Raw genomic sequence first — 144,179 nt, 5'->3', positions numbered from 1 at the left:
AGAGACGAGTGCTTCCACGTGGTGAGTACTGTGGTAGTCTCAATCTGTGTATGAGACAAAGGATAAAGAGAAGTACTCGTCCATGGTATCAGTTGAGGACTCGCGTGTGTGATGAATACATTAACATTACTTTGCGTGTGACGCTAGATTCGAACTCTGAGAGAGAAGCAAGGTGAGTCGGCCGTCTATCCAGCAACGCCACATGGCTTGCATTGCACAGGAAGACGTGCATATATCTCCAGAGTTCATAGTAGGAAAGTAGAATTACAAAGTGGGGCAGTGTCGTGTGAAACTGGGATAAATATTAATTGAAGTGGGAAAGCTGAAAGTGATAATGTTGTGACTATTCACTGTCTTGTATTTCATATTGTAGTGTGGTGTATGTCATGTAATTTGGGTATGTGTGGTTTGCATGGGAGTGCAGCGAGGTAGTTTCAAAAGATTAGTGGGTTATGCTTGTTCCTTCAGTACCGCTCGGTCTGGAGGATAGTTTCGTGATGATGATTGTGAGAGTCGAAGTGTGAGAGATAATAAAAGATCCACCATCCTATCCAGAAAGTGCACTGTAGAGTTAAATAAATTACGAGACCATAATATAGAGATTCACCAATGTAAAGTGATGCCCACTGGGCGGAATTTCTCATGTGTTATTGTTGTAGGTTATAGAATTTGTGTGTTTAGGTTAGTGAATTTATCGGAATAAATCAGATAGTGAAAAGAAAGAGATTGGTAGACTATTCCTTCAAATTGTATGTTGTCATAATGTCCCGAATTTATAATGTGTGCGCCATTCATATTCAGTGGGATGGCCACGTGTTAATAAAAGCCGTCAAATAAAAGACAAAAAGAAAATGTGGTACTGCCAGTGCGTAGTGTACAGTCAGAGTTCTGTAAATCACTGATAGTCAGATATGCGTGTTTCCGTTGCGTAGTAATCATATAGGAGGATAACTTGTAACTTAAGTGTGAGTACTAGAGCTCATATTACTCGATAACTAAGAATGAATCCACTCGCTTGGCAGACCACTCATCTTGCAGGCCTGACTGCTTGATGCCACAGTATGAGCAAGGCATGTGGGTGCCTCTCACCATAGTGCTCAGAGCCATTTGAACCATTTTTGACACATCCTGTCAGATGGAAGTGGGTTTCGTCTGTCCAGAAAATGTTCCACGGCCAATCATTGTCCACTTCCATGCGAGCAAGAAATTCTAAAGCAAAGGTCTCTCTTGCTGGCAGGTCAACAGGAAGCAACTCCTGCACATGGTGAAAGGTGGCTACACTGAGTCACAGCGCCAGAGATTGCGCCAAAGAGTATTATTCAGCCGCCTCTACATGCAGTGCTTGTTCACAAGCGGTGGTAGGCAGTGTTGGTTGAGATGTGGTAGTGGAGAGTGCTTGTTGAGATGTAGCAGTGGTGAGTCGTTGTTGAGAAGTTCCCATGGAGAGTGCTTGTTCAGATGTTGTCATATTGTTTGATGGGCTAGACACCAGATATTGTTGGATTGGGGATGCTGTAATGATCAGAATGTGCTTTTCGTCAATATATATGAAGGTAAAAAATTCCTTTTTTTTATTATTTCAATGTCTTAAACAATAATGCCTCTTGGTCACATGTTCAGTCAACAAAGCATCTGGCTCGTGTTCTTGTATTAGACTGTATTTGTGGTTTCTATGTGCAATTATAGTATCTCTGGTTTTTTTAAATTACTTCAGAATAAATGGTGCTTAAAATATCTGGTCTTATTGAGGAAGAACCGTGCCAGATGTGTACGTTGAATGACACTTCCACACACAGAACAGTTACACTTGTGCTTTGTTGTTTCGTAGCTTTTATAGTTGCTGGGGACTTAATTAATTAATTGTGTTAACGGAAGTTTTCTTTCATTCTTTGTTGTTATTCTATGCAGTCAGATTGCGTACTAATACTGGTCAGGGCCAACCGGTTACGAGACTGCGTAACCGGACAGACAGTAAAATTATTTGCATAATAAAATTTAATTAAGGCCCAATGCAATGGTTAATTTTGAGTGGATAGCAAAGAAGGATGTTTGGTAGGATTTTACGCACCGTGGTCACTGCTATGTCCAACGTTCTGGCAGTTCCCCTTGCACTACACGTTTGCACTCCACCACTCGCCTCCTCCTGCACTGCTGTGGCCGCTGCTTCCACTGACGTCGAACCAATTAGTTTCCTCCCTCTACCAGGTTGCACAGCAAAAGAACCCGTCTTTTCGGATTTCCGAATCATTTTCTCCAGACGCACGGCAGTCATCGGACCGACGCCTTTTTTCAAACCCTTCAGTGTCCGGAACTTCTGCAGTGCGACGTGTGCACAGTCATCATTCTTGTAACACAGCTTTACAAGCAGAGCGCGATCCTGCATTGAGACAGTCATGGCGAACGTCGCAGACACGGAAGGAGGAAAAGCCGTGTTCTCGGCGTGTTTACACCAAATTGAATGGGACGTGATCCTGACAGGTGTTTTCATTTACGTATTCCGACACATACAGCGTCATCTATTGATCAATTTTCACATTATTTTTTTCTTCTGCCATACGTTTTCCCCCTTCTCCGATAATAGTCCGTTGCAATGTGACGTACCTGTAATTATGACCTATGGTGTTATTTCTAAAGCATTTTGTAAGTTTAATTATAATCACCCTGTACATTCAAAATGATCTTTGTGCTGATTCTACGTAAAGGAAACTGTATGATGGATATCAATAACCAGCTAAGAGCCAAAAAACAAAATTAGTTTTAGTTAGACCCAGAAAGCCAAGCCAACAGGCGATCATTGTAGGCAAAACCACCCCTTCCTTCCGCCTCCTCGATTTCTATCTCACCGTCTATGGCCATCCTATTACCCTCACCCCCACCCTTAAGTACCTTGGCGTCACCCTCGACCGTCGCCTCTCCTGGACTCCCCACCTCCGGACAATCCGAGCCGAGGCACGCTCCCGACTGTCTCCTCAAGCTCCTCTCCGGCCGTACGTGGGGTCTGGACTCCTCCACCATCCTCCACACCTACAAATCCCTCATCCGCCCTATCCTTTGTTACGCCCATCCGGCCTGGATCTCCGCTCCCCCTACCTTTTATAAATCCCTACAAATCCTCGAACGCCGTGCTCTCCGCCTCGCCTATCGCATCCGTCTCCCCCACGCGGATCCTGTACGATCTCATCCCCTTCCCCCACCTCCTCCTTTTCCTTGAAAGGATACGGATCCTGTACAACTCCCGCAAACTCGATCCTCCTCATCCGCTTGTCTCACCCATCCTCTCCCGCCCCCGCCCACTGCCACGCCTCTATTCCCACGTCCCACCCGGTCTCCATCTCTCCAACCTCCTTACCCTCTCCCAAGGTGGCTTCCGCCAGCTCCCTCCCTGATGATGCCCTCCTCCCCTCCATCTACCCCTCCTATCAACTCTGATCCTCCCCCCTCCCCCACTTCCTGTGTCCTTTCCCTTAGGCACCCTCCCTCCCTTCTCTTTCCTTTTCCCCCATCTCCCTTCCTCCCCCCCTCTTCCCCCAGGCTTCCCCTCCCCCTTCCTCCCTCCCCCTATCTCCCCTGCCCGTGGCATCTCTGCTCTCCCCTCTCGCTCTCCCACTCCTCTTCCTCCTCCTCCTCTCTTGGCAGGTCCCCGGACTCGCACACGCACAGTGAACATTCGCGCGGCGGACGTCATCGCCATCAGGGTCTCGTGTGTGTGCCTTCGTTTGTGTTTAGTGTTTGTTCGCCGTCACGCCACGACCGTTCACGTGTGCCGTCGCCATCATCCATGTTATGTGCGCCGTGTCAACCAGCGTGAACGGCTCCATGTTATTTTGTTTTTTAGTGTCTACATTTTTTGCCCGCCGTTTTGACTGTCTTCTCTGTGCCACCTCTATGTAATACTTAAACTCAAGGCTGAAGAGCGGCGTACTCTGCTGCTGACAGCCCGTCTTTGTATAAGATGTTTAAAATCACAATAAAGAAAAAAAAAGCCAAGCCAAGAGTCGTTGCCAACAAACTGAAAAGCGGGCTAAGCCCTACAATCATTTCTAGTAATGCACATAAGGCCCGAAAGATAGCATGAGTTTATATTCCGGTTCATTGCTGAGGCTAAAGCGGGCTAAGTGACACAAATGTTTGTAATTGTTTGGCAGAGAGTTTGCCCAGGTTGAAAAGCGCAAGAGGCGAGAAGAATGTCAGAGTATCAAGTACCTAAGGGTCTTGTCAAACTTATGGAGGATGTGACACGTAACTAGCTATTTGTGGTTAATATTCTCTCGCCTGATAACTTCTTTATTAAAAAAAACAGCCGATACACACATTAACACAACTAAAATAAATATTTCCACTTGTAGTTGAATTCAAGTGAAAAAAATTGCACCTGGTGTCGTCAAGAAGAGAACCATGTTTTAAGAACTTGAAGACTGGAGCACCTACAAGATTTTCAAGAAAGGGATTGTCACTGACATAATAAAGAGCTTTGTTTTACCGTCAAAACAACTTGTTAGCTGAAAAGGAAAAGGATGTCCAAAAGGTGTTACCTTGTTAGCAAGTAGTTGATGATGTTGATGAAGTCCCATACTCCATGACAGAGCTTAGGCGAGCGATGCGGGAGACCCGCATCGCCGTACTAGGCAAGGTCCTAGCGGAGGTGGTTTGCCATTGCCTTCCTCTGACCGTAATGGGGATGAATGATGACGACACAACAACACCCAGTCATCTCGAGGCAGGTGAAAATCCCTGACCCCGCCGGGAATCGAACCCGGGACCCCGTCCTCAGCAAGCGAGAACGCGACCGCGAGACCACAGCTGCGGACTAGAAAGAAGTTGATAGAACATTTATAAAAAAATCAATTATAATTGTTTTGTGCACGATAAAATTAAAAGAAGGCTTAAGAACAATTTAATCAAAGGATAATGTATTCATAAAATGTTTATTGTTAACGAAGGTAATAAATGATGGAGATTTCTTTCACTGGCACTTACCTCATTTTTGCCGATACCTGTATACGTTCTGCGTTTCTCAGAATAAAATATTTATTTTCATTAACAAAAGGAAGGAAACTTTTTAAAAAATTCAATAGTTGCGTGACTATTAGTGTAGACGATAAATAAAAAGAATATTGTTGAGGTTTTCTCATTAAAATTGTGGTGTCTAGGAAGCCATAGTACTCGGGTCGCTAGACAAACAAATCAAACAAGTCGTATTAATGAGTTCTATTACGATAAGAAAAGATAGAATACTTAACTTTTGCAATTACACAGATGTGTCGCAAGCAAAGGGCGACATGCAAAATAATCAATCTTGTTCAGGAAATACAGCTCCAAGTCTCCGCTACATTGAGTGTACAAGCCCCAGCGAAGTGATTAGAGGGGCGTTTTAATAGTACGTGGAAAGTCCGAGAGATGGCACCACCGGCTCGTATCGAGGTTATGTTTAGTTATTAGCATCTTTGGAAAGAACGCACACCAAGTTTCAGCCATATTGGTCTATTTCTTTGTGTTTGGCATTCGTGTGAATCAAGGAAGTCGAGTGATTGTCAAAAAATGAACGAAGAAGAATTTCGTGTGGTGATTAAACATTATTTTATGAAAGGCAAAAGGCCTCAGGAGACTAAAGAGAAGCTTGATAAACATTATGCCGACTCTGCACCTTCGATTAGAACAGTTTATAAGTGGTTTCAAAATTTGTCGGAGTGGCCATATGGGCACAAGTGATGCTGAACTTTCTGGACGCCCTGTGGAGGTTACGACTCCAGAAATCGTTGATAAAATCCTTGATATGGTGATGGATGACAGAAGAGTTAAGGTGCGTGTGATTGCTAGGGCTGTGGGCATCTTGAATGAACGGGTTCATAATGTTTTGCATAAACATTTGGACATGAGAAAGCTATCCGCAAGTTGGGTTCCGCGATTTTTCACGCTTGACCAAAAACGAAATCGTGTGAAGTGTTGCAAGGATGGTTTGCAGCTCTTCAGGAAGAATCGGCAAGACTAAGCGTCGTTTCGTCACTGTGGATGAAACATGGATACGTTACTATACTTCTGAGACCAAAGAACAATGTAAACAAAGAGTTACCAAGGGAGAATCTGCACCAAAAAAGGCGAAGAACATTCCTTCGGCCAGAAAGGTTATGGCGACTGTCTTTTGGGGTTCGCAAGGGATAATCCTCATCGACTATCTGGAAAAGGGTAAAACTATTACAGGTGTAAATTATTCATCGTTATCGGACCGTTTGAAAACCGCGATGCAAGAAAAAAGCTGGCGATTGGACCGCAAAAAAGTCCTTCTCCATCACAACAATGCACAAGTACACACCTCAGCAGTTGTGATGACAAAATAAATGGAAATAGGATTCCAACTCGTTTCACATCCAGAATGAGATTTTCACTCTGCAGCGGAGTGTGTGCGCATATATGAAACTTCCTGGCAGATTAAAACTGTGTGCTGGACCGAGACTCGAACTCGGGACCTTTGCCTTTCGCGGGCAAGTGCTCTACCAACTGAGCTACCCAAGCACGACTCACGCCCCGTCCTCACAGCTTTACTTCTGCCAGTACCTCGCCTCCTACCTTCCAAACTTTACAGAAGCTCTCCTGCTTTGGAAGGTAGGAGGCGAGGTACTGGCAGAAGTAAAGCTGTGAGGACGGGGCGTGAGTCGTGCTTGGGTAGCTCAGTTGGTAGAGCACTTGCCCGCGAAAGGCAAAGGTCCCGAGTTCGAGTCTCGGTCCGGCACACAGTTTTAATCTGCCAGGAAGTTTCATATCAGCGCACACTCCGCTGCAGAGTGAAAATCTCATTCTGGAAACATCCCCCAGGCTGTGGCTAAGCCATGTCTCCGCAATATCCTTTCTTTCAGGAGTGCTAGCTCTGCAAGGTTCGCAGGAGAGCTTCTGTTAAGTTTGGAAGGTAGGAGGCGAGGTACTGGCAGAAGTAAAGCTGTGAGGACGCGGCGTGAGTCGTGCTTGGGTAGCTCAGTTGGTAGAGCACTCGCCCGCGAAAGGCAAAGGTCCCGAGTTCGAGTCTCGGTCCGGCACACAGTTTTAATCTGCCAGGAAGTCTCGTTTCACATCCCCCCTATTCTCCGCACTTGGCTCCCTCAGACTACTATTTGTTCCCCAGTTTGAAGAATGGCTGGCAGGACAAAGATTCTATTCAAACGAGGAGGTGATTGCTGCAACTAATAGCTGTTTTGCAGACTTGGACAATTCCTATTATTCGGAAGGGACCAACAAATTAGAACAGCGTTGGACGAAGATATTAAATCTAAAAGGAGACTATGTCGAAAAATAAAAAAAGTTTACCCCAAACACGTAAGTAGTTTTTATTTTTGCACGGACTTTTCGAACGCCTCTCGTACAAGTCGCTAATCTTGAAGCTGCTATTGAACTGGGCCATCACCTGTCGGTCGCGGCGCTTACGTCCACTTCACACAGGGGACGTTGCTGTTGCGTTGTCGTCCTGGAGGGAGTTCTGGTCAGCGTGCGATTGTCCGACTTCTTCTCACAGCCTTCTTTTCCCTGTCGTTTCTGACTGGCATGCCGGCGGTTGACTTTACGCCGTAACAAAAATATTTTTGGAAAAACAAAAACGGACTGAATACTTCAGAATCAACCTTTTGGTACTTAGCCTATCACTGATTTCCACTCTAGAACTGTAAGTTTGGGATACATTAGATTATTGAACATTTCTGACAAGTATCAAAATACACTCCTGGAAATGGAAAAAAGAACACATTGACACCGGTGTGTCAGACCCACCATACTTGCTCCGGACACTGCGAGAGGGCTGTACAAGCAATGATCACACGCACGGCACAGCGGACGCACCAGGAACCGCGGTGTTGGCCGTCGAATGGCGCTAGCTGCGCAGCATTTGTGCACCGCCGCCGTCAGTGTCAGCCAGTTTGCCGTGGTATACGGAGCTCCATCGCAGTCTTTAACACTGGTAGCATGCCGCGACAGCGTGGACGTGAACCGTATGTGCAGTTGACGGACTTTGAGCGAGGGCGTATAGTGGGCATGCGGGAGGCCGGGTGGACGTACCGCCGAATTGCTCAACACGTGGGGCGTGAGGTCTCCACAGTACATCGATGTTGTCGCCAGTGGTCGGCGGAAGGTGCACGTGCCCGTCGACCTGGGACCGGACCGCAGCGACGCACGGATGCACGCCAAGACCGTAGGATCCTACGCAGTGCCGTAGGGGACCGCACCGCCACTTCCCAGCAAATTAGGGACACTGTTGCTCCTGGGGTATCGGCGAGGACCATTCGCAACCGTCTCCATGAAGCTGGGCTACGGTCCCGCACACCGTTAGGCCGTCTTCCGCTCACGCCCCAACATCGTGCAGCCCGCCTCCAGTGGTGTCGCGACAGGCGTGAATGGAGGGACGAATGGAGACGTGCTGTCTTCAGCGATGAGAGTCGCTTCTGCCTTGGTGCCAATGATGGTCGTATGCGTGTTTGGCGCCGTGCAGGTGAGCGCCACAATCAGGACTGCATACGACCGAGGCACACAGGGCCAACACCCGGCATCATGGTGTGGGGAGCGATCTCCTACACTGGCCGTACACCACTGGTGATCGTCGAGGGGACACTGAATAGTGCACGGTACATCCAAACCGTCATCGAACCCATCGTTCTACCATTCCTAGACCGGCAAGGGAACTTGCTGTTCCAACAGGACAATGCACGTCCGCATGTATCCCGTGCTCTAGAAGGTGTAAGTCAACTACCCTGGCCAGCAAGTTCTCCGGATCTGTCCCCCATTGAGCATGTTTGGGACTGGATGAAGCGTCGTCTCACGCGGTCTGCACGTCCAGCACGAACGCTGGTCCAACTGAGGCGCCAGGTGGAAATGGCATGGCAAGCCGTTCCACAGGACTACATCCAGCATCTCTACGATCGTCTCCACGGGAGAATAGCAGCCTGCATTGCTGCGAAAGGTGGATATACACTGTACTAGTGCCGACATTGTGCATGCTCTGTTGCCTGTGTCTATGTGCCTGTGGTTCTGTCAGTGTGATCATGTGATGTATCTGACCCCAGGAATGTGTCAATAAAGTTTCCCCTTCCTGGGACAATGAATTCACGGTGTTCTTATTTCAATTTCTAGGAGTGTAGTAGTAAGGATTCTACAAGTGATATACATCTCAAAAGGACATCCGAATTTTGATTAACGTCTTCAAATAACATAAGAAACGGGCATGGTACATTCTTGATTGAGCCGCAAAGGAAACTGTGAGGACGGAACAAGAGATATCACTAAAAATAATTTCGTACAAAGTACGCACGGTGCAGTAGGACGAAAACAATTGCTTTGGCCATATTGTACTGTAGAAACGTTAGGTGTACTTGAAGTGAAATTACAGCGTCTCGGCAATGGGAAAGCAATCACGAACCCCTCGTCCCCTCGTGAGTTAAAGATAAGCACCTAACTGAATTAACATAATGAAGCTAACGAAGAGAACACGGCAAGTGCCAGAAACTTTGCTCAGTGGAAGAGAAGTCAAAATAAGCGTACATTGCGTTTCGGCTAATCTGTAGGTTCTCAACCCCTTCTGAGCAAACGATGGTTAAAGTTTTATGTGCCTTTTAACGGGCGAATACTTCCACCAGAGCGGTGCCACGGTATCTGGCGTCACGACCTCTAAGTTTTGGGCCCTGTAATCGAAACACGCTTATTTTTTTTATTTATTTTATTTATTTATTGTGTCATTTATCTATCCATGTCTGTAGAAGGTTAGTATACGAATGTTTCTTATCAAGTCAGGGCTAAAACGTCGTTATACTAATTCTAAAATTACAACTGCGTTCCACAATAAGTGTCATACCTCTATATACATAAAAATCATATACAAAAGATCATCGACTGAGAACGACTTGACCGATATGGGTGATTTTTTGTGTTGTTATTGTCAGGACAAGGTTTGTATGAAAGAAAATTTTTGGGAAATCCAACGGAAATGTCGGAAATTTTCATCAATTCCCGTATGTATGAAATGTCATCAGTTAGGAACGGCTCACGCTAATTTTTGTCTTTGTTGTGTTCGAAATTGTGGATGGTAATGTTATTTTTGGTATGAAAAAGAAAATAAAAAAATACTTACTTATTTTTCGAGTTATCTGTGTATACAGATTTTAAAGTGACAAACCAGAATAATTCGAAAAATAAGCTTCACACGAGAAATGTGTAGAATCCAAAGTTGATTGTTTTCGAGGAGGACATCTGTTGGTGCTAATATTGGCCCCTGGAGGTGGGGTGGGAGGCAACTTTAAAATTTTAAATGGGAACTCCTATTTTTTATTGTAGAATCAGATTCTACATAAAAAACTACACACGTTTTGTCTTAAACATTCGTTTTGATTCTTGGTAGTTAGCGCTGTAATTCAACAAAATCCATGGTTTCATTTTTGCGTGGAAAATGGTTACGGATAAATAAAAAATACTTGGGTCAGCATTTCTAAAAATCTAATTCCTCTCTCTCAAACCCCACCCTATGGGGAAAGTTTTAGTTTTAGCGAATCAAAATTTACGAAGTAAATAAGTATTTGTTATTTATCCGTATCTATTTCCACGCAAAAATGAAAACGATTTTGTTGAATTACAGCGCCAACTGACAAAAATCAAAACAAATGTTTAAGACAAAATGTACGTAGTTTTTTAATGCAGAAACTGATTCTGCATTTAAAAAAACGGGGGTTCCCATTTGAAATTTTAAAGTTGCCTCCCACCTCATCCCCAGGGAACTGGGATGGTACGTTAATTTTAGCACCAGCAGATGTCCCCCTCGAATATAATCAGCTTTGGATTCTACACATTTTTTCGTGTGAAGCTTATTTTCGAGTTATTCTGGTTTGTCAACTTAAAATTTACACCATATATATATATATATATATATATATATATATATATAACGGGGAAACGTTTTCACCCAAAATCTCGAAAAATTCTTGGCCTGATTTACTACAGATTTTTACACGACACTCTAACGAACGTTTAGATGGACGTAGGCTATATATGTCTGTAACATATATAAGATATACATATATATTTAATATATATAGAGGAGAAGCGTAGTTACCACAAATCTCGAAAAGTTCTTGACGGATTTACTTCAAATGTCTACACGATACGGTATTCAAGACGGAACTCGGAACTGTACGTAGGCGTGGAGGGGGGGGGGGGGGGAGGGGAGGGGATGGTCATGCACAGAGAGATGGGGGAGGAGTAGATGTACGGAGAGAGACGGGGAGCGGGATGAGAAGGTGGCCAGAGAGTGGGGGACGAGGAATTTCGGTTATATATCCCATACACAATCAGCGGTTGCGAAGTGTTGCCGGGCTCGCTAGTTTATTATATAATATATATGTGTATGGTATTTCCAAGTGTTAAAATCTCTTTGAATTCTCATATTCTAATATTTCATTCTCATATTAATTCTTATATTTTACACTGGACTCGCATTCGGGAGGACGACGGTTCAATCCCGCGTCCGGCCATCCTGATTTAGGTTTTCCGTGATTTCCCTAAATCGCCCCAGGCAAATGCCGGGATGGTTCACTTGAAAGGGCACAGAAGACTTCCTTCCCAGTCCTTCCATAATTTGATGAAACCGATGACATCGCTGTCTGGTCTGCTCCCTCAAACAACCCAACCCTCTTATATTTTTTCTGATATTTCATTCTTATATTTTATTCTTATGTTTATGCTTTACGAAGATTTCGTGCGTTGCCTTGAATGATACCGATCATAGAAACATTCAAAACACAAAAATTTCCAACGCCACGACCATCGTGCGAAGGCATGTTTGCCACAGTGACATTTCTTCGTGTGAATCTCACTCGGAAAAGAAACGTGGTTACCGCTGCTGAAAGTTTTACGCGTTGGCAATCATTTCACGGCAAACCGCGCATACCGAATCACTTTAGCTATAGCTGGTGATTGTAGTTGATTCCGAATCAAGATACACTGCAGGAATTTCACCAAAAATAGCTTCAAATAATTTTCTCATTTATTTATTTAGCAGCGACGTTTTCCTTACTTGAACAGCGTGCAATCATTCGTTTTCTGTATTTGCGTGGTGTGAAACCAATTGAAATCCATCATCTTCGAAGGACACATGTGGTGATGGAGTTATGGACGTGTCGAAAGTGCGTTCGTGGGTGCGACAGTTTAATGAAGGCAAAACATCGTGTGACGACAAACCGAAACAACCTCGGGCTCGCACAAGCCGGTCTGACGACACGATCGAGAAAGTGGAGAGAATTGTTTTGGGGGATCGCCGAATGACTGTCGAACAGATCGCCTCCAGAGTTGGCATTTCTGTGGGTTCTGTGCACACAATCCTGCACGACGACCTGAAAATGCGAAAAGTGTCATCCAGGTGGGTGCCACGAATGCTGACGGACGACCACACGGCTGCACGTGCGGCACGTTGCCGAGCAATGTTGACGCGCAACGACAGCACGAATGGGACTTTCTTTTCGTCGGTTGTGACAATGGATGAGACGTGGATGCCATTTTTCAACCCATAAACAAAGCGCCAGTCAGCTCAATGGAAGCACACAGATTCACCGCCACCAAAAAAATTTCGGGTAACCGCCAGTGCTGAAAAAATGATGGTGTCCATGTTCTAGCACAGCGAGGCCGTAATCCTTACCCATTGCATTCCAAAGGGCACTACGGTAACAGGTGCATCCTAGGAAAATGTTTTGAGGAACAAATTCCTTCCTGCACTGCAACAAAAACGTCCGGGAAGGGCTGCGCGTGTGCTGTTTCACCGAGACAACACACCCGCACATCGAGCTAACGTTACGCAACAGTTTCTTCGTGATAACAACTTTGAAGCGATTCCTCATGCTCCCTACTCACCTGACCTGGCTCCTAGTGACTTTTGGATTTTTCCAACAATGAAAGACACTCTCCGTGGCCGCACATTCACCAGCCGTGCTGCTATTGCCTCAGCGATTTTCCAGTGGTCAAAACAGACTCCTAAAGAAGCCTTCGCCGCTGCCATGGAATCATGGCGTCAGCGTTGTGAAAAATGTGTACGTCTGCAGGGCGATTACGTCGAAAAGTAACGCCAGTTTCATCGATTTCGGGTGAGTAGTTAATTAGAAAAAAAAATCGGAGGCCTTAGAACTTGAATGCACCTCGTATCAGTAGTTTTCCTATCATGAGTGATGGTGAGTAAGCCGCCAATATCCTACTAATTCGTTATAAAATAGGCACCATCGTCTTACAGACACGTAGTACTTTATCAAGACAGTCGTCGTAATGTTTCTATAGTAAGATGAATTTAATTTATATTAGTACAATGAATATTTTAATTACGTTTTCTATTAGTTTATTGAACACAATAGTAATCATCAAAAAGAAATTAATCAGCAACAGTATATTCTTTCACAATATCTAAAACAATTTGACAATGATACAGTAGTTTTAAAAAAAACTGGACTCGGATAGGTGCGCCGGCCTTGGATCGAAACCGCCCGGCGGATTAATGACGAGGGGAGGTGTGCCGGCAAGCCTGGATGTGGTTTTTAGGCTGTTTTCCACATCCCCTAGTTGAATACCGGGCTGGTCCCCACATTCCGCCTCAGTTACACGACTCGCAGACAGTTATTTGTAACACGTTCGCACTATTTCATGATTTACACTAGACGCAATCAGTTGGGGTACATTCCATCCCAGAGGAGGGGGGGGGGGGGGGTACGGGTTGGCGGCAGGATGGGCATCCGGCCACCCCTTCAAACTCTTCAAACTAACCATGCCAGATCCAGTTGTAACGACGCCGACCCTGCCGACTGCGCGACAATGGCGCAAGTGAAAGAAAGAAAGAGTTATGGTGAGTAACTAAGCCCCTAATTTTACGAGATGTGTGTGTTTATAGCGGTGCAGAGACGTGCGTATAAAAAAATGTATGCAGCGTCGATATGTAGGTGCTGCATGTTGGATCTGAAAGCACGGATTCAGTTTTCAAATTATATTTAAAAACGCGACGATTCATTACATTGGCGCAGAAGTGGAGTTTTTAGGGTTTCCTCAGGCTCACCTAGTACTGGATGCAAAATTCTGCCATCAGAACAACATATACAAACCGGATGTCCTTTTCATTTTAATGTGTTATGGTGCCTACATTCTTGATCCATTGCCGTACGATGACTACTTTATGATTAACATAGGCAGTTTATACATGGAAGCGCAAAAGAAACGGGTATAGGAATGCGTATTCAAATACAGAGATATGTAAACAGGCAGAATACGACGCTGCGGTCGGTAACGCCTACATGAGACAACAAGTGTATGGCGCAGTTGCCAGGTCGGTTACTGCTGCTACAATGGCAGGTCATCAAGATTTAAGTGAGCTTTAATGAACAGCATGTAAGTAGCCTGTTTATGTTTTCTTATTGGCAACGTTACGTAGCGCTCTGTGTGCTAGTTTGCACTGTTGTCTGCCATTGTAGTGTTGGGCAGCGGCAGCTGGATGTGAACAGCGCATAGCGTTGCGCAGTTGGAGGTGAGCCGCCAGCAGTGGTGGATGTGGGGAGAGAGATGGCGGAGTTTTGAAATTTGTAACACTGGATGTCATGAACTACTATATATATTATGACTGTTAAGGTAAATACATTGTTTGTTCTCTATTAACATCTTTCAATTGCTAACTATGCCTATCAGTAGTTAGTGCCTTCTGTAGTTTGAATCTTTTATTTAGCTGGCAGTAGTGGCGCTCGCTGTATTGCAGTAGTTCGAGTAACCAAGATTTTTGTGAAGTAAGTGATTTGTGAAACGTATAGGTTAATGTTAGTCAGGGCCATTCTTTTGTAGGGATTTTTGAAAGTCAGATTGCGTAGCGCTAAAAATATTGTGTGTCAGTTGAAGCACAGTCATGTACAATTTTTCTAAGGGGACGTTTCAAGCATAGTGAACCCATTATTGTACATAGACACGATGCCCACGCCTGCCATAGTAGTACAAGTTTATATGCCAACAGGCTCTGAAGATGATGAAGAGATTGAAGAAGCGTATGATGAGATAAAAGAAATTATTCAGGTAGTTAGGGGAGCAGAAAATTTAATAGTCACAGGGGACTGGAATTCGGCAGTAGGAAAAGGAAGAGAAGGAGAAATAGTAGATGAATATGGACTGGTGGTAAGGAATGAAAGAGGAAGCCGCCTGGTATAATTTTGCACAGAGCGTAACTTAATAATCGCTAGTACTTGGTTTAAGAATCATGAAAGAAGGTTGTGTACGCGGAGGAGACCTGGAGATACCGGAAGGTTTCAGATTGATTATATAATGGTAAGATAGAGATTCAGGAACCAAGTTTTCAATTGTAAAACATTCACTGGGGCAAATGTGGACTTCGACCACGATTTATTGGTTGTGAACTGTAGATTAAAACTGAAGAAACTTCAGAAAGGTAGGAATGTAAGGCGATTAGACCTGGATAAACAGAAAAAAACCAGAGGCTGTAGACAGTTCCAGAGGTAGCATTAGGGAACGATTGACAAGAACAGGGGAAAGAAATACAGTAGAAGAAGAATGGGTAGCGTAGAGAGATAAAATAGTGAAGACAGTAGAGGAGAAAGACGAGGGCTAGTAAATTACCCGACCCAGCTGGGAATCGAACCCGGGCCCAGACGACTGACAATCTGTCGCGCTGACCATTCAGCTACCGGGGGCGGACATTGAATTTAATTGACGAAAGGAGAAAAACGCCTTTTCACTTCGCAAAACACTGCGTGCACGGTCTTCTTCTGAGTCCTAGCCCCGTCTGCATTCCTTTTTCACGGAGTGAGTTTAGCGCAGAATTTAAGTTTTGTTTACTTTTCCCTCTCTTTCTGTGTGTGTGCGCGTGTGGGAGTGTATGTAAGCTCCTTTAGCTGTTTTTGTAACAAATACGTTTGGGTAAAAAGAAAAAAATCAGTGTTTTGCATAAAAGGCGGAATCTATATCGAATAATTCTAACTGCAAACGCGGAGAAAATACAAGAGCTGGAAATCCAGAATATGAATATTCTCTGGTGAAGTATAGTCTCCGACTCGCTTTATTCATGCGAACCTGAAAATACTCTCCGAAATTTCGGTGGTGGTGGTGGTGGTTAGTGTTTAACGTCCCGTCGACAACGAGGTCATTAGAGACGGAGCGCTAGCTCGGGTTAGGGAAGGAAATCGGCCGTGCCCTTTCAAAGGAACCATCCCGGCATTTGCCTGAAACGATTTAGGTAAATCACGGAAAACCTAAATCAGGATGGCCGGAGACGGGATCGAACCGTCGTCCTCCCGAATGCGAGTCCAGTGTGCTAGCCACTGCGCCACCTCGCTCGGTCCGAAATTTCGAGCATAAAGTATATTCTCCGGTTTATTTATTCGACCCCAACGACTGTTTTGTGAACACAGGAGTGTGAGCACCGATGGCGGCTCACCACACGGTCGTTGCGTGAGTACAGGGTGCGCCGGCCGCGGTGGTCTAGCGGTTCTGGCGCTGCAGTCCGGAACCGCGGGACTGCTACGGTCGCAGGTTCGAATCCTGCCTCGGGCTTGGGTGTGTGTGATGTCCTTAGGTTAGTTAGGTTTAAGTAGTTCTAAGTTCTAGGGGACTTATGACCTAAGATGTTGAGTCCCATAGTGCTCAGAACCATTTGAACCATTTTGAAGTACAGGGTGCGGCTCTCAAATCCGGACAAATTTCAGTTTGAATTTCCCGCCATTTCTCGTGCGGTTAGAGGCATCTTGTCGCCCGTCGCCAGTCGGAGGTTCGAGTCCTTCCTCGGGCATGGGCGTGTGTGTTGGCCTTACCATAAGTTAGATTAAGTACTGCGTGCGCCTAGGGACCGATGACCTCAGCAGTTTGGTCCCATCAGAGCTTACCACAAATTTCCAAAATTTTCCCGCCATTTCGTAGTTCCGCCGGAGATCGCTATTGGCCTTCTTGAAATCCACAGGCATCTGTACTCCGTTCATCACAAGAGTAAACCTCATGTAAACATTACACTATGTATTCTTCCAGTTTTGTTGGAACCTCATTGGATTCCCTTTCACGTGGAGCGGAAGCCAAGCTGTCTCAAGTACAGTGAAGTACGATAATGAGGATACGTTTTACGCTGTGCGTTACGCGTACATCGACTCATTGATAATAAGGGACGACAGCTGTACCGGCGCATTTAACTTGGACAGCACCGGCCAGCCACCTGGCGCAACTAAACTGCAGTAATGTGAACAGTTGTAGTAAGAGCGTAAAAAGAGACGAGCAGAGAACAATATACACTCCTGGAAATTGAAATAAGAACACCGTGAATTCATTGTCCCAGGAAGGGGAAACTTTATTGACACATTCCTGGGGTCAGATACATCACATGATCACACTGACAGAACCACAGGCACATAGACACAGGCAACAGAGCATGCACAATGTCGGCACTAGTACAGTGTATATCCACCTTTCGCAGCAACGCAGGCTGCTATTCTCCCATGGAGACGATCGTAGAGATGCTGGATGTAGTCCTGTGGAACGGCTTGCCATGCCATTTCCACCTGGCGCCTCAGTTGTACCAGCGTTCGTGCTGGACGTGCAGACTGCGTGAGACGACGCTTCATCCAGTCCCAAACATGCTCAATGGGGGACAGATCCGGAGATCTTGCTGGCCAGGGTAGTTGACTTAAACCTTCTAGAGCACGTTGGGTGGCACGGGATACATGCGGACGTGCATTGTCCTGTTGGAACAGCAAGTTCCCTTGCCGGTCTAGGAATGGTAGAACGATGGGTTCGATGACGGTTTGGATGTACCGTGCACTATTCAGTGTCCCCTCGACGATGACCAGTGGTGTACGGCCAGTGTAGGAGATCGCTCGCCACACCGTGATGCCGGGTGTTGGCCCTGTGTGCCTCGGTCGTATGCAGTCCTGATTGTGGCGCTCACCTGCACGGCGCCAAACACGCATACGACCATCATTGGCACCGAGGCAGAAGCGACTCTCATCGCTGAAGACGACACGTCTCCATTCGTCCCTCCATTCACGCCTGTCGCGACACCACTGGAGGCGGGCTGCACGATGTTGGGGCGTGAGCGGAAGACGGCCTAACGGTGTGCGGGACCGTAGCCCAGCTTCGTGGAGACGGTTGCGAATGGTCCTCGCCGATACCCCAGGAGCAACAGTGTCCCTAATTTGCTGGGAAGTGGCGGTGCGGTCCCCTACGGCACTGCGTAGGATCCTACGGTCTTGGCGTGCATCCGTGCGTCGCTGCGGTCCGGTCCCAGGTCGACGGGCACGTGCACCTTCCGCCGACCACTGGCGACAACATCGATGTACTGTGGAGACCTCACGCCCCACGTGTTGAGCAATTCGGCGGTACGTCCACCCGGCCTCCCGCATGCCCACTATACGGCCTCGCTCAAAATCCGTCAACTGCACATACGGTTCACGTCCACGCTGTCGCGGCATGCTACCAGTGTTAAAGACTGCGATGGAGCTCCGTATGCCACGGCAAACTGGCTGACACTGACGGCGACGGTGCACAAATGCTGCGCAGCTAGCGCCATTCGACGGCCAACACCGCGGTTCCTGGTGTGTCCGCTGTGCCGTGCGTGTGATCATTGCTTGTACAGCCCTCTCGCAGTGTCCGGAGCAAGTATGGTGGGTCTGACACACCGGTGTCAATGTGTTCTTTTTTCCATTTCCAGGAGTGTAGTCTTGAATGTCATTTAATATTTGTGCGAAGGATGTAATTGTAAAACTCGGGCGATACGCTTCCTAGGCGATCTGAAGGAAAGCATGCTCTCGATCTTAGCTAAAATAGTGCTGTAATTAAAAACCAGAGTGAAGAAAATTCCTGACTTTAACAAGGGTAATTTTCCCGCAGAAGCTATATGCGACGTAAAAGCGCACTGCCAGGATTTCACCATGTAGTTAAATATTGAAGCCACTGAAGGTATTACAGTCAGTCGTCTGGTAATGTCTGAATTTCTTCCATATCGGAATCCGAGGAAAGGCCGGCTGTTGTGGCCGAGCGGTTCTAGGTGTTTCAGTCTGGAACCGTGCGACCGCTACCCTCGCAGGTTCGAATCCTGCCTCGGGCATGGCTGTGTGTGATGTCCTTAGGTTAGTTAGGTTTAAGTAGTTCTAAGTTCTAGGGGACTGATGACCTCAGATGTTAAGTCCCATAGTGCTCAGCGCCATCTGCTCTGCTCCGAGGAAAGCGGTATATTTCAGTACCGCTACATTGATACCGAGGCGATCAACAACAGAATCGCAAGCCACCAAAAAGTCCACATCCCCTGCTCCTCGTCTTCAATGACGTGATGTTCTGCATTTCGTCATCGTTAGGCAGTGACGTGTGACAAAGCTTCGTGCATTAGATGCGGTACGTTTGGTAGCTTATCTGTCTTGTTATTTCTCGCGATCAAATCCCTCACCTTGGCCCCACATCAGTTCTAGTGGGTTCAGATAGCAGTGGCACGGTGACAACTGCTAAAATGCAGCGTTTGTACTCTGTGCTCGACGCCGGGAAAATTGTTTTCCGTGTTTCTACGACGCATACCACTCTCGCTCGTGCGAGACCACATCTGTCCTACAAAACATTGGGTATTTTTCATTTTTATCAATAAAATTTAATTGTGCAATCTTTTCTTAACTTCAAAATCTGTAACAATCTTTTATAATATACCGATAGTTAAGAATGTGTATTTGCAGTGAAAACCAGAATTTTGCGTGTAATATGTAATCAGAAACCAGAAGACGTGCATTTTTCTTGAAAAAAAAATGATGGAGAAGTATGAGTTAAGTACCACATATTGATAAATTTCTTAATAAATGATGTAGGTATTCAAGCGGAAGGAAAGAAAGTTGTTGATGACAACGGGACTCGAACCACCGCCCACGAGCAGGCAACGGCGCTACCGATTACGCCACAATTACAAATACAACTGCGTCTCTTACATTCATTACGTTTCTCAATAAACGTCAATGCTCATTATTCTCTTAATGTCGTGAAAAACATTAAGAACAACATGTTTCTAGCCATTAATGGTGTTCCGCGCGCGTGTTTCACTTTGAAGAATGAAGCAGTGTAATTCATTTTCGCAGTACATATGAACAGTGAGAGAATCAGGGCATAAGTAGCGCTTACTGAGACTATGACAGTACACTATTTTTGAAATCAAAATTACATAGTTAGTGACTGATTAAGAAAAACATTGCTGGCTGTTAATAAGAGGTGCATTCAAGTTCTAAGGCCTCCGATTTTTTTTCTAATTAACTACTGACCCGAAATCGATGAAACTGGCGTTACTTCTCGACGTAATCACCCTGCAGACGTACACATTTTTCACAACGCTGACGCCATGATTCCATGGCAGCGGCGAAGGCTTCTTTAGGAGTCAGTTTTTCACCACTGGAAAATCGCTGAGGCAATAGCAGCACGGCTGGTGAATGTGCGGCCATGGAGAGTGTCTTTCATTGTTGAAAAAAGCCAAAAGTCACTAGGAGCCAGGTCAGGTGAGTAGGGAGCACGAGGAATCACTTCAAAGTTGTTATCACGAAGAAACTGTTGCGTAACGTAAGCTCGATGTGCGGGTGCGTTGTCTCCGTGAAACAGCACTCGCGCAGCCCTTCCCGGACGTTTTTGTTGCAGTGCAGGAAGGAATTTGTTCCTCAAAACATTTTCATAGGATGCACCTGTTACCGTAGTGCCCTTTGGAACGCAAAGAACATGGACACCATCATTTTTTCAGCACTGGCGGTTACCCGAAATTTTTCTGGTGGCGGTGAATCTGTGTGCTTCCATTGAGCTGACTGGCGCTTTGTTTCTGGATTGAAAAATGACATCCACGTCTCATCCATTGTCACAACCGACGAAAAGAAAGTCCCATTCGTGCTGTCGTTGCGCGTCAACATTGCTCGGCAACATGCCACACGGGCAGCCGTGTGGTCGTCCGTCAGCATTCGTGGCACCCACCTGGATGACACTTTTCGCATTTTCAGGTCGTCGTGAAGGATTGTGTGCACAGAACCCACAGAAATGCCAACTCTGGAGGCGATCTGTTCAACAGTCATTCGGCGATCCTCCAAAACAAATCTCTCCGATTTCTCGATCGTGTTGTCAGACCGGCTTGTGTGAGCCCGAGGTTGTTTCGGTTTGTTGTCACACGATGTTCTACCTTCATTAAACTGTCGCAGCCACGAACGCACTTTCGACACATCCGTAACTCCGTCACAACACGTCTCCTTCGACTGTCGATGAATTTCAATTGGTTTCACACCACGCAAATTCAGAAAACGAATGAATGCACGCTGTTCAAGTAAGGAAAACGTCGCCATTTTAAGTATTTAAAACAGTTCTCATTCTCGCCGCTGGCGGTAAAATTCCATCTGCCGTACGGTGCTGCCATCTCTGGGACGTATTGACAATGAATGCGGCCTCATTTTGAAACAATGCGCATGTTTCTATCTCATTCCAGTCCGGAGAAAAAAAATCGGAGGCCTTAGAACTTGAATGCACCTCGTACATCAGAATGTCTTAAAGTTTCATTTACAGTGACAGAGTAATAAAATATCTAATATACAAGTTGGACCTACTTCCAAGAGTGTCAACGACCTTGTCGCAGTGGCAACACCAGTTCACGTCAGATAACCGAAGTTAAGCGCTGCCGGGCTAGGCTAGCATTTGGTTGGGTAACCATCCGAGCGCTGTTGGCAAGCGGCATGCACTCAGCCCTTGTGAGGCAAACAGAGGAGTTACTTGATTGGTTAGTAGCGGCTCTGGTCTCGTAAACTGACATACGGCCGGGAGAGCAGTGTGCTGATCACATGCCCCTCCATATGCGCATCCAGTGATGCCTGTTGGTTGGGGATGACACGGCGGCCGGTCGGTACCTTTGGTCCTTCATGGCCTGTTCCGAGGAGTTCAGTATTTAGTTTACTTCCAAGAGCGGAACAACACCAGTGTACGTGTGCTACGGCTGCTGACCAATCATCGCGATTCTATTTGTTTAAATCAGGTTTATTCTTATGTTGAATGGGGTAGAGTAAAGAGTCAGAACCTCAACATGGCCGACAAGTTACGGTCAAGTACGGAGTACAACCGAAGAGCCGCGATTATACAAAAGTCTTCGCGCTGGATGGATATTGTGGCGGCCGGCCGAAGTTGCCGAGCGGTTCTAGGCGCTACAGCCTGGAATTGCGCGACCGCTGCGGTCGCAGGTTCGAATCCTGCCTCGGGCGTGGATGTGTGTTATAGCCTTAGGTTAGTTAGGTTTAAGTAGTTCTAAGTTCTAGGGGACTGATGACCTCAGAAGTTAAGTCCCATAGTGCTCAGAGCCATTTTTTGATATTGTGGCCAAGTACGGGGTGTTCAAAAAGTCTCTGCGCAGTGCCGTATGATTTTTAGCCACGCGTGCCGTATGCCGCAGTGAGTATACCGAAATGAAACTCAGTGAAATACAAGTTATTTATTTATTGAATATTAATTTTTACTTACAAATTTTCACATAAAATGTTAAAAGTGTCCCGCCTGTTGTTGAATACACAATTCAATTCGTCTAATCGTGTTTCCAAACACAAGCTGTAACATTTGTTCTGTAAGAGAAGCAGTTTTCAATTCATCGACTGATTTTGGACGATTTTTGTAGACAGTTTCTTTCGCTGCACCCCAGAAGAAAAAGTCAGGTGGTGTTAGGTCAGGCGATCGTGGAGGCCAAAGTCCCTGTGAAATTATGCGATCACCAAAAACATCAGCAAGCAGTGACATTGAAACGCGAGCTGCATGCGCGGTTGCACCATCTTGACGAAAATAACCGTTCAGTGGCTCTAAGCACTATCGGACTTAACTTCTGAGATCATTAGTCCCCTAGACTTAGAAACTACTTAAACCTGACTAACCTAAGGAAATCACACACATCCATACCCGTGGCAGGATTCGAACCTGCGACCATAGCAGGCGCGCGGTTCCGGACTGAAGCGCCTAGAACCGCTAGGCCACAGCGGCCGGCTATGAATGGGTACAGAATATCACTGCAGAATCATTGTGCGTTTATTGCTTCGTTGAAAAATATGGGACCCACAATCCGACGTCTAGAAATTGCAATCTCCTATTTTCACAGAATGATGTGGTTCCTCATGAATACAAAATGGATTTGCAGTATTCGACAGACGAGAATTTTGCGAGTTTGTGTACCCGGATAAATGAAACCACGCCTCATCAGTGAGAAACGTTTCATTAAGAATGTCCCTTCCTTTTTGTTGACGCTGGCTGAGATAAACGGAACAGTGGAATGTTGGGAGAGTCCACTTGAAGGGAAGTAACCCAGGCAGGCGAACAATCATACGGCACGCGTGACTAACTATCAGACGGCACTGCGGAGAGACTTTTTGAACACCTCGTATAATGCTTCCGAGAAGTCTGGGGAAGGTTGCACTAACCTGGCGAGGAAACGCGTGTCACGAACTGCGGCAGTCATCGAAAAGGCTCAGACGCTGATTTCGGAGGTCCTGGAGCAACCAATGAGGAAACTGGCGTCAGTATTGAATATCAGCGAGCGAACAATGCGTCGGATGACAGAGGGGGGCATCATACGAGCCATTTAGTCCAAAAGGAGTTCTCGCTCCCGAGTAGCCCCTCGACCACTGCGTTTGGAGTGTAGTCGAAAGAGATACCAATAAGACGAGGTACCCTAATGGCGCATATCTACGCACCGCTACGCACCGCTATCGAATGAGCATTCGCGAATATGAACAGCGCTGTTTTGAGGAATGCGTGCGACAGCTTCGGGACAAGACGAGGTGGTCATTGCGACTGAAAGAGGGTACATCGAGTATGTTACTCTTGAAAGGTACCACTTCATATATGTGAAAAGATTTTCATTTGTATTATCTTTTAATAAATTTGCTTTTAAAAATGTTTCATTTGTCCGGATTTAAGCAACGCAGACTGGTTGGCAACAGAGAACACGTTGAGGAATATTTGGTGAAGAATAGCTTTGGCGGGAGAACGTGAGCCTCACTCTCACTGCACTTGTGTAAGAGTTTGACCGAGGAGCGCGACAGCAGAGGACAAGAAGCCTGGCGGGCCGGCGCGGTGCACGCTTACTACACTACAGTGTGTAAACTTTTAGATGGCAGACCTCTCCCTAGTCCCGAATCGGTAGAAGTCGGCAAACGTCGGGAGGCTTCGGTAGGCACGCAGTTTCGACTGCTGCCAACAGTACGTAGCTGACTGTGTTGTACAAGATAGCCATTGTCGTCTGCTTCGTTATTGTTGTGCGCTGTACCGTTCTGCGTGTTTTTATTGTGCAGTTGTGCTAAACATTATCAAAATGAGTGACGAGGCAGTTGCTTGCCCATCTCGGGAGTCGCCAACAACCCCTACCGGTAGGCCTACGGTTAGAAGGAAACCAGTATTACGTAGCGATGCTCGCAAAATTATATTGCGTGTGATTGAATGCTGCGAAAGGGAAAGGGAGCAGAAAAAATTGCTTCATCCCATTTACAAATCTTCAGTGAGAGCTGCTACATACACAGGACAAAGCATGCGTAGCGTAGGAAGATTCAAACAGTTTTCCAAGATTCATCCTGGCGTATCACCACAAACGCCTGGCAAGAAAAGGTGAGTTTCCATTTCAGATATTTTGTTCGCGATCACTTTGAAGGAGCCCCCTATTTCGTCCGAATTACCTTATATTTCATTTTTCCTTGCTACCGTATTGCTTTGTATGGAAACACCACTGGTTACTGGATTATTTCGAAACACATTCATATTACAGTACATTTCCAAATGGTTTGTGAGCGCGTAGTAGACAAACATACATACATTCATTTTTATATAAATAGATTTTAATGTACATGACGATTTCAGTTTCGTTTACGAACAACATTTAAAGCGACTTTTACTTCCAAGCCTTTCGTCTGCTTTCGTGTAAGCATGACACGCAGTATGTAGTGCCAGCACTGCAACTGGTAGCCGTGCCTTGTCCCCCCCCCCCTACGTCTCCCCACCCCTCGCCAGCCAATGCTTGCTTACTCCTCTCCCCGCACTCCCCTCACATCTCTTCCGTCTTACAGTTAACACACTGTACTGGACATTAAAATTGCTACACCAAGAAGAAATGCAGATGATAAACGGGTATTCTTTGGATACATACTAGAACTGACATGTGATTACATTTCCATGCAATTTGGGTGCACAGATCCTGAGAAACCAGTACCCAGTACAACCACCACTGGCTGTAATAACGGCCTTGATACGCCTCGGCACTCAGTCAAACAGAGCTCGGATGGCGTGTACATGTACAGCTGCCCGTGCACCTTCAACAAGATAACCACAGTTCATCAAGAGTAGTGACTGGCCTATTCTGACGAGCCAGTTGCTCGGCCACCATTGACCAGACGTTTTCAATTGGTGAGAGATCTGGAGAATGTGCTGGCCAGGGCAGCAGTCGAACATATTCTGTATCCAGAAAGACCGTACAGCACCTGCAACATGTCGTCGTGCATTATCCTGCTGAAAAGTAGGGTTTCGCAGGGATCGAATGTAGGGTAGAGCCACGGGTCGTAACACATCTGAAATGTAACGTCCGCCGTTCAAAGTGCCATCAATGCGAACAAGAGTTGAACGAGACGTGTAATCGATGGCACCCTATACCGTCACGCCGGGTGATACGCCAGTATGTCGATGACGAATACACGCTTGCAATGTGCGTTCACCGCGATGTCGCTAAACACGGATGCGACTATCGTGATGCTGTAAACAGGACCTGGATTCATCCGAAAAAATGACGTTTTGCCAACCGTGCACCCAAGTTCGTCGCCCAGTACACCATCGCATGCTCTCCTCTCTGTAACGCAGCGTCACGGTTAACCGCAGCCACGGTCTCGAGCTGATAGTGCGTGCTGCTGCAAACGCCGTCGAACTGTTCGTGCAGATGGTTGTTGTCTTGCAAACGTTCCCATCTGTTGACTCAGGGATCGAGACGTGGCTGCACGATCCGTTACAGCCGTGCGGATAAGATGCCTGCCATCTCCTGCCGTTGGGATCCAGTACGGCGTTCCGTATTACCCTCATGAACCCACCGATTTCATTTTCTGCTAACAGTCATCGGATCTCGACCAACGCGAGCAGCAATGTCGCGATACGATAAACCGCAATCGCGATAGGCTACAATCCGACCTTTATCAAAGTCGGAAACGTGACGGTACGCATTTCTCCTCCTTACACGAGGCATCACAACAACGTCTCATCAGGCAACGCCGGTCAACTGCTGTTTGTGTATGAGAAATCGGTTGGAAACTTTCCTCATGTCAGCACCTTGTAGGTGTCGTCTTCGGCGCCAACCTTGTGAGAATGCTCTGAAAAGCTAATCATTTGCATATCACAGCATCTTCTTCCTGTCGGTTAAATTTCGGGTCTGTAGCACATCTTCGTAGTGTAGCAATTGTAATGGCCAGTAGTGTAGAAGACGGAGCTGCTCCAGAACGGAGTCCTGCAGCGCCGCTCGGCTAGTGTGCGCAGCAATGTACAGCCTGGAATGTGAATATTCGAAGATTTAACCCTTTCAGTCATTCTTTTTCAGTTCTGGGATTAACATTTTGTAATTTTCTATCCAAGCAGATATTATTTTTAAGAACTTTTCTATAAAGCAGAAAAAAAACGGACTATCGAGCGCAAAGTTATGGATCGTCCACTAGAGAGGACACTGTGACTTTCTTATACCGGATCATCGGTGTTGTGACTGGTTTCATGGAGACAGCTACGAATTCCTCTTCTGTGCCATCCTCTTTATCTCAGAGTAACACTTGTAACTTCGTCAGTTATTTGACGCGTCTAATCCAATCTTTGCCTCGCGAAAGTCATTCCCTGATGTCTTAACTCAGTTTCTACCATCCTGTCCTTCTTCTTCTCAGTGTTTTCCATACATTCCTTTCCTCGCCCGTTATCCACCTCTCCCTTCCTGACATTATCAGGCCACTTAACTTTCAACCTTCTTCTGTAGCATCACATCTCAAATGTTCGATCCTCTTCTGTTCCGCTTTTCCCACAGTCCATGTCTGACTATCATGAAATACTGTTCTCCAAACCGTACATTCTCAGAAATTTCTTCCTCAAATTATAGTTAGTTAACGCAGAACAGGGAATAAGTGATCATAAAGCGGTTACTGCATCGATGATTTCAGACGTAAATAGAAATATTAAAAAAGGTAGGAAATTTTTCTGTTTAGCAAAAGTGACAAAAGCAGATTTCAGAGTACTTGACGGCTCAACACAAAAATTTTCTCTCAAATACAGATAGTGTTGAGGATCAGTGGACAAAGTTCAAAACTATCGTACAATATGCATTAGATGAGTATGTGCCAAGCAACATCGTAAGGGATGGAAAAGAACCACCGTGGTACAACAACCGAGTTAGAAAACTGATGAGGAAGCAAAGGGAACTTCACAGCAAACATAAACATAGCCAAAGCCTTGCAGACAGACAAAAATTACACGAAGCGAAATGCACTGTGAGGAGGGCTACGCGAGAGGCGTTCAATGAATTCGAAAGTAAAGTTCTATGTACTGACTTGGCAGAAAATCCTAAGAAATTTTGGTCTTATGTCAAAGCAGTAGGTGGATCAAAACAAAATGTCCAGACGCTCTGTGACCAAAATGGTACTGAAACAGAGGATGACAGACTAAAGGCCGAAATACTAAATGTCTTTTTCCAAAGCTGTTTCACAGAGGAACACTGCACTGTAGTTCCTTCTTTAGATTGTCGCACAGATGACAAAATGGTAGATATCGAAATAGATGACAGAGGGATAGAAAAACAATTAAAATCGCTCAAAAGCGGAAGATCGCTGGACCTGATGGGATACCAGTTCGATTTTACACAGAGTACGCGAAGGAACTTGCCCCCCTTATTGCAACGGTGTACCGTAGGTCTCTAGAAGAGCGTAGTGTTCCAAAGGATTGGGAAAGGGCACAGGTCATCCCCGTCTTCTAGAAGGGACGTCGAACAGATGTGCAGAACTATACACCTATATCTCTAACGTCGATCAGTTGTAGAGTTTTGGAACACGTATTACGTTCGAGTATAATGACTTTTCTGGAGACTAGAAATCTACTCTGTAGGAATCAGCATGGGTTTCGATAAAGACGATCGTGTGAAACCCAGCTTGCGCTATTCGTCTACGAGACTCAGAGGGCCATAGACACGGGTTCCCAGGTAGATGCCGTGTTTCTTGACTTCTGCAAGGCGTTTGATATAGTTCTCCACAGTCGTTTAATGGACAAAGTAAGAGCATATGGACTATCAGACCAATTGTGTGATTGGATTGAAGAGTTCCTAGATAACAGAACGCAGCATGTCATTCTCACTGGAGAGAAGTCTTCCGAAGTAAGAGTGATTTCAGGTGTGCCGCAGGGGAGTGTCGTAGGACCGTTGCTATTCACAATATACATAAATGACCTTGTGGATGGCATCGGAAGTTCACTGAGGCTTTTTGCGGATGATGCTGTAGTATATCGAGAAGTTGTAACAATGGAAAATTGTACTGAACTGCAGGAGGATCTGGAACGAATTGACGCATGGTGCAGGGAATGGCAATTGAATCTGAATGTAGACAAGTGTAATGTGCTGCGAATACATAGAAAGAAAGATCCTTTATCATTCAGCTACAATATAGCAGGTCAGCAACTGGAAGGAGTTAATTCAATAAATTATCTGGGAGTAGGCATCAGGTGTGATTTAAAATGAATGACCATATGAAGTTGATCGTCGGTAAAGCAGATGCCAGACAGATTCATTGGAAGAATCCTAAGGAAACGCAATCCGAAAACAAAGGAAGTAGGTTACAGTACGCTTGTTCGCCCACTGCTTGAATACTGCTCAGCAGTGTGGAATCCGTACCAGATAGGATTGATAGAAGAGATAGAGAAGATCCAACGGAGAGCAGCGCGCTTCGTTACAGGATCATTTAGTAATCGCGAAAGCATTACGGAGATGATAGATAAACTCCAGTGGAAGACTCTGCAGGAGAGACGCTCAGTAGCTCGGTACGGGCTTTTGTCAAAGTTTCGAGAACATACCTTCACCGAAGAGTCAAGCAGTATATTGCTCCCTCCTACGTATATCTCGCGAAGAGACCATGAGGATAAAATCAGAGAGATTAGAGCCCACACAGAGGCATACCGACAATCTTTCTTTCCACGAACAATACGAGACTGGAATAGAAGGGAGAACCGATAGACGTGCTGAAAGTACCCTCCGCCACACACCGTCAGGTGGCTTGCGGAGTATGGATGTAGATGTAGATATGGTCTTCGTTTGATCCTAGTATTCTCTTCGTCAGGAATGCCTTTTTCGGCTGTGCTAGTCTGCTTTTTATGTCCTCCTTGCTCCGTCCGTTATGGGTTATTTTGTTGTCTAGGTAGCAGAAATCCTTCATCTACTTCGTGATCTCCAATCCTGATGTTAAGTTTCTCGCTGTTCCCATATCTGCTGCTTCTCATTACTTTTTATTGTCAGCCCATATTCGGCACTCATTAGACATTTCATTCCATTCAGCACATCCTGCAATTCTTCTTCACGTTCCCTGACGACAGCAATGTCATAAGCGAACCTTATCGTTGATATTCTTTCACTCTGAATTTTAATTCCACTTCTGAACCTACGAGGGCTGTCCAGAAAGTAAGTTCCGATCTGTCGCTGAATGGAAACCACAGTGAAAATCAGAAACATTTTACACTCCTGGAAATGGAAAAAAGAACACATTGACACCGGTGTGTCAGACCCACCATACTTGCTCCGGACACTGCGAGAGGGCTGTACAAGCAATGATCACACGCACGGCACAGCGGACACACCAGGAACCGCGGTGTTGGCCGTCGAATGGCGCTAGCTGCGCAGCATTTGTGCACCGCCGCCGTCAGTGTCAGCCAGTTTGCCGTGGCATACGGAGCTCCATCGCAGTCTTTAACACTGGTAGCATGCCGCGACAGCGTGGACGTGAACCGTATGTGCAGTTGACGGACTTTGAGCGAGGGCGTATAGTGGGCATGCGGGAGGCCGGGTGGACGTACCGCCGAATTGCTCAACACGTGGGGCGTGAGGTCTCCACAGTACATCGATGTTGTCGCCAGTGGTCGGCGGAAGGTGCACGTGCCCGTCGACCTGGGACCGGACCGCAGCGACGCACGGATGCACGCCAAGACCGTAGGATCCTACGCAGTGCCGTAGGGTACCGCACCGCCTCTTCCCAGCAAATTAGGGACACTGTTGCTCCTGGGGTATCGGCGAGGACCATTCGCAACCGTCTCCATGAAGCTGGGCTACGGTCCCGCACACCGTTAGGCCGTCTTCCGCTCACGCCCCAACATCGTGCAGCCCGCCTGCAGTGGTGTCGCGACAGGCGTGAATGGAGGGACGAATGGAGACGTGTCGTCTTCAGCGATGAGAGTCGCTTCTGCCTTGGTGCCAATGATGGTCGTATGCGTGTTTGGCGCCGTGCAGGTGAGCGCCACAATCAGGACTGCATACGACCGAGGCACACAGGGCCAACACCCGGCACCATGGTGTGGGGAGCGATCTCGTACACTGGCCGTACACCACTGGTGATGGTCGAGGGGACACTGAATAGTGCACGGTACATCCAAACCGTCATCGAACCCATCGTTCTACCATTCCTAGACCGGCAAGGGAACTTGCTGTTCCAACAGGACAATGCACGTCCGCATGTATCCCGTGCCACCCAACATGCTCTAGAAGGTATAAGTCAACTACCCTGGCAAGCAAGATCTACGGATCTGTCCCCATTGAGCATGTTTGGGACTGGATGAAATGTCGTCTCACGCGGTCTGCACGTCCAGCACGAACGCTGGTCCAACTGAGGCGCCAGGTGGAAATGGCATGGCAAGCCGTTCCACAGGACTACATCCAGCATCTCTACGATCGTCTCCATGGGAGAATAGCAGCCTGCATTGCTGCGAAAGGTGGATATACACTGTACTAGTGCCGACATTGTGCATGCTCTGTTGCCTGTGTCTATGTGCCTGTGGTTCTGTCAGTGTGATCGTGTGATGTATCTGACCCCAGGAATGTGTCAATAAGGTTTCCCCTTCCTGGGACAATGAATTCACGGTGTTCTTATTTCAATTTCCGGGAGTGTATTTGCACGAGTTAGCTACACTTTCCAGATACTTCTCTACATAGTCGCCGCTCCGACTTAGCCATTTGTCGGAGTGTTATACCAAATTTCCAACACGATCATCATAGAAGGAAGCCGCCTGTGCTTTCCGATAGTTCTCTACGCTGGTCTGTAGTGCGTATCCTGCGCCCAAGTGTTGTCTTCGTATCCAGCGTTTCATGTGAACAGAGATAATACTCAGGACAACCCAATTAGGGCTGTGTGTGGGTGATCGAACACTTTGCGAGGTGCCGGGGCTAGCAGTGTTTTTAACACTCAATTCTTAGAGAATTTACATATGTACATGATGCTCTAAGCCCCCCTTTTTCTAACTCCAACTTTTCCTGTTGCACAAGGATAAAAAAAAAATACGCGAACTGACTCTAATCAACCCTGCCAGTGGAGTAGAAGACAGTTTGGCACCTGCAATAATTTAATTTGTTAAATAAGTTAATTAAACGAAGGTTTCATTAACATAGTGAGGAATGATGGGGTTGCTCTACCTATTAACAGAATGAAAGTTCTGTCCAAAATAACAATATGATTTATTAAGACTAAACACAAAATAATAAACAACAACACATGAAACATTAACAATACATCAAATTGGCTCTAATTGGATACTTAAACAAACGCTGTGAATGTGTAGTTGTCCCTAAACTAGATTGTGAGGATTATGACGAAGTGGTATGTGCAGCCAATTCCTAGCAACTCAATTCTTAGAGAAAACACATAGCCAACCCAACATTAATTGCTGCTACCCAAGACAGAACAAAGTTAGAAAAAAAAAAAACGAACAGGCGCGCTCTGCTGAGCTCTGATTGTCACCTAGGAAAGTCCCTATCTGCCGGTGCTGCGGACATACATTACCAAACCGACTTCTTGACTCCCAGGACACGATCTGCCGTACCGGAGCCGTTGCCTGGTTGCTTCGACGTCCTCCACCGAAAGGCGAGAGCCAATTACTTACAAGAGCACCCGTACAAAAACCGAACACAGAACACTCCCGCCCCCACGACAGTGGCCGTGGTTAAACGTTCCAATCAGCAACTCGAAAACCGGCGGAAAATTCCACTCCATTGCCGGAACGCTACCATTCCACCAATGGAGATTCTTGGCGCCAATTTCTGCGCCGATCTTGCTACGTCACGGAGCTATGCCCTGAGCAAGCCAATCACAGTTACTATTTTGCAGAAAGTGCGGGAATTTTCCCGCCACAGCTGCCTGGGTACACAAGTCATTCCCACGCCTCGCTGGTAGCCCGCCAGAAAGTGTTTTCGCTAAGTTTCTGCGAAGTAACGGAACCTCTAGCCCAGCCGCTACTTCAAGCTCTGCGGGCGTGCCTCTTGACAATGTCGGCGTCTGCAAAGCATTCACTCGACTTCCTCACACCCGTCGGCTTAAAGCTTTCCAGATCAGCAGAGCCCGCCTGTCACCGGACCACCCGGGTGACGAGAGACGCTGCGTGGGAAGTCCGCGTGTGAAGGAATAGCAACTTTCCACCGCATGCAATTAGAGAGGAGAATCGTAAGATAGAAATATGAGAGGGGGCTCATGCCACCTCTCAACTTCCCATCGAAATGGCTGCAGGAGCGTCTTCACTGCCCCTGCAGAGTGTGGCTGAGAATTTCCACGAAGAAGGAAGTGCGCGGCAGTTGTGTCAGGTGGGCTGCATTCATTAAGGCGAAGCCTCTCAGTGGGCCCTCCTATTTGGTGGGAGACATCGTTGTTCTAGGCACCTTTACACACTCAGACTGCGCTCCCAACTGAAAAGAGCGACTTGATGCGATCGACTGTCACACTAGAGACGCTATCCAACACATCTCTGCAAAGCTTCATTGAGTTTTCACTGTGGTGTCCAATTCGCGACCAATCAGAACTTACTTTCTGGACAACCCTCGTATCTTTTATTTCTGTCATTCCTTCTTCGCTGTACAGATTGAACAGTAGTGGTGGAAGATTAGATCCCTGTCTTACATCCTTATTAATCTGAGTACTTCGTTCTTGATCTTCCACTCTTATTGTGCCCTTTTGGGTCTTGAACATACTGTATGTTACCCATCTTTCCCTACAATGCGCCCAGAATTTCAAACATCTTGCACCATTTGACATTGTCGAAAGCTTCTTCGTTGTCAACAAATCTTATGAACGCGTCTTCATTTTTCTTTAGTCTTCAAATGGTTCAAATGGGACTCAACTGCTGACGTCATAAGTCCCCTAGAACTTAGGTTAGTTACTTAAACGTAACTAACCTAAGGACATCACACACATCCATGCCCGAGGCAGGATTCGAACCTGCTACCGTAGCGGTCGCGCGGTTCCAGACTGTAGCGCCTAGAACCGCTCGGCCACTCTGGCCGGCCTTTAGTCTTCCTTCCATTATCAACCGTGCTTTGAGAACTGCCTCTCTTATACCTTTACCTTTCCTAAAGCAAAACTGTAACTTAAAGCTATAATTTTTCATAGTTTTCAGAATTTCTTATTCTGTACTTTTAACCACTAAATTATTGTGACGCCTGTTCTTAAAGGAATGGAACATTTAAATAATGTGCCTATAAAACTTTCATGAAAATGTATTAGAAAATGCTTTTACAGAAGTGAAATATTGCTGGTGACAGTACCTTTTTTTTTTTTTTTTTTTTTTTTTTTTTTTTTTTTTTTTTGCAAAATTTATTTTGTCGGGAACTGTACGAAGGAGTTGCGTCCTTTTGCTGCACAAAGATGGAGCTTGCATTTGGCACACTGCACGTACTTTTTAGCTTTGCACCCAGGATTTTCGCATGCAGATGCCAGTAGTTTATGGTGATGGAAATGTAAAAATGTAAATGTCGTGTGATTAGGGCCTGCCGTCAGGTAGACCTTTCACCTGGTGCAAGTCTTTCGAGATGACACCACTTCGGTGCCGTGGGTGTCGATGGAGATGAAATGATGATGATAAGGACAACACAACACCCAGTCCCTGAGCGGAGAAAATCTCCGACCCTGCCGGGAAGCGAACCCGGGCCGTTACGTATGACAGCCCGTCGCGCTGACCACTCAGCTACCAGGGGCGGACAGTATATGGTGAACTAAGCGTTGTAAGTGGTCCGCAGAATCATATCTGATATCCTCTACACGTTTCAGCTTATTTCTACACTTTGCGGGCACATATACTGGGATAACATCATTTGAAGGCCAATCTGTCTTCTTCATAGCGGGCTTTCGCGGCATAATCCACGACTCTCCAATATAGTTCTTCAACTTGAGACGGAAATATGTCGTTCCTCGAAAAGTTCATCATTGCTGTCAGTCACTAAAGCAACAGTCCGCCCCCGCTAGCTGAGTGGTCAGCACGACAGAATGTCAATCCTAAGGGCCCCGGTTCGATTCCCAGCTGGGTCGGAGATTTTCTCCGCTCAGGGACTGGGTGTTGTGCTGTCATAATCATTTCATCCCCATCGACGCGCAAGTCGCCGAAGTGGCGTGAAATCGAAAGACTTGCACCCGGCGAATAGTCTACCCGACGGGAGGCCCTAGTCACATGACATTGTTTACTGAAGAAAAATGGTCACATCTTCAAATTCTTTCCAGAATTTATAAAATCACTTCCAGACAGAGGGTTTCTTTATAAATCTTGAACATTGTTGAAATAATTCAATGTATTTACCAACAATAAACTATTGTAAAAATGAGAACGAACAATTGTAACCAGCGTAGAAGCAAAATGATTGTCATAGGAAACCAAACAAGAAGGTAGCTACACACTGTTTGTCCACAGTCGATTACGATTTATTGAAACTTTGTCGCCGCAACAGTAATTCCACTGACATGATTGTAACTAATTTTGAAATTATGGAAAATCTTTCAACAGAAAAAAATAGAACTACATTCAACATTCACAAAAAAAGGAAAGGAAAAAATGTATACAATTCTAAAGGCTAAGTCAGCTACAATCTTTGCACGACTGACACTTCGTGCATGTCTTGGAAGTTCAGACATCGGTGAACCAACTGGACTAGGACGTAGACTCGCACAGGCTGGCAGCCTCCCCTCGATTTGACACGACTGGCGTGTTGATGGGGATTAAATGATCATGATTAGAACAACACAACACCAGCCCTGAGTGGAGAAAATCTCCGACCCAGCCGGGAATCGAACGCGGGCCCTTAGGATTGGCATTCTGTCGCGCTGACCACTTTTTTTTTTTTTAAAAAAAAAGAAATCTCATTTTGTTCGTTGCATCTGCTCGGGGCGGACGTCGTAAGACATCCATTTAAGTTAGTTGTTGACCCATTAACTCAGTTTTTTTATTACAGAGGGCAGCTTACCCCTCTGACCGAACAGGCTGAGCTACCATGCCGGCGGCATTCAGCTACCGGGGGCGGACATTTCGACTTCTGAAACGGAGAAAACAACTACAACAATGGACGGCTTTACGCAATAGTCGATTGTTAGGAATTCTTTTGTCAGTATTTCAGTTTGTTTCGTCACTGCGGTATGCAAAATGACTTTCTCGATAGAAGAAGGAATTGAAATTGTGGAAGCGTATGTGAAAATACACTCCCGGAAATGGAAAAAGAACGCATTGACACCGGTGTGTCAGACCCACCATACTTGCTCCGGACACTGCGAGAGGGCTGTACAAGCAATGATCACACGCACGGCACAGCGGACACACCAGGAACCGCGGTGTTGGCCGTCGAATGGCGCCAGCTGCGCAGCATTTGTGCACCGCCGCCGTCGGTGTCAGCCAGTTTGCCGTGGCATACGGAGCTCCATCGCAGTCTTTAACACTGGTAGCATGCCGCGACAGCGTGGACGTGAACCGTATGTGCAGTTGACGGACTTTGAGCGAGGGCGTATAGTGGGCATGCGGGAGGCCGGGTGGACGTACCGCCGAATTGCTCGACACGTGGGGTGTGAGGTCTCCACAGTACATCGATGTTGTCGCCAGTGGTCGGCGGAAGGTGCACGTGCCCGTCGACCTGGGACCGGACCGCAGCGATGCACGGATGCACTCCAAGACCGTAGGATCCTACGCAGTGCCGTAGGGGACTGCACCGCCACTTCCCAGCAAATTAGGGACACTGTTGCTCCTGGGGTATCGGCGAGGACCATTCGCAACCGTCTCCATGAAGCTGGGCTACGGTCCCGCACACCGTTAGGCCGTCTTCCGCTCACGCCCCAACATCGTGCAGCCCGCCTCCAGTGGTGTCGCGACAGGCGTGAATGGAGGGACGAATGGAGACGTGTCGTCTTCAGCGATGAGAGTCGCTTCTGCCTTGGTGCCAATGATGGTCGTATGCGTGTTTGGCGCCGTGCAGGTGAGCGCCACAATCAGGACTGCATACGACCGAGGCACACAGGGCCAACACCCGGCATCGTGGTGTGGGGAGCGATCTCCTACACTGGCCGTACACCACTGGTGATCGTCGAGGGGACACTGAATAGTGCACGGTACATCCAAACCGTCATCGAACCCATCGTTCTACCATTCCTAGACCGGCAAGGGAACTTGCTGTTCCAACAGGACAATGCACGTCCGCATGTATCCCGTGCCACCCAACGTGCTCTAGAAGGTGTAAGTCAACTACCCTGGCCAGCAAGATCTCCGGATCTGTCCCCCATTGAGCATGTTTGGGACTGGATGAAGCGTCGTCTCACGCGGTCTGCACGTCCAGCACGAACGCTGGTCCAACTGAGGCGCCAGGTGGAAATGGCATGGCAAGCCGTTCCACAGGACTACATCCAGCATCTCTACGATCGTCTCCATGGGAGAATAGCAGCCTGCATTGCTGCGAAAGGTGGATATACACTGTACTAGTGCCGACATTGTGCATGCTCTATTGCCTGTGTCTATGTGCCTGTGGTTCTGTCAGTGTGATCATGTGATGTATCTGACCCCAGGAATGTGTCAATAAAGTTTCCCCTTCCTGGGACAATCAATTCACGGTGTTCTTATTTCAATTTCCAGGAGTGTAGTTTCGATTAAGGAAACTCGAAATTTTCAGGATTAATTATCCGGATAGAGGACTACCACCAAAGGGCGCGATGCAGAGACAGTATAAAAAAGGCGTAGCTACGAATCTGTGCAAAATGCAAAACGACTAAGATTTGCTTCAGTTCGCACGCCACAAGTTATTGTAGACGTTCGCCGAAGAATTACCCTGAGTACAAAGAATTCTAAACGTAAACTGGCGCAACATTTGAAGCCATATCGCGTGACGCTTGTGCAGCAGTAACTGGAAGATGACATTGTAGATTACTGCACGCGCTTTTCGAATAACGTCAACGATTGTTTCTTAGACCGCTTTCCAATACATCACGTGTGACGAAGCACGTTTTCGTCTTTCCGGTAACGTGAATTCACAGAACACGAGGAGCTGAACAGCGGAGAACATGACGTTGTGTGTTCCATCATCTTCCGGGCGTGCACTCGGGACAGCGACAATTCTTCTTGCGATATTTCGGCTAGAAACCTCCCAGCCATCTTCAAGGCGAGTCACAGACTGACTTCGGAATGGAAGTATTTCTTGAAAGGGGGAATGGTGCTGCAGTCCTCTACCGTAAACGAGTTTTTGAAAGCTAGGTTTAGAATTTCGGCCTTCTGTTTATCATCATCCGTTACATTACCCCTACTATCAGCAACGCCACCATGTTATGTCGAGTAATGCTTTCGTGCAGCCACAGGACTATCAACAAGAGAAGGTATTGAATTATTTGTCGTGTTACGACTCAGACTGTGCACAATAGGCTGCACGATGCGCGACTTCACTCCCGACGTCCATGCCGAGGTCTATATTTGCAACCACGACAACGTGCAGCGTGGTAGAGATGGGCCCAACAACATGTCGAATGGACAGCTCAGTATTGGAATCACGTTCTCTTCAGTGATGAGTGTCGTGTATGCCTTCAACCAGACAATCGTGGGAGACGTGTTTGGAGGCAACCCGGTCAGGCTGAACGCCTTAGACATACTGTCCGGCGAGTGCACCAAGGTGGAGGTTCCCTGATGTTTGTGGCATTATGTGGGGCCGACGTACGCCGCTGGTGTCACGGAAGGCGTCGTAACGGCTGTACGATACTTGAAAGCCATCCTCCGGCCCATAGTGCAACCATATCGGCAGCATATTAACGATGCATTCGTCTTCGTGGACGACAATTCGCGCCCCCATCTTGCACATCTTGTAAATGACTTCTTTCAGGATAACGACATCGCTAGACTAGAGTTCTCCAGACACTACCGGTTGAAAAGGGCTGTTTATGGACGACGTGACCCACCAACCACTCTGAGGGATCTACGCCGAATCGCCGTTGAGGAGTGGGATAATCTGGACCAACAGTGCCTTAATGAACTTGTGGGTAGGATGCCATGACAAATACAGGCATGCATCAATGCAAGAGGATGTGCTACTGGGTATTAGAGGTACCGGTATGTACAGCAGTGTGGACCACCACCTCTGAAGGTCTCGCTGTATCGTGGTACAACATGAAATGTGTGGTTTACATGAGCAATGAAAAGGGCAGAAATGATGTTTATGTTGATCTCTATGCCAATTTTCTGAACCGGTTCCGGAACTCTCGGAACCGAGGTGATGCAAAACTTTTTTTGATGTGTGTACTTGCGGTCTAGAGGGCGTTGGGGGCCCGTTGTTAGCGAGTTTGTCTTTGGCCTCCCTCCTGATAAGCGCAATTGATTCCTCGTCGATTATCGATCTTCTTGCAATCTCTTTATTTGAAATGATAATTAAATGGACACCCTAGCTGCAAACAGGCGTTGATGTACTTCATTGGGGACATGTTGAAAATGTGTGTCCCGACCGGGACTCGAACCCGGGATCTCCTGCTTACATGGCAGACGCTCTATCCATCTGACCCACCGCGGGCACAGAGGACAGTGCGGGGAGCGTGCAAGGGATAAGTCCCTGTAGACGCACTATCCTCTTTGCCCGCGGTGGCTCAGATGGATAGAGCGTCTGCCATGTAAGTAGGAGATCCCGGGTTCGAGTCCCAGTCGGGGCACACATTTTCAACATGTCCCCAATGAAGTACATCAACGCCTGTTTGCAGCTATGGTGTCCATTTAATTATCATTTCATTTCTAGCAAAGCTGCATGGTCATCCACGGTAACTGATCTTTCGGGAACAGATACTACCGTCATATATAATCTCTTTATTGACCGGTGTGCTGGCGACAGCTTACGCCAGCACAGACTAAATACAGCGTGTTCGCAATTTCCCAATACAAACTTCTGGTACTTGTAGACGGGAGTGTGTAGATAATACACTCCTGGAAATGGAAAAAAGAACACATTGACACCGGTGTGTCAGACCCACCATACTTGCTCCGGACACTGCGAGAGGGCTGTACAAGCAATGATCACACGCACGGCACAGCGGACACACCAGGAACCGCGGTGTTGGCCGTCGAATGGCGCTAGCTGCGCAGAATTTGTGCACCGCCGCCGTCAGTGTCAGCCAGTTTGCCGTGGCATACGGAGCTCCATCGCAGTCTTTAACACTGGTAGCATGCCGCGACAGCGTGGACGTGAACCGTATGTGCAGTTGACGGACTTTGAGCGAGGGCGTATAGTGGGCATGCGGGAGGCCGGGTGGACGTACCGCCGAATTGCTAAACACGTGGGGCGTGAGGTCTCCACAGTACATCGATGTTGTCGCCAGTGGTCGGCGGAAGGTGCACGTGCCTGTCGACCTGGGACCGGACCGCAGCGACGCACGGATGCACGCCAAGACCGTAGGATCCTACGCAGTGCCGTAGGGGACCGCACCGCCACTTCCCAGCAAATTAGGGACACTGTTGCTCCTGGGGTATCGGCGAGGACCATTCGCAATCGTCTCCATGAAGCTGGGCTACGGTCCCGCACACCGTTAGGCCGTCTTCCGCTCACGCCCCAACATCGTGCAGCCCGCCTCCAGTGGTGTCGCGACTGACGTGAATGGAGGGACGAATGGAGACGTGTCGTCTTCAGCGATGAGAGTCGCTTCTGCCTCGGTGCCAATGATGGTCGTATGCGTGTTTGGCGCCGTGCAGGTGAGCGCCACAATCAGGACTGCATACGACCGAGGCACACAGGGCCAACACCCGGCATCATGGTGTGGGGAGCGATCTCCTACACTGGCCGTACACCACTGGTGATCGTCGAGGGGACACTGAATAGTGCACAGTACATCCAAACCGTCATCGAACCCATCGTTCTACCATTCCTAGACCGGCAAGGGAACTTGCTGTTCCAACAGGACAATGCACGTCCGCATGTATCCCGTGCCACCCAACGTGCTCTAGAAGGTGTAAGTCAACTACCCTGGCCAGCAAGATCTCCGGATCTGTCCCCCATTGAGCACGTTTGGGACTGGATGAAGCGTCGTCTCACGCGGTCTGCACGTCCAGCACGAACGCTGGTCCAACTGAGGCGCCAGGTGGAAATGGCATGGCAAGCCGTTCCACAGGACTACATCCAGCATCTCTACGATCGTCTCCATGGGAGAATAGCAGCCTGCATTGCTGCGAAAGGTGGATATACACTGCACTAGTGCCGACATTGTGCATGCTCTGTTGCCTGTGTCTATGTGCCTGTGGTTCTGTCAGTGTGATCATGTGATGTATCTGACCCCAGGAATGTGTCAATAAAGTTTCCCCTTCCTGGGACAATGAATTCACGGTGTTCTTATTTCAATTTCCAGGAGTGTATTTCCAACTGGAACCCATGTCCGAAAACGTACCGTTTCCGTGCTACAGGCGTTTGCTAAATAGGTTTGCAAACACAGTAGTCATGCTGGGGGGTGGCTACGTCAGGTCCGCTGATGTTATTTGTCATCTCTTGTACCTCTCATCGTTCGAGTCTGATTCATGTATCTGCGAGTGTTAGAGCAACGTGGCTGAGAACATGTTTACAGAATACACCAATCTGAATGGCGAAGCTGACGGTTATGGAAGAGCTGGTCGTTGCCTATATCGAGACTGTTCTCCACAACGTTCGACTCCATCGCACATCCTTTTCGCCACAACTACGCAACGGCTTCTAGAAAGGATACCTTTACCGTCAGCAGGTGTGACCGCGGTGCTCCAAGGAGAGGCCGAACACCCGAATTGGAAGAGGCCGTTCTGCATCACATTGAAGAGCACCCATCACCGGAACTAGTAATCTCACCCCTCCTTCCTTCTTCCATCTATTGTCCACATTAAACAATGGCCAGTTCAAGTAATTAATAAGTAAAGTCTTTGATGAAGATTTGAAGGTAGCGAAGATTACAACAAACTTTCAAGTTTAGTTAGCTTGTCATGTTGAGTTGGATTCAGTTGTTCTTGTCTACGGGTCTGATTCTTGAAGCTGAAAATGTCACATCAGGTCCTCACGGTTGGTTTCAACTAAACAAATCTCAATATTGTTGTTGGAGCATTTCTTTTTACGCAAACATATTTTGTCACATTTTAGTATATCATAGAGTATTTTGATTTTTCACATTAACAAACCCGAAATTACATTGTTCGTACAGAAATACAAAAATACGTCCGATCACATCAGAGGCTTGCTTACGACTCTCACACTCTGCGGAAAACAAATATTCCAAAAGGTTTACAATTTTTCTTAACAAATGAATTTCTACTAGCTTTAATTTCGATTATTATTTCATAAATGAATCCAGAAGTAAACATAGTAAACAGTACAGGATTGCGTAATTAATAATAGAAATTTTAAGTGCGCCAATAATTCGTAATTTCAAATGTTTCTCAAAAAAATAATTTTAGCTATACATTCAGAACTAGTACGAGGGTTGTTTTTTAAGTAAGGGCCGTTTTTATTTTTTAAAAAAGATATAAATACTTTTGTAAAAAACTTTTATTTTCTGATTCTACACACTTTTACCTATTTTTCTACATAGATGCCTTGTTTATTTAAGCACTCGTCATACCGTACAACTAAGTTTTTAATTCCCTCTTCAAACAATTCGGCCGCCTGCTCCGACAGCCAAGAGTTCACGGCCGCTTTCACTTCACCGTCGTCATTGAAGTGCTGCCCGCCAAGATGGTGTTTCAGGTACCGGAAAAGTGAAAATCGCTAGGAGCAAGGTCGAGGCTGTATGGTGCATGGACCAAAACTTCCCAGCCAAAAGAATCAATCGAATCCCGAGTCTTTTGAGAGGTGTGAGGCCTAGCGTTATCGTGCAGGAGCAAAACCCCTTTTGTCAGTATGTCGCGCCTTTTGTTTTGAATTGCTCTGCGAGTTTCTTTAGAGTTGCACAGTAGGCATCTGAGTTGATTGTCGTTCCTCGTGGCATAAATTCCACTAGCAAAACACCGCGCCGGTCCCAGAACACAGTTGCCACAATCTTGCGCTTTGACAGCGTCTGTTTGGCTTTGACCTTGACGGGTGAGGTTGTGTGTCGCCATTCCATCGATTGTCGCTCGCTTTCGGGAGTGATCTGGGATACCCATGTTTCATCTCCAGTGACAATTTGACTCAACATGTCACCCCCTTCTTCCTCGTAACGAATCAAAAAGTCCAATGAAGTGGAAAATCTCTTCCCTTTGTGGTCCTCTGTGAGGAGTCTCGGTACCCATCGAGAGCACAGTTTCTTAAAGTTTAGGTTTTCAGACACAATTTTGTACAAAACCGATCTTGTGGAAATTCCAAAGAAAGAGTTGAAATTGTGAATCTTCTGTCCTCACGAATGTTTGTTTCGACTGCAGCCATCAAATCATCAGTCATCACAGATGGCCGGCCCGAGCGTTCTTCGTCACGGACGTTTTGACGGCCATTTTTAAACTCTCTAACCCATTGACGCACTTTACCTTCACTCATTGCATTCGAGCCATAAACTTCTGTTAACTGACGATGAATTTCTGCAGCTGATAGGCTTCTCGCGGTCAAAAAACGTATCACCGACCGTATCTCACACGCGGCGGGCGATTCAATAATCGTAAACATTATAAAGTAGCACAGCGATGCGTACACGTCAGCTACAGAGCTGCAGCTTGCATCAGTGTGAACGGGAAGGATGCCGGCAAGTGGCGCGGTGGCTTGTTGCGGCGTCCGCGCGAACTACGGGACTATACGCGCGAACGGCCCTTACTTAAAAAACAACCCTCGTATTTATCGATTATAACATAGAAACTAAAATATTTTCTAAAGTAATTCCTTTCCATAAATTTTAGCTTGAAATATAACATACTGCCTATAAAATTATATGACAGTTTTCGGAAAAGCAACTGAGATAGTACCGACCTGTCCAATATACGAAAAATAATACTCGTATCGACAACTACTGTTGAGGAAAAGTAATGCTAGAGCAGCATGTCCCGTTACAAACTGTGAAACAAGTGATGTAGTGAGTGGGTCACGCCTTATCAGTTCCTTGTAAAAGTGGTCGCGTTGCCAACATGACGGCACGCCTCCGGACATGGTTTCCAATTGAAGGTATTATCTACTCACTGCCCTGTACAACTCGTGAAAGTTTGTAAGTAGAATTTGCCTGTATACAGGGTGTCTCTCCGAAAAGTTGACAGGTCGCATTTTCTCTGGTATTTCGGCAGATATTTGCAATTTCGCTTTGGCGATGTGTAGCTGGAGGCAGCCCAGACAAATAGCGGCCATCACATTTTTCATGCCACGCCCAGCACTGACAGCACATGTTTGTTTCCCACTAAGAAGAAAATGTTTTTTAAAGGTGAATGTTACGATACAGCGGTGCCAGATCAATCTCGGGCGATATTCGTTGCTTTGATACGTATTGCAACCTCTCCTTAGAAAAATTTATGAATGATTGTGCTGATAAACCTCTTACGTTATTTGATTTTCAAACAGCTGAGCACAACAGAACGTACTCAGACATTTCTCTCTTTACTTATTCTGATCAACACTAAACTGAGACACAATATTTTTAGCGCAACGCACTCTGACTTTCCCTAATCCCGGACTATACCTTTCATGAATCACTTAGCTCACAAAAATTTTCGTTACTCGAACTACTGCCATACAGCGAGCGCCACTACTGCCAGCTAAATAAAAGATTCAAACTACTGAAGGCACTAACTACTGATGGGCACAGTTAGCAAATGAAAGATTTTGATAGAGAACAAACAATGTATTTACCTTAATGGTGTTCAAAAGTCATAATATATACAGTGTTCAAAAGTCATTATATATATATATATATATATATATATATATATATATATATATATATATATATATATATATATAGTGAGTCACCGAACGTTACCGCTGGATATATTTCGTAAACCACATCAAATACTGACGAATCGATTCCACAGACCGAACGTGAGGAGAGGGGCTAGTGTAATTGGTTAATACAAACCATAAAAAAATGCACGGAAGTATGTTTTTTAACACAAACCTACGTCTTTTTAAATGGAACCCCGTTAGTTTTGTTAGCACATCTGAACATATAAATAAATACGTAATCAGTGCCGTTTGTTGCATTGTAAAATGTTAATTACATCCGGAGATATTGTAACCTAAAGTTGACGCTTGAGTACCATTACGTAGGGATCCAAAGGGAACGGTGATGGACCTTAGGTACAGAAGAGACTGGAACAGCACATTACGTCCACATGCTAACACCTATTTTTATTGGTCTTTTTCACTGACGCACATGTACATTACCATGAGGGATGAGGTACACGTACACACGTGGTTTCCGTTTTCAATTACGGAGTGGAATAGAGTGTGTCTCGACATGTCAGGCCAATAGATGTTCAATGTGGTGGCCATCATTTGCTGCACACAATTGCAATCTCTGCGCGTAATGAATGTCGTACACGCCGCAGTACATCTGGTGTAATGTCGCCGCAGGCTGCCACAATACGTTGTTTCATATCCTCTGGGGTTGTAGGCACATCACGGTACACATTCTCCTTTAACGTACCCCAGGTCCAGAGGTGTAAGATCAGGAGAACGGGCTGGCCAATTTATGCGTCCTCCACGTCCTATGAAACGCCCGTCCAACATCCTGTCAAGGGTCAGCCTAGTGTTAATTGCGGAATGTGCAGGTGCACCATCATGCTGATACCACATACGTTGACGCGTTTCCAGTGGGACATTTTCGAGCAACGTTGGCAGATCATTCTGTACAAACGCGATGTATGTTGCAGCTGTTTGGGCCCCTGCAGTGAAGTGAGGACCAATGAGGTGGTCGCCAATGATTCCGCACCATACATTTACAGTCCACAGCCGCTGTTGCTCTACCTGTCTGAGCCAGCGAGGATTGTCCACGGACCAGTAATGCATGTTCCGTAGATTCACTGCCCCGTGGTTTGTGAAACCCGCTTCATCGGTAAACAGGTAGAACTGCAACGCATTCTCTGCTAATGCCCATTGACAGAATTGCACTCGATGATTGAAGTCATCACCATGTAATTGCTGATGTAGCGACACATGAAACGGCTGAAAGCGGTGACGATGCAGTATGCGCATGACACTAATTTGACTCAGTCCACCGGCTCTCGCAATGTCCCGTGTACTCATGTGTAGGATCGTGGCAACAGCAGCTAACACACCAACTGCACCCGCTTCTCCTGTGACGGGCCTGTTACGGACCCGTTTGCGTGCTACGACCATACCTGTTGCATACAGTTGACGGTAGATGTTTTGCAATGTGCGGCACGTTGGATGCTCTCTGTCCGGGTACCGTTCTGCATACACCCTGCAGGCTTCAGCTGCATTTCGTCGACACTCGCCATAGATGAGTATCATCTCCGCCTTTTCAGAGTTCGAATACACCATGGTCACAGTTCCTGCACTATCACAGGCGTCTGGTAACACGGTGTACTACAGTTGGTCTGCGTGCGGAGACGAATGCAGAATAACAATAGCAGCAAGCGCTACATGCGGACACTGCGACAGCTAGACCAAACCACAACAGTGCACTACAGCCACACTGGTAAACAAGGTCGTCATCGTAAACATGTACCTGCAGATGCTGCTCGCCGACCGTGACCCGTGTTTTTTACAAAACGCAGCTGAACGTCGGAGGTTTCAAGCGTGAAGTTTAGGTTACAATATCTCCGGATGTAATTAACATTTTACAATGCAACAAACGGCACTGATTACGTATTTGTAAGAGGATAATATTTCCCAACTTTCCCCTGCTGTTTATTCTGCTTGTTTTAGTGGCCCTGTTAACGCATACCGATGTAGCAAACATCTCACTAGATTAATTTGACACCGCTCTATCGAAAGCCCGCTTAAAATACCGCTTTGAAAATGCCTTTTTCTTGTTGTTGTTGTTGTTGTTGTGGTCTTCAGTCCTGAGACTGGTCTGATGCAGCTCTCCATGCTACTCTATCCTGTGCAAGCTTCTTCATCTCCCAGTACTTACTGCAACCTACATCCTTCTGAATCTGCTTAGTGTATTCATCTCCTGGTCTCCCTCTACGATTTTTACCCTCCACGCTGCCCTCCAATACTAAATTGGTGATCCCTTGATGCCTCAGATAATGTCGTACCAACTGATCCCTTCTTCTAGTCAAGTTGTGCCACAAATTTCTCTTCAATTCTATTCAATACCTCCAACCCATCTAATCTTCAGCATTCTTCTGTAGCACCACATTTCAAAAGCTTCTACTCTCTTTTTGTCTAAACTATTTATCGTCCACGTTTCACTTCCATGCATGGCTACAATCCATACAAATACTTTCAGAAATGACTTCCTGACACTTAAATCTATAGTCGATGTTAACAAATTTCTATTCTTCAGAAACGCTTTCCTTGCCATTGCCAGTATACATTTTATATCCTCTCTACTTCGACCATCATCAGTTATTTTGCTCCCCAAATACCAAAACTCCTTTACTACTTTAAGCGTCTTGTTTCCTAGGAGTCTAACACACTCAGCATCACCCGATTTAATTCGACTACATTCCATTATCCTCGTTTTGCGTTTGTTGATGTTCATCTTATATCCTCCTTTCAAGACACTGTCCATTCCGTTCAACTGCTCTTCCAAGTCCTTATGTCATTTCCGAACCTCAATGTTTTTATTTCTTCTCCGTGGATTTTAATTCCTACTCCAAATTTTTCTTTTGTTTCCTTTACTGCTTGCTCAATATACAGATTGAATAACATCGGGGAGAGGCTACAACCCTGTTTCACTCCCTTCCCAACCACTGCTTCCCTTTCATGCCCCTCAACTCTTATAACTGCCATCTGGGTCTGTACAAATTGTAAATAGCCTTTCACTCCCTGTGTTTCACCCCTGCCACCTTCACAATTTGAAAGAGAGTATTCCAGTCAACATTGCCAAAAGCTTTCTCTAAGTCTACAAATAGTAGAAACGTAGGTTTGCTTTTCCTTAATCTAGCTTCTAAGATAAGTCGTAGGGTCAGTATTGCCTCACGTGTTCCAACATTTCTACGGAATCCAAACTGATATTCCCCGAGCTTGGGTTCTACCAATTTTTCCATTCTTCTGCAAAGAATCCGCGTTAGTATTGTGCAGCTGTGGCTTATTAAACTGATAGTTCGGTAATTTTCACATCTGTCAACACCTGCTTTCTTTGGGATTGGGTTTATTATATTCTTCTTGAAGACTGAGGGTATTTCGCCTGTCTCATACGTCTTGCTCACCAGATGGTAGAGTTTTGTCAGGACTGGCTTTCCCAAGGCTGTCAGTAGTTCCAATGGAATGTTGTCTACTCCCGGAGCCTTGTTTCGACTTAGGTCTTTCAGTGCTCTGTCAAAATCTTCACGCAGTATCATATCTCCCATTTCATCTTCATCTACATCCTCTTCCATTTGCATAATATTGTCCTCAAGTACATCGCCCTTGTATAGACCCTCTATATACTCCTTCCACCTTTCTGCTTTCCCTTCGTTGCTTAGAACTGGGTTTCCATCTGAGCTCTTGCTATTCATACAAGTGGCTCTCTTTTCTCCAAAGGTCTCTTTAATTTTCCTGTATCTATCTCACCCCTAGTGAGATATGCCTCTACATCCTTACTTTTTTCTTAACAGGGAACAAACCGACGCTTTTCGTCGACACTGGGCATCTCGTGAAAGACATGATGAGCGGCATTTGTTACTCCAGCTACACGTTGTACAAACGAAACTGCAAATATCTGCCGAAACGCCGGCCGCTGTGGCCGAGCGGTTCTAGGGGCTTCAGTCTGGAACTGCGCTGCTGGTACAGTCGTAGGTTCGAATCCTCCCTCGGGCGTGGATCTGTGTGATGTCCTTAGGTTAGTTAGGTTTGAGTAGTTCTAGTTCTACGGGACTGCTGACCTCAGATGTTAAGTCCCATAGTGCTCAGAGCCATTTGAACCATTTGACTTTCTGCCGAAACACCAGGGAAAATGCGACGACGACTCTTCGGGGAGAGACGGGGTGTAGCTTGACAGTGGCCCCGCGCTGCTGTCTGCGGACGACTAGAAATCGGCCCTCCCGCGCACGTCAAACCGAAGCCGGCAATCGAACCAGAGACCGCCGCGCCGGCAGCCGGCGAGGAGCGACCGGGGCAGCACGGCAACCCCTGACAGCCGGACGTGCAGCTGACCAATCGCAGACGGCCGCCGCGGCCAATGGCGGCTCCCCCTGGCCTAGGGGTCGCGGGATCGGAGCCCGGCGCGCGTCATTGGCGGCGCGGGCCGGTCATGCGCGCAGCGGCGGGGGCGGCCGCCCCTGCCCACGGCTGCGCAAAGCGCCCTCCCACGCCGTGCCAGGGCTCAACCCCCGAAACCGTGCGCCGCCAACTCGCCTCATACCAAAATACATGTAAGATTAACTGTTTATGAGCGCCAGCGACAATAGTTGCAATATCTGCGTGACGCTACCATCGCCTCTGACACCTGACTCCGTCACCTGGGTGTTTTGGATACTTCTCCACAGACTTGTACTCTCCTCTGTACACGACACACTTCTTTGGAAAATTACAGCTAGATGCAGTCTACATCTACCGGGTGATGAAAAAAGTCAGTATAAATTTGAAAACTGAATAAATCACGGAATAATGTAGATAGAGAGGTACAAATTGGCACACATGCTTGGAATGATATGGGGTTTTATTAGAACCAAAAAATACAAAAGTTCAAAAAATGTCCGATAGATGGCGCTTCATCTGGTCAGAATAGCAATAATTAGCATAACAAAGTAAGACAAAGCAAAGATGATGTTCTTTACAGGAAATGCTCAATATGTCCACCATCGTTGCTCAACGATAGCTGTAGTCGAGGAATAATGCTGTAAACAGCACTGTAAAGCACGTCCGCGGTTATGATGAGCCATTGGCGTCGGATGTCGTCTTTCAGCATCCCTAGAGATGTCGGTCGATCACGATACACTCGCGACTTCAGGTAACCCCAAAGCCAATAATCCCCGGACTGAAGTCTGGGGACCTGGGAGGCCAAGCATGACGAAAGTGGCGGCTGAGCACACGATCGTCACCAAACGACGCGCGCAAGAGATCTTTCACGCGTCTAGCAACATGGGGTGGAGCGCCATCCTGCATAAACATCGTACGTTCCAGCAGGTGTTTATCAGCGAGGCGGGGGTGATGCGATTCTCTAACATATCGGCATACCTCTTACTCATCATGGTAGCAGTTTGAAACGTCCCTGAAAAGCTTCAATGTCGTCTTTGCAACGTCCTGCCAAAATAATATGTCGTAAATGTTCAGGTAATTTGATTAAGCAAATGCGTATGAGTTCTGAGGGGCTGTATGGGTTTGACAGGTACTGATTCTTGTGCAACATGTCTTCAAAATATTTCACAAGACTGGAAAATTCAGATTGTTCGAAATGTTTCATCAATATGAGACCAATATACTGAGAGGAAGGCATGGTAAAATTCTCCTTCACTGTGGCAATCGTGAATGACCGATCGCATTCTTACAGCTGGTTCATTCTCTAAGTAGCCACACATAAATTCTAACCTGTGCTCCAATGACCAGTTGGGAGGAAAACAATGAGAGAATTGATGGAGCCACGCTTGTGGATGAATGTCGTTGCCAGAATTCTTAAATGTTTTGAATTTACGTGTAGTAGAGAACAGCTTATAGTCAAGATCATCATGTCGGCGAGTCACATGTCGGTCATTGTTACATCGTGTCGGCGGTTCCATCTCAAAATTCGGTGTACCTTGCCAATTTCTTTCAAGTTTTGCTGTCCATCGCCAGCTGTCGGACATTTTGTAACTTTTTTTTTTTTTTTTTGGTTCTAATAAAACCCCATGTCATTCCAAGCATGTGTGTCAATTTTTACCTCTCTATCTACATTATTCCGTTGTTTATTAAGTTTTCAAATTTATACTGACTTTTTTATCACCCTGTACATCTGCATGGCTACTCTACAAATTACACTTAAGTCCCCGGCTGAGGGTTCATAGAACCACCTTCACAGTATTTCTCTGTGATTCCACTCTCCAATTGCGCATTTAAAAAAACACATATTTCTTTCTGTACGAGCTCTGATTTTCCTTATTTTATTATGATTATCGTTTGTCCCTACGTACGCCAACGTCAACAGAATATTTTCACGTTTGGAGCAGAGAGTTTGTGATTGAAATTTTGTGATAATATTCCGCTGCAACGCGAAACGCCTTTGTTTTAATGATGTCCACCACAAATCCTGTGTCATGTTCGTAGCACTCTGTGCCCTATTTCTCGATTACACAAAACGAGCTGCCCTTCTTTGAACTTTCTGAGTGTACTCCGTTAAGCCTGTCTGGTAAGGATCCCACACCGTGCAGCAGTACTCCAAAAGGGGACGGACAAGCGTTGTGTAGGCAGTCTCTTTAGCTCTGTTACATTTTCTAAGTGTTTTGCCAATAAAATGCAGCCTTTGGTTTGCCTTCCCCACGGCATTTTCCGTGTGTTCTTTCCAAATTAAATTCTTCCTAATTGTAACTACTAGGTATTTAGTTGAATTTAGGACTGTTAGATTAGACCGTTGTATCGTGTAACCGAAATTTAACGGATTACTTTTAGCGCTCATGTGGATGACCCCATACTTTCCATTATCTAGGATAAATTTTCAATTTTCGCACCATTGCAGATATCTTTTCTAAGTCGTTTTGCGCCGGCCGGTGTGGCCGTGCGGTTCTAGGCGCTTCAGTCTGGAACCGCGTGACCGCTACGGTCGCAGGTTCGAATCCTGCCTCGGGCATGGATGTGTGTGATGTCCTTAGGTTAGTTAGGTTTAATTAGTTCTAAGTTCTAGGGGACTGATGACCTCAGATGTCAAGTCACATAGTGCTCAGTGCCATTTGAACCATTTTACGGATGAAGCTTCATTCCAACGTGAGCAAATTGTAAATTTTCACAATCGACATGTGTGGGCTGACGAGAATCCGCACGCAATTGTGCAATCACGTCATCAACACAGATTTTCTGTGAACGTTTGGGCAGGCATTGTTGGTGATGTCTCGATTGGGCCACATGTTCTTCCACCTACGCTCAATGGAACACGTCATCATGATTTCATACGGGATACTTTACCTGTACTGCTAGGACATGCGCCTTTACAAGTACGACACAACATGTGGTTCATGCACGATCGAGCTCCTGCACATTTTTATCGAACAATCAGTTTATGGTTGCAAAATACTAACACGAATTCTTTACAGACGAATGAAATAACTGGCAGGACCCGACATCGCGGAACATCAATCTGGGTTTCGCAGAAGTGTAGGAGCACGTGATACAGTACTGACCCTACGACTTATCTTAGAAGGTTGGTTAACCAAAGGCAAACCTACGTCGATAGCATTTGTAGACTTAGATGAAGCTTTTGACAATATTGACTGGAATACTATCTTTAAAACTCCGAACGTATCAGGCGTAAAATATAGGGAGCAAACGGTTATTTGCAGCTCGTACAGAATCCAGAGGGCAGTTACAAGAGTCGAGGGGCATGAAAGGGAAACAGTGATTCAGAAGGGAATGAGACAGGATTGTAACCTGTCCCTGATGTTATTCAATCTGTACATCGAGCAAGCAGTAAAGGAAACCAAAGAAAAATTTCGAGTAGAAATTAATGTTGAGGTAGAAGAAATAGAAACTTTGAGGTTTGCCAATAACATTCTAATTCTGTCTGAGACGGCAAAGGACTCAGAAGAACAGTGTTTTAAAAGGAGGATAGAAGATGAACACCAATAAAAGCAAAACAAAAGGGTTATGGAATGTAGTCAAATTAAATTAGGTGATGCTGAGAGAATTAGATTAGGAAACGAGACACTGAAAGTAGTAAATGAGTTTTGCAATTTGGGCACCAAAGTAGTTGATGATTGCTGAAATAGATATGGTGTAAAATGTAGACTGGCAATGGAAAGAAAAACGTTTCTGAAGAAGAGAAATTAATCGAATATTGAATTAAGCATTAGGAAATATTTCCTGAAAGTGTTTGTTGGATGTGTAGCCATGTATGGAACTGAAACATGGGCGATTGAAACGTCCCCTTACAAAAATTGTACAAGACTGTGCTTAAACTGACACACAATATTTTTGGCGCAACGCAATCTGACTTTCAAAAATCCCTACAAAAGAATGGCCCTGACTAACATTAACCTATAGCTTTCACAAATCACTTACTTCACAAAAAATCTTCGTTACTCGAACAACTGCAATACAGCGAGCGCCACTACTGTCAGCTAAATAAAAGATTCAAGCTACTGAAGGCACTAACTACTGATAGGCATAGTTAGCAAATGAAAGATTTTGATAGAGAACAAACAATGTATTTACCTTAATAGTGTTCAAAAGTCATAATATTTATAGCAGTTCATGACATCCATTCTTACAAATGTACTGTTTTTGATGGACACACGTCCAGATCATCCACTCTCAAAAAATCCGCCATCTCTCTCCCCACATCCACCACTGCTGGCGGCTCACCTCCAACTGCGCAGCGCTACGCGCTGTTCACATCCAACTGCCCAACACTACAATAGCGAATATTACAACAATGCCACCCAGCCACAGATTGCACACAGCACAGCCAGTGATTTTCATACAGAGCGCTACGTGGCGTTACCAATATAAAAACCTAGACAGCCTACTTACACGATATACAGTTTAGATAAGAAGAGAGTAGAGCTTTTTAAATGTGGTGCTGCAGAAGAATACTGAAGATTAGATGGACAGATCACGTAACTAATGAGAAGGTACTGAAGAGAGGTGATGAGGAAATAAATTTATGACATAACCTGACTAGAAGAAGAGATCGTTTGGTAGGAGCTATTCTGAGACATCAATGGACCACCAATTGATTACTGGAGGGAGGTGTGGGAGGTAAAACTCGTAGAGGGAGACTAAAAGATGAATACACTAAGCAGATTCAGAAGGATGTAGGTTGCAGTAGTTATGCAGTAGAGATGAAGAGGCTTGCACAGGATAAAATATCATGGAGAGCTGGATCAAACGGATCTTTGGACTGAGGACCACAACAACATTGTTTTCAAGGTAATCTACTATTTTGGCTATAAAACAGTGGCAAGTTCAGTTAACGAAGGTTGAGGTGGATAACGATCGTGCACCCTTCTCCCAAAGACACAACGATATTGTGATCTCGTGAATGTGGTGGCCTCGTGCTCACAAAACATATCCTTGACGTTGCGGGCTGTATGAACAGGAGTTTTTGACGTCGGGGAACACAGCATCACCTTTGCAGAACAAGCAACATACACTATGTGACCAAAAGAATCGCCGGTCGTGGTGGCCGAGCGGTTCTAGACGCTTTAGTCTTGAACCGTGCGACCGCTACGGTCGCAAGTTCAAATCCTGCCTCGGGCATGGATGTTTGTGATGTCCTTAGGTTAGTTAGGTTTAAGTAGTTCTAAGTTCTAGGGGACCGATGGCCCCAGATTTTAAGTCCCATAGTGCTCAGGGCCATTTGAACCAAAAGAATCCGAACACCCCCAAAAACATTGTTTTTAATGGTAGGTGCATTGTGCTGCCACTTACTGCCAGGTACTCCATATCAGAGGCCTCAGTAATTATTAGAAATCGTGAGAGAGCAGAATGGAACGCTCCGCGTAACTCACGGACTTCGAACGTGGTCAGCTGATTGGGTGTCACTTGTGTCATACATTGGACAGTGAGATTTGCACAGTCCTAAACATCCATAGGTCCACTGTTTCTGATGCGATAGTGAAGTGGAAACTACAGGGGACACGTACAACACAAAAGCGTACATTCCGACCTCGTCTGTTCACTGACAGAGAACGCCGACATTGAAGAGGGTCGTAATGTGTAATAGGCAGACATCATCCAGACCATCACACAGGAATTCCAAACTGCATCAGGATCCACTGCAAGTACCATGGCAGATAGGCGGGAGGTGAGAAAACTTGGATTTCATGGTCGAGCGGCTGCTCATAAGCCACACATCACGTCGGTAAATGCCAAACGACGCCTCGCTTGGTGTAAGGAGCTTAAACGTTGGACGACTGACCAGTGGAAAAACGTTGTGTGGAATGACGAATCACGGTACACAATGTGGCGATCCGATGGAAGGGTGTGTGTATGGCGAATGCCCGGTGAACGTCATCTGCCAGCGTGTGTAGTGCCAACAGTAAAATTCTGAGGCGGTGGCGTTATGGGGTTGTCGTGTTTTCCATGCAGGGAGCTTGCATCCCTCGTTGTTTTGCGTGGCACTATCACAGCACAGGCCTACATTCATGTTTCAAGGTCCTTCATGCTTCCCAATTTTGAACAGCAATTCGGGGATGACGATTGCATCTTTCTACAGGATCGAGCACCTGTTCATAATGCACGGCCTGTGGCGGAGTAGTTACACGACAATAACATCCCTGTAATAGACTGGCATGCACAGAGCCCTGACCTGAATCCTACAGAACACCTTTGGGACGTTTCGGAACGCCGACTTCGTGCCAGGCCTCACCGACCGACATCGATATCTCTCATCAGTGCAGCACTCCGTGAAGAATGGGCTGCCATTCCCCGAGAAACCTTCCACCACCTGATTCAACGTATGTCTGCGAGAGTGGAAGCTGTCATCAAGGCTAAGGGTGTGCCAACAGCATACTGAGCTCGAGCATTACCGATGCCACGAACTGACAGGTGTCCGGATACTTTTGATCAGATAGTGTACCTCTGTGTTTGATTACGCCTGTGTATACCAGTTTCTTTGTCACTTCATTGTATGTATATGGGTCTGGAAACGCTTTATTTCCATGTTACAAATCATTTTTTCCAACTCATTAATCATGGGGGAGTACATGAGAACGTTAGAATCACACGGAACATGCCCTCTGGGTGACGTCTAGTTGCGATGTGCACCGCCATATTCCTGTTGCCATGGGACGTACGTTATTATTTGTTTACGAGTATCATCGACTGTTCCAGCCATCAGGCTACTACGTAATCACAGACTTGGTTGGTGCAATGGTAGTGAACGGAGTGACAATTATTGAACTATACGGAAAAAAAACGTAAATTAGGTACAAACTAAGGCGGGCACACACTTTATTCAACATATAAACCTCAATACAATATTGGGATATAGGTTATGGCATGTTCGATATGCCCGCCATCATTGGCGATGATGTGGCGCAGACGAATAGCGAAATTCTGCTACACCTGCTGAAGTGTCGGAACATCGATTGTGTCGATGACCTCCTGAATGGCTGTTTTCAGCTCAGAAATGGTTGTGGGGTTATTGCTCTACACCTTGTCTGTAGTATAGCCTCACAAGAAGAAGTCTCACGTGTTCAGATGTGGCGTATATGGTGGCCAATCGAGGCTGATGCCAGTGGCCTCTGGGTGTCCCAGAGAATGGAGTCCCTGAAGTGCTCCCCAGGACATCACTCTCCTGCTTCGATGGGGCCGAGCTCCGTCTTGCGTGAACGACATCTTGTCGAAATCAGCGTCACTTTGGATTATGGGAATGAAATCATCTTCCAGAGCCTACACGTACTATTCAGTGGTAACACTGCCATCGAGGAATGTGAAACGTCCCCTTTGAAAAATTTATACATGACTGTGCTTATACTGACATACAATACTTTTAGCGCAACGCAATCTGACTTTCAGAAATCCCTACAAAGGAATGGCCCTGACTGACATTAAGCTATACGTTTCACAAATCACTTACCTCACAAAAATCTTGCCTACTCGAACTACTGCAATACAGCGAGCGCCACTACTGCCAGCTAAATAAAAGATTCAAACTACGGAAGGCACTAACTACTGATAGGCATAGTTAGCAAATGAAAGATTTTGATAGAGAACAAACAATGTATTTACCTTAACACTGTTGAAAAATCATAATATACATACCAGTTCATAATATCCAGTATTACCAATTTCAGAACTGCGCCATCTCTCTCCCCACATCCACCACTGCTGGCGGCTCACCTTCAATTGCGCAACGCTACGCGCTGTTAACATCCAACTGCCCAACACTACAATGGCAGACAACAATGCAAACTAGCCACAGACTGCACACAGCACAGCCAGTGATTTTCATACAGAGCGCTACGTGGCGTTACCATTAGAAAAACCTAAACAGCCTACTTACAAATGTCGCACACCGATTATTCCGTAACTGGACATTTCACACCACACAGTCACCCGTTGAGGCTGAAGAGACTTCTCGATCGCGAAATGCGGGTTCTAGTCCCCAAAATGCGCCAATTTTCCATACTGACGAACCGTTCCATATGTAAGTTGTCTTCGTCGTTAAACCACATCATACACGCGCATACTAATCCCCTGTCCTGCGACCAACCGTGCGGTTAGAACGCCCTACCGCAAACCGTTCAGGAGTTATGACGATTTTATTTCATGTACTTCAATAGTTGTCGCACTGTACACAAATGCAGTGATGGCAGATGCACATTTCGTGTATGGGTTAGCTGCATGATGCCGGCGCTCAACGTTTGTATAGGGAGAGACTTCCAGGACGAAGGCCGGCTGAGGTGGCCGTGCGGTTCTAGGCGCTACAGTCTGGAACCGGGCGACCGCTACGGTCGCACGTTCGAATCCTGCCTCGGGCATGGATGTCTGTGATGTCCTTAGGTTAGTTAGGTTTAATTAGTTCTAAGTTCTAGGCGACTGATGACCTCAGAAGTTAAGTCGCATAGTGCTCAGAGCCATTTCAACCAGGATGAAGGTACACCAAGAGGAAAAGGTCTGAAGCCAATGATGGTAATATAAGTATTTGTACAAGTTTCTTTTCCAGGTGGAGAGGGAAGAGCTTTTTATATTGTTGTAGGGTATGTAGGATAGAGCGGCGTATTGAGTTGTCTCGGCAAGACAGTCTTGAATTCAGTCGCAAATCTGGCCCGATACTCGGTAAGCACGGCAGTGTGAGACTGTTTATTTCGAAATTTGGATCTTTGTGGTAAGAGCCTATGGGACCAAACTGCTGAGATTATTGGTCCCTAAGCTTACACATTACTTACTCTAACTTACGCTGAGGACACACACACACACACACACACACACACACATTCCCGAGGAAGGACTCGAACCTCCGACTGTTGGAGCCGCGCGAACCGTGACAAGGCGGGCCAGACCGCGCGCCACTGTTTGTTTGACCGAACGCCTCTGATATATCCCGACTGGGAGCTGGAGCGAGACAGAACGGTGAAGGACGCGAGCAAAACATCTGGAAGCGGTATCTAGTTAACTAGCCCGATCATCCTACACTATTGTTGCTGTGGTCTACCGTGTCAATAAGAAATAATTCAAGAATAAGCTGGTATATAATATAATATAATATATTTGTCCAATAAATACCCGTGTATCATCTGCATTTCTTATTGGTGTAGCAATTTTAATGGCCAGTAGTGTAGTTGCCGCATTACAGGCCAAATACTCCTGAGTCAACAGTATACAACATGAATAGACCCATGAATCGAATGGTCGAAGTTCCTATGACTCGGCAAATGCGAATTTTGAACGTAACATCAACGTTTACAAATGAAAGATTGAAATTAAATAAAATGTGCAGGTACTATCTTAACGACTTTAAGTGAGGCGTAGAATAGTAGTACTACTTTTGAGAATGCGGAATATTTCTGCAAAACACTTATTGGCGTCGATGGTCTAGCAATTAAATACAAGTTGAATAACAGGGAAACAATAGATTCCTACTGCACATACACTCCTGGAAATTGAAATAAGAACACCGTGAATTCATTGTCCCAGGAAGGGGAAACTTTATTGACACATTCCTGGGGTCAGATACATCACATGATCACACTGACAGAACCACAGGCACATAGACACAGGCAACAGAGCATGCACAATGTCGGCACTAGTACAGTGTATATCCACCTTTCGCAGCCATGCAGGCTGCTATTCTCCCATGGAGACGATCGTAGAGATGCTGGATGTAGTCCTGTGGAACGGCTTGCCATGCCATTTCCACCTGGCGCCTCAGTTGGACCAGCATTCGTGCTGGACGTGCAGACCGCGTGAGACGACGCTTCATCCAGTCCCAAACATGCTCAATGGGGGACAGATCCGGAGATCTCGCTGGCCAGGGTAGTTGACTTACACCTTCTAGAGCACGTTTGGTGGCACGGGATACATGCGGACGTGAATTGTCCTGTTGGAACAGCAAGTTCCCTTGCCGGTCTAGGAATGGTAGAACGATGGGTTCGATGACGGTTTGGATGTACCGTGCACTATGCAGTGTCCCCTCGACGATCACCAGTGGTGTACGGCCAGTGTAGGAGATCGCTCCCCACACCGTGATGCCGGGTGTTGGCCCTGTGTGCCTCGGTCGTATGCAGTCCTGATTGTGGCGCTCACCTGCACGGCGCCAAACACGCATACGACCATCATTGGCACCAAGGCAGAAGCGACTCTCATCGCTGAAGACGACACGTCTCCATTCGTCCCTCCATTCACGCCTGTCGCGACACCACTGGAGGCGGGCTGCACAATGTTGGGGCGTGAGCGGAAGACGGCCTAACGGTGTGCGGGACCGTAGCCCAGCTTCATGGAGACGGTTGCGAATGGTCCTCGCCGATACCCCAGGAGCAACAGTGTCCCTAATTTGCTGGGAAGTGGCGGTGCGGTCCCCTACGGCACTGCGTAGGATCCTACGGTCTTGGCGTGCATCCGTGCGTCGCTGCGGTCCGGTCCCAGGTCGACGGGCACGTGCACCTTCCGCCGACCACTGGCGACAACATCGATGTACTGTGGAGACCTCACGCCCCACGTGTTGAGCAATTCGGCGGTACGTCCACCCGGCCTCCCGCATGCCCACTATACGCCCTCGCTCAAAGTCCGTCAACTGCACATACGGTTCACGTCCACGCTGTCGCGGCATGCTACCAGTGTTAAAGACTGCGATGGAGCTCCGTATGCCACGGCAAACTGGCTGACACTGACGGCGGCGGTGCACAAATGCTGCGCAGCTAGCGCCGTTCGACGGCCAACACCGCGGTTCCTGGTGTGTCCGCTGTGCCGTGCGTGTGATCATTGCTTGTACAGCCCTCTCGCAGTGTCCGGAGCAAGTATGGTGGGTCTGACACACCGGTGTCAATGTGTTCTTTTTTCCATTTCCAGGAGTGTAGTTAGTTATGAGCGACAACATAGCTCGCGAGATATTGACTTCTAAACACACACTACGTCTTCACTGTAGAAGCCACGGAAATCTCGCAAGTACACAAGTCAGCACTCCGAAGTATTTCTATCTCTCGCGACCACATGTCACAACTGCTCCACACTGTCTAAGTCTTTCGCGTCCAGCACTTCCCGTGTCCTGTGCGGTCCTGCCATGAACTCCCCCGTGTCCTCTCCCAGAACTCGCTTCCATCCAGTCTCCCCATTCACGAGCGCTGGGACTGGCTAGAGGCTCGCACTATGTCTTCAAGCCAACGCACCCACAGCACATAATGAAACACACTTAAATACTTGAAATTAAATAAATATTCCTTCGGCAAATACAATTGAATAAACATATAACAACAGAAAGGAAGCAAAAGGTAGGCAAGGAGCCTAATGTCTCTGCGCTTTCTTAAACACAGTACATAATTGACCAGTTTCTACACGAACAGCATACGAGTATATCGGATATTAACAAAGATATGGATGAATAAATATATTTATAAGCATGCTGCTACCGTTTTTCCGTGTAACTGTGGAATACTTATGGCATGACGCGATCGATAGTAATCGGCCACTTTGACCTCCAATAACTCATGTACTATTCAAGTTACACGCCTGTAATTTATACCAATTTAGGTTTACAGTAATAGCTTTCTAAAGACACGTAGATTGACGAAATCAGAAGAACTGTTTAGATTTTGGAAATTAGTTGTTGGGTGTTACTTGTATAATTTACTGTCAGATACTAAACTTGTAAACTAATAAAGATATTCAAAATGTGATTACACCATGAGCATCGACATGCAATTAATGGTAATGTACATGCTACTTTTTGAAGTATCACGATTCATCTGGCTACCATTAATTTCTATATGAACTGTGAAATGTCTGCCATTAAGGTTTCACAAAGTCCGCCATCTTTGGCACTCCCACCATGTCTCCTACATTGTCACAAAGCACCGTCTAAGTCACAGTGGAATTCCCAGCCATGCGGATCGACCATGCGCTAGGGCTACCCCTTTCGTCCAACTAACGTTTGCCACCACGTGTTTCCTGCCGGGCCCCGGCTTTGACGAGCGTCCAGTACGGCCATGCCAATATACGCTACTGGCCATTAAAATTGCTACACCAAGAAGAAATGCAGATGAGAAACGGGTATTCATTGGACACATATATTATACTAGGACTGACATGTGATTACATTTTCACGCAATTTGGGTGCATAGATCCTGAGAAATCAGTACCCACAACAACCACATCTGGCCGTAATAACGGCCTCGATACGCCTGGGCATTGAGTCAAACAGAGCTTGGTCGGAGTGTACAGGTACAGCTGCCCATACAGCTTCAACACGATACCACAGTTCATCGACAGTAGTGACTGGCGTATTGTGACGAGCCAGTTGCTCCGCCACCACTGACCAGACGTTTTCAGTTGGTGAGAGATCTGGAGAATGTGCTGGCCAGGGCAGCAGTCGAACATTTTCTGTATTCAGAAAGGCCCGTACAGGACCTGCAACATGTGGTCGTGCATTATCCTGCTGAAATGTAGGGTTTTGCAGGGATCGAATGAAGGGTAGAGCCACGGGTCGTAACACATCTGAAATGTAACGTCCACTGTTCACAGTGCCGTCAATGCGAACAAGAGGTGACCGAGACGTGTCACCAATGGCACTCCATACCATCACGCAGGGTGATACGCCAGTATGGCGATGACGATTACACGCTTCCAACGTGCGTTCACCGCGGTGTCATCAAACACGGATACGACCATCGTGATGCTGTAAACAGAACCTGGATTCATCCGAAAAAATGACGTTTTGCCATTCTTGCACCCAGGTTCGTCGTCGAGTGCAGCATTGCAGGAGCTCCTGTCTGTGATGCAGCGGACGGCCAGAGTGGCCGAGCGGTTCTAGGTGCTACAGTCTAGAACCGCGCGACCACTGCGGTCGCAGGTTCGAATCCTGCCTCGGGCATGGATGCGTGTGGTGTCCTTAGGTTAGTTAGGTTTAAGTAGTTCTAAGTGCTAGGGGACTGATGACCAGAGCAGTTAAGTCGCATAGTGCTTAGAGCCATTTGAACCATTTTGTGATGCAGCGTCAAAGGTAACCGCAGCCACGGTCTCCGAGTTGATAGTCCGTGCTGCTGCAAACGTCGTCAAACTGTTCGTGCAGATGATTGTTGCCTTGCAAACGTCCCCATCTATTGACTCAGGGATCGAGACGTGGCTGCACGATTCATTACAGCCGTGCAGATAAGATGACTGTCATCTCGACTGCTAGTGATACGAGGCCGTTGGGATCCAGCACGGCGTTCCGTATTACCCTCGTGAACCCACCGATTCCATATTCTGCTAACAGTCATTGGATGTCGACCAACGCGAGCAGCAATGTCGCGATACGATAAACCGCAATCGCGATAGGCTACAATCCGACCTTTATCAAAGTCGAAAACGTGATGGTACGCATTTCTACTCCTCAGACGAGGCATCACAACAGCGACTGAAAGCGGTACGTGATCTTCAGCAGTGGACGTAGACGCAGTGGCAGAGTACTGTACGATCTGATGAATCCCGACACCTTGTTTATGGTGCCGATGGAGGGCAGGAATTCGTCGTCTTCCAGGGGATCAGCTCCTCGACACCTGTGCTGCGGGTCGGAGACAAGCGGGCGGCGGATCTGTTACGCTCTGCGGAACACTCGTGTGGACATACGTGGGTCCAGTGGATCTCGCGCAAGGCACCATGGCGGCCAAGGAGAACCGCACACTGGTTGCACACCATGTACATCCCTTGATGACGATCATGTTTTCTAACAGGAATGTCATTTTTCAGCAAGATAATGCACCATGTCCAACAGCCAGGAGTGTGATGGAGTGGTTGGAGGAACACATTTGTGAGCTGATATGCTAGCCTCCCAGCTTGCCAGATCTGAACCCGATCGAACACATCTGTGACTTGAATGAGGCGTCAGAGTTCATCATCCCCCCCACCCCCTCCCGTTAGCCCCTGAATTTACGGCAATTAAGTGACTTGTGTGTGTGGATGTGATGCCAACTCCCTCTAGCGATCTACCATGACATTATTGGGTATATGCCACGACGCGTAGCCTCTGTTATCTGAGCCGTAGGTGGACACACCTGCTATTAGGTAGGAGATCATAATGTTCTGACTGGTCACTGTATGGTGTTAGGTACAAATAAAGTAAGAACGACTGTATAGTTAGGATAGGAACATATACCAAGTGAGGGGGCGAAGTGGTTAGCACACTGCACTCGCATTCGGGAGGACGACGGTTCAATCCCGCGTCCGGTAATACTGATTTAGGTTTTCCGTGGTGTCCCTAAACCGCTCCTGGCAAATGCCGGGATGGTTCCTTTGAAAGGGTACGGCCGACCTTCCCTAATCCGATGGGCCGGCTTACACTATCAAATTTCTTTGTCAAAGATTTGATCAAAGATGTGATCAAATATTCCGTCACATATATTTGACAAAGATCTTTGACGTAGCACTGGAAGGCGTATCACACTCTCATCATATTTTTCGTCAAAGTTCAAGATGGCTGACAACAATAACTTGTTATTAACCGCAGCAGTTGCATGTACCACAATTGCATATCAAATTTCTTTGTCAAAGATTTGATCATAGATGTGATCTAATATTCGTCAAATATATTTGACAAAGATGTTTGACGTGGCACTAAAATGGGGTATTACACCGTCATAATATTTTTCGTCAAAGTTCAAGATGGCTGACAACAACTTGTTATTAACCGCACCAGTTGCATGTACCACAATTGCACTGTGTGCACAAGCGAAGGAGAAGCGCGGGAAAAAAAGGAATCATACCTGGGTGGAGTGGGTTTTACGACGACACGATAAATGCATTCAACTTGTTACGTGAGCTTATAGTGGAGGAAGTCAAGTCGTACATCAATTACTTAAGAATGGATGAGCATACATTTCAGTATGTGCTCAGTGAAGTGTATCCTCATATCACAAAGCACAATACTCACTTAAGAACTGCTACATCTGCAGAAGACAGGCTCACTGTAATACTCCGATTCCTTGCTACAGGAGATGGTTAGGTTAAGTTAGGTCAGGTCGCCAATCTTCTTAATCTGTTTTTGTATTCAGGGTGTCCCACGTTGTAAAGCGCCTCATCAGCTTCATACATCTCTATTAATTTTGTAGTTCTCGGTACACATCAACTGTATTTACCGCCGGCCGCGGTGGTCTAGCGGTTCTAGGCGCTCAGTCCGGAGCCGCGCGACTGCTACGGTCGCAGGTTCGAATCCTGCCTCGGGCATGGATGTGTGTGATGTCCTTAGGTTAGTTAGGTTTAAGTAGTTCTAAGTTCTAGGGGACTGATGACCATAGATGTTAAGTCCCATAGTGCTCAGAGCCATTTGAACCATTTTTTTGTATTTACCGGCAATGTTTATAAATACACTACAGATGACAGAACGCTGCAGCGAGGCCCTAGATTTGATCAAATATTTGACATTTGAAAACGTTCCCTTTTACACCATCAAATTTTTTTGACAAAGGTATTTGACAAAGATATTGGACAAAGAAATTTGATAGTGTAATACCGGTCATAAGACTGATGACCTCGCTGTTTGGTCTCCTCCCACAAAACAACCCCAAAAGGAAGATAGCGAACAAGTTAGTGACTTAAGATATCTGGGAAGCATAATTACGGACGAGATGAGAGGCGAAAACACTTATAGCAATTGCTAGAAAGGCATTTAATACGAAGAGGAGGCTTATATGTGGCTGCATGGTCAGGGACTTGAGAGACGGCAGGCTACTTCATACGGAACGTGGCGTTAGGCGGAACTGAGACATGTGTGCTGAGGAAAAAGGAAGAATGAAGAATGGAGGCATCCGAGATGTGGATTTGGAGGAGGATCGAAGGGATAAAATGGGTAGACAAAGTGAGAAACGAGGAAGCGCTGAGTAGAGTGGAGGAGAGAGAAAAGTTTTAAAGGTTATCAGCAAGAGGAAAGACAACTGGGTTGGACAATGGATGAGAAGAGATTGTTTACTGATCGACGCTATGGAGGAAACGGTGAAAGGCAGAGGAAGAAGACGACGCAGAAGATACCAGATGGTGAAGAGCATAACGATAGAAAGCAATTATGAGGAAATGAAGAGGGTAGCAAATGAGAGGACTGCATGGAGAGCGACATGTGAAAACCTGCCCTAGGACGCTGACGATGATGATGAAGAATTGGCATTCAATTTAATTTTAGTGATGACTTGAATGTAAAGAAGGAAAGTGGTGGGAGGAATGTCTTTACACAGGGTCAGTCAGTAACTATTGCCACCAAGAATATAGCCGAAAGTGATAGGAGCTGAAAAGTTTGTGGGTCAAAAGTTGCGTGGGACAACGGGGGCCATAATATGACGTTGGTTTTTTGTTGCTAGGTAGGGTCGCGTCGGAGATATGAATGTCAACTTTGTTTTTTCAATTGGGATGCTATAGTTTTGTACTTATTTTCTGATAGCGGCTATCGAGACGAATCCAATCATGTGTAACAGTAAGGTCTTTGAAGGTCAAAAAGGTGTCATGAACATCAGTTTACAGAAGGTGTCCGAAGTCATGACCATTGGTAACAGTGCAATACTGCATTCTTCTTATCACGGATTGAGTAGAATTCCTTACCACTTTGGCACTTATCGAAGCACATGCTCTAACAATTCTCTCTTGCATATCTTCCAGTGTGGCAACGGCCTTGCCGCAGTGGATAGAACGGTTCCCGTGAGATCACCGAAGCGCTGTCGGGAGTGGTTGGCACTTGGATGGGTGACCGTCCAGACCGCCATGCGCTGTAGCCGTTTTTCGGGGTGCACTCAGCCTCGTGATGCCAATTGAGGAGCTACTCGACCGAATAGTAGCGGCTCCCGTCAAAGAAAACCATCGTAACGACCGGGAGAGCGGTGTGCTGACCCCACACCCCTCCTATCCGCATCCTCCACTGAGGATGACACGGCGGTCGGATGGTCCCGGTAGGCCACTCGTGGCCTGAAGACGGAGTGCTTTTTATATCTTCCAGTGTAGTAGGAACATCTTTATAAACAATGTCTTTTACGAATCCCCACAAGAAAAAATCCAGAGGTGTCAAGTCTGGCGAACGAGCCGACCACGACACATCTTCTCCGCGTCCAATCCAACGATTTGGGAATTGTCGCTGCAACTCATTTCTAGCCATCAGCGAAAAATGTGCCGGACACCCATCATGTTGATACCACATTATGTTCCTTGTTCCTAAAGGTATTTCTTCCAATAACAGACCTAATGTTTCGTGCAGGAATGTGGCGTACTTGCTAGCATTAAGATTTTCTTCGATGAAATAGCGGCCTACAATTCTGTCCTCCAGAATCCCACACCATATATTCACCGACCATGGTTTTTGGTGTGCAACTTGCCACAGCCAACATAGATTTTCAGTTGCCCAGTTTTGCACGTTATGCAAATTAAGATTTCCATGATTTGTCAATGTAGCCTCGTCAGTTAATAAAATCAAATTAATAACAGGTGTCATCCCTGTGAATCAGAAGTTGAGCCCATCGCCAGAATTCAATGCGACGTACACAATCCACACCAGTTAATTCTTGGTGGAGACTGATATGGTAAGGGTGATATTTATGGCGTTGCAGAACACGAAAAACACTACCCCGGCTCATGCCAGATTCCCTTGCGATTTGACGCGAACTAACTCAAGGATCTTGAACCACAGTCGCAAGAGTACCAATTTCCTTTGCCGGATATGTTTCTGATGCGTTAAAGATCCAGTTGTTCTCAATTTATCGTACACATATTTAAATCTACGACGTGTAGGGTGAGAACGTTGAGGATATCTTTCTGCGTATAAGTCTAGCTCCCACTGAATTTCGTTGGCATTCTCCGTAAATGAGAAGCATATCGACTTGTTCTTGGAAGGAATACATCATTCACATTTACTTAATTCGACGATACTAGTTTTGCCGCTCCTATTAGTGTTGTGTTGCGAAACCGTCAAATGGTGTTTACATGTTAATGGCACGTTAAATGGATACGCCGTAATCGGCCAATATTTACTATTTGCACAAGAGAATTGTCAGAGCATTTGCTTCGATAAGTGCTGATGTGAGCCGGCCGCGGTGGTCTAGCGGTTCTAGGCGCTCAGTCCGGAACCGCGCGACTGCTACGGTCGCAGGTTCGAATCCTGCCTCGGGCATGGATGTGTGTGATGTCCTTAGGTTAGTTAGGTTTAAGTAGTTCTAAGTTCTAGGGGACTGATGACCACAGATATTAAGTCCCATAGTGCTCAGAGCCATTTGAACCATGTTTTTTGCTGATGTGATAAGGAATACCACTCAATCCATGACAAAATGTTTGCAGCACTGCATTGACAGCAATGGTCATCACTTCGAACACCTTCTATAAATGGACGTTGATGCCACCTTTGTGACCTTCGTTGAACTTCAAAGACCTTACTGTTACACATCACTGGATTCGTCTCGATAGCCACTATAAGAAAATATGTACCAAATTGTAGCATCCCGGTAAAAAAAAAGAAAAAAAAAGTTGACCTTCATATCTTTGAGGCGACCCCACCTAGGAACAAAAAATCAACGTCCTATTATGGCCCCCGTTGTCCCATGCAACACTTACGTTGTCCCATGCAACATTTGTCCCACAAACTTTTCATCTGCTATCATACTTTCGGAATTATCCTAGGTGACAATAGTTAGTGACTCATCCTGTATATGGCGTGGCACCAAAGAAGAAAAGACGGAAACAGCAATTTCTTCGTTCCTTCAGGGTGGAGCACACATAACACGCCAGTGCTTGAAGCTGATGCTATTTTATTGTACGCAGCTGTACTCACCCCGACGAGTTCGGCCAATGGAAGCCGTCACGCTGGGGCAAAGTCAGGGGTTCGCACCCCGGTGGGGATCCGCGGAGCTCATTGGTGGCGATCGGAGGGCGACTGTGTTCCGGCGTCGCGGGGTGGTGGGAGGGGGAAGGAGAGAGAGGTGGGGGAAGCCGCATCCGAGAGGGCGACCACCCCTACATTCTGCACGCCGCAGCTTCGCGATCCAGCGAGGGGTTGCGGCAGCGCGCCCCGGTCGATCCACGTCAAAATGCCATCCACGAGACACGTACTGGGTTATTACAAATGATTGAAGCGATTTCACAGCTCTACAATAACTTTATTATTTGAGATATTTTCACAATGCTTTGCACACACATACAAAAACTCAAAAAGTTTTTTTTGGCGTTTACAAATGTTCGGTATGTGCCCCTTTAGTGATTCGGCAGACATCAAGCCGATAATCCAGTTCCTCCCACACTCGGCGCAGCATGTCCCCATCGATGAGTTTGAAAGCATCGTTGATGCGAGCTCGCAGTTCTGCCACGTTTCTTGGTAGAGGAGGTTTAAACACTAAATCTTTCACATAACCCCACAGAAAGAAATCGCATGGGGTTAAGTCGGGAGAGCGTGGAGGCCATGACATGAATTGCTGATCGTGATCTCCACCACGGTCGATCCATCGGTTTTGCAATCTCCTGTTTCAGAAATGCCGAACATCGTGATGGAAGTGCGGGGGAGCACCATCCTGTTGAAAGATAAAGTCGGCGCTGTCGGTCTCCAGTTGTGGCATGAGCCAATTTTCCGCGGGCTACGCGTGAAACTTGCCCGCACACGTTCAACCGTTTCTTCGCTCACTGCAGGCCGACCCGTCGATTTCCCCTTACAGAGGCATCCAGAAGCTTTAAACTGCGCATACCATCGCCGAATGGAGTTAGCAGTTGGTGGATCTTTGTTGAACTTCGTCCTGAAGTGTCGTTGCACTGTTATGACTGACTGATGTGAGTGCATTTCAAGCACGACATACGCTTTCTCGGCTCCTGTCGCCATTTTTTCTCACTGCGCTCTCGAGCGCTCTGACGGCAGAAACCTGAAGTGCGGCTTCAGCCGAACAAAACTTTATGAGTTTTCCTACGTATCTGTAGTGTGTCATGACCATATGTCAATCAATGGAGCTACAGTGAATTTATGAAATCGCTTCAATCATTTGTAATAACCCTGTACGTTCACATCTGTTCTCCGCGAACCGCCTCAAGGTGTGTGGCGGAGGGTTCCTCGTCCAACACTCGCACTTCCTCCCCCTTTCCTGTTCCAGATGCAAATGCGCGGGGAGAACGAAGCGAACACGGAAAAGCGAACGAGAATTCACTCAGGTGGAAACATCTGAGCACGCGTGAGCAAACGGCATTCGGACGAATTTGGTTCCCATTCGCCTGTGCTGGCCCGAGTTCCCTGGCTGTCGGTCTTTCAGCGAAGCTCGATAGAAGTTAGCGTACCCACCGCTTCGGAGTTGGCGGTCCAGAAAGCTTACTCTGCTGCCTTATCTGCTTTTCTTCTGGTTAGCATGACTTTCGTGAGTGATGGTTGAAAGGTGGCTACACTGAGCCACAGCGCCAGAAATCGCGCCAGAGAGTATTGTTCCGCCGCCTCCACTGGCAGTGCTTATTGATGATGATGATGTTTGGTTTGTGGGGCGCTCAACTGCGTGGTTATCAGCGCCCGTATAATTTCCCAACCTTAGCTCAGTCCAATGTCGCCACTTTCCTGGATGATGATGAAATGATGAGGACAAGACAAACACCCAGTCAGCTCGAGGCAGGTGAAAATCCCTGACCCCGCCGGGAATCGAACCCGGGACCCCGTGCTCGGGAAGCGAGAACGCTACCGCGAGACCACGAGCGGCGGACGCAGTGCTTATTGAGACGTAGCGGCAAGCAGTGCTTACCGAGAAGTTGTGGTGGACACTGCTTGTCGTGAAGTCAGAGTGAGATGTGGTAGTGGAGAGTGTTGTTCCATGTTTTATGCAGTGGTTTGATGGGAGAGATAGCAGATGTTGTTCTAATGGAGATATTGTAACGATTTGAGTGCTTTTCGTCAATATATATGAAGGTAATAAGTATTATGTTGTTTTATTATTTGTGTGTCCTGAATAATGTGTCATTACAGGTTCAGTCAACAAAGCATCTGGCTTGTGTTCTTGTATTAGAGTGTAATTTTGGTTTTCTTGCACAATTATAGTATTTCTAATTTTCTTTTATCACGTCAGTATAATTGGTATTTAAAAATTCTTGTCTTGTTGAAGAAGAACCGTGCCAGATGTGCGTTGAGTCATACTACCACATACAGAACAGCTACACTTGTGCTTTGTTGGTTTCGTAGGTTTTATAGTTGCTGGGGACTTAATTAATTAACTGTGTTAACGAAAATTTTCTTTCATTGTTTGTTGTTATTCCATGCAGTCAGATTGCGTACTAAAACTAGTCAGGGCCAGCCGTTTACGAGACTTGCGTAATCGGACTTATAGCTACCAAAAATATTTGCATTGTTATGTTTTTTATAATTAAGCCCCCATGCACGTTTTTTTTCCTTATTACCTTCATATATATTGACGAAAAGCACTCAGATCGTTACAATATCTCCATTAGAACAACATCTGCTATCTCTCCCATCAAACCACTGCATAAAACATGGAACAACACTCTCCACTACCACATCTCACTCTGACTTCACGACAAGCAGTGTCCACCACAACTTCTCGGTAAGCACTGCTTGCCGCTACGTCTCAATAAGCACTGCCAGTGGAGGCGGCGGAACAATACTCTCTGGCGCGATTTCTGGCGCTGTGGCTCAGTGTAGCCACCTTTCATGGTGAATGAGGTGGTCTGTCACTAACCATCAAACAATCAGTCCACGTACGTGGATAGGTTTCAGGCAGTCTGCCCCTTCATTCTGCGATGGAAGATACTGCTTCCCCGACAAAAGCAGCGTTGGCGAAAATTCGACTAAATACCTACCACGCAAAGCTCACCAAATTCAGATCCATCCGTAGTAGCAGAAAGTTATTTAAACTATCGAGGGTTCGGGATTTTTGCATGACTAGCTGAAAAAATGTTGTCTTTAAAACACGGAAAATGGCTATCAAGTCCGTATTTAATATTCCAACACCAATTACGCAGTGTTCCTGACTGTCTTTGTTACAAGCTCACACCCAAAAGCAGCCAGGAGGTATTTAGTCCGACTCGTTATTTTGGACGTCCTAAACAGTCACCGACCCACGATTGACACATTCAGCCGTTCAGTATGAAACGTCCCCTTAGAAAAATTGTACATGACTGTGCTTAAACTGGCACACAATATTTTTTAGCGCAACGCAGTCTGACTTTCAGAAATACCTACAAAGGAATGGCCCTGACTAACATTAACCTGTACCTTTCACAAATCACTTACCTCACCAAAAATCTTCGTTACTCGAACTACTACAATACAGCGAGCGCCACTACTGCCAGCTAAATAAAAGATTCAAACTACTGAAGGCACTAACTACTGATAGGCATAGTTAGCAAATGAAAGATTTTAATAGAGAAGAAACAATGTATTTACCTTAATAATCATAATATATATAGCAGTTCATGACATCCATTCTGTACTCAAAAATCCGCCATCTCATTTCCCACATCCACCACTGCTGGCGGCTCATCTCCAACTGCGTAACGCTACGCGCTGTTCAAATCCAGCTGCCGCTGCCCAACACTACAATGGCAGACAACAATGCAAACTAGCCACAGACTGCACACAGCACAGCCAGTAATTTTCATACAGAGCGCTATGTGGCGTTACCAATAAGAAAACCTAAACAGCCTACTTGCAAGTAGACAGCCTGAGAAAAAAAAAATAGTCACGTTAACTGCACGGAACACGCCTCGTATGAAATATTCACACGGAAATGTCTCCTAAAATAAACATGTCACAACTCTCAAACTTACACAAAATACTCAACAATAGCAGTCGCTTTTCGTCAACGACACGAGAACCGATAAAACGCGCGGATTTCTTTATTTTGGTACAAATTTGGTGTGCGTGGTTTAACATACAGTAAGTGTTTTCCAGAAGACGCATCCCGAGCGACTATCGCTACTCAAAGATTTGAGGCACAAAGCTGTACTCAAACCCTCGGGAAATGCTTGGTTCCTAATGTCTAGTATGTTAAGAAGCCAACCAGATCATCTTGGCCACTTCTATACTCGAGGTACTTCTAATGTCAGCAGATCGGATTGTTGTTGTTGTTCTGGTCTTCAGTCCAGAGACTGGTTTGATGCAGCTCTCCATGCTACTCTATCCTGTGCAAGCTTCTTCATCTCCCAGTACCTGCTGCACCCTACATCCTGAATCTGCTTAGTGTATTCATCTCTTGGTCTCCCCCTACGATTTTTACCCTCCACGCTGCCCTCCCAATACTAAATTGGTGATCCCTTGATGCCTCAGAACATGTCCTACCAACCGGTCCCTTCTTCTGGTCAAGTTGTGCCACAAACTTCTCTTCTCCCCAATCCTATTCAATACTTCCTCATTAGTTATGTGATCTACCCATCTAATCCTCAGCATTCTTCTGCAGCACAACATTTCGAAAGCTTCTATTCTCTTCTTGTCCGAACTATTTATCGTCCATGTTTCACTTCCATACATGGTTACATTCCATACAAATACTTTCAGAAACGACTTCTTGACACTTAAATCTTTACTCGATGTTAACAAATTCCTCTTCTTCAGAAACGCTTTCCTTGCTATTGCCAGTCTACATTTTATATCCTCTCTACTTCGACCATCATCAGTTATTTTGCTCCCCAAATAGCAAAACTCCTTTACTACTTTAAGTGTCTCATTTCCTAATCTAATTCCCTCAATATCACCCGACTTAATTCGACTACATTCCATTATCCTCATTTTGCTTTTGTTGATGTTCATCTTATATCCTCCTTTCAAGACGCTATCCATTGCATTCAACTGCTCTTCCAAGTCCTTTGCTGTCTCTGACAGAATTACAATGTCATCGGCGAACCTCAAAGTTTTTATTTCTTCTTCATGAATTTCGGATTACCACAAGCAATTTAGACTAGAAATCTCGTAATTCCGAAACTAAATATAATGTAATGAAATTAAAATACGATTTCTTCCCACAACATAAATTGCTAATAAATTTTGTACTCCACGCCCCTTCTGCCCGCATTTCACAAATCAAACTCTCTCGGATGTACGTCACAAATTCCTCTACTGAACAAGAACTTTCTCATATGTATATTTACACAGTTTTCATAAAAATCACATTCTCAGTTTACGTATGTCCTGCATTCACTCTCTGTCCCTCCCAAACACCCACAGAACCAAAACACGATCAAATAATAATTTTGCAAAGTACTTTTAATGACGTCACAAATCTGTATTAATGAAACTGAAGAAAATTCCAGAAAAGTAGATTATGTGAACCTATCCTCTTGGTTGTAGTTTTAGTTCATACTATCGATGAACATGTTATAGTTCCTAACTCAAATTCCACATGCCAACGTGGTCATCATGTGTTTCAGATAAAACTTTGTATCTCAGAGTGAGCCGTTGTGGCCGAGCGGTTCTAGGCGCTTCTGTCTGGAACCGCGCAACCGCTACCGTCGCAGGTTCGAATCCTGCCTCTGGCATGGATGTCTGTGATGTCTTAAGGTTAGTTAGGTTTAAGTAGTTCTAGGAGACTTATGACCTCAGATGTCGTCCCATAGTGGTCAGAGCCATTTGAACCATTATTGTACCTCCGAAAATAGTGAAGTTACTGTTTTGAAATTTTGACAGTATGGCTGTGTTATCCACAGAATTTGGTACACTAAGTATGAAGAATATTTAATAGCCAGTTCTTCATATTTATTGAGAGTGTGTGTAACGTACTGCGTGCAGCTTGCGTCAAGCACACCGCTCGCTCGCTCGGTCCAATAGCCAGCGTCAGCTGTGTCAACGTGAGAAAACCTGCGCGGCTGCATGGAAAGCTACGCCTTCAGTAGCTGCGCCGGCACGGTAGCTCAGCGTGTTTGATCAGAGAGCCGGTTGGCCTCTGTAATAAAAAAAACTGAGTGGAAGGATCAATCACCGAACTTTAACAGGATGTCTTGCGACGTCCGCAACGACCAAACACAACGATCAAACCAACAAAATGCATAAGAAAAAAAAGTGTTCAGCGCGACAGATTGTGAATCCAAAGGGCCCGGGTTCGATTCCCGGCTGGGTCGGAAATTTTCTCCGCTCAGGGACTGGGTGTTGTGTTGTCCTAATCGTCATCATTTCATCTCCATCGACGCGCAAGTCGCCGAAGTGGCGTCAAATCGAAAGACTTGCACCCGGCGAACGGTCTACCCGACGGGAGGCCCTCGTCACACGACATTTACATTTTTTCAGTGCGAGAACAACTCGCAATAATACAGGCTATACATTAAGTGCGGGATAACTTTCAATTATATATTGCCCAAGAACCAAACGTTATACAGATATCATACATACGTCGTTTTGAAGAGAAACCCTGAAAGCTTTTTTTCATGTATACCGCCACAGCGTAGTTTGGTGATTTGCCGATAGAGAGCGCTAGTTGCAAACAAGGCGAGTTCAGGTGCGCAGCGAGCTTTCTGTGTGTTGGAGTTGGACAAAAACAAGTGTGCTGCAGCTGTTCAACGGATGTTTAGAGCCAAGGGCGGTAAGAAGCCACCAACAAAGAAGGCCATTTACCACTGGCACAACTAATGCGTTACGACGGTAAATGTTTCTTGTGCCTCGTGATGTCGAAAACTGTACGGGCCTTTGTTTTTCGACGACAGCACTGTCACTGGATATTCCTACCTGGACATGTTGCAGCAATGGCTGATGCCTCAAATGCAATTGGGCTCTCTGTTCATGTCTCAGCAGGGTGGGGCTCCACCACATTTTCACCTTGAAGTTCGTGGCTACCTGAGCACGGAGCAGCCGCATCGATGGGTTGGCTGTGCTACAGAAGGGGACAGCTGTTTCATGAAATGGCCTCCCCGATCACCACATCTCACTCCGTGTGACTTTTTCCTGTGGGCACACATTAAAGATCTGGTGTATGTACCGCCTCTACCACGTGATGTATCAGAGCTCCGGGAGAGAATACGGGAAGTGACTGCCACAGTCGACGATGCTATGCTGGGACGAGTATGGCAAGGATTCGATTACCGTATTGACGTCTTCCGGGTCACTCGTGGTTTGCATGTCGAATGTTTCTAAAAAAAAACTTTCAGAGTTTCTCTTGAAAATGCAGTATGTATGACATCTGTACGATGATTAGTTCTTGTGCACTAAATAATTGAAAGTGTTCCCAAACTTTATGTACAGCTTGTATATGCTACGTTAGAAGAGGTCCGGAGAAACTGTAATGATACTGACAGAAGAATGTACCTATCATGGGTAAGTCACGTATCGAAGAGATGCACGTCAGAAAGGTGAGAAGGACGACACATCGATCACATACTTGCATTAGAAGGGAACGGAGTGAATAAGGATCGTAGACGAGGCGGTGGCTCGAATCCCGCTAACATATAATCTATTAATCTATATTTTTTTCCACTGGTCATATTATTTAATTCATATATTTGAAAAGTCATATAAAGAAAAAAAACACGTGCCTTTTCATGGAGCTGTAGTGAATTTCGTATGTTATTTGACAATTTACAATTTTTGATTAAATTGTCAAGGACGAGGGATAGGTTTGGAGCGGCCAAGTTAAACCCCGATAAATAATGACGCGAATGACGGTATTCAATAACACAGTAAGCCACAATGAGCCAGACCACAAGAGTGATGCACAATTACTCGTCGTATGTGCTCTCGACATCACACGTTGCATGATGGAATTTGTCATACACACATGGAAAACATAAACTAAAACGGCATCTACTACATCGAATGAATGCAATTTTCTCGCTTTTACAGTCAATGTTCAGAGTTTCTAAGGGAAAACGCACATCGTTGACATTTTGAAAAATTTCTCTTTGTCTTGCGACGCTCTCTCTCTCTCTCTCTCTCTCTCTATTTTTTTCTTTTTTAAAGAATCTTCCCGGCGCCCAAAGCAAGGGGGTGTGGGGAAAGTGGACAGGGGTCGGAACCGAGGCCTGGCCACTATGTCCAGTTCCCAGCCTCGAGGAACCAAGGAAAGCGTAGAGAACATCGTTTATTTATTTATTTTTCTTTTTTTTTTGGTATTTTTATTTATTTTTGTCATTAATACCACCGAGAATATCAGGACACCGGCGTCAGGCGAGGTGGAAGGTGCAGCAAGCGGCCACACTAATTGAGACTATCAATATTTCGGAAGAACATTCTGATTACCAGTGAATGTATCGGTTCTAAGTGTGGAAGAGGGGGGGGGGGGGGAAGGGATCAACTCTTCGTGACAGGAACACCCCAGCTTTGGGGTGGGTTACGGAAGACACTGCAGAAGGAGAAAAATTGCCTGTATTTTGGATTGCGCACAACTGCACAATGGCGTTCATTAAGGAACTGCCAAAAGTCAAGTATACTTTTCTCGCCATCAGCAAACAAGTAGCGTGCTGCTTGTCGACAAATCCATCTCACAGAGTTCGTCTCCGCATGTGGGAAGTATCCCACGTCCGGAAAGAGGAGCAGTGGAGTAGGTATCTGATGAGGAGTCGTACGGGTAATTAGGGACGACAACCAAGAACCAGACACCTCTCGGAGATTTGCACACCAGGCGGTGCTCGACTGTGTCCTTAACATCACAGTCGACACACAACGAGGTGTCTGCTACATGAATCCCGTGAAAGCGTGACCCGCGTACTTTGTAAGTAGCCCGTTTGTATGTTGGCAGCGCTATAGACTGTGTTGATATTGCTGACAGCGCTCTGCACCCTCGGCAAGAGATTCTGTGGTTGGACAGAGTGGCAGTTAGCGAGTGGATAGGGAAGTGTATGGACATGTTTTCCTTAGTGGAGACTCTGTATGGTAGGACATGCGCTGTAATGTGAGACACAAGGAAATCTACGATGATGGATGTTGTTGATAATGTTTGGGCAGTGGAATTATTGACAACTATACAGGGTGATTCAAAAAGAATACCACAACTTTAAAAATGTGTATTCAATGATAGAAACATAATATAACCTTCTGTTATACATCATTACAAAGAGTATTTAAAAAGGTTTTTTTCACTCAAAAACAAGTTCAGAGATGTTCAATATGGCCCCCTCCAGACACTCGAGAAATATCAACCCGATACTCCAACTCGTTCCACACTCTCTGTAGCATATCAGGCGTAACAGTTTGGATAGCTGCTGTTATTTCTCGTTTCAAATTATCAATGGTGGCTGGGAGAGGTGGCCGAAACACCATATCCTTAACATACCCCCATAAGAAAAAATCGCAGGGGGTAAGATCAGGGCTTCTTGGAGGCCAGTGATGAAGTGCTCTGTCACGGGCTGCCTGGCGGCCGATCCATCGCCTCGGGTAGTTGACGTTCAGGTAGTTACGGACAGATAAGTGCCAATGTGGTGGCGCTTCATCCTGCTGAAATATGAATTGTTGTGCTTCTTGTTCGTGCTGAGGGAACAGCCAATTCTCTAACATCTCCAGATACTGTAGTCCAGTTACAGTAGCACCTTTGAAGAAAAAGGGACCAAAAACTTTATTGGCTGAAATGGCACAGAAAACGTTCACTTTAGGCGAGTCACGTTCATACTGAGTTGTTTGCCGCGGATTCTCAGTGCCCCATATAGGGCTGCGAACAAATGCTTGCTGGATGCGTGCTACATTTTCATCACTCGTTCTCGGCCGTCCAGAACTTTTCCCTTTGCACAAACACCCATTCTCTGTAAACTGTTTATACAACGTTTAATACACCACCTATCAGGAGGTTTAACACCATACTTCGTTCGAAATGCACGCTGAACAACTGTCGTCGATTCACTTCTGCCGTACTCAATAACACAAAAAGCTTTCTGTTGAGCGGTCGCCATCTTAGCATCAACTGACGCTGACGCCTACTCAACAGCGCCTCAAGCGTAAATGAAACTTTATAGCTCCCTTAATTCGCCGGCAGATAGTGCTTAACTCTGCCTTTTGTCGTTGCAGAGTTTTAAATTCCTAAAGTTGTGGTATTCTTTTTGAATCACCCTGTATAATTTTTGGAACTGGATGTAACATGAATAAGGTAAAATTTTCTAAATACATTAAATAAGCACTACGTCTTCAGGCCACGAGTGGCCTACCGGGACCATCCGACCGCCGTGTCATCCTCAGTGGAGGATGCGGATAGGAGGGGCGTGGGGTCAGCACACCGCCCTCCCGGTCGTTATGATGGTATTCTTTGACCGGAGCCGCTACTATTCGGGCGAGTAGCTCCTCAATTGGCATCACGAGGCTGAGTGCACCCCGAAAAATGGCAACAGCGCATGACAGCCTGGATGGTCACCCATCAAGTGCAGACCAGGCCCACAGCGCTTAACGTCGGTGATCTCACGGGGACCGGTGTATCCACTGCGGCAAGGCCGTTGCCCTTCTAAATACATTGCTTGCTCTTTAACAAATCTTTCTTTTGCTAACAATATGCCTAGTAGTAGTTAGTCTATAGTAGAATCTTTCTTGATTGGCGACTCCATGTTGTCTTGTGCACTACGACCAGATAACAGGTATACTTGAAAAAAGAGACAGCATTGGTCGTATATTTTTTACTATCGCAAAATTGATTTTCTGTCACTGAGTGACCATCTTCAGTGCTATATTGTATTACTTAAATTAGGATGCACTGTTCTCACTAAGCTTACGGCAATCACATAGAGTCTATGTGAATCACATAGAGTCTATGTGATTGCCGTAAGCTTAGTGACAACAGTGCATCCTAATTTAAGTTATACAATATAGCACTGAAGATGGTCACTCAGTGACAGAAAATCGATTTTGCGATAGTAAAAAATATACGACCAATGCTGTCTCTTTTTTCAAGTATAGAATCTCTCTGTTTAGCTGACTGTGGTTGGCGCTTGTTGTAATTGCTACAGTTCGTGTTATGGAGATTTTCTGTGATGTAAGTGAATTATGAAAAAGTATGGGTTATTGTTAGTATTTCTTGAAATATAGAGTCATTCTTTTGTGTTAATTATTGGAAGTCGTGTTGTCAATGTACAGCAGTCAGACTGTGTTGGGCTTGTATATTGTGGGTAATAAATGAATAGTTAGTGTTGTCTTTGTCAGGGAAAATTCTGTAGGTCAGTGTTTAAATGATAAAAATAATTAAAGACCTAGTTTTTTCAACTTTCTTGCCATTGACAGTAAGGTACCGTGCAGACTGACGTCAGTGCCAAATAAGGAGCGCACGCCGATCGCCGAACGGTACGCCAGTCGACGTGGGGAAGCTTCCCTTGGACGACATTCGGTGACCTGTGCTGCTGAGGAAACCATACATCAGGGTCGGGCAGGAATCCTGCACGTGTGCGGTGCACTTGCACGCGTGCAGTTAACAGGTGTTCCGCGTGCACACAGGGGCAAGCTGGCCACCCGCTTATCTACCCTCCCCACCATACCTTCTGTCCGCTCCTTCCTCTGTAATGCGTCTTGTTTCCTAGCTTGCTTTATTGAGTGAATGAATCAGGTTAGTAGGAGTGCTTGAAAGAAATCATGGTTTGAAAGAGTACCTATTACCTACCATACATTTTATTTAATTATCACAGGTGGAGTTTACAATACGTTTAATATCTGGAACAAAATTTCTACATACAGACAAACACAAACAGTTACGTAAATTTTCATCACTGATGTTTGCTCTTAACCGAGACTTATTAATTCAGCAAATGGTTTTCCAGCTCTCGCTATATTAAGCGCAGTCTTATAACTTGCACATACCGCTGGGCTATTATTGTTGTCGCCCTGAAAACTTGGAAACAGTGCTCCATAAAATGTTAAATCAGTTAGATGAGAGACATGACGAGAGAAAGTCGCAGATCTCTCGTGACAACAGCAACTACGACAAATTCAAATGGCTCTGAGCACTATGGGACTTAACTGCTGTGGTCATCAGTCCCCTAGAACTTAGAACTACATAAACGTAACTAACCTAAGGACATCACACATATCCATGCCCGAGACAGGATTCGAACCTGCGACCGTAGCGGTCGCGCGGTTCCAGACTGTAGTGCCTAGAACCGCTCGGTCACTCCGGCCGTCCAACTACGACAGATTCATCTGGTATCGTCAGATCGCTCTTCTTAAGCTCAGTCAATTCCCCATCCGCTCAGAATCCGACAATAAATTGTACTCGTCCTTGTGAAATTTATTATAATGGCCTTCAATACTAAACTTCCGTTGACCAGCGAGAATACTGCCACATATTAAACATTTCGAATTTTTAGGTTTTTGCACAAAGAAAAAACGATTCTCCCATTACTTTTTAAAAGATAGCAAATCTCCACTTCTCCGTTTCTTGAAATACAACGTTCACTACATAGTGGTCGCTTCGCATCAACGTCCGCAGCTTAGCCTGGCACTACACTGCCGCAACCTGCCGGCTGTCGCCACAGCCCCATTCGACGCCTGCACGCGAGCAGCACACGTGCAGCGCTGTGCGCTCATGAGCCGCGTGCAACGTTTGCCCGCCCCTGCCATACATAGATCCCTTTCGTGGACGTCAATTGCGCCGGCAGCATCACAGTACGGACGTAGCCCCGTTTGAGGAAAAAAAGTGGCGGTGGTGAAAGAACTTCCGAAAGTTGGATAGGCGCTCTGAGACAGTCTGGTGCAAGGGCCCCCAGCAACAGGCTGGTAAGGCACGTAGGACTACGGCGCCACAACGTCACATGAGAGCCAATCAAAAGGGCTGACGCTCCGTCAGGCACATGACACAGACCTGCACCGTGGGAGGGTGAGGGTTTCGTACCTTATTTTGACCAGCAAGCCGTGGCAAACAAACAAACCCAATGTCGTTAGCATGCGACGGGCCATTGATGGCGGAATAAGAAGTTATGAAACATCGCCTTAGAAAAATTAAAAATGACTGTGCTGCTAAATCTCTACGTTATTTGATTTTCAAACAGCTGAGCAAAACTGAACGTACTCAGACATTTCTCTCTTTACTTATTCTGATCATCACAAAACTGACACACAATATTTTTTTTTAGTGCAACGTAGTCGGACTTTCCATAATCCCTACAAAAGAATGGCCCTGACTAACAATAACCTATACCTGTCACGAATCACTTACCTCACAAAACTCTTCGTTACTCAAACTACTGTAATACAGCGTGCGCCAATACTGCCAGCTAAATAAAAGATTCTAACTACTGAAGGCACTAAGTACTGATAGCCATAGTTAGCAAATGAAAGATTTTGATAGAGAAGAAACAAGGTATTTACCTTAATAATGTTCAAAAGTCATCATATATATATATATATATATATATATATATATATATATATATATATATATATATATATATCAGTTCATGATATCCAGTATTACAAATTTATTCTTTCTGATGGACACACGTCCAGATCGTCCGCTCTCAAAACTCCGCCATCTCTCTCCCCACATCCCCCACTGCTGGCGGCTCACCTCCATCTGCGCAACGCTACGCGCTGTTCACATCCAACTCCCCAACACTACAATAGCAAATATTCCAACAATGCAAACCAGCCAAAGACTGCACACAGCACACAAATGGTGCAAGTCGCTCTGACCACTATCGAACTTAACATCTGACGTCATCAGTCCCCTAGAACTTAGAACTACTTAAACCTAACTAACCTAAGGACATCTCACACACCCATGCCCGAGGCAGGATTCGAACCTGCGACCGTAGCGGTTGTGCGGTTTGAGACTGAAGCGCCTAGAGCCGCTCGGCCACCCCGGCCGGCGCATACAGCACAGTCAGTGATTTTCATACAGAGCGCTACGTGGCGTTACCAACATAAAAACCTAAACAGCCTACTTACAAAGTGTCTGTGCCAACGCTTGAACGCTAAGCACTTGACCACCATGAACTCCACCGTCCAGCCCCTACACACGGGCACGTCAGTTACATAATAGACGCGTAAAACTTCTTTTGATTTCATCGGAACTGCCAGTGTACTGCACCTTACTACTTGCACATTACGTTGTTTTAATGGCCTGCTAAATGTGTGCAAAGTCTGATCTGTGATCATGGCCTTGCTTATCAGCGTCATCTACGTCGCTCCGGGGTTTTCAGACGTGAATAAAAATCGCCTTTCATTTCAGCTGGCCCATGGGACTGGTCGTATTTAATATACAGGGTGAACAACAACCCTATCGACAAAGATCGTGAGGTCTTTCAGGTATATCTTCCGTGTACTTTGGTACAAGGGACCCTCTCACCAAAGCAAAATCCTCGGCAGTACAGAGAATCGAACCTGGGTCCTCCACATGGCGCTCAGCCGTGCTGACTACTCGCCTGAGAGGACAGATTCCTTCAGATGTAATCTACTAATGGGGGATAATGGCAGGCAGCACGACGGAACTGTCAAGCAAACACGTACTTTGTATGAAACTTCCTGACAGATTAAAACTGTGTGCCCGACCGAGACTCGAACTCGGGACCTTTGCCTTTCGCGGGCAAGTGGTAGAGCACTTGCCCGCCAAAGGCAAAGGTCCCGAGTTCGAGTCTCGGTCGGGCACACAGTTTTAATCTGCTAGGAAGTTTCATATCAGCGCACACTCCGCTGCAGAGTGAAGATCTCATTCTCGGCACGTTCTTTGTACATGGTTCAAATGGCTCTGAGCACTATGGGAGTTTACTTCTGAGGTTATCAGTCTAGAACTTATAACTACTTAAACCTAACTAAGGACGTCACACACATCCATGCCCGAGGCAGGATTCGAACCGGCGACCGTAGCGGTCGTGCGATTCCAGACTGAAGCGCCCAGAACCGCTCGGCCACCCCGGCCGGCCCTTCGTATATAAGTACGGCTGATGGTCCTGATTAATCCATAATCAAAGAGTGACAGAGGTTACTAACTGTCGAACATAGCGAATGCCTTCGTCCAAAACTAAGTAAATGTGCACGAAGCATTAAGCTGTCTCTGTTACACGTAATATACACATAGTCGGCCTGCAAGGTCCTAGGAAACGTACTGAGGTGTTACTTCCAGAGATAGAGACAAAATCGACTTTATGAGATGTGTAGGAAATAATTGCTTTAATCGTGATGCAAGAACACATAGTATTCAGACATGCACAGGAAGTATAGTCCGATTAAAATTACTTGACTGCTGAAATCTCACTTGCCGCTACGGTGTTGTCACTTCGGCCGCCAGCTACCGCTCCGTTACAGCTAACACACACACACACACACACACACACCAATAACAATTTGAACGCTCTATCCAAATGTAACAACGTTAAGGAACGTGCTAAGCCATTATTTACTAGCAACTATTAAGTGGAAAGGAGTAATCTCCGTATATTCAACTACGAATAGCAACAATAACAACGACTAAAAAGTAAATGACAAATAGTCACAAACATTCATGATATTATTTCTTTAAAGTCATAAAAGGATAAATCTATCTAAAAGCAAAGACATTAGACTACGTAAAACGTAACAAAAATGTTTGAAACTTTTATTACCGTAAACTGAGGTTTCTTGTGCCCTGGGGTGCAACGTGGACCCAAAACAAAAAAATTTTTGAATCAGTCCTGGGTGTTCTGTAATGCACGTACACAGCTGATTGACCATTTCGTCGACAGGTAGCAGCACTATAGTGTGATTTAAAGTAGTTGTCACTTGACAGGCAACGGGCTGCAGGGCTCCCGCTACCAATAAACCAATGGCAGCCGGCGCTGTCGGCTGCCACTGCGTTGCCACTTCGCTCTGCTGAGCTAAGGCATTGTGACAGCCAGTCCTTAGCGAGCCGTTGTAGACGTGCGGGTGAGAGATTTGAGTGACTTATAGCTTCTCGTGTTTACGATGTCTGATGAAAGCAGTCGCAAGAGAGGGAGGCTGAGGCTACACACTCCTCGGAAACCTCCAAAAAGTGGCGGACATGGCGTTGGATAAGGTGGTGGAGCGAACTGCAGCTGCTCTGCAAGTTAACGAACGATCAGTAATAAGAACCTGCAAGGAGAAATTCAGGAAAAAAGGCTCAAGTGAATCATCTAAATTGGAGACACCTGGGAAAAAGAGGCGACCAGAGAAGAGGGTCACAAAACTTGACTTTTCAGGAAGATGAGTGATACAGGACGACTGTACAATGAAGGTATCTTATAACAAAGTGTCGAAGACTTGATTATATCTGTCAATACGAGCAGCGACACGGACAGTTCCACTGACTCTGACTGTGAATTAAGCGGTGTTTTCGCATTGTCTGATTAGTGTACTTACTGCCATTAAATATTGTGTTTGTGAATTTATTTCGATTAATTCTTATTCTTGTTGTGAGACTAAGAAATACTGTTTGGCCAGCTCTCGTCATCTCCTTACTGTAAGTTAGACTGAATTTTAATTCTATTTCATTTTGTATATACACCAAGATGTTATTCAATGTGTGTAAGAGTTTTCGAGATTTTCAATCTAAAGAAGAAAACTTTCACGGAAGCGAAAATTTCTCACACTTCAATAGTTAATGTAACAACGGCCCTAATTAAAATTAAGAAAAGATATTTGATATGCTTATAGATACCACTGAGACCGATACTGTATGTAAATTTCAAAATATTTACATAATATTTATAGGAGATAGAGATTTTAAACGTCATACTTGTTCGAGTTCAGTACTGATAGGTTTCAGAAATCTATATACAGGAAACGTAATGCACTACGAAAAATTTTAAGGATTCTTTGCCGAGTGCATTATTTGGGTAATGAATGGAAAAAATTATTTTGCTGTGACACCAATAGTTTTCCAGTAATGACGTGATAAGTTAGAAGCTGTTTGCGAAATCGAGAATTTAAATGGTTTCAAACAAAATAACGTAACTCTTGTCCTAATTAAAATTAAGAATAGATATTTGACAGATTGAGAGACATTGTAGAGATATACATCATATGTGGGTTTGAAATTTTTTACTTACTATTTGTAGAAGATACAGGCTTTAAAACGGTTTTCTATCGCCGGGGGTAGCGATGCGCTGAGGCGGCTGCCTCCAGCCTGTGCTTGACGTAACAACGCCGCAACGCAGCGCAAACGTCAAGTGACAACTTCTTTAAATCAGACTATAGCTAGCGCCCAGTGCCCTCTGCATTGCCTCTGCTTTTCGCGCCTTCTCACAGCTAACGTTACATTGTTGTGTAGTGAAACTAAGGATTGTCACTGCCGGAAAACTTCCACTTTCACCGCGCTTTCCACTGGAGTTGCATGCAAGGTAAAGTAAAATTGACGTTTTGTACACAGTACCTAACAAAATAACTATTTTTCTAATTCTGTACATAAAGAACACCCAGTAAAATTCATATATCTGTGGAACAGTGTGCTTATAACCTAATAATGAGGTTACTTGGACCCCAGCCCAGCAGTGGGTTCAAGTAGCCCCAAGCGTTATATTTACGAGGTGCATTCAAGTTCTAAGGCCTCCGATTTTTTTTCTCCGGGCAGGAAAGAGATAGAAACATGCGCATTGTTTTGAAATGAGGCCACGTTCATTGTCAATATGTCCCAGAGATGGCAGCACCGTACGGCAGATGGAATTTTACCGCCAGCGGCGAGAATGAGAATTGTTTTAAATACTTAAAATGGCGACGTTTTCCTTACTTGAACAGCATGCAATCATTCGCTTTCTGAATTTGTGTGGTGTGAAACCAATTGTAATTCATCGACAGTTGAAGGAGACATGTGGTGATGGAGTTATGGATGCGTCGAAAGTGCGTTCGTGGGTGCGACAGTTTAATGAAGGCAGAACATCGTGTGACAACAACCTCGGGCTCGCACAAGCCGGTCTGAGGACATAATCGAGAAAGTGGAGAGAATTGTTTTGGGGGATCGCCGAATGACTGTTGAACAGATCGCCTCCAGAGTTGGCATTTCTGTGGGTTCTGTGCACACAATCCTGCATGACGACCTGAAAATGCGAAAAGTGTCATCCAGGTGGGTGCCAAAAATGCTGACGGACGACCACACGGCTGCCCGTGTGGCACGTTGCCGAGCAATGTTGACGCGCAACGACAGCACGAATGGAACTTTCTTTTCGTCGGTTGTGACAATGGATGAGACGTGGATGCCATTTTTCAATCCAGAAACAAAGCGCCAGTCAGCTCCATGGAAGCACACAGATTCACCGCCACCAAAAAAATATCGGGTAACCGCCAGTGCTGAATAAATGATGGTGTCCGTGTTCTGGGACAGCGAGGGCGTAATCCCATTGCGTTCCAAAGGGCACTACGGTAACAGGTGTATCCTACGAAAATGTTTTGAGGAACAAATTCCTTCCTGCACTGCAACAAAAACGTCCAGGAAAGGCTGCGCGTGTGCTGTTTCACCGAGACAACGCACCCGCACATCGAGCTAACGTTACGCAACAGTTTCTTCGTGATAACAACTTTGAAGTGATTCCTCGTGCTCCCTACTCACCTGACCTGGCTCCTAGTGAGTTTTTCCAACAATGAAAGACACTCTCCGGGGCCGCACATTCACCAGCCGTGCTGCTATTGCCTCAGCGATTTTCCAGTGGTCAAAACAGACTCCTAAAAAAGCCTTCGCCGCTGCCATGGAATCGTGGCGTCAGCGTTGTGAAAAATGTGTACGTCTGCAGGGCGATTATGTCGAGATGTAACGCCAGTTTCATCGATTTCGGGTGAGTAGTTAATTAGAAAAAAAATCGGAGGTCTTAGAACTTGAATGCACCTCGTAAATTACACACTTTTAAATTTTACTGCAAAATAATGCATATCATTAAGTTTTGTCAATTTATTTGATTAAATCATTTGTACACTGTTGATGTTTATTTATTTGCAGATCTGGAGCCAAAAAAACGACTCAAAATTTTAAAAGATCCCCTGGGAGCAGAATGTATGCGGATTTCACAACAGAAAAATTGCAAGAATGTTTAAATGCTGTAAGGCCTGGAGAAATGACTCAACGAGTGACTTCAGTACACTTCACAATAAGTAGGTCTACAATAAAAAGGAGACTGAAGTATGACCGTATGAATAAACCAGGACTTCCGACCATTTTTAATTATGAAGAAGAGCAGGCTTTCGCAAGCCACATAGATAAAATTTGTGGCTTTGGATTTCCTGTGGATGAAATGGACTTACGTTTTATTGTCAAGTCGTACCTTCCAATGCATGGAAGAACAGTACAATGTTTCCGAAACGACCTCCCTGGCACTGAGTGGGTAAATTTGTTTTTGAAGAGATTTCCCCAGTTATCTGTCAGATTTGCAAACAACATAAAGAGCTCGTGCTGCCATCGATGAATCAGTAATTGCCGGGTGTTTTGAAAACCTGAGTGCTTTGACTAAAGACGTTCCACCAGATAACATTTATAATTAATATGAAACTAGCATGTCTGATGATCCTGGTAGGAAGAAGATATGTCGCTGAGGCAGCAAATATCCAGAGACGATAATAAATTCCACAAAGACTAACGTGACTGTCATGTTTTGTGGTAATGCTGCAGGATCATCTCTCCCTCCATACATAATATATAAAGCAGAACACCTTTGGACAACATGGACAGAAAATGGACCAGTGGGTGCTAGGCACAACCGAAGTAAGCATAGTTGGATTGAAGAAACAAGAAGGCACTAAGATTGTAACTGGAGATAATTTGTCATCTCATATCAACTTAAATGTTGTTAAGCTGTGTGCCTGCCACCGAACTCCTCACATATGACACAGCCCCTCGATGTAGCCTACTTTAAGCCTTTGAAAGCTAAATGGAGAGAGTTTTTAACCAAATGGAAACAGACTGAATCTGGAAAGAAATCAGCATCTTAAAGCGACTTACTTTCTTCTGAAGATGAAATCTGTATGCCACCCCTTCGCAGTAATCTTCCAGAGAACGAAAATAAAGAAGACGAAGAAATACTAAAAGGTTACTTACCAGAGCATAATTTTGTTCTTGTCGCTTGGTATAATGTTTTATTTCCAGGTCAAGTAATGACTGTCTGCGACAACGGTGCCATTGCTGACTGAATGACACCGACAAGGAGAGCCTGGTCATGGCCTTCAGAAAAGGACATTTAATTCTACAAGTGATGTGACATTAAAAGAAAAATTAACCCACCCACTTTCATTAGAAGTTGTTTGTTTTCAGTGACCAGAAACTAACTTTATTGTGCACCATAATTTATTATTATGAATATTTACAACAGTGTAAACCAGCGAATACAGTTTATTATGTATTTTTTGGATATTTTGCAATTAAATGTCAAGTTAAATGAACATTCTTCACACCAAAATATCTGTAAATGTCTTTATTTCCAGAGCGCAGGTCCTACTTGGACCGGATGCACCTTTAAACTGCTTTTTACAAGGAAAATAATGCGTGGGTTCATGTTAGCCAAACCCTGGAGTTACTTGGACCCAAATTTCATTAATTTTTTACTCACGTACAAAAAATAAAATTTGATCTGAAACAGATGTAAACTGCTAGAAAAATATCACAAATATAAAAGAATTTAGTATATCGGCATAATTAATGGTTTTAGACTATCATGTGGTACTAAATACACAAAAATTTTCACTTCTTGGGTCCAAGTAACCTCAGTTTACGGTACCTTAACAGTTAATATTGCATATACGAGAAGTTTTATTTTCAGTTAATTCCTGCCAAACTGAGCTTGTGGGTGGGGTATGTAATGGGACGCGAAATTAAAGCGTCACCCATCCACAAGGATCAGCTCAGTTTGCAGGTAAATGTAAGTTTAGTTTAGTGTTTTGTTTATGTATTTGTAACATTTTGTTATGTTTGTAAAACATTTAAAGTTTTGTATTTTTGTTTTGTATGTTTCATGTTTGGAGAGAGCAGCGCAACTCAAGGAAACAGCATCTTCACTGCCGGAACCACAAAGAAAATTGCTGGCCACCAGACGTCGCGGGTCAACGGCCAAAGAGCAGCAGAAGATCCTGTGACCGGGTTGTTGCGTCGAACCTCCAACTTTCAAATAAATAAAAATTTGTAATCTTCTATTGTAATGACGTCACAGAATGTTTAGTTCATTTTGTATTTTGTTCAGTTCTGTTTTGTCGGGTCTGATGTTCACATCTGTATGTAGCATATACAAAGACAATAAAACAGTGTATGCTCTAAGGCTTAAATACGTGTTCGAGAATTATTTATGAAGAGTTATATTGAGGAAGAATTATTACTGAATTTTTCCAAGATATTAATTTTCAGAAGAGTTTGATTTCGCTTTTTGAATCTTAAGGTTTTTACAGTCTGATTTTAATATGGGAAAAATAAAATAACTTGCAAGAATATAATTTCCAAGAAGGAGCGAACGACATGTAAATTTCAAAAGTTTGCACAAACCAGTTGGACTGAGTGACGTAATTTTGCACAAACGACTCAACTGAAGGTGTTTCGTTTAAGAATCTTTTATGGAGAACTTTAAAGAATTTAAATAATTTTTTGAAGTGTTTTGTAAACGACGTAGGTGACGAAGTGTGCACACGGTCATATTTCAAACAAAAATCGTTGAGTCATACGCGTTGTTACACTACACTGGCTTTACGAGTCCTTCGGAAGTCAGCACGGGTCTTCGTGGAGCCTTCACCAGCCAGGTCTCTTCACACGCGCCGTTAATGTGTAACGCGGAACAATGTCGGACGTGGCAGCCAGGTGTGACGCAAATTCGAGATGCGCTGTCGATTTCTGATCCTAAGTCATCAAATGGTTCAAATGGCTCTGAGCACTACGGGACTTAACATCTATGGTCATCAGTCCCCTAGAACTTAGAACTAGTTAAACCTAACTAACCTAAGGACAGCACACAACACCCAGCCATCACGAGGCAGAGAAAATCCCTGACCCCGCCGGGAATCGAACCCGGGAACCCGGGCGTGGGAAGCGAGAACGCTACCGCACGACCACGAGATGCGGGCACTCTTAAGTCATCAATGACTGAACTGCGGATGGGGACGCACTTTGTAGCGCCTAATTTAAACTCGTGTCCTAAACTAACCAGAATCTCGTGGTGTGTATCAGAGAAAGCTGTGGTCAACATTTTTCGGCAGAACTAAAATCACGATCGCTTCGTTCACGACGTTTAAGGCTAAGCTCTGCGAGCAAACTCAAGATAGAAAAAAATCAGTCTCAGCGCTAAAAGCAAATTGTAATTTCTCGCTATCGTAGCTCACCGAAAACTATCCTCTCCCTGGCTACACCAGCTGCTGCATTACTAACCCACGTGCAGTCCTCGTTGGTACATGGTAGCACATTATAGACGACATAGGCAGATTATGGACGAAAAAAGAATTCTTTTGCTTGTGCCTTGTCCTGTATTTTTTGCAGGGTCGGCATTGTTACAATCGGATTTGGAATGGTTAATTGGAAGGGATAGCCGGATGCCCTTCCAGCTGCCACCCCGTACCCCCCAGCACGGAATCAGTGTACCCAAGCTGTCTGTATCAAGTGTAAATCATGAAATAGTGCAAACATGTTTCAAATGTCTGAAAGTCGTGTAATGAGGTGGGACGTGGGGACCAGCCCGGTATTCACCTGGTGAGATGTGGAAAACCGCCTGAAAACGACATCCAGGCTGGCTGGCGCACCGGCCCTCGTCGTTAACCCGCCGGATGGATTCGATCCGGGGCCGGCGCGTCTACCCGAGTCCAGGAAGCAACGCATTAGCGTTCTCGGCTAAAGGGGGAAAAATAGGACGCAAAGGGGGAAAAATAGGTAGAAAAATAATGGCAAATGAAAAAGTCAATATGATGATGAAAAGAATTGGCAGAGGATTAGAAATAAAGAAATTAGATTTCAACCAACTAGCTGAATAAAAATTATTAGATTCAGAAATAAAAAATCTTATGACATTTGACAAGATTCGACATGACATGTTAAACGCTAAACATTGTGCTGAAGTACAACAGTGAGTCGATTTATTATATGTACGACTGCGGTGAATCAGTCAAAACCACGAACTGTAGCCTTTCAAAACTCGTTTTCACAGAACGTCGTGAAAAGCTTATCTAATGTTAGCCGATCCTTGTGAGTATGAGAACCACATACAGGACACTGAATCGCGCCCTGGGCGAAAGTATCCCGTTGTGTTTACTTAGTGCTGTGTATGAAACGTGTGTAAATTCATTAGCATAGTTATGTGTGTGTGTGTGTGTGTGTGTGTTGTTTGTGGTGTGATTATCATGTATGAGGAAATACGATTAAAAGTGCCAGACCTGTGATTCGGGATACAAACATATAAAGAAAGAACGCCCGATAAGGACTTGAAAGTAAACTGACCAATTGTTGTGGCAGTTTGGCAACGGCGAACGGTTACGGCGGCTGAGTGGAGGAAACCAGATCCAACGTGTGAAGTATCAACTATCAAGTAATTTTAATCGGACTATATAACGTGAACTTGCCAAGTTATCGAGCAATACATAGTAAACCCAAGACTCCCTGTAATAAGCAACCACTTGAGAATCGCGAAAAAACTGAAAAAAAACTGGAATGAAAGTAGCGAATACGGCTTTAAGTAATCTGACGTTATTGTGACGTTCTAAAATCCACACACTGCTAGTCTCAGATCGTTTCAAAAGGCGAGACAAACTTTTTCTTCACGCCAGCTCAACAATGAACAGCCAATACATTACGATCACTGCTCACCGCGACGTTGGATGCGTGACGCGGTAACATCTACATCTACATACAGGGTGTTTCAAAAATGACCGGTATATTTGCAACGGCAATAAAAACTAAACGAGCAGCGATAGAAATACACCGTTTGTTGCAATATGCTTGGGACAACAGTACATTTTCAGGCGGACAAACTTTCGAAATTACAGTAGTTACAATTTTCAACAACAGATGGCGCTGCGGTCTGGGAAACTCTATAGTACGATATTTTCCACATATCCACCGTGCGTAGCAATAATATGCCGTAGTCTCTGAATGAAATTACCCGAAACCTTTGACAACGTGTCTGGCGGAATGGCTTCACATGCAGATGAGATGTACTGCTTCAGCTGTTTAATTGTTTCTGGATTCTGGCGGTACACCTGGTCTTTCAAGTGTCCCCACAGAAAGAAGTCACAGGGGTTCATGTGTGGCGAATAGGGAGGCCAATCCACGCCGCCTCCTGTATGTTTCGGATAGTCCAAAGCAATCACACGATCATCGAAATATTCATTCAGGAAATTAAAGACGTCGGCCGTGCGATGTGGCCGGGCACCATCTTGCATAAACCACGGGGTGTTCGCAGTGTCGTCTAAGGCAGTTTGTACCGCCACAAATTCACGAAGAATGTCCAGATAGCGTGATGCAGTAATCGTTTCGGATCTGAAAAATGGGCCAATGATTCCTTTGGAAGAAATGGCGGCCCAGACCAGTACATTTTGAGGATGCAGGGACGAGGGGACTGCAACATGGGGCTTTTCGGTTCCCCATATGCGCCAGTTCTGTTTATTGACGAAGCCGTCCAGGTAAAAATAAGCTTCGTCAGTAAACCAAATGCTGCCCACATGCATATCGCCGTCATCAGTCCTGTGCACTATATCGTTAGCGAATGTCTCTCGTGCAGCAATGGTAGCGGCGCTGAGGGGTTGCCGCGTTTGAATTTTGTACGGATAGAGGTGTAAACTCTGGCGCACGAGACGATACGTGGACGTTGGTGTCATTTGGACTGCAGCTGCAACACGGCGAACGGAAACCCGAGGCCGCTGTCGGATCACCTGCTGCGCTAGCTGCGCGTTGCCCTCTGTGGTTGCCGTACGCGGTCGCCCTACCTTTCCAGCATGTTCGTCCGCCACGTTCCCAGTCCGTTGAAATTTTTCAAACAGATCCTTTATTGTATCGCTTTTCGGTCCTTTGGTTACATTAAACCTCCGTTGAAAACTTCGTCTTGTTGCAACAACACTGTGTTCTAGGCGGTGGAATTCCAACACCAGAAAAATCCTCTGTTCTAAGTAATAAACCATGTTGTCTACAGCACACTTGCACGTTGTGCACAGCACACGCTTACAGCAGAAAGACGACGTACAGAATGGCGCACCCACAGACTGCGTTGTCTTCTATATCGTTCACATCACTTGCAGCGCCATCTGTTGTTGAAAATTGTAACTACTGTAATTTCGAAAGTTTGTCCGCCTGAAAATGTACTGTTGTCCCAAGCATATTGCAACAAACGGTGTATTTCTATCGCTGCTCGTTTAGTTTTTATTGCCGTTTCAAATATACCGGTCATTTTTGAAACACCTTGTATATACTCCACCAGCCACCAAGCGGTGTGTGGCGGAGGGCACAGGTCACGCCAAAGTCATATTGCCCCCCCCCCCCCCCCCTGCCCCTCAGGTTACACTCGCGGATCGCGCGAAGGAAAAACGACTGTCTGAACGCCTCAGTAAGAGCTCTAATTTCCCTTATCTTTGAATGATGATCATTGTGCGATTTGAAAGTTGGTGGTACTAATATGCTCTACAAAAATGGTTCAAATGGCTGTAAGCACTATGGGACTTAACATCTGAGGTCATCAGTCCCCTAGACTTAGAACTACTTAAACCTAACTAACCTAAGGACATCACACACATCCATGCCCGAGGCAGGACACGAACCTCCGACAGTAGCAGCAGCGCTGTTCCGGACTGAAGCGCCTAGCACCGCTCGGCCGCCATGGCCGGCTATGCTCTACATCCCATACAAAAGTACAGGCTGTCCCACTCAAACCTCCCTGATTTGAAAGACAGGAAGGAAAACAGAGTAGATGCGACAGTGAAAAATGCACCACATTGTAGAACACTTCAAAGAATTTATTTATTTATCATCAACACATCTGTACATGTGAGCCACTTGTAGCACGAAGAATATCGTGTGTATATTCAATTTCTTGCCAAGTTCTTTGTAACATTTCCTCTGTTATTGTTGCAGTCGCATTAGTGATGTGATGTCGCAACGTAGGAATATCGTCCACTTTGGTCGCATACACACGGTCCCTCAAGAATTGCCACACGAAGAGATCAAGCGGCGTAATGTGGGGTGAACGTGGTGGTCAGGCAGTGGGTCCTCCGTGTCCGATTCAACGATTGGGAAATTTCCTTCCCAGGAACTTGCGAACAGCTGTTGACAGACGCGACGGAGCTCCATCTCGGAAAATGATGTTGGGTTGCAAGTCTTGTATCTGAGGGTACACAAACTGCTCGAACATGTCCGGATACACTGACCCATTCACTGTTGGTTCTGCAAAGAAGAACAGTCCAACAATACTGTCGTGCATTATCCCACACCAGACATTTAGTTTAGGGCTGTCACGAACATGTTCAATGACAACGTGCGGATTTTGCGAACGCCAAATCCGAACTTTGTCTATTAACCCTTCCTGATAGATGAAAGGTTGCCTCATCTCAGAATAAACATCTTTCCAGGAAGCTGGCATCCATATCAACACTCAGCAGCATATCCGCAGTAAATTGTTGTCGGCGTGGTATGTCGTTCGGCGTCAGATGTTGCAGAATGTGCACTTTGTAAGCAGACATACGAAGACGCTAGTGAACTACACGATGTAGTGTTGATCGAGGTACATCATGTTGCCTGGATGCTTGACGAATTGACTTATGTAGGCTTTTGAGAAACGTTTTTCTGATGTCCTGCACTGTCTCTTTTGAAACTCCGTAACATGCACCGCCGGATTGTTTCAGGACACTTCCTGTTGCCAGGAACTTCCTATACCATTCCTCAAATGTTTTCACATCAGGTGGATCACATTCAAACACGCGACGATAATTTATTTGCACATTTTGTTTCTGCAAACCACACAACTGCTTGAGTGCGCTACTGTGGAGTCGCTATTTTCACTTGATGCGACCATGCTACACTCTAGCGATGATACTTGGTACTTCTCACGCGGGAATATAAAAATTCTTCGGTATGCTCTACAATGTGGTGCATTTTTCATTGTCGTATCCACTGTGGATTTTCTCTCCTGGGTCCTCGAAATCAGGAAGGTTTGAGTGGGACACGCTGAATATAAGCAGAGGGTATCACCCTAGCGAAGATACAGGCAGCAAACGGGGAGATCCATTGAGAAAAGCGACAATGACAGAGTACAGGTTGTTATTACGCAGAGGTAAGGTAAGTGCTAAGGTGTCATGGGACCAAACTGCTGAGGTCATTGGTCTCTCGAATTACACACTACTTAATCTAACTTAAGGGGCTCCGGAACGCCCTATACTTGCAATGTTAAAATAACGCTTATAAATTACATCTTTCCTCACAAAGTATTTGAGGTAGGAAGTTGAACTTTTTACAGATTATTTATTGGATTATGGGCTACAAATTAACACAGGGATTTTACAAAATTTTAGTTCAGTTATTAAAGATGATTTTTTTTTCAATTGTAATGAAAATTCACAACATTTTTTTGCAATTTTTTATTTATATATTCAAAAATATACAGTTTTTTTGGAAAAAGGCTGTGTTAAATTATGCAGAAGGTACTGTGTAACATTTACTGAAAGTTTGAAACAAATACGTTTGGAAGATCCTTAGAAAACATGTAATTAGTATGAGAAAATAAAAGTTTTGGGAATCGAGCGACAAAGATTGGATTAACTTTTTAGTGCATTCCAGGTCCATAGGATGGATTATCTTCATCCTCTGCAAAATCCTCCTCCAGCTTCGTCTTGTTCCTCCTCCTGTTTACTCTTGCTTGTATTTCTAGACTCTTTACAGCCCTGTCTGCAGCCCGAAGGCGTTCCTTGTCTAAAGCAAGCATCACTCGTACCATGTTAGAACCTATCTTCATTCCCATATTTCTAAATACCTTGCACCTTACAATGTTGCCATCATTGAAAGTCGCAACAGCAACTTTACTTTTACTCATTATTATACTTCAACAAAACAGAGACTCAAGAAACAGAATTAATTACGAATATTTTCGAGAGAACGACAGAGTAAATAAACATGAAACAATCGACAATCACACCAGCGATATATATTGAACCATCACAGGTTAGCCACAACACATACTTTATCTCACATCACTAAAATGTACCTGATGAACACGGACGTTAATAATAACACCATTTTACAGCAGTTCAACAGCGCCACAGTGGATCACGCCCATGTAGAACACATTTCAAACAAATTTAAAAATAGCTGTAGTCTTCGGAATTGAATAAATTATATATCTATTAAAAGGTAATAGTCTGCAGATTCAGAAAACGCAAAAAAGTAAAAATTGAACTTTTCATGATTTTGAGCCTTTCGGGAGCCCCTTAAACTAACTTACGCTAAGGACAACACACACACCCATACCTGAGGGAGGACTGGAACCTCCGAAAGGGGGATATTACGCAGAGCACAGGTTGTTATCACGCAGAGCCTGCGACCAAGAATCTAGAAAATGTCGAAGCTGGTCGAATGTTCGCGTGCTACTGCCGTGAGCACCTACGGAAAGAGGTACGACAGAGAGGCTATCACACGGCGCTAAATGGTTGGACGTCCACCACTCTTCACAGAACGTGTGGTTCGGAGACTTGTCTGTTGTGTACAGTAGGATAGAGGGTGATCTGTGGCATCTCTGCCGAAAGAGCACAGTGCTTTTGCCACGCACGAGTGTTTCGGGTGCACCCCGTTTATCGTACATTGTCGAACATGGAGCTCCGCATCATACCACCGCTACGTGTTCACATGTTGGCCCAACGACGTCGTTTATTACGATTGCAGTGGGCACAGGACTACCAGGATTCGACAGTCTATCAGTGCAAACGTGTCGGCTCTTCGGGTGAATCACGTTTTTGCTACACTAGGTCGATGATCGTCTCCACAAACACCGTCATCGAATGGAACGGCGGCTCGGAACGTGCAACGCGCCACGGATGCAGGCTGGGGGAAACAGTATTACGCTATGGGAGACTTCTCCTATGCTTGCATGGGACCTGCGGTAGTAATCGAAGACAAGGAGACAGCTTGTAACGCCGGAAATGCATATCCTCCTATTTCCATCTATTGTACTATTATTTTTTTCCTTGTTTTGTTACCTCAAGATATGACATTTCTGTCTCTTTATATATTGTAATTGTTTTACTGTTTGTATATATATATTTATACATTTATGTCGTTGTATAATTGGTTGTTTTGTAAATATTATTTGTATTTTACGCTGGGTCTTGCCTAGGGAAAACTGCTATCGAACGATTACATCGATAGGTCGTGTGAAGATTCAAAGTGTGTAGGATCTTTGGTAGTGTTAACTCTGCCGCGTGGAGCGCGGGCTGAGCAGAAGGAGTGTGGCGGGAGTAGCGAGTGGAGCAGGTGTGTTGTGTGACGCTCCCGCGAGTTGCCGCGCTTTCGGGGTTCGGCAGCATGTAATTGCGCTCGACTTGCGATGATAGTTTCTGACATGGTGTCGCGGACGGGAAACATTAACTAGCGCACATCAAGAGCCCGTTTCGTCTGGTGACCGTGTCGAGAAGAAGGCGCGCCAACATCCAGCTTCTGCAACAGCGACGGCCGACAATGAGTGACTGTCGCCACCTCCTCGACCGACGGCTTCAAACTTTCAATCAACCGACAAGGAAGACTGGACGCACGTAAAGTTTTAGAACTGTATGGCAGACCTCAGCTTTTCAAACTGTTCCATTTTCGTCACTATAATTACAGCAACTTAGCATGAACGTTTGTTGCTCATTGTCCCAATTGCATTACCAAGCAGAGTCCCTTCCTTTTCCGAAATGAACCCGAGTGTCGTTGAAATTCAAACGCCAGCATTAAAGTAATATAGCTAACTCGTTTTCACTGCTTTAATTTCAAAATTCGGTTAAAGTATTTATAGCTGGCTACACTATTTAGATTACACAAGCACAAATTAAGAGTGCGAGTTTTGTTACCATATTTTAGATTACCTGTGACTGCAGCTCAGCTTGGTACGTACTAAATTTTACTATTGTTAATTGTTCGGAATCATTTAATTCAAGTTCAAAGTTAAATCTCTTATTTCTAAATTGCGTAGATTCAAGTAGTTTTTGAAATGATTGTTGAGGTAGTCCAAGACTAACCGTATTTTACTGAATTTCGATGTGCTTCAGAAAGAAAGCTCACTATTAACTTCAGTCACTAAATTAACTTTCGATTTTCCGGTTTTATTAATTCTTTTGCTAAATTAAGTCAGGGTGTAGCGAAATTTATTACTTCTGACAAACTTTCAGTTTTCACACTACACGTGTCAACCTTCAGTTGCCACGCTTCTAGTGCTAATTATATGTGTAATAACCTTTCTTTTTCAGTTACTATAGTAATTGTCCTTAGGACTGGCGACCGTGATTTCCCCAAATCTCAAATACCTACTTACCGCTAGTTAATTGTTAACGTAACGGCTGCACATTTACTTTCTTTATTAACTTTACCCCTTTTCAAAATTAATTTCCACCAGTTTCATTAGCACATTTCCTTTCATTTAGATGTAACCCTTTCCTCCCTCTTTACCGACAGGTTAACTTCGGTGACGATTGCTTTTCCAAAAATCCCATTAGGTACACGCAGTTTCTTTGTTCACTGTCATTAAGGTCGGTAAGTGAGGGGGAGGTTACAAGCTGGCAACCACCTGCACCCCTTCATTCTTGATATCTTCCCATAGCAGTATAATTGCCCGTGTCTCGTACCCAGAACAGTGCTACATTGGTTTGAAGAGCATTACAGTGAACTCACGTTGATGTCTGGGTGACCAAATTCGCCTGATATAAACCCTATAGAATCCTTGTCGGTCGCTATCGGGTGCCATGACCGCGTGCGCGAGTCAGAGGGCCGTTATTTACGCGAATTACATGACCTGTGCGTAGACATCCGATGCCACAAACCTCCACAACCATGCCAGCAAACTGTCGGATCCCTGACACGCTGATTCAGCAATGTATTTCGTTCCAAAGATGGACGAACAATTAGTAAGCAGATGGTCGTAATGTTTCGATCAAATCTGTGTGAATTCCTAAGGGACCATACTGCTGAGGTAATCTGTCCCTAGACTTACACACTACTTAAACTAACTTATGCTAGGAACAACACACACACCCATGACACAGGGAGGTCTCGAACCTGTGGCGGGAGGGGACGCGCAGTTCGTGACATGGCGCCTCAAACCACGCGGCCACTCCGCGCGCCTCATAATGTTTTGGTTCACTAGTGTACACTGCTCTAGTCTTGGACCTCAAAAGCCTCCTGAACTCTTCGTATCCCGAATTCTGGTTTCCCACGGAAAAGCTGAACGCTGTAGCCAGCGTGTGCCAACTTTGGATCCTAGTTGATCTACACATACACTATGTGATCAAATGTATCCGGACACCCCTAAAAACAGATGTTTTTAATATTAGGTGCATTGTGCTGCCACCTACTACCAGGTGCTCCATATCGGCAACCTCAGTAGTCATTAGACCTCGTGACAGTGAAACGTCCCCTTTGAACAATTATACATGACTGTGCTTAAACTGCCACACAATATTTTTAGCGCAACGCAATCTGACTATCAAAGATCCCCGCAAAAGAATGGCCCTGAGTAACATTAAACTATACCTTTCAAAAATCACTTACCTCACAAAAATCTTCATTACTCGAACTACTGCAATACAGCGAGCGCCACTACTGCCAGCTAAATAAAAGATTGAAACTACGGAAGGCACTAACTACTGATAGGGATAGTTAGCAAATGAAAGATATTAATAGAGAACAAACAATGTATTTACCTTAATAGTCATAATATATATAGCAGTTCATGACAAATTACAAAACTCCGCCATCTCTCCCCCCACATCCACCACTGCTGGCGGCTCACCTCCAACTGCGTAACGCTACGCGCTGTTCACATCCAGCTGCCGCTGCCCAACACTACAATGACAGACAACAATGCAAACTAGCCACAGACTGCTCACTAGAGTTGGGCAACACGATTCTTATTCCCGATTCGATTCCTACGATTCAATCTCACATTGCGAATCGATTCCTACGATTCGTTCACGATTCATTCTAGTCTGCGATGGCACGATTCTTACGGAATGCAAAAAGTTCTACATCTTACTCACAGATGGCAGGACATGTCTGAAATTGTCGATGGGGTTAGAATCGAACTGTGTCATGATAATATATGCCATAAATAGTTTATTTATGAGTAAACTTGCAAATGACGTTACAAGTGTGATTCTCGATTTATACGTCACGTTTGATTTGATTGCATCTATTGTTTTATTTCAGTGTGCCAGGAAAGAGGAGTCGATTTGTGCGAAAGGTGGTGCAAAATTACGTGGTATGCCAGTTTGGTTTTGTGGCTTGAACGTATCTAACTACGGACGTCTGTTTTATAGTAACAAAATCTAGCAGTGAGGCAGACGTGATTTGGCTCATATCACCTATGTTTTTCTGTGCTAAGATGTCTTTCCAAGTCCACATCACTCTTGCAATTCATAACGCAGCTGACAGCCCTTCCACAAGACATATTTAGCTTAACTTTCATTTCGTCTAAATACGAAGCATAGGTATTTTGCTTTTAATTTGTCTGAGAACTTGCCACTGGCACAACTATTTACATGAGAAGACGACACTGCTAAGTGTCAGCTTGGATTTCACGCGTAATATTACGGCCCACGAACTTCGTTTGTTCGTTTCGAGCTTCCTTTGTTGACACGCGTCCCCCACTTGACTGCCATCTGGCGGCCGTAATCATTCGGCACGACGCGGCATGATTCGGAAGTTGCCTTCGAAGCATAGCGTACTAAGAATCGATGAATCGTTGGAACTTGTAATCGTCACGACTCGGAAACACACAATCGTTCTTACGATTCTTTTGAACGACGATTCGTCAGTATCATGATTCGATTCTTACGATTCTTTATTTAGAGTCGTTCAAATGAACGACTCATTCACGAATCGCCACAACTCTACTGCTCACAGCACAGCCAGTGATTTTCATATAGAGCGCTACGTAACGTTGCCAATAAGAAAACATAAACAGCCTACTTACATAAAGAAAACATAAACAAACATAAACAGCCTACTTACAACAGAGCAGAATGGGGCGCTCCGCGGAACTCACAGACTTCGAACATGGGTACGTGATTCGGTGTCACTTGTGCCATACGTCTGTACGCGAGAAGTCCTCACTCCTAAACATCCCTAGATCCAGTGTTTACGATATGCTAATTAAGTAGAAACGTGAAAGCACACGTACAGCACAAATGTGTACAGGCCGACCTCGTCTGTTGATTGACAGATACCGCCGACAGTTGAAGAGGGTCGTAATGTGTAATAGGCAGGCATCTATCCAGACCATCACATAGGAATTCCAAACTGCCTCAGGATCCACTGCAAGTACTAAGACAGTTGGCCGGGGGTGAGAAAACTTGAATTTCATGTTCGAGCGGCCACACATCACGCCGGTAAATGCCAAACGACGCCTCGCTTGCTGTAAGGAGCGTAAACAATGGACGATTGAACAGTGGAAAAACGTTGTGTAGACTGACTAATCACGGTACACAATATGGCGATCCGATGGCAGGGTGTGGGTATGGCCAATGCCAGGTGAACGTCATCTGCCAGCGTGTGTAGTGCCAACAGTAAAAATCGGAGGCGGTGGTGTTATGGTGTGGTCGTGTTTTTCATGCAGGGGGCTTGCAATCCTTGTTGTTTTGCGTGGCACGATCACGGCAGAGGCCTACACTGATGATTTAAGTATCTTCTTGCTTCCCACTGTTGAAGAGCAATTCAGGGATGGCGACTGCGTCTTGGAGCACGATCGAGCACCTGTTCATGATGCACGGGCTGTGGCGGAGTGGTTACACGGCAATATCTGTGTAATCGAGTGGCCTGCACAGAATCCTGACCTGAATCCTATAGAACACCTTTGGGATGTTTTGGAACGCCGACTTCGTACCAGTCCTTACCAATCCACATCGTTACCTCTCCTCAGTGCAGCACTCCGTGAAGAATGGGCTGCCATTTCTCAATAAACCTTCCAGCACCTGATTGAACGTATGCCTGCGAGAGTTGTTGCTGCCATCAAGGCTAAGAGTGGGCCAAAACCATATTGAACTGCAGCATTACCGATGGAGGGCGCCACGAACTTGTAAGTCATTTTCAGTAAGTAAGTGTCCGAATACTTTTGATCACATAGTGTACGTCTACATGGCTACTGTGCAAACCACACTTACGTGACTGGCAGAGGGTTCATCGAACCACCTTTTCTAGGCGCGCAGTCCGGAACCGCGGGACTGCTACGGTCGCAGGTTCGAATCCTGCCTCGGGGGTGGATGTGTGTAATGTCCTTAGGTTAGTTAGGTTTAATTAGTTCTAAGTTGTAGGCGACTGATGACCTCAGAAGTTAAGTCGCATAGTGCTCAGAGCCATTTGAACCATTTTGAACCACCTTTACACTATTATTCCACTCTCTATCAGCGTGTGGAGAAAAATAACACCTGTATCTTTCGTACGAGTTCTGTTTTTCCTTATTTTATTATGGTTATCGTTTCTCCCTGTGTAGTTCGGCGTCAACAAATTATTTCGCCTTAGGAGAAGAAAACTGGTAACTGAAACAGCGTGAGAAGATCACGCCGTTAGGGCAAACGCCTTTCTTTTAATGATGTCCACCCCAAATATTGTATCATGTCCGTGACACTCTTTCCCCGATTTCCCGATAACGAAAAAGGTGCTGCCCATCTTTGAACTTTCTCGGTGTAAAACTTCCTGTCAGATTAAAACTGTGTGCCGGACCGAGACTCGAACTCAGGACCTTCGCCTTTTTCGGGCAAGTGCTCTACCATCTGAGCCATGTCTCCGCAATATCTTTTCTTCCGAGTGCTAGTTCTGCTAGGTTCGCAGAAGAGCTTCTGTGAAGTTTGGAAGGTAGGAGACGAGGTATTGGCAGAATTGAGGCTGTGAGGGTGGGTCTTGAGTCGTGCTTGGGTAGCTCATGTGGTGGAGCACTTGCCCGCGAAAGGCAAAGATCTTGAGTTCGAGTCTCGGCAGGGTACACAGTTTTAATCTGCCAGGAAGTTTCATATCAGCGCACATTCCGCTGCAGAGGGAAAATCTCATTCTGTTTCTCGATGTACTCCGTTAATCCTATTTGGTAAAGATCCCACACCGCATGGCAGTACTCCAAAAAAAGGACGGACAAGCATACTGTAGGCAGTCTCTTTAGTAGATCGGTTACATCTTCTAAGCGTGCTGCTAATGAAACGCCTTCCGCACAACATTTTCTATGCGTCTATGCGTTCTTTCCAAATTAAGTTGTCCGTAATTGTAATTCCTAGGCATTTAGTTGAATTTACGATCTTTAAATTCGTGTGATGTATCGAGTAACCGAATCACTTTTAGTACTCATGTGGATGATCTCACACTTTTCATTATTTATCGTCAATTGCCAGTTTTCGCGCCATACACATAGATATCTAAATCGTTTTTACCCACATTGTCTCCTAAATTGTTTATGTAGATAAGGGACAGCAGAGGTGCTACAACACTACCTTGGGGAACGCCACAAATCACTTCTGTTTTACTCAATGACTTTCCGTCAGTTATTACGATCTGTTACCTCTCTGACAGGAAATCACGAAACCAGTCCCATACCAGAGGCGGTATTTTATAAGGTCGCAATTTGATTACAAACCTCTTGTGAAGAACGGCGTCAAAAGCCTTCTGGAAATCTAGAAAAACGAAATCAATTTGAAATTCCTTGTCGATAGCACACAACACTTCATGTGGGTAAAGAGCTAGTTGTGTTTGACAGGAATGATGTTTTCCAAATCCGCGTCGACTAAGTTTCAATAGAATGTTCTCTTCAAGTTAATTCAAAATGTTCGAACACAATATTACTTCTATTGCGTTTCTTGAATATTTGAGTGATTTGTACAATTTTCCAGTCTTTGGGTGCGCATCCTTGGACGAGCGAACGGTTGTACAGTCTGGTCCAAAATATTTGCTTTTATTAAGTGGTTTAAGTTGCTTCACTATTCCCACCAACTCTACTTCTAAGTTACTCATGTTATTAGCTGTTCTTGATTCGAATCAAGGCATTTTTACTGCGGCGTCACAGTAGATATTTTCGCTAATGAAATTCGTCATAAATAAACCATCACAATTTGAGAAGAACAGTAATGTACATATGTACAGCACTTGAGGGAAAAATTACTTTAATTATCCTTCTTATAGGCCGCCAGTGGCTCAGAAGGAGTTCAGTATAAAAATTTTGATCATTTGCTCAATAATATAAAATGTCTGATGGGTAGCGAAATAAGTTTTAAATATAATTTAAAATCATTTCCCCTGACAAGTCCTTCTATTCCATTGTGCTTGCAATCTGAAAGCCAGTTAATAAAAAATGAAGTAAAATGAAATAAATGTTAAAGTGTAGTTTCATGAGCAGGAATAAAATGATATTGTGTTCATTACTGTTAACACTAATCACGCATCCATATTCTGAAAACTGACCTGTTCCACATCATTTCGATAGAAGAGCCGTCTAAATTATCTATGGAGGAACATGCAACTAACTAACCATTCATATCTGAAGACTATCGTTTGGCTTTCGCAAAGGCAAACACTGCAGGGCCGCATTTCTGACACTGAGTTCGATTTCAACTAGGTGATCCTTTTCGCATTTCCTGAGTAATTTGGCAACCCTTTCCTCACTTTCAAGAAATTACTGTAGTTATCTTCTGTGTCATCGGTGTTGCTGTTGTTGCTTGTATCCAGACGAGACTGAACTGCATACTCACATGCCACATTCCTCCAGGGGCGCTTTGTCCTTTTCTGATGAGGGATTAGTGTTTGTGCTGTTTTTATAAATTTGCTTTTGAGTAGTTGCCAGTTGTTTGACTCCTTTGTCTCTAGTTATTCCGTGAGAGATGGCTGGATCCTCCTGGTGGCAAATTAGGGGACTTTTCTCTTCTTTTTTGAGAATATTTAGTTTTCGAATGTACTTTCATTCTTGACAGATAATGGTCACAGTCTATAATGTACCTACATGACGTATGTGGTGAACCGCACATATTATTCTTACTGCTCGCTTTTGGGCAAACAGTATTTTCTAAGTTATGAGTTCTCCCAGAAAAATATTCCATTAGACATTTTGAGCGCCGGCCGTTGTGGCCGAGCGGTTCTAGGCGCTTCAGTCTGGAACCGCGGGACCTCTACGGTCGCAGGTTCGAATCCTGCCTCGGGCATGGATGAGTGTGATGTCCTTAGGTTACTTAGGCTTAAGTAGTTCTAAGTTCTAGGGGACTGATGACCTCAGATGTTATGTCCCACAGTGCTCAGAGCCATTTGAATCATTTGAACATTTTGAGCGGAAATATGAAAAATATGTCAGGAGGTTGATATGTTGGTTTTCAAGATTAGTAATTATGCGACGAGAAGAAGTATCTGAATCGTTTGAGAAGTTCCATAACAGGATTCTTTCAGTTCAAGTTTTCGTCAATATGTACACCCAAAAATTTGGAGCATTCTACCATATTTACTGACTCCTGCTCATGTGAGACGTCAGTTGTTGGTATGAGAGTATTTTTTGTACAGACCTGCATGTAGTGTGCTATTCAAAATTTAATTTCAGAGGACCACTTAATAATTCTGTGGAAAACATCATTTACCAACTGTTTTCTTGCTTTCTCTCTAATGGGACTTACTATAACACTAGTATCATCTGAAAAGGTAGCAACTCTGATTACTGAACGTGAAGTGGAAAGCCATTCACACACACACACACACACACACACACACGCACACACACACACACACACACACATAACCAAAATTGAATCCTGTGGAACTCCCTTGATTTTACCCTAGTTACTAAAATTTTCTACCTTTGCCTGAATTATTCAGCATAACCTTTTGCGTTTTGTTTTTCAAGTGTGATTAAACCGGCTGTGTGTAAAGCCATCTGTTCCATAAAACTTGAGTTTTCCTTAGAGAGTATCATGATCTAGACACTCGGAGAACTTGAAGAGATCATCAAAAATACCAACAGGCCATATATTATTATTTAAGAATTGTGCTATTTGACTAGTGAATGTATAAATAACATAGTCGAATAACCCATTTGGAATCAGAACTGTGATATGCTAAGGAAATTATTTCCTCTTAAGTGTGTGACTGCTCTCGAGTACCTTACTTTTTCGAATATTTCAGAAAGAGATGCCAGTAAGTAAATTGGACGATTAAGTCAGTTATGTGACCTTTCTCACAAAGTGGTTTAATAATTGCACATGCTGCACGGTGTCAGACATAACCGTCCCGCCTGCTCGCATCCTGTCACGGTCGCCATTTTCGGCCAGAGCCGCGGCGCGCCCTTCCCGCCATAACGGGGCAGGCCCTCGGATCCCGTTCTCTTTGTGCGCCCTTCGCTTCCCTTCCCATTGTATTTTTTTCTTATTTTCTTTTTTTTGTGCCCACTGAGTCAGACAGAGAGATGGCTCGTCGCTACCCTCTGGGCTGCCGCGGCGGCGGTTGCGCGAGGTCAGGGTGGGTCATGGTAGGGGGAGGGGGAGGAGCCGGCAGGGATCAGAACCCCTTCAGCGGCAGGGCGCCAGCTGCCGCGGCAGCTGCGCAGCTGCACAGCTGTCAGCGACCGGCCCTACCTCAACCCGAGCCGTGGACGCACCATCAGGCACCTCCACTCTGCCATTTTGGTCTAAAAAAAAAAAAAAAAAGAGTAGCGATAAATAGGACAGACTGAGGAAATAGTCCTTATGAAACAACTAGCCCCTTATTCACATGCAGGAATTAATGCTATCGGCAGCGGATCTCAAATTGATATCAAATTACCTTTGTTTGCATGGCCATCTTACGCAGCAGCTGTTGAAATCAGTTATTAGTAGTTTCTCCGTCTTAAGCTTCGGCACAGTGACGAGGCAGCTAACGTTGACGTGTACTCAGACGGGATATGCTTGTGAGAGGTCACCAAATCAAACTCACTCCTCACAGAGTTACAAACACCAATTATTACAGAAATTATTTTTATTGATTTTGTACGAAACTCATACGAACTTTTTGAAAACGCGAAGGTGAAAAAAGAATTGGACACGGTGGGAGGCGAACTCTCATCCAGATTATTCGCGGGCCTAAATCAACTCTGCTACGCCTCCTTATGTACACTTACATCGCCTAAATTTATTGACATTAAATTATTAAAAATAGTAACAACGACGACACGTCTGCCGGCAGGAGTGGCCGAGCGGTTCTAGGCGCTACAGGCTGGAACCGCGCGACCGCTACGGTCGCAGTTTCGAATCCTGCCTCGGGCATGGATGTGTGTGATGTCCTTAGGTTGGTTAGGTTTAAGTAGTTCTAAGTTCTAGGGGACTCATGACCTCAGATGTTAAGTCCCATAGTGCTCAGAGCCATTTGAACCATTTGAACTCACCACAGTATTATAGTGTTTATGTCTGTTCATTTGTTTTCGTGTAGTTTCACACTCCTGCAATACTTAGAAGTACACGAAAATAAATGAAAAGACGTAAACACTATAATACTGTGGTGAGTGAGAACATACGTGACTTCATTTCGGGGACAAGCCGAGACGGTGTTCGTCTACGACCAAGCAGGTGGAAACGGTCGAGAGACAGCACGGCTATGCCAAAACATGTAACCTCACAGACACCAAACACATCGCGCATCATTTCAAGCCCTTTTAGGGCGTTGGTGTGATCATGGGCCGTTTCAGTCAGACGAATATGCAGGGACGCGGCGGCGGGTTCTACAGGATATTGAGACTAACCCTAGAACACGTTCTACGCAAGTGGCCCGCCAACATAATGGAAGCTGAAGTACATTATGTGTGCCCTGCGTGACAACCGCTACTACCCCTGTCACGTGCAATCAGCGCAAGGATTATAAGCAGCGGATTTCCCTCAACGGGAAGAATTTTGTCCATGTTTTTTGCACCAGACAATCACAGTTATAGGATTTCTGCCATCAGTCCGCTTTACCTACGAAATATTGTTTACCATAACTGGCATCATCAATCTGCCGGCCACAGACAATCCTCGGCGAATGCTTGAGGTGTCTCAACGGAATCGAATATATAAGAAACTATCAGCCTCGATTGCGGTAATCAAACCAACCTTTACCTAGGTTTCAGCCCAAACACACTACTAGCCATTAATATTGCTACACCAAGAAGAAATGCATATGACAAACAGGTTTTCATTCGACAAATATATTCTACTAGAACTGACATGTGATTACATTTTCACGCAGTTTTGGTGCATAGATCCTGGGAAACCAGTACCCAGAACAACCACCTCTGGCCGTAATAACGGCCTTGATACGCCTGGGCATTGAGTCAAACAGAGCTCGGATGGCGTGTACAGGTACAGCTGCCCGTGCAGCTTCAACACGATACCACAGTTCTTCGAGAGTAGTGACTGGCGTATTGTGATGAGCAAGTTGCTCGGCCACCATTGACCAGACGTTTTCAATTGGTGAGAGATCTGGAGAATGTGCTGGCCAGGGCAGCAGTCGAATATTTTCTGTATTCAGAAAGGGCCGTACAGGACCTGCTACATGCGGTCGTACATTATCCTGCTGAAATGTAGGGTTTCGCAGTGATCGAATGAAGGGTAGATCCATGGGTCGTAACACATCTGAAATGTTACGTCCACTGTTCAAAGTGCCGTCAATGCGAACAAGAGGTGACGTGTAAACAATGGCACCGCATACCATCACGCCAGGTGATACGCCAGTATGGCGATGACGAATACACGCTTCCAATGCGGGTTCACTGCGATGTCGCCAAACACGGATGCGACCATCGTGATGCTGTAAACAGAACCTGGATTCGTCCGAAAAAATGACGTTTTGCCATTCGTGCACCCAGGTTCATTGTTGAGTACATCATCACAGGCGCTCCTGTCTGTGATGCAGAGTCAAGGGTAACCGCAGCCACGGTCTCCGAGCTGATAGTCCGTGCTGCTGCAAACGTCGTCGAACTGTTCGTGCAGATGGTTGTTGTCTTGCAAACGCCCCCATCTGTTAACTCAGGGATCGAGACGTGGCTGCACGATCCGTTACAGCCATGCCGATAAGATGCCTGTCATCTGGACTGCTAGTGATACGACGCCGTTGGGATCCAGCACGGCGTTCCGTATTACCCTCCTACACCCACCGATTCCATATTCTGCCAACAGTCATTGGATCTCGACCAACGCGAGCAGCAATGACGCGATACGGTAAACCGCAATCGCGATAGGCAACAATCCGACCTTCATCAAAGTCGGAAACGTGATGGTATGCATTTCTCCTCTTTACACGAGGCATCACAACAACTTTTCACCAGGCAATGCTGGTCAACTGCTGTTTGTGTATGAGAAATCGGATGGAAACTTTCCTGATGTCAGCACGTTGTAGATGTCGCCACCGGCGCCAGCCTTGTGTGAATGCTCTGAGAAGCTAATCATTTGTATGTCACAGCATCTTCTTCCTGTCGGTTAAATTTCGCGTCTGTAGCACGTCATCTTCGTGGTGTAGCAATTTTAATGGTTAGTAGTGTAATTGAGCCTTCTTCAGAAGATATACCTGAATCTATAATTTGTCTAGAAATAAAACAAAAACAGCCTGCATAGGCTGAGTCACCTATGTAAAGGTTGGTTTCATTACCGCAATCGAGGCTGATAAGTTCTTATATACACTCCTGGAAATGGAAAAAAGAACACCATTCGCAACCGTCTCCATGAAGCTGGGCTACGGTCCCGCACACCGTTAGGCCGTCTTCCGCTCACGCCCCAACATCGTGCAGCCCGCCTCCAGTGGTGTCGCGACGGGCGTGAATGGAGGGACGAATGGAGACGTGTCGTCTTCAGCGATGAGAGTCGCTTCTGCCTCGGTGGCAATGATGGTCGTATGCGTGTTTGGCGCCGTGCAGGTGAGCGCCACAATCAGGACTGCATACGACCGAGGCACACAGGGCCAACACCCGGCATCATGGTGTGGGGAGCGATCTCCTACACTGGCCGTACACCACTGGTGATCGTCGAGGGGACACTGAATAGTGCACGGTACATCCAAACCGTCATCGAACCCATCGTTCTACCATTCCTAGACCGGTAAGGGAACTTGCTGTTCCAACAGGACAATGCACGTCCGCATGTAACCCGTGCCACCCAACGTGCTCTAGAAGGTGTAAGTCAACTACCCTGGTCAGCAAGATCTCCGGATCTGTCCCCCATTGAGCATGTTTGGGACTGGATGAAGCGTCGTCTCACGCGGTCTGCACGTCCAGCACGAACGCTGGTCCAACTGAGGCGCCAGGTGGAAATGGCATGGCAAGCCGTTCCACAGGACTACATCCAGCATCTCTACGATCGTCTCCATGGGAGAATAGCAGCCTGCATTGCTGCGAAAGGTGGATATACACTGTACTAGTGCCGACATTGTGCATGCTCTGTTGCCTGTGTCTATGTGCCTGTGGTTCTGTCAGTGTGATCATGTGATGTATCTGACCCCAGGAATGTGTCAATAAAGTTTCCCCTTCCTGGGACAATGAATTCACGGTGTTCTTATTTCAATTTCCAGGAGTGTATTAGATTATCACGATTGCTGACTGGGCTGCAATGTTGAAAGTACAAAAATCGTCAGAATCGGTTCGGCTTCAATGAGTGGGCAGGGATTCTTGGATCGGTTATTATCCCACAACGTCTCGGAGGTACGTACCTGGGCTTTCTGCACAATATTCCGCCTGGGATGGTTGAGACTGTGCCTTTGGCAAGACGACGGTTATGTAGTTTCTACATGATGGAGAACCATCCACCTTCCGTATTACTGTTCGCCCACACTCAACAACATTTTCCGCGGACATTGGATAGGATGAGGGATCCTGTAGTGTCTCCTGCTAGATCACCGGACTAACCCCCCCCCCCCCCCCTCCTTCGTGTTTTTATCCCTGGGGGCACCTGAAAAGCGTTATGTATGTTCAAGCAGTTCCTGATGTGCAGAGCCTTCAACAGCGTGTTCACGTCGCCTGTGAGGCCGGAGCATGCGAAATGATGCGACGTGTGAACGCTTGCACTGCATCCCACGCAGGCCACTTTGAACTTCTGTTGTGACGTGGATGACACGCAGCTGTGTACTGTGTGCCGGGTCGCTTTGCTGTCGTTGCACGCTCTCCGTCCATTTATGGACACACGTTCATAGGACCTTTTTGCTCCATTTCTCGTCAGGAATCCGTCCCTGCAGTTTGCTTGTTCTGTTAATGTTCACCCTGTCTAATCATATAAAGGACTGAAAATCAAATTTTCGTTGCCTCTGGAAGCTGTTAGATAGGCAACCTGGAAAAGTGATTGTCCATAAAGTACCAACTACCCGGCTACGCGTTTGGTGATAAAGTAAAAACAGAAGCTGTGACAGAGTCGCGAAAAATTTCCAGAGATCCACCAAAAAATTGCGTTATTATAATTCCAGTCTTCTATCACAATATTTATTTGTAATCAGGTTATTAACGTCGGTCAGTAATGGTCATGTTCAGACCTAGAAAAGCATCACATCTTTTCTTTTTTTGAGTCATCGGTCTTGTGATTGGTTTGATGTGACCAGCCACGAATTCCTCCCCTGTGGTGTCAACCTCTTCATCTCAGAGTAGCACTTGCAACCTACTTCCTCAATCATTTGCCCCATGTATTCCAATCTCTGTCTTCCTCTACAGTTTTTGCCCTCTACAGCTCCCTGTAGTACCATGGAAGTCATTCCCTCATGTCTCAGCAGATGTCCTATCATCCTGTCCCTTCTCCTTCTCAGTGTTTTCCACATATTCCTTTCTTCTCCGATTCTGCACAGAACCTCCTCATTCCTTACTCTATCAGTCGACAAAATTTTTAACATTCGTCTGTAGCACCACATCTCAAATGCTTCGATTCTCTGCTTTTCAGGTTTTCCCACAGTCTATGTTTCACTACCTTACAAGCTGTACCCTAGACGTACATTCTCAGAAATTTCTTCCTCAAATTAAGGCCTATGTTGGATACTAGTAGACTTCTTTTGGCCAGGAATGCCCTTTTTGCATGTGCTAGTCTGCTTTTGATGTCCTCCTATCTCCGTTTATCATTGGTTATTTTGCTGCCTACGAAGCAGAATTCCTTCATCTACTCCGTGACCATCAGTCCTGATGTTAACTTTCTCTCTGTTTTCATTTCTCCTACTTCTCATTACTCTCCTCTTTCTTCGATTTAATCTCAACCAGCCGGAGTGGCCGAGCGGTTCTAGGCGCTTCAGTGTGGAACCGCGCGACCGCTACGGTCTCAGGTTCGAATCCTGCCTCTGGCACGGATGTGTGTGATGTCCTTAGGTTAGTTAGGTTTAAGCAGTTCTAAGTTCTAGGGGACTGATGACCACAGATGTTAAGTCCCATAGTGCTCAGAGCCATTTTTTGCGTATTGATTCTTCATGACTAATGTCTTAAACTTCAGCCTACTCTTCATCACTACTATATTGTGATCTGAGTCTTTATTCGCTCTGAAGTACGCCTTACAATCCAGTATCTGATATCAGAATCTCTATCTGACCATGATGTGATCTAACTGAAATCTTCCCATATCACCAGGTATACCTCCTCCTCTTGTGATTCACGAACAGAATATTCGCTGTTACTAGCTGAAATTTATTACAGAACTCAATTAGCCTTTCTCCTCTCTCAATCCTTCTCCCAAGCCCATATTCTCCTGTAACCCTTTCTTCTATTCCTTACCCTACAACTGCATTCCGGTCTCCCATGACTATTGTTTTTTTTATATTCCTTTATGTACTGCATTAGTCTTTCAATGTCCTCACATACTTTCTCTATGTCTTCATCTTCAGCTTGCGGCGTCGGCATGTATACTTGAGCTATCGTTGTTGGTGTCGGCTTGCTGTCGATTCTGATAAGAACAACCCTATCACTGAACTGTTCACTGTAAAACTCTCTTTGCCCTAGCTTCCTATTCATAACGAATCCTACTGCCGTTATACCATTTTCTGCTGCTGCTGATATTACCCTATACTCATCTGACCAAAAATCCTTGATTTCTTTCCATTTCACTTCACTGACCGCTTTGCATTTACCTTTTCAGATATTTTTAGCTTCCCTTCCACTTCAAGCTTCTGACATTCCACGCCCAAACACGTAGAACGTTATCTTTTCGTTGGTTATTCCATCTTTCTCTCATTCCACGCCCAAACACGTAGAACGTTATCTTTTCGTTGGTTATTCCATCTTTCTCTCATGGTCACCTCCTCTTGGCAGTCCCCTCCCGGAGATCCGAATGGGGGACTATTCCGGGATCTTTGGCAATGGAGAGATCGTCATGACATTTTTTCAATTACAGCCACATGTCCTGTGGATACACGTTACGTGTCTTTAATGCAGAGGTTTTCATTGCTTTCTGCATCCTCATGTCATTGATCATTGCTGATTCTTCTGCCTTTAGGGGCAGTTTCCCACCCCAAGGAAAAAGTGTGTCCTGAACCTCTGTCCGCTCCTCCACTCTCTTTGACAAGCCGTTGGCAGAATGATGGTGGCTTTTTATGCACGAAATCTTCAGCCGCTAATGTTGATTTTAATCGCAATGTAAGCGGTGGCGTGTTTCGAAAGCGGGACCCAGGATGTTTTGTTACTAGTTAAAGACGCTACCCCTAGACCACAGGTGCAATAAGGACAGTGTATTTTACAGAACAAGTCTAACAATACAAACGTAAAACAGACAACAATTATAAAACAACTGCACAATATAGGCCTATCCATATCTGAGTATAAAGGTACTGTATTACACATATGAGGCCATTACTTGCGATGGTGCAGTCAAAATCATTAGCCATTTCGGTTCCGTCAAACAAATAAAACTATGGTACATAAAGATCACCGCTGAAGCGTACATACTGCACGTGAAGAGAGGCATTTATACTGCCGTGCAGCGACAAGAAACTTGCCTCTATTCGAGACAGATAGATGTCGCCTCTGCACGTCAATTTACGTGACTTTAAAGAAGTACATACGTTACTCTGTTGCTGCTTCGCTGCTGCCTTTGTCCGGCATCGTACGCAGGGTCGGCAAGGTTAATCACAGATTTCGCATGGTGAATGTGAAGGGGTGACCGGATGCCCTTCCTGCCGCCACCCCATATCTCCCCCCCCCCCCCCCCCCAAGGACGGAAGTAGTGTACCCCAACCGTCTGTGTCTAGTGTAAACCATGAAAGAGTGCGAATGAGTTTAAAATTAAATGAAACAACAAGTTTACTGTTACCAGTCATCGTTTTATTTATTTCCATCATCAGGTGGATTTAAATTGGTTAGTATGACATTTGTCTGTGTGTTGTGCTACTATTTTTTGGAGGAACGTGTGGCACTGCCTGGTGGAGAAACAAGACACCATTTCAGAACATGGTTTTGGATTTCTTCTGACAAAAAATTAAACTGATATCTAATGGCAAACATAAAATAAGTAAACAAGAGTACCTCCAGTAGTCACACGTTCCTTTCCCTGTCGTAACACATCACATTTGTAAACAAATATGGCGTCTGGAATCTGCTGGGTGCAAAGTTCGTATAGCAGAAGAGAAGACATAATCGCAAAGTGCAAAGAATATACATCGTATTCTGGAGACAATTCTGTGACAGTATACATGCGATGTGCTACGACAGCGAAAGGAACCTGTGACTACTGGAGGTACTCTAGTTTACTTAGTTTATGTTTACCATTAGATATCAGTTTAATTTTTTGTCAGAAGAAATCCAAAACCATGTTCTGAAATAGTGTCTTGTTTCTCCACCAAGCAGTGCCACACGTTCCTCCAAAAAATAGTAGCACAACACACACACAAATGTCATACTAACTAATTTAAATCCACCTGATGATGAAGGTTTAAACCTTTGAAACGCGTCGTGGAAATAAATAAAACGGTGACTGGTAACAGTAAACTTGTTGTTTCATTTAATGTCAATAACAGTCACGGTAAAGCCTAACCTAAAATGTTCGCATTTAAAGCGAGCTTAAAATGTCTGCGAGTCGTGGAATTGAGGCGGAACGTGGGAACCATCCTGGTATTCACCTAGTGGGATGTGGAAAACCGCCTAGAAACCACATCCAGGCTGGCCAGCACACCGGCCCTCGTCGTTAATCCTCCGGGCGGATTCGGTCTGGGGCCGGCGCGACTACCCGAGTCTAGGAAGCAGCGCATTAGCGCTCTCGGCTAAACCGGCAGTTTAAGTACATTCCTTATACTCAGTTAAACGAAAACTTTGTTAACATACACTCCTGGAAATGGAAAAAAGAACACATTGACACCGGTGTGTCAGACCCACCTTACTTGCTCCGGACACTGCGAGAGGGCTGTACAAGCAATGATCACACGCACGGCACAGCGGACACACCAGGAACCGCGGTGTTGGCCGTCGAATGGCGCTAGCTGCGCAGCATTTGTGCACCGCCGCCGTCAGTGTCAGCCAGTTTGCCGTGGCATACGGAGCTCCATCGCAGTCTTTAACACTGGTAGCATGCCGCGACAGCGTGGACGTGAACCGTATGTGCAGTTGACGGACTTTGAGCGAGGGCGTATAGTGGGCATGCGGGAGGCCGGGTGGACGTACCGCCGAATTGCTCAACACGTGGGGCGTGAGGTCTCCACAGTACATCGATGTTGTCGCCAGTGGTCGGCGGAAGGTGCACGTGCCCGTCGACCTGGGACCGGACCGCAGCGACGCACGGATGCACGCCAAGACCGTAGGATCCTACGCAGTGCCGTAGGGGACCGCACCGCCACTTCCCAGCAAATTAGGGACACTGTTGCTCCTGGGGTATCGGCGAGGACCATTCCCAAACGTCTCCATGAAGCTGGGCTACGGTCCCGCACACCGTTAGGCCGTCTTCCGCTCACGCCCAACATCGTGCAGCCCGCCTCCAGTGGTGTCGCGACAGGCGTGAATGGAGGGACGAATGGAGACGTGTCGTCTTCAGCGATGAGAGTCGCTTCTGCCTTGGTGCCAATGATGGTCGTATGCGTGTTTGGCGCCGTGCAGGTGAGCACCACAATCAGGACTGCATACGACCGAGGCACACAGGGCCAACACCCGGCATCGTGGTGTGGGGAGCGATCTCCTACACTGGCCGTACACCACTGGTGATCGTCGAGGGGACACTGAATAGTGCACGGTACATCCAAACCGTCATCGAGCCCATCGTTGTACCATTCCTAGACCGGCAAGGGAACTTGCTGTTCCAACAGGACAATGCACGTCCGCATGTATCCCGTGCCACCCAACGTGCTCTAGAAGGTGTAAGTCAACTACCCTGGCCAGCAAGATCTCCGGATCTGTCCCCCATTGAGCATGTTTGGGACTGGATGAAGCGTCGTCTCACGCGGTCTGCACGTCCAGCTCGAACGCTGGTCCAACTGAGGCGCCAGGTGGAAATGGCATGGCAAGCCGTTCCACAGGACTACATCCAGCATCTCTACGATCGTCTCCATGGGAGAATAGCAGCCTGCATTGCTGCGAAAGGTGGATATACACTGTACTAGTGCCGACATTGTGCATGCTCTGTTGCCTGTGTCTATGTGCCTGTGGTTCTGTCAGTGTGATCATGTGATGTATCTGACCCCAGGAATGTGTCAATAAAGTTTCCCCTTCCTCGGACAATGAATTCACGGTGTTCTTATTTCAATTTCCAGGAGTGTATTATAAAAGGAAATGCAGAATATCAAACGAAAATGCTGTTGCTTGTACGTAATATAATAAATGTAGTGGAAAAGGAGGTTTTATTAACACAAACGCCTGTGTTGGAAGATTACATAGTCTCTTTACCTCATAATCCAGGTTGTCGCGTGCACGATGTGTGGCAGTCATACTGTGGCATCGAACGACAATGTTAATCAATTTTACAGTTCAGCCTGTGTTTTATTGCGACCTCCCGTCAGGCGGACGAGTTGCATGAACGCATTGTCCACAATTGATAGATAATGTTTTCACTTGTTGTCGTTGTTGTGGTCTTCAGTCCAGAGACTTGTTTGATGCAGGTCTCTATGCTCCTGTGTCGTGTGCAAGGTTTTTCATATCCGAGTAATTGCCGCGACATATATCCTTCTGAATCTGCTTAGTGTATTCATGTCTTGGTCTCCCTCTACGATTTTTACTCTCCACGCTTCCCGCCAGTACTAAATTAGCGATCCCCTGATGCCTCAGAATGTGTCCTACCAACCGATCCCTTCTTTTAGTAAAGTTGTGCCACAAATTCCTGTTCTCCCCAGTTCTATTCAGTACCTCGTCCTTAGTTACGCGATCTACCCACATAATCTTCAGCACTCTTCTGTAGCACCACATATCGAAAGTTTCTATTCAGCTCTTGTCTAAACTATTTATCGTCCATGTTTCGCTTCCATACATGGCTGCACTCCATACAAATACTTTCAGAAAAGGCTTTCTGACACTCTAACAAATTTCTTCAGAAACGCTTTCATTGCCATTGCCAGTCTACATTTTATATCCTCTCTATTTCGGCCGTCATCGGTTATTTTGCTGCCCAAAAAGCAAACCTCATCTGCTACTCTGTATCTTTTTCCAATCTAATCCTCTCTACATTGCCTGATTTAATTTTACTACATTGTACTTCTCTAGCTTTTGTTGATGTTCATTCAACTGCTCTTCCAAGTGCTTTACTATCTGATATAATTACAGTATCAATGGCAGACCTCAAACTTTTCATTTCTTCTCCCTGAAATTTAATTCCTACTCGAAATTTTCCTATCGTTTCTTTTACTTGTTCGGTGTACAGATTGAATAATATCAGAGATGGGCTACGACCCTGTCTCACTCCCTGTTCAACCACTGTTTCCCCTGTATTCCCCTCGACACTTAAAACTGTACGTAGTTGAACAGTTTACATTGTTCAAAAAGACTATGTAATCTTATAACATGGGATTTTGTTTTAAGAAAGGCTCCTTTATTGTACGACTTTTAAGGGGAGGTTTACTATCTTTGGCTCGAAAAAAGCATGTTCTTTGAGAATTTTTTTCTCGGGATGTGTTATAGATATCATTGTCAAATTTGGTCAAAATGTTTATTGATATTTCCTCTACAAACTGGAATTTGTTCGACCGGAAATGTCGAAGAGCAAAGGCTGAAGTGCCGTCGGAACGAAACAAAATTTCAATGTAGACCTTCACGCGCGGTATGTCACAGGTCAGCCGTTTCGTCTGAAATCGAAATGGAGTTGACGTTAGCGAGGTGTGTAAGATTCTTTAGGATTTGTACCTCGCTTAAGTTATTTGGTCCATAGGAAACAAAATGGCGGCCATTTGAAAAAAAATAGGGTTTTTTCATCGACCAAGTAAAAATATTTATAGTTGATGAATCGGAATAAAAGTGGTACAACTCCTAGACAATTTAGTTAGCTTCGTCGGAAACAAAGAATCATGTTCAGTAGATTTGAAGTTACCATACCGCGCGATAAAAAAGCGTCATTTCGAGAAAAACGCGTTTGAAGTTTTGACTGCATATAAATGCAACATTATGCAACTTATGTTCAGTCTGCTATTCCGGATCCATAAACTAGTCCTTCCTCTTCCTCACAGAGGGCGTTCTGCTCGATCTGGGCCATCCTGCGCTGCTCCAGAGCCGCTCGTACGGCCGGTGACAAGCGGGTTTCGGCCGCTGGAATACGGTGGTCGTCCGAATGCTCGGCGAACTGCATCGAATAGAGTCCCAGGGTGACGTCCACCGTTGTCACGGTCTTCACAATTGCTGAATACCCTTCGTTGAAGCTGCTCACTGCAAGGAAAGTCGCAATCTCCAGTCTTCGCACCAGAATGCAAGTGCTTGGGGGCTAAGTTCCAAACACACGCGTTCAGACTGTCATTTGAATTTTGCGTGTTTCCTCCCATGCACCGGTACAATCACAAATATATCACACGATATAAAAGGGTAGTCCTTTGGCGGAGCTGTCGTTTGCATCCATGTGGAAAGGTTTCCGACGTGATTGTGACCGCATGACGGGAATTAAGACTCTGAACGCGGGATCGTACTATACGCTTCGGATGTGAGCATTTTCATCTTCGCTCGTTTGAAACACAATTCTTCTAATGAACAATTGCTCATAACTTTTAAGGTATGCATTTTCGAGCACATGTCTACTGGACATATTTTCGTTGTTTTGGTTCATAATATGGAAAGCAAAGAGCTTCCAGTAGAAGAGATTTGTTTCACAGTATCAAAGATCAAGAACTGCTCATAGCTCTTAAGTTATGCGTTTTAGAACCCACATTTACTTGACTTTTTTGTTTCAAATGATCATTCCTGTTATATCCCTGAATATTGACCACCACTTCTGCAACACCCTGTATTATTCTTGTGGGCAACTTGGTCGCATGAGCTGTTAAGCTGATTGTGCAATAATTCTTGCACTTGTCGGCTCTTGCAATCTCCAGAATTGTTTAGTCACTAAAGTTTTATCGCTTGATATTTATTTTATACGTGACACAGCAGTTTGAGTGTTTTACTTCTGATGAAGGCAGTCTTATAGTTGCGAAAACCTACAGCATATATTGAAAAGTATCCGAACACCCAGAAAAACATACGTTTTTTATATTAGGTGCATTGTGCTGCCACCTACTGCCAGGTACTCCATATCAGCGACCTCAGTAGTCATTAGACATCGTGAGAGAGCAGAATGGGGCGCTCCGCAGAACTCACCGACTTCGAACGTGGTCAGGTGATTGGGTGTCACTTCTGTCATACGTCTGTACGCGAGATTTCCACACTCCTAAATATCCCTAGGTCCACTGATTCCGATTTGATAGTGAAGTGGAAACGTGAAGGGACACGTACAGCACAAAAGCGTACAGGCCGACCTCGTCTGTTGACTGACAGAGATCGCCGACTGTTGAAGAGGGTCGTAATGTATAATAGGCAGACATCTATCCAGACCATCACACAGGAATTCCAAACTGCATCAGTATCCACTATACGTACTACGACAGTTAGGCGGGAGGTGAGAAAACTTGGATTTCATAGTCGAGCGGCTGCTCATAAGTCACACATCACTCCGGTAAATGCCAAGTAACGGCTCCCTTGGTGTAAGGAGCGTAAACACTGGGCGATTGAACAGTGGAAAAACCTTGTATGGAGTGAAGAATGACGGTACACAATATGGCGATCCGACGGCAGGGTGTGGGTATGGCGAATGCCCATTGAATGTCATCTGCCAGCGTGTGTAGTGCCAACAGTAAAATTCGGAGGCGGTGGTGTTATGGTGTAGTCGTGTTTTTCATGGAGGAAGCTTGCACCCCTTGTTGTCTTTCGTGGCACTATCACAGCACAGGCCTACACTGATGTTTTAAGCACCTTCTTCTTGCTCCCCACTGTTGAAGAACAATTCGTGGACGGAGATTGCATCTTTCAATACGATCGAGCACCTGTTCATAATGCACAGCCTGTGGCGGAGTGGTTACACGACAGTAACATCTCTGTAATGGACTGGCCTGCACAGAGTCTTGACCTGAATCCTATAGAACACCTTTGGGATGTTTTGAAACGCCGACTTCGTGCCAGGCCTCACCGACCGACATCGATACCTCACCTCAGTGCAGCACTCCGTGAAGAATGGGGCTGCCATTCCTCAAGAATCCTTCCAGCACCTGATGGAACGTATGGCTGCGAGAGTGGAAGCTGTCATCAAGGATAAGGCCGGTATTACACTATCAAATTTCTTTGCCAAATATCTTTGTTCAATATCTTTTCAAAGATATTTGATGGTGTAATAGAGAACTTTGTCAAATGTCATGCAATATTTGGTCAAATCTAGGGCCTCGCTGTAGATTTGATCAAAGAAGTCGCTTGTCTTCTGTTCACTTCAATGTGACATGTTACCACATGGAGCGCTAGCATCGCTGCAGCATTCTGTCATCTGTAGTGTTTTAAACTTTTAATAAACATTACCGGTAAATACAATTGGTGTGTGACGACAACTACAAAATTAATAGAGATATATGAAGCTGATGAGGCGCTTTACAACGTGAGGCACGCTGAATACAAAAATAGATTAAGAAGATTGGAGACCTGACCTAACCTAACCTAAACTAACCTCTCCTGTAGCAAGGAATCGGAGTGTTACAGTGAGCCTGTCTTCTGCAGTTCTTAAGTGAGTATTGCGCTTTGTGATATGAGGATACACTTCACTGAGCACATACTGAAATGTATGCTCATGCATTCTTAAGTAATTGCTGTACGACTTGACGTCCTCCACTATAAGCTCACGTAACATATTGTGTTGAATGCTTTTATTGTGTCGTCGTAAAACCCACTTCACCCAGGTATGATTCCTTTTATTCTCCTGCTTGTCTTCTGCATATGCACACAGTGCAATTGTGGTACATGCAACTGCTGCGGTTAATAAAGAGTTATTGTTGTCAGCCATCTTGAACTTTGACAAAAAATATGATGGCAGTGTAATACGCCTTCCAGCGGTACATCAAAGATCTTTGTCAAATATATTTGTCGGAATATTTGACCACATCTTTGACAAATAAATTTGGTAGTGTAATGCCGGCCTAAGGATGGGCCAAAACCATGTTGGATTCAATCATTACGGACGGAGGGCGCCACGAACTTGTAAGTCATATTCAGCCAGGTGTCCGGATACTTTTGACCACGTTGTTGTTGTTGTTGTTGTTGTCTTCAGTCCTGAGACTGGTTTGATGCAGCTCTCCATGCTACTCTGTCCTGTGCAAGCTTCTTCATCTCCCAGTACCTACTGCAACCTACATCCTTCTGAATCTGCTTAGTGTATTGATCTCTTGGTCTCCCTCTACGATTTTTACCCTCTACGCTGCCCTCCAATGCTAAATTTGTGATCCCTCGATGCCTCAGAACATGTCTTACCAACCGATCCCTTCTTCTAGTCAAGTTGTGCCACAAACTTCTCTTCTCCCCAATCCTATTCAATACCTCCTCATTAGTTACGTGATCTACCCACCTTATCTTCAGCATTCTTCTGTAGCACCACATTTCGAAAGCTTCTATTCTCTTCTTGTCCAAACTAGTTATCGTCCATGTTTCACTTCCATACATGGCTACACTCCATACAAATACTTTCAGAAACGACTTCCTGACACCTAAATCTATATTCGATGTTAACAAATTTCTCTTCTTGAGAAACGCTTTCCTTGCCATTGCCAGTCTACATTTTATATCCTCTCTACTACGACCATCATCGGTTATTTTACTCCCTAAATAGCAAAACTCCTTTACTACTTTAAGTGTCTCATTTCCTAATCTAATTCCCTCAGCATCACCCGACTTAATTTGACTACATTGCATTATCCTCGTTTTGCTTTTGTTGATGTTCATCTTATATCCTCCTTTCAAGACACTGTCCATTCCGTTCAACTGCTCTTCCAAGTCCTTTGCTGTCTCTGACAGAATTACAATGTCATCGGCGAACCTCAAAGTTTTTACTACTTCTTCATGAATTTTAATACCTACTCCGAATTTTTCTTTTGTTTCCTTTACTGCTTGGTCCATATACAGATTGAATAACATCGGGGAGAGGCTACAACCCTGTCTCACTCCTTTCCCAACCACTGCTTCCCTTTCATGCCCCTCGACTCTTATAACTGCCATCTGGTTTCTGTACAAATTGTAAATAGCCTTTCGCTCCCTGTATTTTACCCCTGCCACCTTCAGAATTTGAAAGAGAGTATTCCAGTGAACATTGTCAAAAGCTTTCTCTAAGTCTACAAATGCTAGAAATGTAGGTTTGCCTTTTCTTAATCTTTCTTCCAAGATAAGTCGTAAGGTCAGTATTGCCTCACGTGTTCCAACATTTCTACGGAATCCAAACTGATCTTCCCCGAGGTCGGCTTCTACCAGTTTTTCCATTCGTCTGTAAAGAATTCGCGTTAGTATTTTGCAGCTGTGACTTATTAAACTGATAGTTCGGTAACTTTCACATCTCTCAACACCTGCTTTCTTTGGGATTGGAATTATTATATTCTTCTTAAAGTCTGAGGGTATTTCGCCTCTCTCAATACATCGTAGTGTAGGTCAAAAGACTTCATTTTTGAGTTCGAGGGCAGTCATTGCTTCAATTTTGCCTTCAGTGTACTCTTTACACCTATCTGCTCTCTCTTCTTCTTTAGCGACCGAAATTAATAACCCGATTACAGATGAACGTAGTGGTGCGAGACTGTAGTTGTAATACAGTAGGGTGGAAGCGCGGGCTCGGCCGTGGCCGGCGGTGCGTGCGGCTGCGCGACATGTGCGTGGCGTGCGTGCTCGCGTGCGCCGCGCCGCCAGCTGCGTGTCGCATGCCGGCCGCTTTTCCCGGAAAAACCGCCGAAACTCGCCCGGCCGCCGACCTCGCCGCGTTTTCTGCACACCGCTCCGTGCACGAAGCACGCCGCGGAGGCGGCTGTTTCGCCAGCGTCAAACTAAAAGTGTAACGTATTACGAGTTGGTTACTTAAGGAATACCGATAGCTATACCCTGCTCATCATAAGAATAAACCCGATATAAACATTACTTGCTTTTAACTTGTATTACTGAAACTTCCTGGCAGATTAAAACTGTGCGCCCGACCGAGACTCGAACTCGGGACCTTTGCCTTTCGCGGGCAAGTGCTCTACCAACTGAGCTACCGAAGCACGACTCACGCTCGGTACTCACAGCTTTACTTCTGGCAGTACCTCGTCTCCTACCTTCCAAACTTTACAGAAGCTCTCTTGCGAACCATGCAGAACTAGCACTCCTGAAAGAAAGGATATTGCGGAGACATGGCGTAGCCACAGCCTGGGGGATGTTTCCAGAATGAGATTTTCACTCTGCAGCGGAGTGTGCGCTGATATGAAACTTCCTGGCAGATTAAAACTGTGCGCCCGACCGAGACTCGAACTCGGGACCTTTGCCTTTCGCGGGCAAGTGCTCTACCTGGGAGAAGTAAATCTGTGAGGACCGGGCGTGAGTCGTGCTTCGGTAGCTCAGTTGGTAGAGCACTTGCCCGTTCAAGGCAAAGGTCCCGAGTTCTAGACTCGGTCAGGCACACAGTCTTAATCTGCGATGAAGTTTCATATCAGCGCACAATCCGCTGCAGAGTGAAAATATCATTCTGGAAACATCCCCAAGGCTGTGGCTAAGCCATGTCTCCGCAATATCCTTTCTTTCAGGAGTGCTAGTTCTGCATGGTTCGCAGGAGAGCTTCTGTAAAGTTTGGAAGGTAGGAGACGAGGTACTGGCAGAAGTAAAGCTGTGAGTACCAAGCGTGAGTCATGCTTCGGTAGCTCAGTTGGTAGAGCACTTGCCCGCGAAAGGCAAAGGTCCCGAGTTCGAGTCTCGGTCGGGCGCACAGTTTTAATCTGCCAGGAAGTTTCATATCAGCGCACACTCCGCTGCACAGTGAAAATCTCATTCTGGAAACTTGTATTACTGTCCATGTTTAACTCCCCTTGTAGTTGTCTCATCAAATACTGTTCATATTTTACTTTGCTCATTTATTTAATGTAAACTGGTATACAGCCACTGCTTTGATTATAATGTTAATGTTAAAATGCAGTACCACCACACTCTCAAACTGTAGGTTCCCTCAAACACCTCAATTTTCCTGCATTTATTAATTTCTGTTTATTGTATTGATATGGCTTAAGTTCCTCGTGTATTCTGTATTTACATTGACAACTGTCTCTTCTTTTTTAATTGGTTGTGTATTACTCTCCATGTTTTATACCTCTTGATGCAGCCTTGCCTAGTACTAATTTTATCTTATTTCAATAGTTTTGTTTATCAATAAAAACTGTTATGTAGGCATGCTATTCTTCTTTTGTGCTAAATGTTTTCCTGTCAAATCCATTGTTATTTATGTACTGTTCAGTTTTTACTATTTCATTGCAAAGATGTTACTCACTGTATGTTTCTACTTCACTCTAGATGTGTTACTTCTCTTCCAATATTGTCTGCTAACGTTTAACTTCTTTGGTGATAATACTCAGTAAATGCCTGAAGATGGCCTTGTAAGCCGAAAACCGGTTAGCAATAAAAATAATATTGTAGAACAAAAGCAAACTGGTGCTTTTCATTTATTATTATAATGTTGTTCTACCAAGAACCGACGGAATATTCTGTTAATACAATAAATATCATTTAACTTAAAATGGGCGTCTTATTACACTCCTGGAAATTGAAATAAGAACACCGTGAATTCATTGTCCCAGGAAGGGGAAACTTTATTGACACATTCCTGGGGTCAGATACATCACATGATCACACTGACAGAACCACAGGCACATATGCACAGGCAACAGAGCATGCACAATGTCGGCACTAGTACAGTGTATATCCACCTTTCGCAGCAATGCAGGCTGCTATTCTCCCATGGAGACGATCGTAGAGATGCTGGATGTAGTCCTGTGGAACGGCTTGCCATGCCATTTCCACCTGGCGCCTCAGTTGGACCAGCGTTCGTGCTGGACGTGCAGACCGCGTGAGACGACGCTTCATCCAGTCCCAAACATGCTCAATGGGGGACAGATCCGGAGATCTTGCTGGCCAGGGTAGTTGACTTACACCTTCTAGAGCACGTTGGGTGGTACGGGATACATGCGGACGTGCATTGTCCTGTTGGAACAGCAAGTTCCCTTGCCGGTCTAGGAATGGTAGAACGATGGGTTCGATGACGTTTTGGATGTACCATGCACTATTCACTGTCCCCTCGACGATCACCAGTGGTGTACGGCCAGTGTAGGAGATCGCTCCCCACACCATGATGCCGGGTGTTGGCCCTGTGTGCCTCGGTCGTATGCAGTCCTGATTGTGGCGCTCACCTGCACGGCGCCAAACACGCATACGACCATCATTGGCACCGAGGCAGAAGCGACTCTCATCGCTGAAGACGACACGTCTCCATTCGTCCCTCCATTCACGCCTGTCGCAACACCACTGGAGGCGGGCTGCACGATGTTGGGGCGTGAGCGGAAGACGGCCTAACGGTGTGCGGGACCGTAGCCCAGCTTCATGGAGACGGTTGCGAATGGTCCTCGCCGATACCCCAGGAGCAACAGTGTCCCTAATTTGCTAGGAAGTGGCGGTGCGGTCCCCTACGGCACTGCGTAGGATCCTACGGTCTTGGCGTGCATCCGTGCGTCGCTGCGGTCCGGTCCCAGGTCGACGGGCACGTGCACCTTCCGCCGACCACTGGCGACAACATCGATGTACTGTGGAGACCTCACGCCCCACGTGTTGAGCAATTCGGCGGTACGTCCACCCGGCCTCCCGCATGCCCACTATCCGCCCTCGCTCAAAGTCCGTCAACTGCACATACGGTTCACGTCCACGCTGTCGCGGCATGCTACCAGTGTTAAAGACTGCGATGGAGCTCCGTATGCCACGGCAAACTGGCTGACACTGACGGCGGCGGTGCACAAATGCTGCGCAGCTAGCGCCATTCGACGGCCAACACCGCGGTTCCTGGTGTGTCCGCTGTGCCGTGCGTGTGATCATTGCTTGTACAGCCCTCTCGCAGTGTCCGGAGCAAGTATGGTGGGTCTGACACACCGGTGTCAATGTGTTCTTTTTTCCATTTCCAGGAGTAAATTTAGGGAGCGAAAGGCTATCTACAAATTGTACAGAAACCAGATGGAAGTTATAAGAGTCGAGGGATATGAAAGGGCAGCAGTGGTTGGGAAGGGAGTGAGACAGGGTTGTAGCCTATCCCCGATGTTATTCAATCTGTATATTGAGCAAGCAGTAAAGGAAACAAAAGAAAAGTTCGGAGTAGGTATTAAAATCCATGGAGAAGAAATAAAAACTTTGAGGTTCGCCGATGACATTGTAATTCTGTCAGAGACAGCAAAGGACTTGGAAGAGCAGTTGAACGGAATGGACAGTGTCTTGAAAGGAGGGTAGAAGATGAACATCAACAAAAGCAAAACGAAGAAAATGGAAAGTAGTCGAATTAAGTCGGGTGATGCTGAGGGAATTAGATTAGGAAATGAGACTCTTAATGTATAAAGGAGTTTTGCTATTTGGGGAGCAAAATAACTGATGATGGTCGAAGTATTTACCATAGGACCATATTTTTTCGAAGAGACAGATGCTTCCGGTCCTGTTACCTGTACCGTCACTGGTAAGCGCTATGAGTGTCTTTTGCGCGACCACGTCATTCCAGCTCTCCGACAGAGTGGATGTGTGGGTGGGATTATTTTTATGCAAGATGGCGCACCTCTGCACATTGCAAATCCAGTTAAGCAGCTGCTGAAGCGCCATTTCGAAAATGCTAGAATTATCATCCGCCATTTCCTTACAGGTTGCCCTTCCTGATCACCTGATCTTGACCCTTGCGACTTCTGGCTGTGGGGCTGTCTGAAGGATGTTGCGTTCAGTGTTCCGATTGCAAATTTAGCTGCATTGAAGGCACGCATTGCGCAACGCATTCTGAACGTGACCGCGGAAACACGTCGATCAGTTGTGGAACGTGCTGTTTCTCGATTTCAACTTGTTGCAGAAAACGGTGGACAGCATTTGAGCATGTTTTGCGCCATTCACACGGAAATTAATAATCTGATTTGATTTTGATTGATGCTTTTTATGCGGTTTTTGTCCTCAGGACAATTAAAGGCCGATTTTTCCCGTCCGATGTGATATGACCTTGCAGTGGTGGAACTAACAGTATCACACCTGTACACCCATGCACACTGAGTGGTAAAGTTTGCCGCGCGGGATTAGCCGAGCGGTCTTAGGCGCTGCAGTCACGGACTGCGCGGCTGGTCCCGGCGGAGGTTCGAGTCCTCCCTCGGGCATGGGTGCGTGTGTTTGTCCTTAGGATAATTTAGGTTAAGTAGTGTGTAAGCTTAGGGTCTGATGGCCTTAGCACTTGTCCCATAAGAAAAAAATGGCTCTGAGCACTATGGGACTTAACATCTTAGACTTAGAACTACTTAAACCTAACTAACCTAAGGACATGACACACATCCATGCCCGAGGCAGGATTCGAACCTGCGACCGCAGCATTCCCGCGGTTCCGGACTGCAGCGCCTAGAACCGCACGGCCACCGCGGCCGGCCCATAAGATTTCACACACATTTTTTGAGTACAGTTTGTTTAGCGTCAAACGTACACTTTAGGTACTGTTGTTTGATTTATTTGTCATTTGTAGTCGACCAATATTAAATTATTGTGCTTACAGCGTCATCTATTGCTACATTTTGTAACTATTTATTTTTCTTTTGTCCTACATTTCCCCCTTCTCCGATTATATTCCGTTGCAATTTGATGTCATTCTGACCAGTGGTGTTATTTCTACAGTGGTTTGAGAGTTTAACTTTAATTATAATCATCGTGTGCATAGAGAAACGTCCTTGTTGGTGCTTCACATTTGATGTTTGCTCTGTGTGCCGGTGAAGTTTAGGACCATTGTGGCATTAATGTGGTATTTACAGGGAATCACGCTGTAGCAGCATGCGTTCTCAGAAATGATAACTTCACACAGGTACATGTATCACATTGGAACAACCGAAATAAAATGTTCAAACGTACCTACGTTCTGTATTTTAATTTAAGAAACCCACCTGTTACCAACTGTTCGTTTAAAATTGTGAGCCATATGTTTGTGACTATTACAGCTCCATCTATCACAAAGTGAAAAGAATGTTCCAACAAAAACATTCATATTTCTTTACGTACTACACGAATATGTAATAAAAAAGGGGTTCCTATTTTTAAAAAACGCAGTTGATATCCGTTTGACTTATGGCAGCGCCATCTAACGGGCCAACCATAGCGCCATCTGGTTTCCGCCTTCAAGCTAGACGAGTTTCGTTCTTTTTAGGTTTTTCGTTTGACGCTTATTTCGTGAGATATTTGGCCCGGTCACTATCAATGGACCACCCTGTATACAATTATGTGAATAATTTTTTTTTTTTTTTTTTACAATTGGCATGTGAAGCTAGAATATACAACAGGCATAATGTTGAAAAATAATCCAACATATCCAATAGTTCAATTAGACAATTTTGACGTGCATAGCAATATTATTCGGTTAAACCCCGTTGAAATTTTGTATATCCATTTTATACTGTAACTTACTGTCTTCATTAGTGAAGCCAATCCCTTAACATTCGGTACTCATTTAAGAGAATACAGCATTTGTGTTAATGATGTTTACAATAATATCAGCATCCTCCACAAAGTAGAAAAAGGTAAATTATTTAATATTCTAGAAGAAATTGAAATATACACACATGTGACGAAGCAACCACACAACATACTTGATGAACAGACAGATATATGTACAAATTTTCAATAGTGTTTTTACCGAATAATTTTGGTTTGGAGGTTATGTCCTGTATGTAAAAATTGTCTAATTTGAAGCGATACGTTCGATTAGCTTGCAATCTTATACCTCTTTTACATTCTAACTTCACACATCAATTGTCAAAAATTTTAATTTACGTAATTGTATGTATGTATGACAAAAGACAGTTAATGTAGACTACTTGACCTGCCACTTCCATGTTTGCTCTATGTCACAGTTATGTTAAATACTAACAAGAGCAGTCACTGGCTAAAATTTGACAGCAGTAACGTACATGACAAACTGTGTACTATATTGCGGGGTATATTTCAGATCCTGTCGTATTAAGTCTCAAGCACATCATTGGTACAGAAATGCATAGTGCAAATAGACTTATAGTACTGCTTTGTATGTACAGATATCTACAAATCGATGCACACTGTTCCTCTGTATCAGATGCCACCGATGACAGGCAATAAACCCAGTAACTGGTTTTGACAAATAAAACACTTCTAGTGCGGCTCATGGTGTACAGAAGACTTCTTTTAGTAAGTATCTGAGAGCTGCGGAACAGCAAGCATTCAAGATTTTTACATCTTATAAGTGAGTTAGGTTTCCCAGGAATGTGGTTCGAAAAGATTTCAAAATGGATTTTACTCATTCGAAAATGGTTTCCTAAAGAAACGTTGTCCTCGACGGGTAACTCTCTTATTAGAGTACTGGGATGTCGCCAAATGATTCCTACGAGATGCCCAGTTCCGTAACGACTTTTTTTTTTTTTTTTTTTTTTTTTTTTTTTTTTTTTTTTTTTTTTTTGCCGACATCACGTTACGACCTTCGGCTGAAAGCTGCGCAGCTCCTGTAAGAATAATTTCATTTGTCGTCATGTCGTCATAGTGAAAGTCGCGTACTAGCGTTCGCAACTTTGACGTGTCGAAACGGTAACTTGCATGTGAGAATGGTGGTAGGGAGATGTACGTGTACAAATTCGTGCCAGTGGAAACCCGGCTCAAACGAAAAATATTCATGCCTAGGTCGCCCAATGCCAAAGACGCTATTCTTTTTTCTAGACGCCTGACCGTCTGCACCTCCTACACTACCTTATCAAAAGTATCCGGACACCTGGCTGAAAATAACTTACAAATTAGTGGCGGCCTACATTGGCATTGCTGGAATTCAATATGGTGTTGGCCCACCCTTAGCTTTGATGACAGCTTCCACTCTAGCAGGCGTACGTTCAGTCAGGTGCTGGAAGGTTTCTTGGGGAATGGCAGCCCATTCTTGACGGAGTACTGCACTGAGGAGAGGTATCGATGTCGGTCGGTGAGGCCTGGCACGAAGTCGGCGTTTCAAAACATCCCAAAGGTGTTCTATACGATTCAGGTCAGCACTCTGTGCAGGACAGTCCACTACAGGGATGTTACTGTCGTGTAACCACTCCACCACAGGCCGTGCATTATGAACAGGCGCTCGATCGTGTTGAAAGATGCAGTCGCTGTCCCCGAATTGCTTTTCAACAGTGGGAAGCAAGAAGGTGCTTAAAACATCAATGTAGGCCTGTGCTGTGATAGTGCCACGTAAAGCAACAAGTGGTGCAAGTCCCATACATGAAAAACATGACTACACCGTAACACCACCGCCTTCGAATTTTACTGTTGGCACTAAACACTCTGCCAGATGACGTTCACCGGGCATTCCCCATGCCCACACCGTGCCGTCGGATCGCCACATTGTGTACCGTGATTCGTCACTCCACACAACGATTTTCCACTGTTCAACCGTCCAATGTTTACGCTCCTTACACCGAGCGAGGCGTCGTTTAGCATTTACCGGCGTAATGTGTGGCTTATGAGCAGCCGCTCGACCATGAAATCCCAGTTATCTCACCTCCCGCCTATCTGTCATGGTACTTGCAGTGGATCGTGATGCAGTTTGGAATTCCTGTGTGATGGTCTGGATGCATGTCTGCCACAAGATTGGCCATCTTTTACAGAAGCTCGAAATTTAGCGCGGACTTCAATGCGAGATGCTTGTAACAGTTTCCACAACGAAACTTTGTCTCGAAATCTGGCAGAGAAAGCAAAGGGATTCTGGTCATATGTGAAGTATGTTAGCGGCGAGAAACAATCGATGCCTTCTCTGCGTGATAGGAATGGAGGGACTATCAAAGACAGTGCTGCCAAAGCAGAGTTATTTAACACAGCCTTCCGTTATACCCACACTCCTGGAAATGGAAAAAAGAACACATTGACACCGGTGTGTCAGACCCACCATACTTGCTCCGGACACTGCGAGAGGGCTGTACAAGCAATGATCACACGCACGGCACAGCGGACACACCAGGAACCGCGGTGTTGGCCGTCGAATGGCGCTAGCTGCGCAGCATTTGTGCACCGCCGCCGTCAGTGTCAGCCAGTTTGCCGTGGCATACGGAGCTCCATCGCAGTCTTTAACACTGGTAGCATGCCGCGACAGCGTGGACGTGAACCGTATGTGCAGTTGACGGACTTTGAGCGAGGGCGTATAGTGGGCATGCGGGAGGCCGGGTGGACGTACCGCCGAATTGCTCAACACGTGGGGCGTGAGGTCTCCACAGTACATCGATGTTGTCGCAAGTGGTCGGCGGAAGGTGCACGTGCCCGTCGACCTGGGACCGGACCGCAGCGACGCACGGATGCACGCCAAGACCGTAGGATCCTACGCAGTGCCGTAGGGGACCTCACCGCCACTTCCCAGCAAATTAGGAACACTGTTGCTCCTGGGGTATCGGCGAGGACCATTCACAACCGTCTCCATGAAGCTGGGCTACGGTCCCGCACACCGTTAGGCCGTCTTCCGCTCACGCCCCAACATCGTGCAGCCCGCCTCCAGTGGTGTCGCGACAGGCGTGAATGGAGGGACGAATGGAGACGTGTCGTCTTCAGCGATGAGAGTCGCTTCTGCCTCGGTGCCAATGATGGTCGTATGCGTGTTTGGCGCCGTGCAGGTGAGCGCCACAATCAGGACTGCATACGACCGAGGCACACAGGGCCAACACCCGGCATCATGGTGTGGGGAGCGATCTCCTACACTGGCCGTACACCACTGGTGATCGCCGAGGGGACACTGAATAGTGCACGGTACATCCAAACCGTCATCGAACCCATCGTTCTACCATTCCTAGACCGGCAAGGGAACTTGCTGTTCCAACAGGACAATGCACGTCCGCATGTATCCCGTGCCACCCAACGTGCTCTAGAAGGTGTAAGTCAACTACCCTGGCCAGCAAGATCTCCGGATCTGTCCCCCGGGACTGGATGAAGCGTCGTCTCACGCGGTCTGCACGTCCAGCACGAACGCTGGTCCAACTGAGGCGCCAGGTGGAAATGGCATGGCAAGCCGTTCCACAGGACTACATCCAGCATCTCTACCATCGTCTCCATGGGAGAATAGCAGCCTGCATTGCTGCGAAAGGTGGATATGCACTGTACTAGTGCCGACATTGTGCATGCTCTGTTGCCTGTGTCTACGTGCCTGTGGTTCTGTCAGTGTGATCATGTGATGTATCTGACCCCAGGAATGTGTCAATAAAGTTTCCCCTTCCTGGGACAATGAATTCACGGTGTTCTTATTTCAATTTCCAGGAGTGTATATTCCAGAATTCGAATAAAGAACAGTTGCCAGCATGAGTAAAGTAGAAGTTAATATCCACGGAGTAGTGAAGCAACTTAAATCCCTTAATAAAAGCAGTCTTCTCATCCAGACTGTATACCAACTAGGTTCCTTTCGGATTACGCTGATGCATTAGCTCCATACTTAACAATCGTATACAACCGTTTGCTTGACCAAAGATCCGTACCCAAAGACTGGAAAGTTGCTCAGGTCACACCAATATTCAAGAAAGGTAGTGGGAGTAATCCACTTAATTACAGGCCCATATCAGTACCGTCGATATGCAGTAGTATTTTGGAACATATATTGTGTTCGAACATTATGAAGAAAACGGTCTATTGAGACAAGGTCAACATGGGTTTACAAAATACCGTTCTTGTGAAACACAACTAGCTCCTTATTCACATGAAGTGTTGAGTGCTCTTGACAAGGGATTTCAGATCGATTCCGTATTTCTGCATTTCCGGGAGGCTTTTGACACTGTACCGCACAAGCGGCTTGTAATGAGATTGAACGATTATGGAATATCGTCCCTGTTATGTGGCTGGATTCGTGATCTCCTGTCACACAGGTCACAGTTCATAGTAATTGACGGAAAGTCATCGAGTAAAACAGATGTGATTTCTGGGGTTCCCCAAGGTAGTGATGTAGGCCCTTAGATGTTCCTTATCTATATAAACGATTTGGGGAGAATCTGAGCAGATATCTTCGGTTGTTTTCAGATGACGATGTCGTTTATCGACTAATAAAGTCATCAGAAGATCAAAACAAATTACAAAACGATTTAGAAAAGATATCTGAATGGTGCGAAAAGCGGCAGTTGACCCTAAATAACGAAAAGTGCGAGGTCATCCAGATAAATGCTAAAGGGAATTCGCTAAACTTCGGTTACACAATAAATCAGTCAAATTAAAAGTCCGTAAATTGAACTAAATACCTAGGAATTACAATTACGAATAACTTATATTGGAAGGAACACATACAAAATGTTGTGGGGAAGACTAACCAAAACTGCATTTTATTGGCAGGTCACTTAGAAAATGTAACAGATCTACTAAGGAGACTGCCTTCACTACTCTTGTCCGTCCTCTTTTAGAATACTGCTGCGCGGTGTGGGATCCTTACTAGGTAGGACTGACAGAGTACATCGGAAAAGTTCGAAGAAGGGGCAGCACGTTTTGTACTATCGCGAAACATGGGAGAGAGTGTCACAGAAAAGATACAGGATTTGGGATAGACATCATTCGTTGCGACGGAATCTTCTCACGAAATTCCAATTACCAACTTTCTCCTCCGAATGCGAAAATATTTTGCTGACACCGACCTTCATAGGGAGGAACGATCACCACCATAAAATAAGGGAAATCAGAGCTCGTACGGAAACATACAGGTGTTCGTTCTTTCCGCGCGCAATACGAGACTGGAATAATAGAGAATAGTGAAGGTGGTTCGATGAACCCTCTGCCAGGCACTTAAATGTGATTTGCAGAGTATCCACGTAGATGTAGATGTATTACACATTACGACCCTCTTCAACTGTCGGCGGTCTCCATCAGTCAACAGACGAGGTCGGCCTGTACGCTTTTGTGCTGTACGTGTCCCTTCACGTTTCCACTTCACTATCACATCGGAAATAGTGGACCTAGGGATGTGGAAATCTCGCGTACAGACTTATGACACAAGTGACACCCAATCAGCTGACCAGGTTCGAAGTGCGTGAGTTCCGCGGAGCTGCCTATTCTGTTCTCTCACGATGTCTAATGACTACTGAGGTCGCTCATCTGGAGTTACCTGGCAGCACAATGCACCTAATATGAAAAAGTCACGTAGTGTAGTCTATCAGTTTATTTTTTCGCGCGTTGTGGGGTCCTTACCAGATAGGACTGGCAAAGTACACCGGAAAAGTTCAAAGAAGGGCAGCACGTTTTGTATTGTCGCGGCACAGGGGAGATAGTATCACGGACATGATACAGGATTTGGAATTTACATTATTAAAACAAAGGCGTTTTTCGTTGCGTCGGAATCTTGTCACGAAATTTCAATAACCAACTTTCTCCTCAGAATACGAAAATATTTTTTTTGACGCCGACCTACATAGGGATTAACGATTGTAATGGTACTTCAATTACGTAACCATTACGACATCTCACCTCAACCTCTCGATACCAGCAATATTCTACTGCGTTTCTGTAAAATAGTTAACATATTTCTGTGACAACATTCACATTTGATTTCATTAATGTAGGGGTACTTTGATGCATCGATACGTTTGTATTGCAATGATATTATTCTTATGTGTATTCTTTCTTTTATCACTATGATTTTTGACGCACTTGTATCTCTGATTTTTTGGGCGCGTAAGCGGTTAATAGGGAGTCAAGTGTTGGTCGTCATGTTGAAAAGACGCAAATTGTAGTCAGTTTATGAAATATGAACTTTAACAGTGAGGGAGATATTTTCAAGTATGTTTTATATTGTGAAGTGATGTTGCAACAAAAGTGATAAAAAAGAAGTGTAACTTAAATTTGGAGTGCTGATTACTTTTTTTTACATCATCATGATCCTAACTTGAAAAAATGTTTAATCTTCAAGAATGGTTTATGAAACACATCTATAAAACTTTTATCGCAGAATAACACCTAGGTCTCTTTGCATCCGAGCTCGGAATCATCACTACCTAGATTTTCGACGATTGAGCCATGAGTTCACAACGTGACCAGCGTGGGAAACACGAAAAGATGAGTGCCTAGTTTATCCATTATTTCATGAAATGAGTTTATTAACTGTGCTCTAATGACACCTGCCACAGAGTATTACTTTGTTGTTGCCCGAAAATGCAATATTTAGCACCGTAAGCAACACTACAATCGTAATTAATTTTTGACCTTTGTCGTGGTAGGGTTGTTAGATCATCATAATAAAATAAGGGAAATCAGAGCACGCATGGAAAGATACAGGTGTTTGCTTTTTCCGCGCGCTATACGAGATTGGAACGATTGTGAAGGTGGTTCGATGAGCCCACTTCCAGGCACTTCAATGTGCTGTGCAGAGTATCCATGTAGATGAAGATACACCTCAGATACACCGCGTATTTGGACGACTTGCAGGCCCGGTCCGCTGGTTAGAGCTGCCCCTGAGACCCGACCGTGCAGGCTACCCGCCGCGCGCCTCAGTTGGGCGGGCAGTCAGCCTGCTGCTCCTGGTGACGTCACAAACGGAGGTGACGGTTGCACGCTTATCTGTTCGAACGACCGTTCCGTCCATGGAGGTAAGAATAAGGGGAGATGGCGCTACGCATCCCAGCCGTACTACGTTTTGAAGCCATGGGGGCGTGGCTCGCTGCCATGACACTCTGACCAAAACATTGCCTGTGTGCTATAGCGCTGCGTGTATTAAAGTCGCTAATTGCACCATATACGCATGTAACGTCATCAGATTGGTTGTTTCAAAGTTTATGTTTAAAATAAAATCTCGTAAATGCGAAATTCCGCGTTTCTTCTGATTAAAAATAGTTTTTAATGTACGAGGGCAGTTCAATAAGTAATGCAACACTTTTTTTTCTGAAACAGGGGTTGTTTTATTCAGCATTGAAATACACCAGGTTATTCCCCAATCTTTTAGCTACACAACACTATTTTTCAACGTAATCTCCATTCAATGCTACGGCCTTACGCCACCTTGAAATGAGGGCCTGTATGCCTGCACGGTACCATTCCACTGGTCGATGTCGGAGCCAACGTCGTACTGCATCAATAACTTCTTCATCATCCGCGTAGTGCCTCCCACGGATTGGGTCTTTCATTGGGCCAAACATATGGAAATCCGACGGTGTGAGATCGGGGCTGTAGGGTGCACGAGGAAGAACAGTCCACTGAAGTTTTGTGAGCTCCTCTCGGGTGCGAAGACTTGTGTGAGGTCTTGCGTTGTCACGAAGAGGGAGAAGTTCGTTTAGATTTTTGTGCCTACGAACACGCTGAAGTCGTTTCTTCAATTTCTGAAGAGTAGCACAATACACTTCAGAGTTGATCGTTTGACCATGGGGAAGGACATCGAACAGAATAACCCCTTCAGCGTCCCAGAAGACTGTAACCGTGACTTTACCGGCTGAGGGTATGGCTTTAAACTTTTTCTCGGTAGGGGAGTGGGTGTGGCGCCACTCCATTGATTGCCGTTTTGTTTCAGGTTCGAAGTGATGAACCCATGTTTCATCGCCTGTAACAATCTTTGACAAGAAATTGTCACCCTCAGCCACACGACGAGCAAGCAATTCCGCACAGATGGTTCTCCTTTGCTCTTTATGGTGTTCGGTTAGACAACGAGGGACCCAGTGGGAACAAACCTTTGAATATCCCAACTGGTGAACAACTGTGACAGCACTACCAACAGAGATGTCACGTTGAGCACTGAGTTGTTTGATGGTGATCAGTCGATCATCTTGAACGAGTGTGTTCGCACGCTCCGCCATTGCAGGAGTCACAGCTGTGCACGGCCGGCCCGCACGCGGGAGGTCAGACAGTCTTGCTTGACCTTGCGGCGATGATGACACACGCTTTGCCCAACGACTCACCGTGCTTTTGTCCACTGCCAGATCACCGTAGACATTCTGCAAGCTCCTATGAATATCTGAGATGCCCTGGTTTTCCGCCAAAAGAAACTCGATCACTGCCCATTGTTTGCAACGCACATCCGTTACAGACGCCATTTTAACAGCTCCGTACAGCGCTGCCACCTGTCGGAAGTAAATGAAACTATATGAGACGAAGCGGGAATGCTTGAAAATATTCCACAAGAAATTTCCGGGTTTTTCAGCCAAAATTGGCCGAGAAAAAAAATGTGTTGCATTACTTATTGAACTGCCCTCGTAATATTACGAATAGCTAGCCTTCAATGTAAACGATACAATTTTGTTAATTCAGTAATAAGCGTGTATCACAAACAAAATAATAGAAACTGAAAACTAAGTTAGCTATACCCTCCCTCCAAAGCCCCATAAATACATCTTGTTTGTAATACGTACAGGAACATTTCAGTTACGTTACACTACTGGGAAACACTGTTCATTACCACCAATATTTACTGAAATACGGTACATAGAATGGCAAATCTACACAGTGTCCTGTTTAGGCCTATACTTTACGCCAGTTAATGTAGTGTTAGCTTTTAATTTGGTACATGATGGAGACAAAGTGAGTTACTCAACACTTGGATTATCGACGATACGTACGTATTATACTGAAACGTGAACTTGAAAACTAAGAATTTAATTCCTTGAATTAACATACCTTTTGCAAATGTTTTGGGTGTGTAGTGAAAACTGATGGTACAGCATTTTCTCGGAGCCTTACTGTTGAAAGGGAAGTTCGGTCTATGCCCTCTTCTCGGAAATGCTGAGAACATATAGTGCTCCATTTAGACGCACGCCAATTCATCCTCCTCTCGGCATTCTCCCACAGAGCTTTCCGACTTTCAGTTTTAAGAAATCTAAAATCATACAGGAGAAAAACACGCTATAGTACAAGTACCGATGTAGCACACGTTCGTTCACAATGAAGTTGTAAAATCACACTTAACGAGACAACTTACACACGAAATGTTATTCCCTTCGATTTCGCATCACAATCAGAACGATTCGTACATCCGAACACTACACGAGTCACCATAATAGCGCAAAATCCTTCCAAAAGCGAGCGACAAGCCTATGCACACAAGCTTACAGCAGCAATGTTTTGGTCGGACTGAGATGGCTACCCTCGGCTTCACAGCTGTGACGTCACGGCGTCTCCCTCTATTCTTACCTCCATGGTTCCGTCGCTTTCGGAGTCAACACTGTCGTCGAGGCCAGTGCTCGGCAGTCGACAGTGCCGCGTGTACGTTCCCGACTGGGCAGTCACAGAGGTAAACGTGATTTCACACGTCCCCCAGAAGTGAACCGACCGAATGGCGTTATTGGTCGGGAGACCCCCCAGCAGAGATGGGTCGCTCGCGCACTAATGCTCGGTTTACTTTTTTGGTCATCAGTCTACTGACTGGTTTGATGCGGCCCGCCACGAATTTCTTTCCTGTGCTAACCTCTTCATCTCAGAGTAGCACTTGCAACCTACGTCCTCAATTATTTGCTTGACGTATTCCAACCTATGTCTTCCTCTACAGTTTTTGCCCTCTACAGCTCCCTCTAGTACCATGGAAGTCATTCCCTTATATCTTAGCAGATGTCCTATCATCCTGTCCCTTCTCCTTATCAGTGTTTTCCACATATTCCTTTCCTCTCCGATTCTGCGTAGAACCTCCTCATTCCTTACCTTATCAGTCCACCTAATTTTCAACATTTGCCTATAGCACCACATCTCAAATGCTTCGATTCTCTTCTGTTCCGGTTTTCCCACAGTCCATGTTTCACTACCATACAATACTGTACTCCAGACGTACATCCTCAGAAATTTCTTCCTCAAATTAAGGCCGGTATTTGACATTAGTAGACTTCTCTTGGCCAGAAATGCCTTTTTTGCCATAGCGAGTCTGCTTTTGATGTCCTCCTTGCTCCGTCCGTCATTGGTTATTTTACTGCCTAGGTAGCAGAATTCCTTAACTTCATTGACTTCGTGACCATCAATCCTGATGTTAAGTTTCTCGCTGTTCTCATTTCTACTACTTCTCATTACCTTCGTCTTTCTCCGATTTACTCTCAAACCATACTGTGTACTCATTAGACTGTTCATTCCGTTCAGCAGATCATTTAATTCTTCTTCACTTTCACTCAGGATAGCAATGTCATCAGCGAATCGTATCATTGATATCCTTTCACCTTGTATTTTAATTCCACTCCTGAACCTTTCTTTTATTTCCATCATTGCTTCCTCGATGTACAGATTGAAAAATAGGGGCGAAAGGCTGCAGCCTTGTCTTACACCCTTCTTAATACGAGCACTTCGTTCTTGATCGTCCACTCTTATTATTCCCTCTTGTTTGCTGTACATATTGTATATGACCCGTCTCTCCCTATAGCTTACCCCTACTTTTTTCAGAATCTCGAACAGCTTTCACCATTTTATATTGTCGAACGCTTTTTCCAGGTCGACAAATCTTATGAAAGTGTCCTGATTTTTCTTTAGCCTTGCTTCTATTATTAGCCGTAACGTCAGAATTGCCTCTCTCGTCCCTTTACTTTTCCTAAAGCCAAACTGATCGTCACCTAGTGCATTCTGAATTTTCTTTTCCACACTAGCAAGTTATTGCAGCAATTTACTTGCGCGGAGGAACTTGCCGAGCGATTTGCGAGCGCAAACATATCGCCAAGTCGACTTGCGACCGTATCAATTTATTGCGGAAGTGACTTGCTCCACCTTTTCCGCTTCCAGTGTGAGCACCACGCAAGAAGTATCTGCAAGTAACTTGCAGCTTGTAGGATTTATTTCTATTTCCTGCAAGTAGGAAGCGCAAGTTAAAGTAAGTATGTGGTCTGCATAGCACTCATATTTAACATTGTACTTGATGTGGTGACTTAATTTTATGCAACCATCTTACGTATTATATGCAAACAAATTTCAGAAATGGATGAGAAACGGGAATGGATGAAGCAGGATACAGAACATTTTATTGAAGCCGTGGAGAGCTACCCCGAAATATGGAACGTGCATAACGGAGACTTTAAGGATAGAGTGAAGAAGATGAGCGCATTAAATGAAATCTCGTCGATATTAACACATCTGTGAAAGAAGTACAGAGAAAGTAGCATAACTTGAAGACACAACCCCTTTGCTACTTGCATAACTCGCTTTTTGTTTTAGGAGTCTACAAAAAGACAATGTGTAATTATTGCATGTTCTATTCAATTAGCTTGTCACTTTCCATGTTATGAGCATTAGAAAAAAAAAAACATTTTTATAAGAATATCATTCTGTAAAATGCAGATTATTTCAATAACAATTTAATTTCATTGTTGTGTTTTCACATACCTTCAAATAATTTTCCCTTTTCAAGACGTGAAAAATGGCTCTACATACATCGGGTACGATAAGAGAAATCATGCTGACGGGAATAGGAAACAAGTACATAGTATGAGTCTCCTACAAAGAAAAGATTTCAAAATTCAAACTTTTTTTGGTTGTATGTTTCAGGTAAATAAGTGAAATGCCTATTTTATTCGTATCTCACCGGTAGCTATAAATCGTAGAGTGTCTAGCAAGCGTTCGTTTGCTGAAATAGCTGTATGGAAGTTTGTGTTCGTTTTGATATGACTGGCGCTATTAACATCAACAAATGCTCCAGATCATTTGAGGACATTCTGCAAAAGTTTTCAGAAGTATCCATGCTCTCGATACAGCCATGTTTCTTGCAAAAGGTTCTTATAGGCACCATTTTGCGATCTTCTCATTATCTACTATCTAACCCAATTACTTCTCTTTTTCACGTTTTGCATTACAATTACAAGAGCTGCAGTAGATCTCACCTGCCTACTTGTCATTTTACACTTGGGCTGACACTCGTAGTGGTACTGAAACCATATGTAAACAGTATCAGCAAGTTGTTGACGCAAGTTTCTTGCCAAAGAACTTGCGGAAGGATCTTGCTTAATTGTTGCGCTGCTGTGTAAACACAGCTGCAAGGGGCTAGCAATAACTTCTGCAAGCGACTTGCTAGTGTAAACGCAGGTGCAAGGGAACGGTTCACCAAGATGAACGAAAGGACCGAGGCATGAATTCTTTGGGACGGTCTTTCATAGTTCACTTCGGTAGCGGCTTCCTACTTACAATTCCCGGGAACGGGAAACGGTCGGTCTCGTTCCCGCAACGGCACGTCGACCGGTCTCGTTCCAGCCTCGGTCTCGTTCCCGTCTGCCTCGGTCTCGGTCTCCCTCGGCCGGACTCGTCCTTCTTCGGGTGGCGACTCGTCGCAGTTCCACTGCCGACTGCTCATAGTTTAGTATCGAGCTGCTGTTCGTTACGTTCGCTGCGCACGCCCATTCTACATCTGTTTCAAAACATTCTTGAACTGTGGACTTCTGGTTCTTTGTGTATTCTATTCAGCGTCCAGTACCGGTAATTAAAATATATTTTATAACTACGTAAATTACACAATGGGAGAGGATGTAGATGAAGATGAAATGGGAGATACGATACTGCGTGAAGAGTTTGACAGAGCACTGAAAGACCTGAGTCGAAACAAGGGCCCGGGAGTAGACAACATTCCATTGGAACTACTGACAGCCTTGGGAGAGCCAGTCCTGTCAAAACTCTACCATCTGGTGAGTAAGATGTATGAAACAGGCGAAATACCCTCAGACTTCAAGAAGAATATAATAATTCCAATCCCAAAGAAAGCAGGTGTTGACAGATGTGAAATTTACCGAACAATCAGTTTAATAAGCCACAGCTGCAAAATACTAACACGAATTCTTTACAGACGAATGGAAAAACTAGTAGAAGCCGACCTCGGGGAAGATCAGTTTGGATTCCGTAGAAATACTGGAACACGTGAGGCAATACTGAACTTACGACTTATCTTAGAAGAAAGATTAAGGAAAGGCAAACCTACGTTTTTAGCATTTGTAGACTTAGAGAAAGCTTTTGGCAATGTTGACTGGAACACTCTCTTTCAAATTCTAAAGGTGGCAGGGGTAAGATACAGGGAGCGAAAGGCTATTTACAATTTGTACAGAAACCAGATGGCAGTTGTAAGAGTCGAGGGACATCAAAGGGAAGCAGTGGTTGGGAAGGGAGTAAGAAAGGGTTCTAGCCTCTCCCCGATGTTATTCAATCTGTATATTGAGCAAGCAGTAAAGGAAACAAAAGAAAAATTCGGAGTGGGTATTAAAATCCATGGAGAAGAAATAAAAACTTTGAGGTTCGCCGATGACATTGTAATTCTGTCAGAGACAGCAAAGGACTTGGAAGAGCAGTTGAATGGAATGGACAGTGTCTTGAAAGGAGGATATAAGATGAACATCAACAAAAGCAAAACGAGGATAATGGAATGTAGTCGAATTAAGTCGGGTGATGCTGAGGGAATTAGATTAGGAAATGAGACACTTAAAGTAGTAATGGAGTTTTGCTGTTTGGGGAGCAAAATAACTGATGATGGTCGAAGTAGAGAGGATATACAATGTAGACTGGCAATGGCAAGGAAAGCGTTTCTGAAGAAGAGAAATTTGTTAACATCGAGTATAGATTTAAGTGTCAGGAAGTCATTTCTGAAAGTATTTGTATGGAGTGTAGCCATGTATGGAAGTGAAATATGGACGATAAATAGTTTGGACAAGAAGAGAATAGAAGCTTTCGAAATGTGGTGCTACAGAAGAGTGCCGAAGATTAGATGGGTAGATCACATAACTAATGAGGAAGTATTGAATAGGATTGGGGAGAAGAGAAGTTTGTGGCACAACTTGACCAGAAGAAGGGATCGGTTCGTAGGACATGTTCTGAGGCATCAAGGGATCACCAATTTAGTATTGGAGGGCAGCAGTGTCTTTTTGACAAGCAATAGCATGAAGCTTAAGATATCCGAAAATAAAGCTTCGTTTCTAGCTGACTTTCCTATTACGAAATGGCGTAAACTCTGCTTTATAAACATTAACCAAACAATAAAACAACGCATACTATTCACATTCAAAATAATAAATATCTGAAAATCATTCAGTTAAATTACACTTTTTTATAACATACGCTTCTCTGTTCATGTACAGTAATCACATTAAGAAACGCAAGTAAGCCTACAGCATTTTGAATAAAAAAAAGGCGTAGAGTGACAGTTATTAGACACATACATAAATTTGATGTAGGTATAATTGCAAGCAATCCGTTCGACGTATCACTGATAGTGTAATGGTGAACGGGAAGGGCTGGGAAGCATGGTGAATTTATAGTAACGGTTCGAAACACCTTGAAAGACAACATTTTTTTCTGTTATATTTTGTTATTTATTCAAATTATTTGGCGTTATTTGTGAGTCTATAGTCACTGTGCCTATTATCCACAATGATTCCCTTTGTGTGAATGGAAATTAGCAGGATGGGTATGTTACCCATACGAACAGAATATGGGAATCCCAGTAGCATATCCGTTGTTTCTGCAGTTTGCTCTCACCTGCAGTTCCGTTTGTGGTGGTTCTTCTTTCTTCAGCTATGGCTGTCCTCAGCCAATTGAAAAGTATGAAAGTCACACGACACGAAAGCAGCGCATTTTCTGCAGGAAATACGAAACTGCCAAGCGCCTAAGTGATAGTTTCATGCTTTCTGCGATATGATTAGCGCTCTCGCACCTCATTTGTGTTTATATGGACATACTTATAGAGTAGACATTCAAGATGATAAAATGTGTAGGTTTATTAGATTACAAAAAACAAACTGTTTCACTGTTTCGAAACAGCGTATCGAAACACTACATTGTACTGTTTCATTTGTTTCGAAACAGTTACGTGTTTCAGTTTGCCCATCTCTACTGTTTATACTGTTGACCCGACCAGGCGTCGACCCGTCGCGAGTCGAAGAAGGCGTCATCTAGCGGTAGAAACCAAATTAAGGGGGGTAGGACGTCAAACGGGCCGACTTGGAGCAGGAGAGGCACCAAAGGACATTTTAATTCCGACTGTCTATACTTTTACAAATAAATTCGTAAAATT

The 144,179-nt window shown here is 45.2% G+C and overlaps 2 non-coding genes across 2 annotated transcripts; one reads left to right on the top strand and one right to left on the bottom strand.

The window, feature by feature from the left end:
* Window positions 1-123,204: 123,204 nt before the first annotated feature.
* Window positions 123,205-123,279, bottom strand: Trnas-cga (transfer RNA serine (anticodon CGA)). Its single transcript has one exon. It is a non-coding gene; the product is annotated as a tRNA-Ser (tRNA).
* Window positions 123,280-123,902: 623 nt separating this feature from the next.
* Window positions 123,903-123,977, top strand: Trnas-cga (transfer RNA serine (anticodon CGA)). The gene has a single exon. It is a non-coding gene; the product is annotated as a tRNA-Ser (tRNA).
* The last annotated feature ends 20,202 nt before the right edge of the window (window positions 123,978-144,179 follow it).

Source organism: Schistocerca cancellata, chromosome 11 (genome assembly GCF_023864275.1).
Source record: "Schistocerca cancellata isolate TAMUIC-IGC-003103 chromosome 11, iqSchCanc2.1, whole genome shotgun sequence".
Lineage (NCBI taxonomy): Eukaryota > Metazoa > Arthropoda > Insecta > Orthoptera > Acrididae > Schistocerca > Schistocerca cancellata.
The sequence above is the reverse complement of the archived record's forward strand: the minus strand, read 5'-3'. Positions and strand labels throughout refer to the sequence as shown.